Source organism: Solanum stenotomum, chromosome 12 (genome assembly GCF_019186545.1).
Source record: "Solanum stenotomum isolate F172 chromosome 12, ASM1918654v1, whole genome shotgun sequence".
Lineage (NCBI taxonomy): Eukaryota > Viridiplantae > Streptophyta > Magnoliopsida > Solanales > Solanaceae > Solanum > Solanum stenotomum.
The window spans coordinates 25,141,037-25,285,215 of NC_064293.1; the positions used below are offsets into that span (position 1 = coordinate 25,141,037).

Below are 144,179 nucleotides of genomic sequence, written 5' to 3' on the forward strand. Positions count from 1 at the left end.
TGGAGTCAGAGATAGTGACATTCCGAAGACAGCCTTCAGAACTCTATATGGTCATTATGAATTTGTAGTCATGTCATTCGGACTAACCAATGCTCCTGCAGCTTTCATGGATTTGATGAACAGAGTGTTCAAGCAGTACTTGGACTTGTTCGTTATCGTCTTTATTGATGATATTCTCATTTACTCTAGGAATGAGGAAGAACATGTAAGTCATTTGAGAGTTGTTCTGCAAACTCTCAAAGATCGGCAGTTATTTGCAAAATTTAACAAGTGCAAGTTTTGGTTACAATCAGTTGCCTTCATTGGGCATATTGTGTCTAGTAAAGGAATTCGAGTAGATTCCCAGAAGATAGAAGCCGTGAAACAATGGCCCAGACCTACCTCTGCTACAGATATCAGAAGTTTCTTAGGTCTAGCAGGTTATTACAGAAGGTTTGTGGAAGGATTTTCATCCATAGCCTCACCATTTACTAGGTTGACTCAGAAGATGGTCAAGTTTCAGTGGTCAGATGATTGTGAGAAAAGCTTCGCAGAATTGAAAACTAGGTTGACTATAACTCATGTCTTGACTCTACCAGAGGGTTCAGATGGTTATGTGATCTATTGTGATGCATCTAGAGTCGGCCTAGGTTGTATGTTGATGTAGTGAGGTAAGGTTATAGCTTATGCTTTTAGACAGCTTAAGGTGCATGAGAGGAACTACCCAACTCATGACCTCGAGCTAGCAGCAGTGGTGTTTGCACTTAAGATTTGGAGACATTAATTGTATGGTGTTCACGTAGATGTGTTCACAGACCATAAGAGCCTTCAATATGTGTTCACCCAGAAAGAGTTGAATCTTCGCCAAAGAAGATGGCTACAGCTCCTCAAAGATTATGATATGAGTGTGCATTACCATTCTGGTAAGGCAAATGTAGTAGCAGATGCCCTTAGCAGACTATCTATGGGTAGTGTAACACATGTTGAGGAAGAAAGAAAAGAGCTAGCAAAGGATGTTCACAGACTTGCTCACCTAGGAGTTCGTCTTATGAGCATATTAGATGGTGGTGTAACGGTTCAGAATGGAGCAGAATCTTCTTTAGTAGTAGAAGTTAAGGAAAAGCAAGACAGTGATCCAATATTCCTAGAGCTTAAGGGTGTAGTCCAGAAGCAGACATGGAGGTGTTCTCCCAAAGGGGAGATGGTGTGCTTCGCTATCAGGGTCGATTATATGTTCCTAATGTGGGTAAGTTGAGACAACATATTCTTGCAGAGGCCCATAACTCCAGATATTCTATTCATCCAGGTGACACTAAGATGTATCGCAATCTGCGGGAAGTCTATTGGTGGAATGGTATGAAAAGAGATATAACAGATTTTGTGGCTAAGTGCCCCAATTGCCAGCAAGTCAAGGTAGAACATCAGAAACCAGGAGGTGTGACTCAAGAGATTGACATTCCTACTTGGAAGTGGGAAGTGATCAACATGGACTTCATCACAGGTTTACCTCGTACTCGTAGACAGCATGACCCCATTTGGGTGATTGTTGATAGGGTTACTAAGTCTTTTCGCTTTTTGGCGGTCAAGACTACAGATTCGGCGGAGCATTACGCCAAGCTTTACATTAATGAGATTGAGGGGTTGCATGGGGTTCCTTTGTCTATCATCTCAGATAGAGGTCCTCAGTTTACATCTCATTTCTGGAAGACATTTCAGAAAGGTCTTGGTACTCAGGTTAATCTTAGCACAGTATTTCATCCGCAGACGGATGGTCAGGCACAACGTACCATTCAGACCTTAGAGGACATGTTGAGAGCTTGTGTGATCGACTTCCAAGGTAGTTGGGATGATCACCTTCCTCTTATTGAGTTCGCCTACAACAATAGTTATCATTCCAGCATTCAGATGGCCCCTTATGAGGCATTGTATGGGCGTATATGTAGATCTCCAGTTGGTTGGTTTGAAGTAGGTGAAGCAGCCTTGATAAGACCAGATTCAGTCCTTGATGTTATGGAGAAAGTGCAACTCATTAGAGATAGACTTAAGACTACCCAGAGTCACCAGAAGTCTTATGTAGATGTGAGAAGAAGGGAACTAGAGTTCTAAGTTGAGGATTGGGTTTTCCTAAAAGTGTCACCTATGAACGGGGTGATGAGATTTGGCAAGGAAGGGAAGCTCAGTCCCAAATATGTAGGCCCTTACCAGATCTTGAAAAGGATTGGTAAAGTGGCTTATGAGTTAGAGTTGCCAGCAGACTTAGCAGCAGTGCATCCAGTTTTTCACATTTCACTTTTGAAGAAATGTGTGGGTGATCCAGCATCCGTAGTGCCATTAGAGACTGTGGCTGTAAAAGATAGCCTTTCTTTTAAGGATGTGCCAGTTGAGATCCTTGATCGACAAGTTAGAAGGTTAAGAAACAAATAAGTCGCTTCAGTTAAGGTTTTGTGGAGGAGCCAGTCTGTAGAGGGAGCTACTTAGGAAGTAGAAACAACTATGAAGTCCAAGTATCCTCACCTCTTTCCTTCCGATTCCATTCCAGCTTGAGGTAATAGTTCCTCTACAGTTTTTCAGTCATTCATGCGTAAATTCAGTCTTAGAATCATGTTCCTTCAGTTTGTACTTGCATTTTCAGCGTATTTGCATGTTCTTGGAACTCAGTTAAGTTAGAAATTCAGTTCTCAATGTTTAGTGGTAGGGATTGCAGCCCTCTCCTTCCATCTCAGCTAGTTTAGTCTTCATTCGAGGACGAATCGTCCCAAGAGGGAGATAATGTAACACCCCGTATCCGAAAATAGACCAGATTGTAGATTTTTAGTGTTGCGGGTGGCACTCACGGACACCATCCACGGACCGTAGATGGACTCACGATCCATCCTGCAGGTCTGTGGTTCGTGACAGAAAACTTCCCCAGAACTCAGTCAGAAAATTTGGCTAAGTGTTGACCCACGGCCGGACTTACGGTCCGTAGGTTAGGTCACGAACCGAAGTTCGTGTCCGTGGATCAATGCCCCAAAAGCCCAGCTTCAGTCCCGATTGACATTTGACCAGCACGGATCGTCATTCGATCCAAGGTCCGTAGGTCTGGCCGTAGGTGAGGATTAGCAGCCAGTTAGTTGAAAATTGTTGATGGGTCAACTTCAGATGGTCATAACTCTTAGCACAAAAGGAATTGTGTGTCCCATAACCTATAGTAAGATAGATAATTGAATCCTCTTTCCAACGCCACCAAGTTTGCTAAATTTTGACCTCCGAGTAAAACGTTATACTCGTTTTAGTGAAGCCCTGTCGGGCAGACACGACCGACGGTTCCCATCGACGGACCGTCGATTGAATGACGGCATGTCAGTCCCGTTCGTCAGTCACTCCGACAGCAGTTAATTCAGGGTTCTTTTGGTCTTTTCCTATTTCGTTTAACCCCTAAGATACGTTATTTAGACCCTAAATCATGAGGTTTTAGTCAGTTTAAGCCTAGAAACATAACTAGAATTTACCTTAGTCAAAATCATTAATCAAAACATAGAAAATTAGAATCAAGAGAGGAGAAAAAGGTCAAGAACCATAGTTCAAGAACTCAGCAAGGTTCCATCAGTTCCAGCAGTGAAATCGAAAGATTTCTCTGTGGAATTCGTCACCAGGTATGTGGGATTTCACTAGTGGGTTCCTTTCGCCCATTAGGTCCCTAGAATTCAGTCAGATTCTTGATTCCATGATTATGAACAGACCTAGGGTTTCTAGAATTTCAACAGATCATCATGAATTAGTTATTTAAATATTCCAAATTAGATTATGATATTGTTGCTCAGTTTATCACATAAATTTCAGAACCCTAGCAATGTATTTCTTTAGTTCTTGAATTACACATGATAGGCCAGATATTTCAGTATTCAGTTATGCATGCATCATTATCAGATTAATTGTTGCATTCTTAGTTTACATGTTTAGTTTCTAGCTATCCAGTATTTACAGAAATTCAGTCATAACCAGTAAACCACTTAATTCATTGGGAGTAGCATAATACCGAATTGGACTATCAACGTACCCATATAGTCCCAGAACTACGAGCCACGTAGGTGTAAGTCCCCTCTGTGGGCAACATCAGTTTAGTGATCACGCTAGCATGCCTCTATACCTCTGGCAGGGTATATTGGGTCCTCTTGATGGGGCGTATATATCGGACTCCACATTTAGCTCATGTGGTTTTATGTCGGTTATTAGTAGCTCCCACAGTTCAGTCAGACTCTATTGCATTGACCATATTTCAGTATAGTCAGTATTCAGTCTCAGCATGTTATAAATTTGGTCATTGCATCAGTTAGCTCAATATTCAGTAATTTCAGTATCTATATCATGTTTAGATTATTTCATTGCTTTATTGCTTTGTTCAGTTATATGTTATTTCAGTTTTACTCTATCATGCATGCTTAGTACCTCTCAAGTACTGACGCATACGTGCGCTACATCTTCTCGTGATGTAGGTTCAGGTTCTCAGTATCCAGATTACGCTTAGATCGGTTCCCGATCTCCAGTTCAGCAGCATCAGTGGTGAGTCCTCATTCTTCGAGGACAATAGTCATGTCATCTTTCAGTTTTCAGTCTTTTAATTTCATATTTTCTAGACTTAGCTGGGGCATGTCCCAGCACTTCTAGTCAGTTTAGAGGCTTATTTCAGACATAGTTAGATTCAGCTTAGTATTTAGAGTTTGATATTTCTTTTGTATTAACTCTCAGACTTGATATATTCATATAGTATATGGGTATTCCCCATCTTTTCAGACTTACTTTATGGTTTAGCTTCCGCATCAGTTTATTATCTTTAGTATGTTCATGATCATACCAGCAGGGTTAGCTTCGGATCAGTTGTGGTCCTGGGTCCCGTGTCCGCGTCTCGGGGATACCTCGGGGCGTGACAATGGCCGACTCTAAAGATGAGGACTAGGTGTTAACTTACATCCTGCCACGACGTTAACTAAGGCACTGTTTGGGAGGCAACCCAAAACCCCTTAATGCTTTCTATTTGTGTTTTGGTAAAATAATGGTGTGTTGTTTGTACAGGTTAAAGTGCGGAAAGTGTTCGAAAAATTGTAGGGTGGCGAGCAACAGTTCCAGTCGGCGAGTCACCAAAGAGGTCGACGAGCCCATCCTAATCCACCGTTTGACTCAAGACATCTTCAAATTGAAGTCTGTAAAACTCGGCGAGCCTCCAAGTTTATTGGCGAATCGCCGACATAGTCGGCGATCTCGATGGAAACCGCCGTTGGAACCCCCACACTTACTAAAGGCTCTGTAAAAATTGGCAAGGTAAGTGAACACTTGGCGAAACGCCGAGAGGATAGGCAAGTTCGACTAATGTGACCGACCGGATGAAAACTAGACGGTTTTGTAATCCAAAGGTTTAAAAGTTGCAAACTTATTCACTCTCCCTTACTTTTTATCTGCCCTAACTCACACATACACTCTAGTTTCGATATTTCTTGCATTTTTAGAGTATTATTAGTGCTTTTTTGTGCTCGGGATTGGATTACGTTGTTGCATAGCGTTTCAATCTTCTCTTTGTCGACACCAAAGATTGGTTTTCTATGCCCCGAGTTTATTTATCAAAATTTATACTCATTTGCAATAGCCTGATCTTGTTGAAGTATTCTAATCCTGCCTAACATGATTAGATTGTTTACATGTATGATTTAATTTGATAATCTTGCTCGAGTAGTTGTGACTGTTAAGTTCCTGAAATTGCATGCCTTAAACAGGTTTAAAATTCGAGGGGTTGTGTTTTGGTGCTATGGGTCCTACCTTAATTGTACTGGTGCATGCTTTGATTTTTTTTCAAGGGATTGCAGGGTTGAATTCGAGAAGTTGGGTTGAAAATAGGCACGTTGGGCCATTTGGCGAGCTCACCGAACCACTCGGCGGTTCACCTAATGTCCCCATCTCGCTTTTGATTTTGTGCTTTATTTGACGATTGATTCTGTAACTTTCAGCGAGAAGCTTGATGTCATCAAAAGCATTCGGCGACTCGCTGAAAGTCTTCTCTTTCACCCTTTATCTGCACCCCTTAACCTTTGTGCACTGGAACTTTTGGCGAGCTTGTCCTTGTTCGCCGAAAGCTAACGGCTACATGCCGAGTGGTTTTCCCATTGCCTATTTGCTGTAATTTTAGAGTTAATCCCCTCGGCGAGCTCGATGATTTGGCGAGTCTGTCTGAAATTGTTCTGATGTGCTTTTGCTTAAGTTTCTCTAACTTCTCTTTGAGATTTTACAGACATGACTAAATCTAAAGTTGCTGAAAGAATAATGCCAGCTCAAGAGAAGTCCAAAGGAATTGTGATAAAGGAGGATGCAGTTACGTCAAAAGGAAAATCTTTGAAACTACCCCACAACTATTGGGAAAGGCAAGGGAAAAAGGCCCACTTCTGCCAGGAAAACCATTACCCTAGACCCTAATATTCCTTCATGGGCCAGGGGATTCTACAGGGCGGTCCATGTCTTTCTGGCAGACTCACAGTCAACAGAACTTGGTGAAGCTGACATTGATGTTCCTCCTAAGGTAACCTCGGGCACTAATGCCCAGGCCCAGGGCAAGGCATCGGGCACTGAAGCCCCGACAGATTGAGCGACTGCATAGATAGGATCCTCTATTTACCTCCCTCTCTGTCTTACTTTATTTTGACTTTTGGATTTTGTGTCATTTGCATTTGAGGACAAATGATTTTAATTGTGGTGGGGTGTGGCCCACCTTTGTGTGCTATATTCTTGTTGGGTTGTGAATCATAATAATGTGCTATACACTATTTTTCATAGATGTTTGAGCTAATGGCTCCTTTTGTTTTAAATTGCAAATGATGTTGACCCTTTCAAAAAAAATTAAATTTTCGCCACCTCTTGTATGTACTTGATAGTGCTTGTTCTTTAGCAAATTTAATTCTCGGTTTTGATCAATACCGATGACTTGAATAGTGCTCATAATTGAACAAACATGAATGTACGGCTATGTTGAGACCAAATGAAGTTGCATAAATAATATGTGAACTCCTTGCATCTCGTTGTGATTAGCCATGTATCAAATTGATTCTCTTGTGATGAGCGTTGCACACTAGCAAAAGTGTGGAGTCTTTTTTACTTTAGTGTCGATGCCTTGTGTGATGAGCTTATTGTGAACCTTGCATGATAACACCTAGAATTTACCCCGTTGGTCCGGTTGAATAAGTAAGGCTATCTCTTGATATGATCTTAGGCAACTTCAAAGAGTGTGAGCCAATTTGACATATACCTCTTTTGTGACCTACCTTGTGAGTGTGTGAACCTCTTTTTAACACCATTTGAGCCTTATCTTTTTTTGGAAGAAACTTGATGAAAACTAGACCTCTCTTAATCAACTACTTATAATCCTCTTGATTTGTGGTTGATTGAATAGCCAACTTAGGCCAAAAGTCTAAGTTGGGGGTGTGGTCAAAAGAAAAGGGAAAGTCAAGAAGTGCAAACAAAGTCTCCTTTAACCCATGGTGTTGAGAAAAATGGAACCCCTCCATACTAGAAAAAAGAGAAAAAAAAGGAAGAAAAGAATGAAAAAAAACGTTGAAGTACAAAAGAAATGGGGTTCCCAAACAATCCATGGGAAGTGAATAATAGGATGATTTATGAGCACTAAAGAAAATGATGAAGGAAGAGGAAAGGAAGTGTTGTGAGCACCACATTTCATGAGGATGAAAGTTACTTAGCCTAAATGACCATACCTTTGCACCCTGCCCCATTATAAGCCTTGTAAAGACCTTTTTGATCTTGAGTGAGCTAAAACAATTGTTGATTGGAAAATACGGGCAAACCTATGGGTGAAAGCATGCATTGTGTTCTTCGTTTTTAGTGTGAGCATTGCATTTGATTCCGAAGCTTTAAGTGATTAAACCTTTGTGTGTGAAAATGGAATCATCCTTTGTGTGAGGGCATTCAATACTTTCGTTGAGCTTGAACTTGGATTGGAAGCAAGTATTTCGAGCTCGAGAATCTTTGGTAATGGTGTGTCACAAGTTGAATCTTTGGGTACACAATTGATCCTTGCATGAGTAAATTGAGTCTTGTTGTGTACATTCATGATCGAGTCTTGTGTAGCACTGTTTGAGACATCTTTTTTGAACTATTGAACTTGAGTTTTACTTGAGGACAAGTAAAAGTTTAAGTTAGGGGTGTTGATGAGTCCACAAATTGGACTCATTTAGGGCTATATTTTGATAGAATTAGTGTCCTCAAATGCATATTTTGTCTCAATATCTTATGAAAATCCTTAAGTTTCAGGTATTTGTAGTTTGAGGCAAAGCGTGGACACTACTTGGCAAGAAGGAACAAGGCGACTGAAAAGAACAAAGAAATGAAGGCCTGAAGATCACCGAGCCCAGTTGACGAGTCGTCGATCGACCTAGAGATCACCTTTTGTTCCAGTGTGCTGAGCCTTGAAGGGAAAGATCAAGTTGGCGAGGAAATGGAGCAGTCGGCGTGTCGCCGAGTAGTTCCACGAAGTAGTACTATATCGCCCAACAACTCAAAGTGCGAAGAGGCGGAAGGCTAAAGCAGGAATGTGATGAAATCGACCAAAAGGGGGATCGTCGAGTGTATCGACGATCCCGACTAACTGCGCCGAGTGATCTGCTGCAGCACAAATTTTCAAACACTATAAATACTTGTTTAAATTGTTAACTTAGTATCAAGTCATAGACAATTATTATTCAGACTTCGAATATTTTCAGTTCCAAGTTTTAGAGGGTTTTGGAGACTATGTTCTAAGACCTTGAAGATTCTAAGGGTTTCAACTCCAAGAAATTGGACTTAGATCTTGAAGATTCTTCACTCTTGACGTGTTTTAAGACTTAATTCTTCATACCCAGTTGATGGAAACTGATATTGGTATTGATTTTTACCTCTTTTACATGTCTAGCTAAAACCCAAATTCTTGGGGTGTGAGTTTGTGAATATGGGTTAGATTATCTGTTAGGTCTTGCTTATTGATGGTTTATTTGTTGTTTAAATGTGATTTCGTTTAATAGTTGTATATGAACTTAATGGGATTGTAGTTGCAAATATGATTTCATCTTAGTGTTTTTGGCTTGCTCGAGATAGAAGTCGTAAAACTAAGACTACTAAATTGATAGACGGTGGTATTGGGTCTACATGGGTTCAGCTCGAGAGAGTGAATCCTAGTCCATTTCCCACACATTCAGCTCGAGAGAGTGAATGGGCTAAGGCATAGACTATGCTTAATGCGCCAACTCGGTGTTCGAGAGAAACTGAGTTGATTTGGGGTAAGTTGCTTGAGAGAGAATTTACCACCACTATAGTCTAGCCTAGTCACAAATCAACAATCTACCATCAAAAGCATGTACCCGATAGTCTAGTTTATCCCGTATTCCATCACATCCCAAGAATCCCGTCTCCATATTTCATTTCCTTATATTTTTTTTGTTTTTAGTTGTTAATTACTACAAAACCCCCCATTGATAATTGACACTTGCGTCACCCCTTTTGTTTAGTATGTTTTTATTCGATAATGTTTTTAGCTATGACTAACTAGAACTAGATTTTATTTTTCTATTAATTCTCAAACCACTCCCTATGGGAACGATCCCAACCCTTGGTTGGGTTATATCACTACATGCAATTGTTGGCACTTGAATCGAACTAGTGTCCTGATACGTGAAGTCAACCTCCTAAGTAGGCTAGCTTTCCTTGGAGAATTTTTAACTCATGAATATTTCGAGGCTCAGGCATCTTCTATATTGCATTAACTTTGTCTTAATCAATTTCAATTCCTCGATGTCTCACAATAAAGCCAAGGAACTTGCCAGAAGTAACTCTGAAGGCACATTTCAACGGATTCATCTTTAGTTGATATCTTCGTAGCAACTCAAACACCATTCTTAAGTCTTTCAGATGATCACCCCTCTTTCTCAACTTTACCACCAAGTCATCAACATAGCATTCAACATTTTTATGGAGCAAGTTATCAAATTTATTTTGCATAGACCTTTGATATGTGGCACCAACATTCTTTAAACCAAATGGCATCACTTTGTAGCAATAAATACCCTTAGGTATGTGAAATACGGTGAGTTCTTCATCCTTTTGTGTCATGCGGATTTGATTATAGCCAGAAGAACCATCCATGAATGACATCGCCTCATAACCAGTGGTGTCATCAATCATCAACTCCGAAATGGGAAGAGGAAACTCATCTTTAAGGCATGCATTATTGAGATCTCTAAAGTCAACACAAACTCGAATTTGACCATTCTTCTTCCTCACATGAACAATACTTGAAATCCATGTAGGATATTTGACTTCACGAATAAATCCTGGCTTAATGAGTTTATTAACCTCATTTACTNACCCCTCTTTCTCGACTTTACCACCAAGTCATCAACATAGCATTCAACATTTTTATGGAGCAAGTTATCAAATTTATTTTGCATAGACCTTTGATATGTGGCACCAACATTCTTTAAACCAAATGGCATCACTTTGTAGCAATAAATACCCTTAGGTATGTGAAATACAGTGAGTTCTTCATCCTTTTGTGTCATGCGGATTTGATTATAGCCAGAAGAACCATCCATGAATGACATCGCCTCATAACCAGTGGTGTCATCAATCATCAACTCCGAAATGGGAAGAGGAAACTCATCTTTAAGGCATGCATTATTGAGATCTTTAAAGTCAACACAAACTCGAATTTGACCATTCTTCTTCCTCACATGAACAATACTTGAAATCCATGTAGGATATTTGACTTCACGAATAAATCCTGGCTCAATGAGTTTATTAACCTCATTTTCTATCAACGGAACCAAGTCTGGCCTAAAACGTCTTTGAGCTTGCTTAACAGGACGAAAACCATTTCTGACTGCCAACTGATGGACCGCTACTTAAGGACTCAATCCAGGCATTTCTTTATAACTCCATGCGAAGACATCCCTATATTCTTTGAGTATATTCATATAAACGATTTCTTCATGAACTTCTAGAAAGTCACTCAAGTAAGTTGGCCTTGGGTCTTCATCATTGCCAAGGTTAACTTCCTTCAAAGGATCTATTGTGGTCTTTACTCCTTCTTCAAGTTCTAGTGGAGCATCTCCGGCATCTTTCTCTTTTAAAGGATCATTATCATTGACATATATATGACAACACCAGATAATATCTTCTAACTCTTCATCAATCTTCATTTGAGGCAAAAAAATCATGTTCATTCTGGATTGTAACATGATATAAGGAGCCTACACTTTCTTCATCTTCCTCGTGCTCCTTGGTGTAAACCACAGTGCGAGCCTTTGCCTTGAGTTCCTCTTTACATGAAACCACAAGTTTCACTCGTCGCCTTATTCTAGAAAGAATCAAACTTTTAAAATCCTTTCAAATCAAATGTGAAGCAGGCATTGTAACTTTTAAATAACTTCTCAGATTCTTGTTTTTCTTCAATGGACCTAACCTCTCAAACACAGAAGTTCTTGCGGTCGATTCTCCAATTCGATCAAAGACGGAAGGCTTTTTGTTGGAAGTAGTGACATCATCTTCAAAAGTTATATGGTTATTGCTTGCCCTTCTTATGAAGATGCGCATTGGCGGCGGTTGGCTATAACCTAGGCCTTCACGTGCTTGCTTAGTTGTATCTTCTAATGGGAGTTTCCCTAACATAGATGGCTCATTAGGGTTGTACCCAGCCTTCACGAATAACTTGTAAGCATTGGGATCAAAACCTTCTCTTGTGTGTTTTGTAGGAAGTGCCACATCTTGCACTTGATCTTGAGTGATTGATTTTCCTGGCGGCTTCGAAGACAAGTTTATTGCATCGATTCGTCAGGAAGAGTTAGCCCTCTTATTGCATTTTCTTTAAGGTTAGATGATTGATCTTTTTCTTTCTTCACTTTTGGAACATAGCGAAGTCCAGAAGTCAGCTTCTTCTTCGAAGACATGATCTTCCCTTCATTAAGAATAGGACAAAGTTCTTTAGTGTCAATTTTTACCTTTTCGACAGCCGCATCGATTCTTTTTCTTGTGATCTTATCGGACTTGATTGATTTGACATGATTAGATTTTGTCCCTTTAACAACATAACCCTTCAAGTAAAATTTTGCATCGGCAAAGTGTATCTCAACTTCGGTGAAAGGATTATCATCTGCAACTATCTTCCTTTCATTCCAGCCTTCAAGATACTTCAAACATTGATAGTAAGAAGATGAGACAATTCTATTCTCATGTACCCATGGTCTGCCAAGTAATTTATTGTATGAAGTCTTTGCATCGATCACATGCATTCATGTGCTTGATCGCAAATCTTTCATATGGATTTCTAATTTAATAGAGCCTATGGACCTCTGCCCCCCTTGATCAAATCCTTGTATCAACAAATGACTTTCACTAAGTTCTACAGTCGTGATGCCGAGTTCCTTCAATGTGTGGATAGGCAGAATACTAACTCCAGATCCTTCATCTATTAAGATTCTATTTATCTTCTTCTCTAGAACGTGACCCACCATATACAAAGGACGATTGTGTAGTGTTTCACCAAATAGAAGGTCATTATCTGTAAATGTGATTTTTGTATCACATGCATATGCTTCTTGGGAAGAAGGTTCAATAGGTTTTTCAGAAGGTGAAGGAGACATTATTGACGAGATTTCCCTTGTTGCCTATTCATCGTCACTAGGAGACATTTTTGGTGAGGATTCACTCGTTCCTTCTTTGTCAATAGGAGGCACATTCATTGTTTCTGTTTTATCAGCATTGAAACATGATGCCTCGACATTGTCTTGAGTAGACTTTATATCGAACGAACTTGGTAAGAATTTTTCTAGAGTCACAGGACATCGGGGTTTTTGGTAGTGATGCACTTCTACCTTTGCCCTCTTTGGGAGCTTGATTGACTTCTGCTTCTCTAATTTCTTCACCATTTTCCCTCTAATCGGTTTCTCGGATGATTCTTTTCGTAAGCTTGACTTGTTGTGTCTTCGCCTAGTTACAAGAATACAACCTTCATCACCTTCTATATCAACTTCCTGCTCCAGTGACTCTTCTTCATGCTTTTCAGAGATATATATTTGTACCGGATCGAGTGAGCCGAACGTGATAGAGATCTGGTTAGAACTAGCCTTCTCATCATCAATGACAATTTTCTTTTCGTTAACCAATCGCATCACTTTATCCTTGAAGACAAAATATTTTTCAAGAGGATGACTCACAAGTCTATGATACTTGTAATAATTTGGGTCATCAGCTTTTCTGATTTCATCAGGTTGCTTCATCTTTGGCAAGTCAATGAGCTTTAACTCGAGCAACTCATCAAAAATCTCAAAAACGTCAGAATCCAAGAAGGGATAATTTTTTCCCTTGCATCTCCCTTAGTGTCGACTTTTGATTTGAACGTGCTTGGAAAGTCGTTATCACATTTTGCTTCATGCCCTCATTTGTAGTGAACTTCGCAGGAGACACATTAACATTCATGGATTCTTTAATGTCATTTCTGGGCACAAATTTGCTCCATCTCTTGGGTTCTGCTTGTCTCTTCCTTTGCGGGGATCATGGACAAACGTCATATCTTTTCCAGCAAAGGACATGCTCAACTCCATATCATGAGCGTGAGTAGTTAGATCTTCAAAGGATTTTGGTTTTATTCCCTGTAAGATGTAAAGAAGCTCCCAGTGCATCCCTTGGATACACATTTCTATCGCAGAAGCTTCACTATGCCTATCATTGCAATTCAGGCTTGCGTTCCTCCATCGATTTATGAAGTCTATGGCTGGTTCATCCTTCCTTTGGTGAGTATTCCTGAGTTCTACCCTGCTCAATGTACGCCTTGTGCTATAGAAGCGATTGAGAAACTTGTGCTCTAGTTGCTCCCAACTATCAATAGAATTGGGTTCAAGATCTATGTACCAATCAAAGGCATTTCCTTTTAGAGAGCGGACAAACTACTTGATAAGATGGTCTCTATATGTTCCAGCATTATTGCATGTCTCCACAATGTGTGCAACATGTTTCTTTGGATTTCCTCTACCCTCAAATTGTTGAAATTTGGGAGGTTGATAACCAACATACATTTTTAAGTTATCAATTCTTGCAGTGTATGGCTTGGCATACATATGAGAAGACTTGGTGGAGACTTCATACTTATCTTTGATTGTGCCTTCAATGAACTCCTTCAAGCGATCGAGTGAGATCATTCATTCAGAAGAAACTGGTATCTCATTAACAAACGGTGCTTTCTTCACAGGATCTCCAATCTCTTGAACTTCAACAGCCTTTCCAGGAGCATGGCTCGCTTCTCCATCTAAAACTCCTTCCATCCTATCCATCAACTTATGAATTCGAGACTCTTGGTGTTTTACGTGCTTTGTCAATCCTTCAACCAACTTCGTTAGATTTGCGAGTTGTTCCTCAAGAGAGGAAGCAACAGTCACCATCGTTTGCATGATCATTGGAGATGTAGGAGAGTAGCATGGATTGTTGCGTAAGTTAATCTTTAACGGACTCATATTACACGATGCATGTGGAGATGATTCATTAGTTGAGTAATAGTTCTCCCTTGTGGTAGAGTTGTTGGAACCATATTGCTCAAGTAGAGCCAATGTCTTCTTGATCTTTTTAGCAACACTTCTTGCTCCTTCTAAAGTATTTGCGGAGGAACTTGATCTTTTTGGAGTCGCAGACCCAAAAGCCAGAGTCAATGTGGATGACACTTAAAGTGTTTATTGTCCTAGCATAGCAATCTTGCTTTTCGTAACAACTCCAAAACTTCCAAAGGTAACATCAAGAATGCCTTCAACTTCAGTAGAGAACTTGGAGCTAGTGGCCTTAGAGGTAGTTGATCGAGAGTTGTTCTTCATGGAAGTCATCTCAATATTCTTTGATGTTTGAAAAGTTGAGATGAGAGGTAGAGATTGTCCCATTGGGCGTGCCATAATTTGTAGACAATAAAATTCGCATCGAGAAAACAATAATCAAGAACGAAAAATTATGCAACAATTATATTTATTATTTCAAAGTGCGATTGTTACAATCTCTATAATTCCACTGAATCCGCCTTTTCAAATATAAATTCAAGAACTCTTGAGCTTAATATTGAATTTGTATTGAACTTGATCTTAAAGTTTATCTTGATCTTGACTTTTACTTGAATTCAAGGGTTTCGAGCTTGTTCTTGAATCCGATGGTTTTGATGTTGATCGTGCTTGAACTTGAATGCTTGAATTCTTAAACTTGTAGCTTTATAGAGAATTTTATGGCGTTTGTACCACAAATTTTCTCTAGCTTCTTGTTTAGAATTTTTGGTTCCTTTTTTGAATTATGAGGACCCTTATTTATAGTTTTAGAATAGAGGAGTTGCGATTGGAACATGATTCTCTTTGGCTAATAAGATTTAAGTGACATGACACATGGGCTTTATGGAGCGGGCTTATCATTTTTGATACATGTCATAATCCTATTGGCTTCTTGTTTGACTTGGCATGCCACATCATTTGCCACGTGGCACCAAAAATGGGCCTCTAAGATGAGATGTATTTGGGCTTAGAAAATTGGTCTCATCTATTGTAGCCCAAATCAATTAATTTGGACTTTAGTTAAATCCATATTCATTGGATTTAAATAATTAATTCAATTATATTAATCCATAATATTTATATGAACTAATATATTCATGAATTTAATATAATCCAAATCATTTTATGAATTTATATTTAATAAATTTTAAATGGTTACACTTAGCAAAACAAATATAACAGAGGCTATAGCTGGCAGGAGATAAATGGGAAAAAAATGAAATAAACAAAGGAATAAATATAGAAATAGAAGGGATCGAGGACTATATACCATTCTCCTACCATGTTTGTGTCATCAGAGCTTCGAAGTTGTTGGTGTGCCCTGCGCTTCGCCAGAACTGCTCCGAAATTGTTGTTAGTTTGCTGGAGTGACATGGCTAATGGTTTACTGCAAAGGGATCTGGTTCGAAGTTGTTTCATCATCTTGTTCAATCGGAGGTTGGTGGTGTTGCAATGGTCTGGTTTCAACTTACTCGCGGATGAAGCTCACGAGTTTGGTGGTGGCTACGAAAAATACAAGTGTGCAAAACAACTAAACAATTGTAAAGGGGAAAAGGGGATGGGTCTGTGTCAGGGGCGGATTTATGTTGAATGAAGGGGGTTCATCCAAACCCCCTTCGTCGAAAAATTACACTATATATATAAGATTAAATTTTTAATATACGTGTATATATATACTATTGAACCCCCTAAACATACACCAAAGGCGTAGCTCAGTGGGGTTGGGGGTTTAGGAATTTTCTCTACTACACGCGAGGTCGCGTGTTCGAATTTGGGCAGAGGCATTTTTTTTATCAGCTTATATTTTAGGCGTTTTAATTTTATTTTTTAAAAAAATAATGCAATTAGAAAACGATGTTTAGTTCCAAAAAATTAAAATGCTGATTGGGAATTTAGGATTTATTAGTTTAATCCCTAATTATAAAGTCAAATATTAAAAAATCCTTTTCTTCTTGATTCGACCGTTTAATCCGACCCGTTTATATCTGATTCGACCCGTTTATTTGTGGATATTATTTACGTGATTAATTTTTTTTAACCCCCTTGATGAAAATCCTCCCTCCGCCACTGGTCTATGTGGTGATCGCTGGAATAAATGGTGGTTTTGTTTGGTTTTGCAGTTGCTAGCAACTGTCGGAGAAGACGAGGGAGACGTTGGACAGTGTTTTGGCCGGAGTTCATTGTTTCTGTGCTATTTGGGGTTGTTTCTGGTGTGGGTGAGCTGAAAATGGAGGTTTGGGTGAGGTTTTGGTGGTTTCTTGATGGTTTTGATTATTGGTGGAGTGGTGTTTCGCCGGTGGAGTTGTTTGGAGTTGTTGGTTGCTATTATTGTTCCTGTTGGCAGCTAACAAAGGGAGAGGGGAAGGAAACTTGGGTTTTTGGGTCGGGGTTTTGTATTGTCGGAGCTTTGCCGAATTTCGAGGTGGTGGTAGCCGGAAAATGAATGAATAGTGGAACCCTTTAAGAATAAAAATTTGAAAATTCCCAAAACTAATCTAAAAATATTTCACCACTCATACTTAATCACTAAGAAATAGCTTAAATAGAAAATCAAAAACCACCTATAGTACAATACCACTATTTTAAACCATGAGCCAAAACCACTAGCTAATAAAATATCCGTGTATGAAATCTTATTCATATTCGAATGAATTTCTAAACTATGCAAAATATCAAAATGAATATTAACAAATGTAACAAATAAAATGACTATTAAAAAATGTAATGAACGTAACTAATGACATGTAAAAAATGCAATTTACAGAACTAATAATTTAATCAAAATGAATAAATATTTGAACATATTCAATCGGCTGTGACGAAAAAAATGTAATTAAAATTAACTAATAAAAAATCTTAAATTTTGACAAATAAGGATAGTTATCGATAAATTTATTTAAAATTATAAAAAATGTATTTTGAACTATTAAATAAATAAAACTTAAAAGTTGTGAATTTTGAAAATGTTAGGCAAAAATTGGGTGTCTAACATTCTTTTCCCTAATTTTTATGTGTATAGACAATGTTTTGACAAATGTTATTAAAATGTGTCAATTTTATTTATTCTCTCATGTTCATATTTCAAGACATACAAAACTCTTATATTTAAATTTTTTGATATGGTGTATTATTGGTAATTTGTAAGTAAAATAACGTCTAGTAGTTTTAGATTTTATATTGACTTGTGTTTAATCTTTTGCACTACCTTAGGAGTATTTTAAGAACTCCCTAACTTGAATGTTAAATTACTATAATACCCCAACTTAAAACACCTAATTTATTATATTTCTTATATTTTATTTATTTATTTATTATACTATATTAAAAGCAGACATCTTTTGACATTGAAAGGTTCGAACTTTTTCGAGTGGTAGTGACTTTTCCAATGAGTTGTGACTTTTCAAAGGGTTGTGATTTTTCTAAGAGTTGTGACCTTTCCAATGATTTGTGAACTTTACAAAGGGTTGTAACTCTTCTGATAAGACACAATAAGTACATGTTGGTACTATCCTTTGTTGGTTATAAATGAAAGGGTTTCCTCACATTTTTAAATTACAAGTTGTAACACCCCGAAAATTTCTAAGTTAGGCCCAAACCATTCTTGAATTGCGTATAAGGTCGTACTGAGTGACTCTTAATTTTTCTTAGATGCTAAGGTAAATTCTTTAGTGTGGGAATGATTTTGGATATCAATTAAGGTCACTAGAATCTCCTAGCACAAATTTGAGTTGAAAGCTTCCTTACCAATTAAGTTTTGATGTAAGATTCTACTTAGGTTAACTTCAAACAACCATATTTCTTAGAATATAAAGAGTTACATGGCACATAACCTATCAAATTAAAGGTATTTGAATCTTCTTTCCAACGCCACCAATTTCGCAACAATCCGAGGTTTGAATAAAAAGTTATGACCATTTTAGTAATTTGATACGGTGTTGTGACGAATTAGCCAACGGGAAAACATTAAAAAGGGTCGTTTTTATCTTTTTACCTCTAAGAAAATTCTAAACGAATTTCTTGACTAATTAAAGACCCAAAACAATCAGATTTTCATCTTTTAATCCATCATTCTTTTCTCTCTCAAACCCTAAGGCAAAACCCTTTGAAAAATCAAAGTAGAAGACTCCATTAAAATTCTTTCAATCTTTTTCAAGATTCTTCTTCAAGGTAAGTCTTTCTCCAAGAATTCCATTCTTTTCAACTCAAATTCCTCCATACAATTATGAATGACTAATGAAAATCATAATTCTTGGCCATAGAGTTTCAAGAAACTAATTCAAGAAATCTCAAGAAAGGTTTTCTTGATTATTTCCCTTCAAGCTAGGGTTTCAAGGCTTCTAATCAAGATATTCTTCAAGATTCTTCAAGAACCTGGTACTTCCAGGTATGTAAGGCTATCATAGTGTTGGACTAGTTCGTCTTCACACCATACATCTACTTTCAAATCAGTAAAAGAGTAATCTAGGATTCTATCCCTAGATTTGAGTATTTTTTAGATAAGTTGATTTGAGTTCTTGAGTTCCAGTTTCTTTTTGAAATTATATTACTATTTATTGAATTGATATATGTTATGCATTAAAATTCTTGAGTTGTTCATTCATGTCTATATTTCATCATGAACCCTATAAATTGAGTATTTTTTAGAGGAGAAATATCGTTGAGTTATGAGTTTTGAGTTCTTGAGTCATTGAGTTCTTGAGTCTTGAGTTCTGAGTTCTGAGTACTAAGTTTCCCTATTTTCTATTAAGATCTCTAAGTTGAGTCGTTCATGTCCATAATTCCACATGAACTCTATGATTTGAGTTATAAATTTTGAGAATGCTTTTTAAAGCCAACATATGAGTTCTTAAACTGAGTTTTGAGAAAAGAGTTTCTAAAACATGATTAATATGACAATCGAGTATGTCATCAATGTATGAGCAGTATGGTATCTAGATATACCATTAATTTTTATGCAGTATGACTTTCTGAGTCATCAATGATCATATTAGAATATGATTTTTATATGTTTTTGAGAAAGAGTTTCAAGTAGGACTTGAGTAAGAGTATAAGGGGACTATGTATTCCCAGAGGTATCAATTTTTACATTAATAAAAGAGAAACTGAGATTTCTGAATGAGTTATGAGTTTAAAAGATATTTCAAGAGCAGTTACCTCTTTTAAGAGGGTAGTCTGAGAAATTATCTCAAATCAGAGAAAGAGTTATGTTGTTAAATATATGATCATGCGTATATATTATTGGGAGTAGTATTGAACACCGATATGAGGATGAGTTCAGACAACTCAAAATCCTCATAAACCATGTTGGCCAACATGGGTAAAGGGTCATACTTTAGATGACTCCTTATTGCTTTTTAAGCATAGCTTAGTAGATCCACTTAGTTGAGGATGTCTTATACTCCGGCAAGGTATAAGACAGTTTTGGTAGCATGAACGAGACGATGTATCATCACATAGGTCATAGTGATAGTTGTCGGTCAGAAAATCTCCCAAATAGAGTTAAAAGTGTATTTTTATTATATCACTTATTATGCTGAGGTTCACAGATGAGTAAGTGTTTTTGTAAAGTTTTAAATGATTTCATTCCTTTAATCCGTTACATTCAATTAAGTTTATCTATTGCAGTCTTATCAGTTCAGTTATTTATTTACTCAGCTATATTACATACTCGTACATTCCATGTACTGAGGTCATTCTATTTGCATCCTTTTATGATGCAGATACATGTGTTAAGGATTATCAACATACGCTTTGTTGAGATCACTCTACACTCCAGTTAGATTTGGTGAGTCTCTTTCTATTCCAGAGGTCTCCATATTTAATTTTTAGTCAGTTGTCTTAATTTGTTGTGGGTCTTGTCCTGACATCCTTCTTGAGTAATAGAGGCTTCATAGATAGACAGAGTTGAGGAGTTTTTCTAGATTTACTTTCTTTTGAGTATTTTTCCGACTTTTTAAAGTTGAGTATTTGAGTTTAATGAATTTAATTCAACTTTAAGCTTATGTATGTTTGAGTTTGTCTTCTGCTTGTAGTCAGCCAGAATGAGGGTTCGCTTGGGGAGCATCATTGGTTCTTAAGTGTCGGTCATATCCAGGGTGTAGACTCGGGTCGTGATACAATTTTTCTAAGTTTTCTATACTTCTCTTCTTAAAAAAAACTCAAGTGTGATTTACAGTTTTTGAGTGGGTTCGAAGTTTTGTGGAATTTGAACACCCCTAAATTAAATGTTAAATTACTCTAGTACCTCAATTAAAAACACCAATTTAGTATATCTTCTAATTTTATATTTACATTATTTCACTGTTATTGTTGTTGTTGTATATTTATTCATGTTATATTAAAAGTAAGAAGTTCAACAATAACTAAGCAATGAATTATAGGAGATGAAGGAGAAAGGCACAATTAAGAGTGTCATCTAGAGCTTTTAAGAGTGTTTTTTTTTTTACAGATCACAATTAATATTAAAATGAGAAATAAGGAAGAAAAAAAAGAGAGGGAAAAATAGATAAATGTAACTAAAGGCCATTGTGAGGTGTCACATCTCCTTATCTATATCTGATTTTTATATTATAGATAAGGCTAAACCTATCAAGGGACCCTTAAAATTGGCACAAAATTATTCTTAGACATCTTAACTGAGCTTTGTTCATTTTAGACATCTTATGTAGGTTTTCGTTATACCATTTTGCCACTTTTTGCTTACATGACATAGTGAGTGTGATACACACTTACTGCGTGTGAAAGCCTTATTTCATTAATTTTTAAAAATGTTTTCTCTTCTTTTTCTCCATTTTCTAGCTACCATTTCCCAAACTTGAATTTTTTCTATGGTAAAATAGATTTAGTGATGCCACAAATAACAAAGTAAATTTCAGCCCACAAGATTTCCTAAAAGTTTAAATTTCAAGAGTTACAAAATAATAATCGTATTTCATTTTCATGTATTTGAATCATTTGCACTCACGAGAATTCGAAAAAAAAAAATCTTCCATTGTTAACTAATAACTAATTTTTAGAAGTAAAGAAGGAAAAATCGTACTTTTGTATAATAAATCTTTCAACGTAATTAAATTCTTTTGAAAGTGTTTCTTGAAAAATTGATATGGGTGGAAAAGGGGTTGAGGTAGGAGTGGGTGGGGTGGAGAGGACGATCTGATCGCTGGTGGGGTGGAGGAGCGGTTAGGTGGATGGGGTGGAGGGGAAGATCTGGTGGACTGTGGGGGAGCGGTTGGGGTAGGTGGGGGTGGAGAGGAATATCTGGTGGTTGGTGGGGGGAGGAGCAATTGGGTTTGCGGTGGGTGAGAGTGGAGAGGAAAACTGGGTTGGGTGGGGGTGAAGAAGACGATTGGGTTGGGCATGGGGTGATGATTTTTTCTTTTAAAAAAATTATTGTTTTGAGTTTAAAATGACTCATGTCATCAAATTTGTGGCCATTTTTTCTACTCAAAAGTCATTATTTGAAATTTATTTTTTTATATCTACTTGTCTTTGTTTGATTCATTATTTTGACACGTCATCAGGGAGTGTATTACACACACTTATATATTTGGGTGATAGTAAAAACAAAAAAAAAGTCAAAATGACACAGAGACTCTAAATAAGGTGTCTAAAATGAACAAAATCCAGTTGAGGTGTCTAAGTGAAATTTAGTGCCAACTTTAAGGGGTCATCGATGGGTTCAACCCATAAATAAATATAGATGTTTTTTGATATTGATTTCACAAATTTAATATGCACGCAATTGGTAATATAAGAAAGTACACATCCATTCATAGGAACTTATACTTTATAATTTCATTTATAATTATTTGATTAATTTTTTATTTAATAATATTGACATTATTTAGAAAAAATAATGTAGTATGTGATCTGATATTAACATGCAACACATGTTCATCAAAACTAGTTATTAAAAATGGTGTAAATCTAGGATGTGTTTAATAGATGATATAGTGTTTGACTAGACATATGGGCAAGTCGAACAAACAATAAATAATTGAGAGAGTATTGACAAGACAAATAAAGGAGTACAAATTTGAAGAAACCAAATGGGCAGTAGCAATGTGTGATATAGATGATACATGATTCATCATTGTAATAATGTCATTGATGCTTGAATTTCTTCTAATGTTCGTCCCTTTGTCTCAGGTACGAGTTTTGCAACAAAGAAAACAATTGAAGCACAAAAAATTGCAAATACAAAGAATACACCTGACAAGTTAAATTAATTGAGTTTTATCAAATATAATAAGAGAAGCAAGTTGAGGAAGAGAGAAGAGTGAATTACCTGCTGAACTCCATTGAAAGATGAAGTTGAAAGAAAAAGTCACAATCCAGGAGCTAAACCAATTAGCTAATGTCACTAAAGTTCCACCTTGTCCCTTAATGTTAATAGGAAATATCTGAATGAATGAAGACAAAGTCAATTTCTAATTGATCTATGTCAACTCATTGCTAAAATAAATGCTTGATAAATACCTCTGACATGATAACCCATGGTGTACCACCCATGCCAGCAGAGAAACATGCAGAATATACCTGATTTAAGTTGAAAAAAATATCAAATTGAATCAGCAACCAGGAACAAACAGCCTTGAGCTCGAAGCTCAGGTGAACAATAGTAACCAAAACGCCTCTGAACAGCCGCCCCATTCACCACCGGAACCACTAAAAACCCCCAAAAACTGACCACAAAACCCAGATGGCCAGACCTCTTCCTCCTCCCGCCAACAGACCCAAAAACGCCCAATAGAAGATGAACAGATGAGCAAAAATGGGTTATATTATTAGGTGGGTCGGATCGAGTTAAAATTGGATAATTTTAATTGATTTGAGGTTTTTTATCCAATTGAGGGGCACAAATGATGAAGTTAGTAACAGTAAGGGGATAATCAACCAATAAACAAAGTTGAGGGATATTTTTGATCGCTTTCCCTTTATATTTTGACAAGCAAGCCTAACCCACATCTTTGCTAAAAACATGAAGTAGAGCAAAGCATTATAAATTTTCTGTGATCAATATTGAGCATGGATATGAGCTAGTCTAAGTTAGAATATCTTACTAGGGAACGCAAAAAGCAACAACATTTTAAACCAAAAATAGGAAAGGAGCAAATTCATGTACCAGTATCCCGGTGAACACCAATGTGGCAGTAAGCTCTTTTGACTGTTGATAGTCCTGCTCATATATGCAAGTCTTTTAAGATAAAGTTACAACTCCAGTAGTACATGAATTCAGATATCACTTGGCAATACCTGAAACAGAAACCCCAACCCTACCAGAAAGCTTCCTAAGCATGCTCCAGTTGCTGTAACCTGCAAGAATTTAAGTGCTGACCTCCCAATCCAGCTATGCTATGAAGGTCGGAAAAATAGTTTAATGTGTACCATCAGAAGTGGGCGGCGTCCAGTATTATCCATCAATAGTACGCTACTAGGAGCAAAAGGAAGCTGAAACAAGATTCTCATTATTTGAACTGTCTCATGAAGGACCGACTTGTTCAAGTTACTCTAGGAAGAGTGATAAACCTGAATCATAGCCATCATTGTAGAAGAAAAACCAGTTGAACAGCCTTGTCATTGCATCGTAAATTAGGATTTTTAGCTCCTTCAAAAACACTATTATTATTTACAACAACATTTGTCAATCAGGACTAACCAGCAGCTTTGAATATTGAACCAGCAAAAGATGAAATTCCATCTGTCCCCCCAAATTGTACCAGAAGCATTAAACCAACTCCGACCTAAAAATTGTAGCATACAAATACAAGTAAGAAGTTATGGCAAGTAATATATAGAACATACTTCTTTATCTGCTTCTTACAATAAGTGAATGAGCATATTTTGGGTTGAATAAATCCAGAAATCTGAACTCAGTTAGCTTCTGACTGGTCTCTGTGTAGTCCTTGAAGAAAACAAAGCAAAAACACAGGATAAAAAAAAACAACTGATGGCTATGCTAACAGAAATAGTTGAGTTGTTACTTTGATTTCATCAGCTTCTTGAGAAACATCATAGTTATCGCCTCTTAGACATCGTAAAGATGCCTCTACCTCCTTTCCTTTACCAATCTTTGCCTACAGTGCTTAAAGAAAGCATCCTCAAGTACCCCCTTGGGTTAGCTAAAGGAAATGAAAAAATCTTGTAGAGACTCACCAACCACCTTGGGGATTCTGGAATGAAGAAAATGCAGACCACATGAATGAAGCAAGGAATAGCTCCTGAAAATTAACCAATTGCAAGCCATAAGTAAGCAATATCCTCAAACCACATAAAAATAAATTGGCATATTTTACCCTATATATCACACTGCATGTTACCAATTACAGCCAACTTGCGCCAAGTGAAGAAGTTCCCAGCAAAGAACATCACGGAAAAGGCACAAGACACAGTAAACTGCAAATTCAGCAATCTATTTCACCACATAAAAAAAGGTTTGAATTCAGTAACACCCAGCTATGCATTATTTTATTTTACCGTAACAGCAGCTGTAGATCCACCTCGGATATTCTTAGGCGTTATTTCTGCTACATATATTGGTGCCTGCTTTAATTATAATGGAAATTTCATTATGTTCTAATCAAAGAGGAACATGAGAAATCCGTTGAGAAATTTACAAAGTTTACCACATAGCAATGAAGTCCAGCTCCAATTCCCATCAATAATCTTCCAGCATTGAGCCACCAAATATTCTTTAATTAAGTAGCCAAACATATTATAAATCTTGAAACTACCTTCCCTTAGACAAAAATATAGTCTCTGACTTATGATAACCAATCTTTAAGATTGTACCAATGAAATAATAATTGGAATTGTTTAGTGAGTGTACAAATGAGGAATACATGCATCAATTCTCCATAAATTAGGATGAACATGTACTAGGAGTTTAGAAAGGTCTGCGTTATCATGTGAGAATTAATAGATTCCTTTAGTCATAACTGCTAAATTTAAGAAAAGTATAATGTTTGGCACACACCTTGGCAAATATTATGGAAAGCCATCCTATGATAAAACATAACTCTAACAGCCACATTGTCTGCAATGAGGAATGCAACTTAACAAGCATAATATTTTGGAAGCCAGAGAGTATCCAAGAAAAGCAAATAACATACAACTCTTCGGCCAATAGACTCTACTCTGCCACTGATTAGTGCACCAATGGCTCCTCCAAGTGTCAGTATTGAACTGAATGCTGAATACTTCAGAATGTGGTTGGAAGATAAGAATATTAGACAGTGGGGTGTAAGAACTAATTTACAGGTTAAATTCACCATTGATAAAAAATAATATTAAATACTATGTGGGCATCATTGAAAATGTTTGAAAAAACTCAAGTTGGTTTACTTGATGACACTAAATCCGATAGGTGCAACCTCGGAAATGCGAATCTTAATAGGGTGCTTCTAGAAACTTTCTCTGGGGTTGTGCCTCAGAATCATGTTCATGATTTATAGCATATAAAAAATGCAATATAGAGCTCCATACATTCATTAACAGACTACCAGTAGTTGAAAACATGCATATGAAGTCGCAATAAAACAATGGCTCACAAGTGGAACTCTATGGTCGGTTGAGCATTTTTCAACCTTGAACCTACACTGCAATTGGTACAATCGTGGTTGGTTTCATTGATGATCACAACCCTATTTACCTCTTTCCCTTTCCTTTGCTAAAAGAGGACATAATACTTTTTGTTGCAAACACATTTTCGAGGTTAGTCATAACTGAAGGATTTAAACTCGGAGATTTATGCGGAATTATACATACCTTCTTGTTATAGGATCAAGTGTTATCACCACCAATTGCCTAAGCGGTTTCTTACAAGATCACTATGGAGTCTTGTATTGTTTTTCACAACAACTACACTCCTTATCTAAGGAACTCTTTTCTTGTGTTGTTCTTGGATGACCCCAAGTCCTCCCTTTTATAGGACAAGGTTAGGACTTGTAACTCTTATTCATTCAAGAGTTACATCACCCCTTATCCTATAACTCCCACTCCATTCAAGAAACTCTTCTTCTTTTACTATAGGGAGTTATTTAGTGGAGTTGTAACTTACTTCATGAATGAAGCAAGTTACTAGTCAACCCATCAATGAGTGTATCTATTTCCAACAATAACCCATAAGAAAAAAACAAATCTTTCTCCAACTAAGGCACATACCCGCGATTTTACATATACATATCTAAATTTGTCTATTTATAAGAAAGGGGTATGAAATAGGATGGAAGAGAGAAGAGTAATGTAATAATTACTATTTGATCCATATGATACTTGTTTCCCTCGCAACATTAAAGAAAGAGTCAACAGGTGTACGACACAGAGAGTGCAAGTTTTTCCTAGTTGAAAACAATATAAAAGCTGCATACATTTGCAAGAGACAAGCCCAGATCATCCATGATCCCCGCTTCAGCTGGAGATGAATATCCGACCTACAAGTACAAAACAAATAATTTGCCGTGTTAGAAGCAGAATCATTTGTTGATTCATATCACAAAATACTCATCAATGTCTACATAAACCTGCTAGAGCCTATAAACTTAAATTATCCATGTTAATTAAAAATGTGGTTTCAGATCTCGGGATAATGCCTCTTGTTGGTGTGCCATTTTAATATTAATAAGAATATATTATATGTCACATTATATATCATGTTATGTCTATTGATGAACATTACATTTGTGCCTCTTTACTCTCATCAATTGTGGAAGAAAGTGGTCATTAGTTTTTAATAACTTATGTAATCACCAACTCTTCATTTCATCCATTATTCTATCTTTAAGTTGTAACTTATGTAACATTTGAGCCATTCATTTGGCAAATTTACTACCCACTATCTTCCTATTCATTGCAAGGAAGAATTCATCACCTATAAATAGTGTGTTCTTCCTTTGTGTTGTGATATAAGAAAAAACAAGAGAAGTACAAGAAAATATAGAGTGAAAAAGATGAGTAGTATTTTACTGTGTTTATATTGAGATTAGTGTTGTAGTGAAAGAGAGAGTTGAGACAGAGAATAATATTCTAAGTCTGCAACTATATTCACTATATACAAAAGAGAATATTTATATATATATTGAAGGAAGGTGTTTTTCTTGTGGAGCTTTGGACTCTTCAACTAATCCGGAGTTGTTTGAGTTATACGACGTTATTGGGTTGTTGTATCCTGAAGGGGACAAGCCAAGAGACATACTTCTGGATCGATGTAGATTATGCCGGAGTGAGCTTGAATCTCCTTAAAGAGAGCGAGATACCTATGCTTCAGCCTAAATATTTATTTATTCATTTTTGTTCATTTTATTTGAACTGTAATTTATTGTATTATTGGTATATTACACCAACACCTCTCAACATTTGTTAGAATGGGTCAGATTGTATACGGTGTGGCAATTAATACTGCAAATAAAGGAGGAAAGATTTTACACATGTTAACAATAGGGAACAGTAAAGCGTATGGGCATGTGAAGGATTTAGGTGTTTTGCTTAAATGAGAAAAGCCAGTACTCTACAAGAAAGTGAGCTCAAGGAAGGTGGACTTTTACAAGAAAACATGGCATTCAAGTGTCTGTGTTTACAGAATTAGCTAAAGTGTGTGTACTTACAGCAAATCCATAGGATGTAGAACCACAAGCAGCAGCAAATGTACTAAGTAGAAGAACAAATGTTATAGGGGTTGTAGTCTCCACTTTGCTACTGCTCCCACACAACAATTTTGATGATTCCGATTCCATCTTCTGTAATTTGACAAAAACATAACAAATAACAATCAAACTATAATTGAAATATCACAATAAACTGCTTTACCAAACAACACAACAACTCCTACTCCTAAATCAAAGCAAACTTAGTAAAATCTACAGAGGGAAAATAACTTTCCTGCTAGAAATTAAATGGGTTGTTACAACAACTTTTCAACCATATTATTTTTATTTTCCAAACACAAGATGACACTCATTCTACTTGTCCAAAATAAACACTTATATTCCCTTTTCACGGTTATCAAGTTGAGATAGACGTCATCCTTTTTTTTTTTTTTTTTTTTAATGAGAATGGTCATTGGGCCCCTTTTTTTTTATTTATCACAGAAAATAAAGGGCTCAGATAGACGCATCGAATGTTCAAAAGACAAAATACAGATGTAACATAGTATGTCCACAAGAATATGTGAATGTCACAACTCACAAGTACTTTGTATATTTTTTTTGCAGAACAAGGAAATATATTACATTATCGCAAGTACTTTGTAAATGAATATTGCTCTATCAATAAGGGTTGTGGTGGAGTGATATTTATTCCTTTATTCTTAATCAAGAAGTCGTTGTTATTAGAAAGCATTTTATCCTTCAATGTGAAACTTTTCGACGGCTCTAATATGTATATCGGACACCGAATAAAAAAATAAATTAATATCTACTCTTCAGTTTCTTTTTTCTTAAGGATTCACGTCAAATATCTAAAAAACTAATAAAATCTATAAAACTATTATGAAATAAAGATATCATATTAAAGAAATTATAAGATATGCATAAATTTGCTAAGCATTTATTGCAGGTCTTCAAACTCATAAATAAAAATATAAAGTCATGTGAATTTACCGTAGGTCATCCACATTTCTTATTTACTCCCAACAATGTTGGATTATGTCCCATGTTCCAGCCAAAGGTCATGGCCTAATCCTACTTAGAAAAAGGATTGAAATTATTCTCTTTATTTGGTTTCCAATTCTATTAGAAAAATGATTGGAATAGTAATTTTATTTGAAGTTGGTTTTGACTTTGTAAAGTAAAGCACAATTCTATAAATAGAGGGTATTGAGAGAATTATTCAATTGCTCATTAGTATTGTCATTTTGAGAGATTGGAATAGTAATTTTTGAGAGAGCTTTCAACAAGAGAGAAGAGAGAAGAAAAATAGTTTTTTTGTTGCAGTCTATTTCTCCGACCAGCAACATTCATACCGTGTTTATTGATTAACTAACCGTTGGATCGGACTGAAATTTGTACTGAGTGTTCCTAACATCTTGGTGGTTGATTTGAACGGTGAAGATCGGATTTGAAGGTCAGAAAGATCCTGTTTTTTATCCCGAACAATAGTTGGGTTTGGGTGGTGTTTCCTTCTATTTATTTTTTGTATGTGTAGCTATTGTCTATTCTCTTTGGCACTTGTTGTGTAGCCATGAAGAATATTTGTAACCCTCTTATTGTTATAGTGAAGTAATTCGGATCATGTCGATCCCGTGGTGGTTACCTTCGGTTTGAAGGATTTTTTCACGTTAAACTTGGGGTTTTTTATTTTTAGATTTTTGTTTTCATCTTTCCGTCACAACAATTGGTATCAGAGCCAGGTTCTTTATATGGAGGGGAATATGAACAAGATGGTATGTTTAAACAGAAGAAACTACAACATATGGAAAAGCAAGATGAAAGATCTATTGTTCGTGAAGAAGATGTATCTTCCCGTTTTTGCTGCTCATAAACCTGAGACTGTGACTGATGAAAATTGAGATTTCGAGCACCAACAATTATGTGGATATATAAGGCAATGGATTGGAGATAATGTTCGCAACTATATTGTGAATGAGACAAATGCTAAAACATTGTGGGAAAAGTTGGAGACACTTTACACTTTAAAAACTGGCAATAACAAGTTGTTCTTGCTAAAGCAATTGATGACCTTTAAATACAAGGATGACAGTCATATTCTTGATCATATAAATGATTTTCAAGGTGTTCTTGATCAACTATCAGGAATCAGTGTTAATTTTGATGATGAAATATAAGGACTTTGGCTTCTTAATACTCTACCGAATTCTTGGGAAACTCTTCGTGTCTCTTTAACAAATTCTGCTCCTGGTGGTAAGGTGACTATGAAATTTGCAAAAAGTGGTGTGTTGAATGAATAAGTTAGAAGAAAATCTCAAGGTACATCCTCACATTCAAATATTTTGTATACAGAAGATCAAGGGAGAGATAAGACAAAAGGACCGACAAGTAGAGGTAAAAGCAAAATCAAGTCAAGATTCAGGAATCAAAATATTATATGCCATCATTGTGGAAAGAAAGGACATATTAGAAGATTTTGCAAACCGTTGAAGCAAGATCTTAAAGAAGGGAAGAAAGAAGAAAATAACAGAAACATTGTTGTTGTTGTTGTCCGAGATGACCTTCTCTTCGCTTGTGATAGAGATGTCATCAATTTTGTATCTCAAGATACAAGTTGGATAGTAGATTCTGGACCTACATCACATGTCACACCAAGAAAAGACTTCTTTTTATCTTATACTTCTGTTAACTCTAAGGTGTTAAAAATGGGTAATGCTAGTGAGGTAAAGGTGTTTGGTGTTGGCATTGTTTGTTTGAAAACCAATAATGATACATTTGATCTATGTAGGACAATTAGATGATGATGGCTATCATAATGACTTGTTAAATGTCCAATGGAAGCTCACGAAAGGCTCATTGATTGTAGCTCGAGGAAGAAAGCATTCAAATTTATATGTGACACAAGGATCGATTCTTGGTGACTCTATAAATTTGATGGAAAGTGAGACTTTATCAAATTGTGGCACAAAAGGCTTAGTCATATGAGCGAGAGAGGGATCACCTCTTTGGCTAAGAAGAATTTGCTTGCTGGTGTGAAAAAAGCAGAGGTGAAAAGATGTGTTCATTTCTTATTTGGGAACAAAAAATAGTTTCTTTTCACAGTCATCTTCCTTCAAGAAAGTCTGAGCCACTAGAGCTAGTACACTCTGATTTGTGTGGTTCTTTTAAAGTGAAGTCAAAAGGTGGTGCACTTTATTTTGCAACTTTCATTGATGATCATTCTCATAAGATTTGGGTAGATCCTTTAAAATCCAAAGATCAAGTACTTTATGTGTTTAAGGAGTTTCAAGCCTTATCTGAAAGACAAATGGGAAAGAAATTGAAATGTATTCGCACTGATGATGGTGGTGAGTATATTGGTCCCTTTAATAACTATTGCAAATCGCAAGGAATTCGTCATCAAAAAACTCCTCCAAAGACTCATCAATTAAATGGCTTGGCAGAAAGGATGAACAAAACTTTAGTTGAGAGAGTTAGATGCATGCTTTCAGAGGCTAAACTTTCAAATTCATTTTAGGCTGAAGAACTTAACATTATTGCTTATGTTATCAATTTGTCTCCTGTTGCTTTTGATGGTGATGTTCCAAATAGAGTTTGGTTTGCTAAGGATGTTTCTTATGATCACTTGAAAGTGTTTGGGTGTAAAGCTTGTGTGCATGTTCCAAAAGATGAGAGGTCGAAATTGGATGTTAAAACTAAGCAGTGCATCTTCATTGGTTATGGTCAAGATGAGTTTAGATATCAATTTTATGATCCAGTTGATAAAAAGCTCATTAGAAGTCGTGATGTTGTGTTCTTTGAAGATCAAACTATTGAAGATATTCACAAGGTTGAGAAACTAGATTCTCATATTGATGAGAGCTTAATTGATGTTGATCCAGTTCCTATTATTGATACATCTTTTGCATATAATGATGCAGATAATGATCAGGGTGTAGAACCTATAGATTTTCCTATTGATGATGTTGTGGTTGATCATCAACCAATTTGTCTTGAGATAATCACTTCGGATGCTCCAGAAACTTCTTGTAGAAGATCCACTAGAGAGAAGCGAAGCTCAACACGTTATTCTCCTAATGAGTATATCTTTTTGATTGACATGAGAGAACCTGAAGGTTATGATAAAGTCATGCTAGATACTCATAGAGATAGGTGGTAGAAGTCATGAAAGACGAGATAAAGTCACTTCATGATAATGGTACATATGAGCTAGTGGAGTTACTGAAAGGTAAGAAAGCTTTAACAAATACATGGATAAATTAAAGCAAGAGCAACACACATCTACACCTAGATACAAGGCTAAGTTAGTTGTCAAAGGTTTTGGTCAAAGAAATGGAATTGACTATGATGAAAATTTTTCTCCTGTTGTGAAAATGTCCTCTATTCGTATGGTTCTAGGCTTAGCCGCAAGTCTAGATTTAGAGGTTGAGCAGATGGATGTCAAGACTACTTTTCTTCATGGTGATTTAGAAAAGGAGATCTACATCAAGCAACCTAAAGGCTTTATCGTTAAAGGAAAAGGAAACCATGTTTGCAAATTGAGAAAGAGCTTGGATGGCTTGAAACAAGCTCCAAGGCAGTGGTACTTAAAGTTTGAATCTGTCATTGAAAATTAGGGATACATGAAAACTTCTTCAGATCATTGTGTATATATTCTTTCAGAAGTTCTCTGATGATGATTTTATTGTCTTACTACTTTATGTGGATGATATGCTCATTGTTGGCAAAAATAAATCTAGAATTGCAGTCCTTAATAAGGACTTGAGCAAATCGTTGGCGATGAAGGACTTGGGGCCAACAAAGAAGATCTTAGGCATACAAATTCATCGAGATTGACAAAAGGAGTTATCACTATCCCAGAAGAAGTATATTGAGAAAGTACTCAAGAGGTTCAACATGAAAGAGACAAAAGTGGTTAGTACACCTCTTGCTAAACACTTTAAGTTGAGTACAACCCAGAGTCCATCTACTAATGAAGAGAAGAATGAGATGCATGTATTCCATACTCTTCTACGGTTGGTAGTTTGATGTATGCTATGGTTTGCATTAGACCAAATATTGCACATGTTGTTGGCACCGTTAGCAGATTTCTTTCCAATCCTGGAAAAGAACATTCGGCTGCAGTGAAATGGATATTAAGATATTTGAAGGGTACTTCAAATATGGAGTTGTGCTTTGGTAGTGGCAAGACAACTTGTATGCTACACAGACTCTGATTTGGGAGGAAACCTTGACAATTCAAAATCCACTTCTGATTATTTGCTCACTTTTGGAGGGGGAGCTATTTCTTGGCAATCAAGACTACATAAGTGCATAGCTCTATCTACCACAGAAGCTGAATATATTGCCATCACTGAAGGAGCCAAAGAATTGCTTTGGATGAAGGAGTTTATCAAAGATCTTGATTTTGAACAATCAAGGTTTGTCTTATTTTGTGATAATCAAAGTGCTATTTATCTCACCACGCACTCTACCTTTCATTCTAAGTCCAAGCATATTAGTAGAAAGTATCATTGGATTAGAATGGCCCTGGAAGAGAAATTATTTGAGGTTCAGAAGATACACACAGATGACAATCCTTTAGATATGCTTACAAAGTGGTGATCTTAGACAAGCATGAGTTTTGTAGAAGTGCGGCAGGCATGAATCCTGCACAAGAGTTCCTCCACTTGAAGTCCATTTGGCCCCTTGGCTGGAGGGGGAGTTTGTTGGGCTATGACCCATGTTCCAGATAAAGGCCCATGGCCTAATCCTACTTGAAAAAGGATTGGAATTATTCAATTTATTTGGTTTCCAATTCTATTAGGAAAATGATTGGAATATTAATTCTATTTGGAGTTGGTTTTGGCTTTGTAAGAAAAAACACAACTCTATAAATAGAGGAGGGTCTTGAGATAATTATTCAATTTATCATTAGTATTATCTTTGAAAGACATTAGGACATAAGAGAGGTGTTTGAGAGAGCTTTCAACAAGAGAGAAGAGATAAGAAAAAGGGTTCTTTTGCTGTAGCCTTTTTCTCCTATCAACAACATTCAGATCGCGTTTCCTAATTAACTAACGGTTGGATCGGGCTGAAATTTTGACTGAATGTTCCTGACATCTTGGTGGTTGATTTGAATGGTGGAGGTCAGATTCGGAGGTCAGAAAGATCTTGTTTTAGGTCCCGAACAGCAGCTGGGTTTGGGTGGTGTTTCCTTCTATTTATCTTTTGTTGGTGTAGCTATTGTTTATTCTCTTTTGTAACTTGTTGTGTAGCCATTGGAAGAATATTTGTAAACCTCTTATTGTTATAGTGAAGCAATTCAGATTTTGTCGATCCCATGGTGGTTACCTTCGATTTGATGGATTTTTTCACGTTAAACTCGGTGTTCTTTATTTTTAGATTTTCGTTTTCATCTTTCCCTCACAACAACAATACTTATTCACTATTGGCTTTACAGACTTTTTAAGAAACTATAAATAGAAGGGTAATTTTACTATATCACTCTTTGAATTTAATAACTACAATGTCTTGAAAAATGTAATAGGAAAATGACTATAATTAACGGTAAGGGTAAATTAGGAACTAAGGGTAAAATTGTCCATTGTTTTCATACAATGGACAAGTATTGTTAGACATCCCAAAATAGTACTCCATAGTGAAAAATTATTGTTGGACGGAAGGAGTATTTATAACATTCCTCTTTGGATGTCCATGTACAAAGAAATTTCAGAAGAAGAAAGAGTCTACATAGTTATTCTTAATTATACGCATTATTTTTTGTCTCGTTAAAAACCTTATTAGAAAAAATCATGTGGGACAAAATTCATGTTTAAGTAAAAAAAAGTGCAGCGCCTATTTACTCCCCCGAATAAAAACATCACTTAATATCTCAAAGTCGACGCATTCTAAATTTTGTTAAATATCTAAAAGACTAATAAAATCTATAAAATTGTTATGAAATAAAGATAGTACTCTTTTCGTCTCTATTTGCTTGTCAAATATATTTTCATTTGATTTCCCTTTTTGCTTGTCATTTTTTATAAATCAAAGAGGGACAATTTTCTCTTTATATTATACCCTCAATTTATTAATATTGAGTTATTGTCTTTGGAAAATGTAGTGAATAAAATATATTTGGGACACTAACAATAAGTAGAGTTAACATGATAAACTCACTGCACCAATAATTATTTTCTTAATAGGTGTGTAAGTCAAAATTTGATAAATAAAAATGGATGGAGGAGATTTTAGACCGTCAAGTGCCGAAGTTGAGAAATAAAGAAGTTGCTTCTATGAAAGTTCTTTGGAAGAATCAACTAATTGAGGGTGCTACTTGGGAGGCCGAAGCCAATATGATGTCCAAGTATCCTCATATTTTTCCCTTAGCCCCTATTCTAGCTTGAGATATTAGTTCGTTATGGTTCATTTATTCATATTCTCGTGTCTTAGTCATTCTCATGTTTCCAAATGCATGCATGTTCATGAAAAACTTGATTTTTATCTTATAATTTAGCTTGTAGTGATTTCTCCTTGTTTATGTGCATTATGATGAGATTTTCATTCTTGTTGGGTTGTTATATTCTCTCCTACTCTATTCATACTATCTTGAGTCCCATTTTAGGGGGAGATATTATAACACCTCAAAAATTGAAAGGTTGAATTATAAGGGAAAAGTCCTGTTTTGACGCTAAACTAGTGATCTACGAGTCCTATCTATGGGTTGTAGGAAGTTATACGGATCGTAGAAGGGAAATTGTAGGACTTGGGTTGAGTTTTGGAATTTTCAAGTCCTAGTAAGTTAACCTATGAGTGGACAAGACGGGTCCTTGTTGGTTCTATGGATCGTAGATGGGTTCCGTAGAAGGGTTCCTGACTAGTGAAATTTTGTTCTTGAACTTGGGTTCTACGAGCCCTAGAAAATTAGATGGACCGTAGTGTTTCTCTTATTCGTCTATCGATGGGTAGTGTTGCTTATGTTGAGGATGGTAAGAAAGAGTTAGTTTGTGATGTTCATAAGTTGGCCCGATTGGGTGTTCGCTTGGTTGATTCTAATGAAGTCGGTGTAATTGTTCAGAATCGTTTCTTATATTGGATGTGAAGGCTAAGCAAGATCTTGATTTGGTATTAGTTGATTTGAAGAAGTTGATTTCCAAAAAAATCCATTAAGGCTTTCTCCCAAGGGGGATATGGTATCCTTCGGTACCAAGATCGATTATGTGTTCCGAATCTTGGTGAATTGAAAAATCAGATTTTGACAAAAGCTCACAGTTCTCGATATTCTATTCACCTAGGAGCCACCAAGATGTACTGTCATTTGCGGAAATTCTATAGGTGGAATGGAATGAAGAAGTATATTGCGAAATTTATGGCTAAAGGTATGAATTGTCAATAAATGAAAGTTGAGCTTCAAAAACCTGGTGGTTTGTCTCAAGATGTTTGTATTCCTACGTAGAAGTGAGAAGATTTGATTATGGACTTTACTTATGAATTGGAGTTACCTAATGATTTAGCATCAACTCATATAGTATTTCATGTCTCTTTGTTAAAGAAGTGATAAAAATGAGGGGCAATTGAAAGAAATAAGAAAACATATGTGAAATTATCGAAATCCATTTGAATTTATGTGCAACAAAGGACTTTATACCCTCACCTCTCAATTGAATTCGATCAATTAACAATAACTCAATCTCAATCAAAAACGAGAAAACCAAATTGAATCCACAAAGAGGATAAATCGATGACTGATTAAGCTAGAAAAAGTTAACACAAGCAATATCAGGAATCCACCGTTATCGCTAAATTACAATTATCAACTATGAAGTACACCAATGCTAGGCTACACTTAGAAACTACAAGCTTCAAAGCTTTCAAATATTTAGTTAGTCATAATCTTCATGATCTCAGTATTCTAAAATAGCAAAAGACTACTATTTATACTAGGGAAATAAATAAGACATTTTCTTTACAATTTTATCCTTGATGAGATAAGAGTCTTGTTTGATTGTCATCTTTTGTGAATTCTTGAATTTATGAGATGGTGATTTTCACCCTTGACCTCTTTCTTCTTTCTCTTCACTTTGATGGACCAAAATTATGTCTTCATTTGGTGTCCATCAAGCTCTTCTAAAGCTTTCATATGATCTATGCTATCTATGTCGTTATCATCATCCCCTTCTTGAAAAGGATTCATCCTCGAATCCAAACCTTGAAAAAACATAAGAAGGATAAGCAACCAAGATATCCTCATATCATGAGGGTTATGACAATGGTTAGCACAAAAGGCATTACACCAAAGAGATTCGATCTCAAGGAACAACCATTTATCCTCTATTATCATGGTTATTTAGCCCATAGATGGAACTTAAGGAACTGGCTATCTCTCACATCTAAAGGATAATACCACCCCAAAGATGGCACTGCTACAAGCTCTAATACTCCCAACATTCACCGGGTCAACATGATAGAAGGTCCACATTGTTACGACCTAATTTCGAAAACTAAGTTTCAAAATCATTTCATAACTTGATTATTTGTTAATTTTAGAAAAAATAAGAGTCACTAGTTAATTTTTAGGAAAAAATTAAGAAACCATTTAAAAGGGAATTTTGAAAGGAAACTTTTTAAATAAATAGAGTTAGGGTAAGGGTTCAAACAATCCTCTAAGGAAGGTGTTAAGCACCTTAAAGGATCCGCTAAAATGCATTTGACCAATGAATTTTAAACTTGGCTAATTTCTAAAAGAAACTTTAAATTACTTGAAAAATCTCATTTTTTTATAATATAAATAAATAAATAAATAAATAAGGAAACTTTTGATACTTATACATTCATATTATCCCAAATAATGAAAAGTGCCAAAATATAATTTTAACTTTAACAATTTATTCGAGTTAAGTTTTGAGTCAAATAATCGACACAATCACTTAGACGTGAATTTAGAAGCTAAATACTAACTATGAAAGAATATGAATAATTTTCAAGTTAGTCTATAAGCTTAAGTTGCCTAACTTAAAATGATTATGAAAATTTAAATACTTGAAGCTAAATGAGTAACAAAATAGTGAAATAAAAGCCTCCCAAGGGTAGGGTTCATCTAAGTTAATGAAGATTTAAACATGGAAAAATAACTTAAATACACAACTTTAAGTTCCTTATTGTCTATTTTTCCCTACTTTTTAAAAAAATTTACTTAAATCCCTTATTTCACTTAAATATCAAATCTGCCAGATACATGATTCACTTTTACATCCTACGTTTCACCACTCCCTATGTCACTCCTTTTTTTCTCCCTAAATTCACTCTAATATCTTTTCAGTTACAAATCATTATCCCAAATTGATTTTCAAAAAATTTCTCTCTCAATCCAAAAAAATTTCAAACTTCATCTTCTCCGTCCTCTTTCCCAAAGTCTGTCATTGTAATTTTCAGGGATAAGGGTCTGAAATATACCCCAACTTTGGTCGAATTTGTTGTTGCGATACTAAACTTTCATGAGGACCTATTACCTCCCTAGACTATTTAATACCGTATTTTAAACATATATATTTACCATGGACATAAAAAATAATGCAAAATTATAAATAGTAATGTGTCCACGCGGGCATATATATACCTTTAAAATACACTATTAAATAGTTCAGGGGGTAAAAAATATAGTATTAAATAGTCTAGGGAGGTAATAGGTCCTTATGAAAGTTTAGTATCGCAACAGCAAATCTGACCAAAGTTGGGGTATTTTTCAAACCCTTATCCCTAATTTTCATCTTCTTTCTTCCATTTTTATTTTGTTTCAATTTTTTCTTCTTGATACATATGGATCCAGATCCTACATCAAATCTTTCTAATACTAATTGAACAATAAACGACTCTGATGATGAAAATTGGGCAAAAATTAGATCAAAAAGTTTGCATGACCCATTAAATTTGATGAATCAGTCGACCAAAGATGTGCCAGAATCGTCTAAACCAAAGGTTGCAAAAAAAACCCCAAAAGGGGAAGAAAAACAACACCCGCTATTTCCAGACCTTCATTGCCTAGAGTATGTGTTTTTAATATTTATTAAACTTGTTTGTGATTTGTATTGCATTTGCTATCTTAGACTGAAATTGACTGATACATTAATTAAATGTGTTATATTGTTTATTGGGTTAAATCATGATACATACAAAAACCCAATCTTAGTTTGATACATACTGATTTGAGATTTAGTTGACACTTATAAAACCCTTGTTTTATATGTGTATCTAAAAAAATGATACATGACAAACCCCAATATGAAAAAAATATTTGTCAAATTTAACAAAAAAGTTGTTGATGTATCAGATAGGGCATCCTTTTGTATAATGTATCAAGTTTTATAATACGACTCTGTTGAAGTCTGGTAGCATGTATTTTTCTATGTATCAACTTGTTTTTATTATGTTCATTACTTGTTGTGTAGTGTAATTTGGTGTTTTTATTTATGTATCATAAGATATTATTATAAATAGTATAATTTTCCTTTTCATTTTGCAGTCAATCAAATATGTTATAAAAAGAGTACCATTAATAATGTATCATACAGGGCATCCTTCTGTATAATGTATCAAGTTTTATAATACGATTCTGTTGAAGTCTGGTAGCATGTATTTTTCTATGTATCAACTTGTTTTTATTATGTATCATTACTTGTTGTGTAGTGTGATTTTGGTGTTTTTATGTATGTATGATAAGATATCATTATAAATAGTATAATTTTCTTTTTCATTTTGCAGTCAATCAAATATGTTATAAAAAAAGTACCAACACATGCCATAAGGTTTGGTGTCCCTTTTAGCACAATTTTTTTGGAGGAGTTCTAGAAGTCTATAGGAGATGATGTAATTGACTTGTTCAGAGCTACAATTTTTGGACCCTATTTAGACATTCCTAAATGTAATTTTCAGGATCAAATCAGTAAATGTTTGTTGTTGTTAGAATTGGAACAAGGAAACTCAAAGGTGTTGCATATTAGGCATGCAAATAGGGGTATCTTGAAATTTGGTATCAAAAAATTTGCAATAATAACAAGTCTTAAATGTAAAGGTAATACCAAAGACTTTGAATACCCAGAATCAACTCCCTGTAGGCTATTCCAAAAATATTTTCCTGGTGCAGTTAATAGTATAAGCAAGAATCATCTAGTCCAACGATTTCTGATGGGAAACTGGGAGAACAATTAGGATACACTCCAGATGGCTATAATGTACTTTCTCCATACATTCATTTTGGCTCAGACTGGTGATTCTTCAATATCTATTAACGAATTCTTAATGGTTGATGATTGTCACGACCCGAGCCTACACCCTGGATGTGGCCGACACTCGAAGACCATTGCTGGTCCCCAAGCGAACCCTCATCCTAGCTGACTACAAGAGGAAAACTGATTCAAGCATACAAAGCTTAAAAACTGAAATAAAAGTTCATAAGACTTAAATACAAACTTTAAGTCCAAAGAAAACTATGTATAATAAAATATATACAACTCGCCATAAAAAGGCAACTTTAGTCTTTAAAACATTTAACAAAATAAATGAAGACTTCTAAAACTCTACTGTCTATCTATGAAGCCTCTAAATGACAATGATGGAAGTCTGGACAATACCCACGACCTCCTAACAACTGAAAGTAAATGGAATCCTCCGGAAGCAATGAGGCTCACCATAGCTAACTCGAACTCTCGGATGTATCAACGAAGCTCCTGTTGATGATCCTGAATACCTGTGTCTGCATCATGAAAAGATGCAGGCCAAATGGCTCAGTACGTGGAATGTACGAGCATGTAAGGGGAATTCTAAAACATAAACATAAGCTTGAAACTTGATAAAAAGGAAACATACTTGCCTCTTTTCAATCTTACTCAACTCAAGGAATACTCCAAACTACTCAAACTTACTCAACTCAGAAGTACTCAAGGATAAGATACTCAACTCAGAGATTAGATACTCAACTCAAGGATATGATATTCGACTCAAAGATATGATATTCGACTCTGGATACTCAACTCTGGATACTCAACTTTGAATACTCAACTCAATATGACTGAACTCATTTCAATATAAAGCAATTTAAAACAAGTGCAATATAAAGAAACAAACTGTTTAAAAACATGCTGTGAAATCTGTGTGTATGCAAGGATACAACATAACTCTGAAATGTATATAAAAATACAATAAACTGATGTATATAAAAATACAATAACTTCTGTGGGAGTTTCTCTAACCGACAACCATCACATAAGAGCTATAGTGATGATACAGCGATCTACCTCACGCTGCCAGCGCATCCTATACCCGGCCAAAGGTATAGGACCTGAACTGCCTAATGGATCCACTAGTCTATTTCGAAAAAGGTTCATCTAAAAAGTATGACCCTTTTCTACCCATGGTGGCTACATGGTTTATGGAGGCTGTGAGTTGTCTAAACTCTCCCCCATATCGGTGCTCAATACTACTCCCAAAAATATACTAGCTCTTATGTTTTAAAAACATACTTCTTTCTGCTGATTTGAGATAATTGCTCAAAAACTTAGCTCAAAGGCTATCTTGGAAATCTCAGTTTCCCTGCTTGCTTCATTTAGAAAGCTATTACTCTTTTCTGAAAACTAGCCCGAAGGCCCTTTGGAAATCTCAGTTTCCGTTCTTATTTAAATGTGAAAACATTTATAAACTCTTTGGGAATACTTAGTCCCCATATACTTTTGAAGAAAAAGACTTCAAACTTTACTCTTTACTCTTTACTGAACTCAAAACTTAAGTCTTAAAACAAAGTTAAAACGTTTGTAAAAGACTTCTTAAAATATGGTTCATACCGAATTATGGACATGAACTACTCAATGCAAGGTTTTCAATAACCATAGATAGAACTCAAATACTTGGAACTCAAGAACTTCAATGATATTACTAATTTCAAGAATGCTCAACTCAGAGGGTTCGTGCGGAATTATAAGCATGAACGACTCAACTCAAAGACTCAAAGATACTTCTCTTCTCAAGACTGCTCGACTTATAGGATTCATGCGGAATTATGGGCATGAACAATTCAACTCAAAGACTTTATGGGTAACATGTAATAGTCCCATGCTTAGAAATATAATCTCAAAGGGGATTAGGAACTCAATACTCAAGACTTAGAACTTGAAGATACTACTCCTCTCAAAGATACTCAACTTCTGGAGTTCATGCGGAATTTATGGGCATGAACGACTTGACTCGTAGGTCTACATAACATTATGAAACTCATGTATGTGACTCTTCTCATTCTCTGACTTACTTCCTCAAAACTTAGTTCAAATCGATAGTTGATCTCAAAGGATTCACAATTGAACTCAAAGGCTTCCTTGAACTCTACTCTTAACTCTCTCTTGAATTTGAATTATGAATTCAAGAGTTATGATTCATGATATGAAGGATCTAAATAACAATATAGCTATTCGATAATTAGGAATAGAACTTTTAAAAGAAACATGAATTCAAGAACTCAAAATCAACTTATCTCAAGAATACTCAAATCTAGGGAAGTATCCTAGATTACTCTTTTTCTGATCTGAAAGTATATGTAGGGCGTGAGGACGAACTAGTCCAACACTATGATAGCCTTACATACCTAGAAGAACAAGATTCTTGAAGAATCTTTAAGAATCTTGAAGAAGAACTTGGTTAGAAGCCTTGAAACCCTAGCTTGAAGGTAAACAATCAAGAAGACCTTTCTTGAGATTCTCGAGTTAGTTTCTTAAAATCTCTATAGCCAAAAATCATGATTTTCATGAGTGAAGATGAAAATCTGATTGTTTTGAGCTTTTTAATTAGTCAAGAAATTCTTTGATGGTTTTCTTGGAGGTAAAAAGACAAAAACGATTATTTTCAATATTTTTCCGTCGGCTAATTCGTAACAGCACTGTATAGGTTACTAAAATAGTCATAACTCTTTACTCAGGTTTTGGATTGACGTGAAACTGGTGGGGTTGGAAAGTAGATTCAATTACCTTTAATTGGATAGATTATGGCTCACGTAACTCTTAATATTCTAAGAGATATGGTCGTTTAAAGTTGACCTAAGCAGAATCTTACTTCAAAACTTAATGAAACTTCAAGAACACTTATCAAGAACTCTAATCTTTAAATTTCAAGAACGAAATTACGCTGAATAAATCATGATTGGCGTGTGGGTGAAAGAACCCAACACTATGGAAGCTTACATACCTCTTAGGGATCAAACCCATGGCGAAAATCCGTTACAACACGCAAGAATCTCGACGAACGCTTGATCCTCTCCTCTTTTCACCTCTTCTCTCTTCTTGAACTCTCAACTAAAACCCTAGGCTAATTTTAGGATTATAAAACTGAACCTAATAGGATTAGACCCTTAAAATATTACTAAAATCGAATTAAATCTGATTGGGTAAGGAAAAGACCAAAATACCCTTCTCTATTTTCGGCTAACCTTCCTTAACTGGACAGCCTATCTTCAAAAGGCCATATCTCACTCATCCGACCTCGAAACATAGCAAACTCCATGGCGTTGGAAAGATAATTCAAATATATTCGCTACGGTATCTAGTAGCACACCTAATTCATCCTGAGCTAAGAGTTATGGCTGTTTGAAGTCGACCCAAAACTCATACTTAAGCATAACTTGCAAAATTTCAGATTTTGCTATTTCCAATTTAATTCTTTTTGAAACTCAAGGTGCTACATCTAGTGACCTTAACACTTAAGAAATTTTAAACTCCTTGGTAAAATCTCACTCACTACGAAGAACGGTTCGAGTCTTAGTTCAAAAATTTTCTGGGGTGTTACAATGATGGTAGATATCAAGTATATCCTTGGAGACATATTGCATTCACAAAGCTCATGGATTCACTCCGGGATTTCAATCTTAGCAAACAGTTGTATCGGTTGTATGAAATGCCTTATGCACTTAACGTATGGACATACAAATGTGCATCCTAGTTAAATCCTGAAATTGCTGTCAAAGAATGGGATGTCATCCCTAGAATTTGCAATTGGAGGGTTGTGGCTTTAAAGACAAAGTATGAAATGCTTATGTCTAGCATTTTTCAAGAGGTAACATTGAATCCCATTTTATATTACATTTCATACATAATTAAGTATATAGTTGTAAGGTTGCAAGTTTGTCATTTTAAAATCATTTTTTTATGTGTTAGGATACATAATTTTGTGTCTTAGAGCCTGTTTGGATGGGCTTTTAAGCTGGTCAAACTGGGTTAAAAGTCAGTTTTTGACTTATTAGAGTGTTTGACAATTATTAAAGTAATTTATTTTAAGTCAAAAATGACTTATTTTAAGCAAAAGTTAAAAGCTAGGTGAGGGGTGCTTTTTTTTTTTTAACTTAAAAGCCATTTTATGTTGACCAAGTATATTACCTTTTGGCCCCTAATTCTTTTATACAATTTCCAAATTGCCCATATTGAATTAACCCTAACATATTATTATTATTATTATTATTATAAGACTCTTAGAAATCCACAAGGAATTATTCCCTATAGTGATTTTACTTATGGAAAGCTTATTGGGGCTTGTACGCAAGAAGGCATAAATTTGTGCATTGAGTTAAAACTCTCAAGACAGCTTAAGATGGATAAGCTTAGAGAAAAGTCTCAATTAGGAGTTTTTGTACTCAATTCGGTTTACCGGATGCTTCAAAAATCACCAATCGAGAAACTTCTAAATTAGAATCTCATAGATCTCATCATAAGAAAAGAAGATCTAGAAGAAGGACTAGAGAAGAAATAAATGAGCATAGGGCTCATCGTAAATCTCATAAATTTACCAAGAATAGGTCCTGGTAAAATCTTGATAAGATTAAGTGTTATAAATGTGGATAATTTGGGCATATAGCTCAAAATTGTAAGCTGAAAAAGCTTAAGACTATAGAACTTGATGATGATATTCAAGAGAAGATTTATAGTTTTATATATACTTCTGGTTCCGAATCAGATTATAATGATTCTGAAGCAAGTTATGCAACAGAGGATGAGCAACCTGAGCCTTCTAAGGTTCATTAAGATTCGAATGATGCTTGTAAATGTCATAGTGATATTTGTCACTGCGAACATGATGAATTTTACAAGTTGCAATCTCAGTTCGAAGACATGAATCTGTTCACTATCACTGCAGACAATATGATAGAACTTCTAAAAGAAGTTACCGATAATACTCTTCGTGAAAAGATCATTCAATTGGCTGCTAGTAAAACTAGCTCTTCAACTAGTATTCCTAGTAATAAAAAGGTTAAAGATGAGTTTAATTATTCTGCTCCTTACTCCTTGTCTGAAGTTCATAATAGACTCTCTTCTAAACAAACAATGATTATTCGTGATACCTTTTTTGATGATTTAAAAGCAGAAATTGAACATTTGAAAGAAGAAATTAAATTTCTTAAACAAAATTATATTATTTAAGATCACCGTCTTACTCAGATTGAGTCTGCTAATAGCAAAGGAAAAAATAAGGTTGATGAATCTACAGCTGAAAAAAATACTCTTGCCAACACTTTGAATATTGATCCGAAACAAAATATGTTTTTAGGATTGATGCAAATTGTTACAGCTCATAAATGGTATGTTAAATGTACTATATTAATTGATAATACTTTTTTCATAACTAAAATTGCTATGATTGATAGTGGCGCTGATATGAGTTGCATTCAAAAAGGTTTAGTATGTACAAAATATTTTTAAAAAACAACTCATATGGTTAAATCTGCATCTGGTCATGCTTTAGATATAAAGTATAAATTATCTAATACTCGTATTTTCCAGAATAAAGTTTGTATTCCCCACTTCTTTTTCTTGGTAAAAAATCAGTTATATCCTCCCATTATTCTTAGAACTTCGTTTATAAATGCAATCTATCCTTTTACTAATATAAACGGTAAAGTATTTTCGGCTACTTATAAAAATCAAGATATTAGTTATAATTTTATCACTGAACCTATTTCTCGAGATATTAATGCTTTAATTGAAATTTAACAAAAGCATGTCGATTATTTACAACTTGAGATATGTAATATGAATATATTCGATACTTTGAAATCCACTAAAATACAGGAAAATATTAAACTCATTTCTGAATAAATGGCCATTGATATTTGTGCTGATCATCCTAGTGTTTTTTGGAATCAGAAAAAGCATATTGTAACTCTTCCATATGAAGATAATTTCTCTGAGGAAAATATTCCTACCAAATCTCGTCCATGCCAGATGAATACCGAATTGGTCGAATTCTGCAAAAAGAAAATTGATAATTTATTGCAAAAAGGTTTAATAAAACCTTCCAAGTCACCCTGGTCTTGTACTGCATTTTATGTTAATAACGCAGCAGAAAAAGAACGAGGTGTTCCCAGGTTAGTAATTAATTATAAACCTTTAAATAAACTTTTTAAATGGATTAGGTATCCTATTCCAAACAAAAGGGATTTATTATCAAGATTATATGATGCTAATATCTTTTCAAAATTTGATTTAAAATCTGGATATTGGCAAATCCAAATATTTAAAGACCATTCTTATAGAGCGGCATTTAATGTTTCGTTAGGACAATACGAATGGAATGTAATGCCCTTTGGTTTAAAAAATGCTCCCTCGGAATTTCAAAGATTATGAATGATATTTTCAATCCTTATTTGGATTTCATCATAGTTTATATTGATGATATTTAGGTATACTGAAAGACTCTTGAAATGCACATTAAGCATCTAGACATTTTTAAGAAAATAGTTATTCAAAATGGTTTGGTCATATCTAAACCTAAAATGAGTCTTTTTCATAAAGAAGTTAGATTTTTGGGTNTTAATGTTTCGTTAGGACAATACAAATGGAATGTAATGCCCTTTGGTTTAAAAAATGCTCCCTCGGAATTTCAAAGATTATGAATGATATTTTTAATCCTTATTTGGATTTCATCATAGTTTATATTGATGATATTTAGGTTTACTCAAAGACTCTTGAAATGCATATTAAGCATCTAGACATTTTTAAGAAAATAGTTATTCAAAATGGTTTGGTCATATCTAAATCTAAAATGAGTCTTTTTCATAAAGAAGTTAGATTTTTGGGTCATTTGATTTGTCAAGGAAAAATGACTCCTATTCAGCGATCTATTGAATTCGCATCTAAATTCCCTGATATTATTACAGACAGGACGCAATTGCAGCGGTTTCTGGGAAGTTTAAATTACATTTCCCCCTTCTATAAAAAAATTGTCTCGAAATTTAGCTCCGTTAAATGATAGGCTAAAAAAAGATCATAAGAAGCCTTGGACCCACAGTCTCACAGATCTTGTAAACACTGTTAAAGAAAAAGTTAATTCTTTGCCTTGTTTAACCCTTGCTAATCCTGCTTGGCCGAAGATCGTTGAGAAAGATGCGTCCAATATGGGTTATAGTGAAATATTAAAACAAATTAACCCGCATGGTAAAAATGAATACCTTATTCGATTTCATTTAGGAAAATGGAGCGATGCTCAGAAAAAATATGCAACGGTAGCTCATGAAATGTTAACTATCGTTAAATGTGTTTTAAAATTTCAGGATGATCTTTACTATCAGAAATTTATGATAAAAACGGATGCTCAATCAGTTAAATATATGTTTGCTAAAGATTTTAAACATGATGCATCCAAATTAATATTTGCTAGGTGGCAGACTCAATTAGCCCCTTTTGATTTCGGAATTCATTATAAAAAGGGAAGTGATAATTCCCTCCCAGGCTTCTTATCTAGAGAATATCTTTCTTCTTAATGGGTTTTCTTGACTTCTTTACTGATATTACTTTGGTTACAATTTTGAAGGGAGGTCCTCTTAATAGAGATTTACAGGAACATATTTTATGGAGAATTATAGACGGAATGGTGATGGATATCGTCGCTAATTACATGATTGAACAAGATTTATATGAAAAATTTTATTGTTCCGAAGTTTATGACCTTTTAGATGATTAAAACTAAATGTTTTGTTTGCAGGATGGATCCTCCTTGGGTAACCAAGGCTAGAGGAGGGGCAGTTATACTCGTGGAAGGAGAATATCATCCTCCTCAAAATCATCAGGATCGTCATATGGATCCTCATCCAGCTCTCCAATTATACAAAGGGGAGGAATGAGCTTGGTAAAACTAACAAGCTCTTCAAAAGAAGCTACTTCTTCGATACATCTTGATGATATTCTAGAAAATAATCCATTATACGACCAACTGAGAGCATATTTATCTCAAAAGCAAAGTGATACTTTTGCATCGATGGCGAAAGAAGAGGTTGATGATATTAGATCCTATGAAAGGGTAGTAAAGAAAGAAATGATATTTCTTATTTAAAACTCTGAGATACAGAGAAAAGAAGAACCCTGAAAGATACTCTTGCGATATTTACTTAAAGGATTATACTTCCCAGGAGAGTCATACAAAACCCGCTTGTATTAACGAATACAGGTAGTGTTGAATTTCAGTACTTCTCAGGTTATAACACTAGTGAGAACGTTTATAACTTCTCCAAAATGATAATAAAACAGATTATATCAATTGAAGATTGGGGTATATCCTCGATGAAAGAAAGGCAGATCAACCTCAATAAAATCCGTACCAATTTCACTTATTGGGATTATATTAGCGCTTTCAGCAAAGTCCTTTATATTAACAATGAAAGGCATAAACATACTTGGTTTATCAAGGTGTGTACAAAGATATTTGTTTACCCAATTCCTAATTGGTTCTTGAACTGGTAGTCATACCACGGATCGACGGTAAAGATTTTACCTGATCCCTTTTTAAAGTTATACAAAAACTGGGTTAAGGTTTCACCAGACCTTAATGATTTATACCACTCAGATCATGTTTGTTATATAAAACAAATTGAACAAATTTATTTTTTCATAGAATTATCGATTCCATGGATCCATAAATGGACCCCGAAAGTAGGTTTTACTGAAGAATAAATTGCATGCTTATATCGAATTTATTATAATAATTTTGGGATAAATTAACGAAGAAGGATCCCATGACTAAATCATTATATGACCAAGAAATATTGGACTCTATTTCTCAAAGAATCCAAGATTATGGTACTATTCCTCACAGTGGAATTATTGCTGACAACTTCGTCAAACATGTTGCCAGAAGAATTTCCATTCAAGAGGGAAATAAAGAAGAAATGATAAAGGAGTATTTGGATGAAATTAGGAGGAACTACTCCTCAATATCACTCACTATGAAAAATCAGACACTTCAATGAGAAGTGAAACAAGTGATGATATCGCAGATGATGCTTAAGAGGCCCAACCTTGTGAATTGGTAAAACCCGTGACAGAAGATATGTTGTCTAAAACAGAAGGTTTACTTAGGGAGTTGAAAAAGAAAGACAAGATGACCACTATTGATTAACAGTAGATACACTGTTAAACCAGAGTAGAAACTGTTACTGTACATTTGGGACCCATTGATAAGGGACCCATAGTCACTGTAAATCACTGTAGATTGGTCACTGTAGATCACTGTATATAGATCCCTTTTTCTTCTATAAATAAGGTCTTTTATAGTTTGAATGAGAGGGTCGAAAAACACTCTCTCTTCAAAAGTTTTTTTTAAGTTGTTTGTTTCTCTTAGTTTGTAAAGCTCTCAGTTTGCCTGAGGTTCGCCGGAAGTAAATAAAATTGTTGATACAAGGTAATTTAATTTTCTACTTTTATTTATAAATCTTTTTATATCTCCGATCCGGGAGCTGTGACTATGTCCGGCTAAACAATTTATATCTATGCCGGATAACTAACTTCTCTTTTATATAGACCATGAACGGATCTAAGCTGTATTTAAATGTAGAAGAATTTTAGTATGGCTTCTTGACTTGGTTCTGAGATGGAGGTCAAGTCAGATCTTGTACTACTTTTATTGGCTTTGTCTTTATGACTCTGTCTGATGAGCCGTGATTTTTAGCCCGAAATTGAGTTTGATAAGTAGGGCGCTTGATACCCGGTTAGAACTATCAGACACATGGGCTCAATAAAAGTATGTTTTAGTTTCTTGACAGGCCCTTTGCTTGGGAAAATAATTAAACCATGCAGTCTGAGAAACTATGTTAAAATTCTTAGGTATTTCGATTCTTATGTAGTTGGACTACCTCCAAGGATATTGACTTATTTGATCTATGACTGGGCGGACCACCGCCAGGTTAGTGATCCTGTATCGTTGGTTGAGTTTGATAAGTAGGGCGCTTGATACCCGGTTAGAACTATCTGACACATGGGCTCAATAAAAGTATGTTTTAGCTTGTTATCAATTTGAACCATCTGATTAGACAGGCTATCTAATTTTTTGTCTAGACTACAAATATGTTCACCAATAACTTTAACATATAGACCCAAATAATTATTTTGAGAAATAAGACGATTAATTTCATTTATACTTACTGCGGCGACTTCATTATAAATAAATTAATGAAAAGCAGTCAAAGTAATACCAGTATTATTTGGTAAAATAAACGGAGCTTTAGGAGGATAAATGGATTGAATAATATTACCCGGTTTATCTTTGTAAGATCGTTCAAGAACGTTGATGAATAAAGGCAAATAAGTGGTTATAAACCAAGGCACAAAGAACATAATATGATTATGTAATGCACAAGTTTCATAAAACTCTTGAGAAATCTTATTTAAATCTTCTTTAATATAAGTGTCAAAAAACCAAGTTTTAAACCGGTTCCATTTTTCATTTAAAAAATCGTTTTGAATTTATTTTCTTTCCAGTGAACCTGGATAAAATCAATTTGATGTTCACTCATCATTAAGTATCATTAAGATTAAAATCCATCTCGGATACAGAAAGAATATCCTTATCAGTAAAGAAGATTTAAAGGATTAAATAATAATAATAAGTGTTATACAGGATTAAAAATAAGTGTTATATATGATTAATAATATTTAAATGATTAATAATAGTATTATGAATGGAATCTCGATGGGCTAACTGATAGGCAGTTGACAATTATGGTTCATAGGATGCCTATGTATGCTACTATCTGCAAAAGTGTTAGTAACACTGACAAGACCATTTGCAAGATGATTATTGCAGGATTTACCGGTCAACTAAGAGGATGGTGGGATAATTATATGCCCTCTGATGCGAGAGCAGCAGTAATTAATGCTAAGGCAGTAAATGAAGGAGTTGATAATTTAGGCTTTGCCCATGTTCGAAATAGAGAAGATGCTGTGTATACACTTATTTTGACTATTCTTGAACATTTTAGTGGTAGATTTACCAATCAATATGAAACCATTAGATCTCTACTAAATGGTCTTAGATGTAGACATTTAGGTAAGTTTAGATGGTATAAGAAACTTATTTAAGTCGGGTAATGGAACTTCCCAAAAATTGTTTAGAATTCTGGAAAGCCAAATTTAATGATGGCTTACCTTCTTTATTTGCAGAAAGAGTAAAAAAGACTCTTAGAAATCCACAAGGAATTATTCCCTATAGCGATTTTACTTATGGAAAGATTATTGGGGCTTGTACGCAAGAAGGCATAAATTTGTGCAATGAGTTAAAACTCTCAAGACAACTTAAGATGGATAAGCTTAGAGAAAAGATTCAATTAGGAGATTTTTGTACTCAATTCGGTTTACCGGATGCTTCAAAAAGCACCAACTGAGAACTTCTAAATCGAAATCTCATAGATCTCATCAGAAGAAAAAGAAGATCTAGAAGAAGGACTAGAGAAGAAAGAGATGAGCGTAGGGCTCATCGTAAATCTCATCGATTTACCAGGAATAGGTCCAAGCAAAATCTTGATAAGATTAAGTGTTATAAATGTGGAAAATTTGGGCATAAGCTCCAAATTGTAAGCTAGAAAAGCTTAAGACTCTAGAACTTGATGATGATATTCAAGAGAAGATATATAGTTTTCTATATACTTCTGGTTCCGAATCAGATTTTGATGATTCTGAAGCAAGTTATGCAACAGAGGATGAGCAACCTGAGTCATCTAGTAAGGTTCAACAAGATTCGAATGATACTTGCAAATGTCATGGTGATAGTTGTCACTGTGAACATGATGAATTCTACAAGCTACAATCTCAGTTCGAAGACATGAATATGTTCACTATCACTGCAGACAATGTGATAGAACTTCTAGAAGAAGTTACCGATAATACTCTTCGTGAAAAGATCATTCAATTGGCTACCGGTAAAACTAGCTCTTCATCTAATATTCCTAATGATAGAAAGGTTAAATATGAGTTTAATTATTCTGCTCCTTACTCCTTGTCTGAAGTTCATAATAGACTCTTTTCTAAACAAACCATGATTATTCGCGATACCTCTTTTGATGATTTAAAAGGAGAAATTGAACATTTGAAGGAAGAAATTAAATTTCTTAAATAAAATCATATTATTTGTAATCACCATCTTACTCAGATTGAGTCTGCTAATAGCAAAGGAAAAAATAAGGTTGATGATTCTACTGCTGAAGAAAATACTCTTGCCAACACTTTGAATATTGATCCAAAACAAAATATGTTTTTAGGAATGATGCAAATTGTTACAGCTCATAAATGGTATGTTAAATGTACTATATTAATTGATAATATTATTTTCTATAACTAACATTGCTATGATTGATAGTGGCGCTGATGTGAGTTGCATTCAAGAAGGTCTAGTACCTACTAAATATTTTGGAAAAACAACTCATGGTTAAATCTGCATCTGGTCATGCTTTAGCTATAAAGTATAAATTATCTAATACTCGAATTTGCTAGAATAAAGTTTGTATTCCTCACTTCTTTTTCTTAGTAAAAAATCAGTTATACCCTTCTATTATTCTTGGAACTTCTTTTATAAATGCAATTTATCCTTTTACTAATATAAATGCTAAAAGATTTTCTGCTACTTATAAAAATCAAGATATTAGTTATACTTTTATCACCGAGGCTATTTCTAGAGATATTAATGCTCTAATTGAAATGAAACAAAAGCATGTTGATTATTTACAACTTGAGATATTTAGTATGAATATATTCGATACTTTAAAATCTGCTAAAGTACAGGAAAAGATTAAACACATTTCTGAAAAAATGGCCATTGATATTTGTGCTGATCATCCTAGTGCCTTTTGGAATCGGAAAAAGCATATTGTAACTCTTCCATATGAAGATGATTTCTCTGAGGAAAATATCCCTACCAAATCACGTCCTTGTCAGCTGAATACCGAATTAGTTGAATTCTGCAAAAACAAAATTGATAATTTATTACAAAAAGGTTTGATAAAGCCTTCCAAATTACCATGGTCGTGTACTGCTTTTTATGTTAATAACGTAACAGAAAAAGAACGAGGTGTTCCCATGTTAGTTATAAATTATAAACCTTTAAATAAATTTTTAAAATGGATTAGGTATCATATTCCAAACAAAAGGGATTTATTATCAAGATTATATGATGCTAATATCTTTTCAAAATTTTGATTTAAAATCTGGATATTGGCAAATCCAAATATTTAAAGACCATTCTTATAGAACGATATTTAATGTTCCATTTGGACAATACGAATGGAATGCAATGCCCTTTGATTTAAAAAATGATCCCTCGGAATTTCAAAAGATTATGAATGATATTTTTAATCCTTATTTGAATTTCATCATAGTTTACATTGATGATATTTTGGTATATTCAAAGACNTTAGATTTTTGGGCCATTTGATTTGTCAAGGAAAAATGACTCCTATTCAGCGATATATTGAATTCGTATCAAAATTCCCTGATATTATTACAGATAGGATGCAATTGCAGCGATTTCTGGGAAGTTTAAATTACATTTCCCCTTTCTACAAAAATTTGTCTCGAGATTTAGCTCCATTATACGACAGGCTAAAAAAGGATCATAAGAAGCCTTGGACTAATAGTTTCACAGATCTTGTAAAGACTATCAAAGAAAGAGTTAAATCTTTGTCTTGTTTAACCCTTGCTAATCCAGCTTGGCCAATGATCGTTGAGACAGATGCGTCCAATATCGGTTATGGTGGAATATTAAAACAGATTAACCGACATGATAAAAATGGATACCTTATTCGGCTTCATTCAGGAAGATGGAGCGATGCTCAGAAAAAATATGCAACGGTAGCTCATGAAATGTTAACTATCGTTAAATGTGTTTTAAAATTTCAGGATGATCTTTACAATAAGAAATTTGTGATAAAAACAGATGCTCAATCAGTCAAATATATGTTTGATAAAGATTTTAAACATGATGCATCCAAATTAATATTTGCTAGGTGGCAGGCACAATTAAGCCCTTTTGATTTCGAAATTCATTATTAAAAGGGAAGTGATAATTCCCTCCCCGACTTCTTATCTTGAGAATATATTTCTTCTTAAAAAAATGGGTTTTCTTGACCTCTTTACTGATATTACTTTGGTTACAATTTTTTTAAGGTGGTTCCTCTTAATAGAGATTTATAGGAACGTATATTATGGAGAATTATAGGCAGAATGGTGATGGATATCATCGCTAATTACATGATTGAACAAGAACTTTATGAAAGATTTTATTGTTCTGAAGTTTATGACCTTTTAGATGTTTAAAACTAACTGCTATGTTTGCTGGATGGATCCTCCTTGGGTAACCAAGGCTAGAGGAAAGGGCAGTTATACTCGCGGAAGGGGAAGATCATCCTTCTCAAAAACATGAGGATCGTCTTACGAATCCTCATCCATCTCTCTAATTATACAAAGGGGAGGAATGAGCTTGGTAAAACTAACAAGCTCTTCAAAAGAAGCTACTTCTTCGATACATCTGGATGATATTCTAGAAAATAATCCATTATACGCCAAACTGAGAGCATATTTATCTAAAAAACAAAGTGATACTTTTGCATCAGTGGTGAAAGAAGAGGTTGATGATATTAGATCCTATGAAAGGGTAGTAAAGAAAGAAATGCTATTTCTAATTGAAAACTCTGAGATACAGAGAAAAGATGAACCTTGGAAGATATTCCAGCGATATTTACTTAACGGATTATACTTCCCAGGAGAGTAATACAAAACCCGGTTATAACACCAGCAAGAACGTTTATAACTCCTCCAAAATGATCATAAAGCAGATTATATCAATTGAACATTAGGGTATATCCTCGATGAAAGAAAGGCAGATCAGCCTCAATAAAATCCCTACCAATTTCACTTATTGGGATTATATTAACGCTTTCAACAAAGTCCTTTATTATAACAATGAAAGGCATAAACATACTTGGTTTATCAAGGTGTGTGCAAACATATTTGTTGACCCAATTCCTAACTGGTTCTTGAACTGGTGGTCATACAACAGACCGACGGTAAAGATTTTACCTGATCCCTTTTTAAAGTTATACAAAAACTGGGTTAAGGTTTCACCAGACCTTAATGATTTATACCACTCAGATCATGTTTATTATATAGAAAAAATTGAACAAATTCATTTCTTCATAGAATTCTCGAATCCATGGATCCATAAATGGACCCCGGAGTAGGTTTTACTGAAGAACAAATTCCATGTTTATATGGGATTTATTATAATAATTTCTGGGATAAATTAATGAAGAAGGATCCCATGAATAAATCATTATATGGCCAAAAATTATTGGACTCTATTTCTCAAAGTATCCAAGATTATGGTACTATTCCTCACAAAGGAATAATTGCTGACAACTTTGTCAAACATATTGCCAGAAGAATTTCCATTCAAGATGGAAATAAAGAAGAAATGATAAAGGAGTATTTGGATGAAATTAGGAGGAATCTACCCTCAATATCACTCACTATGAAAAATGAGACACTTCAATGAGAAGTGAAACAAATGATGATATCGCAGATGATGCTCAAGAGGCCCAGCCTTGTGAATCGGCGAAACCCGTGACAGAAGATATGTTGTCTAAAGCAGAAGGTTTACTTAGGGAGTTGAAAAAGAAAGACAAGATGACCACTATTGATTAACAGTAGATACACTGTTAAACCACAGTAGAAAAACTGTTACTGTACATTTGGGACCCATTGATAAGGGACCCATGGTCACTGTAAATCACTGTAGTTCTGTCACTGTAGATCATTGTAGATAGATCCCTTTTTCTTCTATAAATAAAGTCTTTTGTAGTTTGAAGGAGGGGGTCGAAAAACACTCTCTCTTCAAAAGTTTTTTTTTTAAGTTGTTTGTATTTCTTAGTTTGTAAAGCTCTCGGTTTGCCGGAGGTTCACCGAAAGTAAATAAAGTTGTTGATACAAGGTAATTTAATTCTGTACTTTTATTTATAAATCTTTTTATATCTCCGATCTGGAAGCTGTGACTATGTCCGGCTAAAAAATTTATATCTATGCCGGATAACTTACTTCTCTTTTATATAGACCATGAACGATCTAAGCTTTATTTAAATATAGAAGAATTTTAGTATGGCTTCTCGACTTTGTTCTGAGATTGAGGTACAGTCAGATCTAGTACTACTTTTATTGGCTTTGTCTTTATGACTCCGTCTGATGAACCGTGATTTTTAGCCCGAAATTGAGTTTGATTAGTAGGGCGCTTGATACCCGGTTAGAACTATCAGACACTTGGGCTCAATAAAAGTATGTTTTAGCTTCTTGACAGGTCCTTTGCTTGAGTAAAATAATTAAACCATGCAATCTGAGAAACTATGTTAAAATTCTTGTGTATTTCGATTCTTATGTAGTTGGACTACCTCTAAGGATATTGACTTGCTTGATCTATGACTGGTCGGACCACCGTCAAGTCAGTGATCCTGTATCGTTGGTATCAGAGCCTTGGAACTTTCATGGTATATATATAATTCATGTGAAGAATTTCGGCATACATGTATTCTCTCTTTTATGGATCAAGAAGATATTAAAAGCACTCGTCTAGAAGAGGTAGATATACCTCAAAACCTTGATTTATTAAACAAGTAGACTATATCGAAAGTTAATATAAAAACCATTTATGGTTATGGTTGGTTTGATAAGATTTCTGTAACACCCCGTATTCGAAACAGACAAAAATGCAGATTTTGAAAAGTTGCAAATGCAACTTACGGTCACCATCCATGGACTGTAGGTCAGACCACGGCCTGTGCTAGTGGTCTGTGGTTCACCACTGCAACCCCTCCCCAAACCAGTTCAGAAAATTGGCTAAGTCCCGACTCACGGATAGACCCACAGTCCGTAGATCAGACCACGGTCTGTGGTCTGTGTCCATGGATCGAGACTTCCCTTACCAGCCTCTGACACAAACTACGGTCGACCAGCACGGATCGTCATTCGATCCACGGTCCGTAGGTCTGACCGCAAATGAGGTTAGCAGCTAATTAGATGAAAAATATTGATGGGTCAACTTCAGATGGTCATAACTTTTAGCACAAAATGAATTATGTGTCCCATGACTTATGGTTAGATAGATAATTGAATTATCTTTCCAACGCCACTGAGTTTGCTAAATTCCGACCTCTGAGTAAAACGTTATACCTGTTTTAGTGAAGCCCTGTCGGGCAGACTCGATCTACTGACCCAATCGACGGACCGTCGATTGATTGACGGACCGTAGGTCCATTCCGTCAGTCACTCCGACAGCAGTTAATTCAAGGGTCTTTTGGTCTTTTCCTATTTCATTTAACCCCTAAGATACGTCGTTTAGACCCTAAATCATGAGGTTTTAATTAGTTTAAGCCTAGAAACATAACTAGAACTTACCTTAGTCAAAATCATTAATCAAACTCAGAAAATTAGAAGCAAGAGAGGAGAAAAAGGTCAAGAACCCTAGTTCATTATTATTATTATTATTATTATTTTTTCTGAAATACGAATTTATATTCCTCTTATAAGTAATTTGTGGTGGTAAAGAAGTATGTGAATGATAGACAATTATATTACTTATGAATGAAATTAAAATAAAGCTTAAATCTTTCAAGTGATCTATTCAAATTATATATTTTTAAAATTTAAAATAATTTTCACATATAAAATTAACTTAAATAATAAATTTATATTCCTCTTATAAATAATTTGTGATGATAAATAAATGTGTGAATGATAGACAATTATTATTACTTATGAATGTAACTAAAATAAATCTTAAATCTTTCCTTTGATTTATTCAAAATATATATTTTAAAAATCTACAATAAGTTGCGCATATTAAATTAACTTAAATAATAAATTTATATTCCTCTTATAAATAATTTGTGATGATAAAGAAATATGTGAATGATAGGAAAATATTATTACTTATGGATGTAAAATATAAATTAATTTTGTTTTAATTTTTTTTAAGTATAAAAACCTTAATTTAATCAACTTTTTATCATGTTAACAGCTTTAAAGGTATTTCAGACATTTTGATAAAAAAAAGTGTTTACCAGCACTTATTTTGCCAAACACATCAACAACTTTTTTTTCAATTGCAGCACTTTTATCCAAACACATAACTACTTATTTTAAAAATAAGTTCCAGCACTTTAAAAAGTTACTTTTTAAAAGTTACCTTTTTAAGCCAATCCAAATGGGCCCTTAATATTAAAAAATATTTTGTTTTTCCAGAATGCATGTTCAAACATTGTGCCAACACCGGAGGAACTTGCAGCTTTTGATTTACCTAAAGATGAACATGTTCCTCCTTCTTCACACCCCACAACGTCTGTCAATCCTAAGATAGTTCAATCGAATGACATTGCTGATTTCAATGAGTTCTCCACAAGACCTCCCGAACAGTTGTTAAGGAGATCATCTAGAGTGTCTGATACATCATCTCCACCACCACCAAAAAAGAGAATTAAATGGGATACACCTAAAACAAAGGTGTCAGAACCCAGTCAGCCAGATCAGTTCAATGTGTCATTAAACTAGCCATTTTCTATTCCAGATAGTCCTCCAACACCGGCTGCTAATGTACACGGTTCTGCAGATGCTCAAAAAGTCAACTATGTAATTCCAGATATTGAAGAACTAAAAGATCATTTGAAGAATTACGTAAGTAATTATTTTGATTTTATTATTTTTTCTTTATATTGACTCTAATTGTAGTTGTTTTTTTAAAATAATTTTTTGATAGGACAAGAAATTTAAGGAACTTGTAATCTTGATAAAGGAAAACCACTCGCAGTTGATGCGATCTCGACACAAGGAAATCAGCAATGTCGATCCTCAATCAAGCAATAAACAACCATCTCCACATATACAGACTGATCTTGCTGGTACAGTTGGAGTAGCTGATTGTGAGGTTGGTGTATCTGTTAATGAGGGTGGACATCAAGTTAATGTCAATGCAGAGATATGTATCTAATACAATGTTTATAATTGTAGTTATACCTCATACATTAAGTATGTATTAAGAATCAAAATCATATGTATCAGCACACATAAGTCATGTATATAGTTAAGGTGATTCACTGAATCTTCTATCTCATTAAACAGTTATATAATTCAACTTTATATTCATCACTTAAGTCAAAAAATGTATCAGTAACAATTATGTTAACACTTTTTTTATTATTAAAAATTCAAATATAGATTGATCATACTATCAGTAACCAACAACAAATGAAACGTGTTTCAGAACTCCAACCTACATATGAAAGTACTCGTGTTGATACTGAAGCAAATGATCCTAAGAAGGCATCAATATGATCAAAACTTTATACATTACAATTTTCTTTGATACAATATCCTTTATATATATATATATATATATATATATATATATATATGATACATTATTAGTATAATGGGTAATTGATACATACAACATGCTTATATTCAGGATGATGAAGCACATCAAGCCCCACAAGATTTAAATGAAGTAATCATGGATGAAGATGGTGATGACACAATTCAACACAACATCCGTCATTTTGTGCCTGATAAAATAACAGTTAATACATCGGTAAATTTATCAATTATACATCATGACACTAATATTCATTATATGCAATTTTACTAAAAAAACTATAATATCATATTATACAGGATTCTTCCACATCAACAACAATATCGCCCTCAACTCAAGCAGCAACAAATGCACTTATATCCGATCTAGGAAAAGTTCCTATTCCTACTAAACCATTGTGTGTTTACAATCCACAGGATTTAACTGACAGTCATGATTTGTTGTCTGATAGTCAATTACCCACTGATATTTAACACGCCTAAATTTACACTCCAAATAAGGAGTGTAAACGGTCGTTGTCAATTTACAGAACTCAACTAGAGTTGAGGTCGATCCCACAGAGAATTTCTTTATAGATAAAGTTTTACCATTGCATTTACTCAATTATCGTTACTATTTCCTAAAGAATTAACAAGGAACGTAAAATTGGGTTTAATTGAAAAGTATTCTATCAGCAAGTGCTTCCAGTCAAAACTTAGTTACACGGTTCACAAAAGATCTCGTTGTGAGTTGATTCAATCAATTTAAAGAAACCAGGTTTTGTGTTCACTATGATATCGATTATAGCGCTCTTCCGTAAATTGAGTGTCAAGAAAATCAATGTTTACAGACTCTTTGCGACTTAAATAAATCTAACGCTTCTCAGCCTAATTAGATAATATTCACTCTAATTCTCTTGAACTTAAAGTGTTATCGATATTGGACTTCGCTTAATTTGATATGGTGTTAAAGATCCCTTCTCTCGAAATCTGACTTTAACTCCAATTCGTAAACTTAGTTTACCTTTTTCCCAACTGATGCTTTTCTCTCGAACAAGCACCAAATACAGGCCTGTCTAAAGCGTGCACTCAATAGCCTAAAATGATAATGAAAACTGTAAACTACAAGTTGTAAACAAAGATTGCCTTTTTACTCATTTTACGGAATCGCAACTAGAATATCATCATAGATCCCACACACCCAGTCGTGACGTTTAGCCACTCATGTTCTTATGCAAAGAATCAATAATAGATAATGAAAACATATTAAGAATTACTTACAAAAATAATCGGTAAATCAACAACCACTTGATAATCTCCAAATCGAAATGAACAACGTCCCACCGATGATAATAATCTGAATCCAAAATCTAAAACTCAAGTTTTTTTTTCTGTTCCTCGTTGTGAAACGTCAGATAATGAATAATTATTCCTAAAAAAAACCTAAAGTAATTCAAAATAGAATGTTTAAATTGAGTCCTAATCAAGTTAGGACTGAGTTGTCGGGCCTTGTCACGGCCACTACCACGACCCATCAAGGGATTCACGGACCGTGAAGCCCTCCGTGGTCTTGCCTTAGATCTTCCCCAGAGTGGGTCTTCAAACTTGATCACTGGAAAATGTACCACGAGAGACACCACAGTCCGTAGTGAGTACCACAGCCCGTGAAGTCACCCGTAGTCTTCACTTTGTTCTTTCTTTCAACTCTTTCTTGCTTTTATACTGGTTCAGCTTCATGGTAGGTACCACGGTTCGTGGTAATAACAACGGCCCGTATAAACCTCCTTGATCTTCACTTCAATTCTTGCTCTTCATCTTCTCAAGGCCCAGTTCTGGCCCACTTTCACGAGCTCAACCACGGACCGTAATAAAGTTAACGGTTCGTGAAGTTGGCCGTGAGCTTCACTTAGGCCAACATTAGTTCTGCTTCTTTTTCTGTACAACCCAGATTCTGCCTACACATTTAACAAACCCATCAAATAATCCCAAAATATCACTTAATTCCAGGATTAGTTCATAGTTATTAAGCATTAAATATGCCACGATTTCGCGACACATCAATATTCCAACCACCGAGATTGTTGTTAGAAACGATTCAAAGCCTCATGCGCCTAGAAACATGATGCCTTCAAGAATTATTCAATCTCCATATATGACTTCTTTTGGGTCAAGCGAGAAGGGAAAACATAAATTGGATGACGATGTTCGTCTGTATTTCCCATTTGAAGGATGTGGGATTACATATCAAGTTTCATCTAAACTAATTGATGAGTATATGTAGTGGCTAACTAAGGGGCTTCTCAAAAATCATGTCAATAAGTAAGTCTTATACACATATTTTGTAAATGTTTGGATTAGCTTATTTTGATATAACCAATTGATAATACAAACATTATCACAGGAAACCATCGGAGGATAAATATAGATCAAAAGCCTCTTCTTTTGAATTTGAGATGATGGATTTTGTTGTTACATTTCCAATTAACAAGAACTGGTTCTATGCCATGCCACAGCCAAACAAATATTGAACTGATCAGGTAAAGTTCTTAATGAAACTATTAAGCTTGTATCAAATACATTGGTACAGAACAACATGATACAAAATATCATTATGGATACACTCAAATAAAGTATGAAAATATCAAATTAGTATTTGTTTAGATTATCATTTAATGTATCAATTCTATCATTAGACCTCTTTTACAAGTTTATAATTTTGTTTATCATGTTTTTATAGCACATCGATGTTGTTTTTACTACCTCCGTAAAAAACCAAAACTCCACAGCATGAATCAATATAGATACACAACAGCCAACTGCTTATTCATCTCACACATCAAAAATACCTATGAAAGCTATTACCTGGCTAGTAATGATGATCTTATTAGTACCCAAGAAAACATTAATCGCGCTTCAGTTGTATCTGTATATGAGAGGTCAATCACTAACATTATCAAAGGTTTTGAAATTCCAGTTGCTTTACAATGGCATCTTGTAGATGATGTTTACATCCTGATTAACTGCGGTGGACAATTTCATTTGGTGCTGGCGATTGTTGAATTGAAAAACAGGGTGATAAGGGTGTATGACTCTTCATTAGGCTCAAGGAAAAAGGCAATTCCGCACGAGATAAAAATGTTGTCTAAAATGCTTCCTTCTTACCTCATGGACAGTGAATTCTTTGAAAAAACTGAGCGAACAAACTTTGGTGATTGTGATGCGTACAAGGACAATAATTCTGGTTCACGTTTGAAGGCACAAGTTCCTTTCATGGTTGAATTTGCCCAAGACATTAAGCAACAAAAGAGTGATAGCTTGTAAGTATTGTGCTTTTATTGTTTTTGAATCATGTATGATTTAAGTTTATAACTGATATTCTACATTTTTGTAGAGACTGTGGGTTATATGTTGCTACATTTGCGGAGTATCTGAGCGACCAAATCGAAACATCATTAGTTGATTTTCTTCCTGAATACCTACGCAAAAGATATGGAGCATTATTGTGGAGTTATGGCAGCGAGAAGGCTAAGGGTGCATACGTTAGTGAGAATGATGATCCACCAAAACCTAAGGGTGTAGTCACACCACCACCAGAAGAAGATTTGGTTCACATAGTGTAGTAATTAAGTATCTATGCATAGACAACATTTTATGTTTTTTTTTATCCTTTTGACAATTTCACTCATGTTTTAGTCTGTTTTGATACTGTATGGACCAATATTCTTTGCTTATAAAAAGTTAAATTTCAGACACATTATTGCATTCATAAAGTAAAAGTGCAGTATATAACATATATGGTATCTGATACATGTTTTCATTGTTATTATGTATCTTATAAGTAATCAGATATAATAACATATTACTAATAAATAGATTTTTGAAAATTTAACGTATATGATTCATTATTTATAATTAATATTATACATGAGACATAATATATATATATATATCTATAGTATGATACACGATTCATAATTATTGTGTTAAATAAACCGTTTACAAATTTAATTGATTAATGTATGTATCATATAAATTATCACACATAATAACTTATTGCTAACATATAGATTGTGTATGTTTTAATGTAAATCATACAGTAACCAATTAATGTCTATGATACATTACTGAAATTATTTATTATTTAATGTATATGATACATTACTGAAATTATTTATTATTTAATGTATATGATACATTAGCTTATACGTTACCCAATATTTTATTTATAATTATAACTGCACCTTAAAATTTATTTAACAGAATTAACATTGATACACAAATCATAACAAACTATTGTTTTGAACAACAATACTTATTAATAACAAATGTAAACAATACAGTTTAATTATTTTTGAACAACAATACTGATTAGTAACATTGATAACTGTTTACGTGAAAAATTATTCAACAAAAATATTAATGTCATATAAACATTATGATGATTTCACTTTTCTTTTGGGAAGAAAGTACAAGTTCTTCTGTTGTGACCGTCTTGTCCACAACAATTGGTGTTCACTGTGATCTTTTCATCTGCATTCTTTTTTCTTCTTTTCCTTGGTAGTCCAGCTAATCATTTGTATCTAGGTGGATACACAATTTCAGCTACCACATCCTCAGGAGCTGACCAATCTTCTTTATCTGGCATTGGAACCATTGGAATCTCATATGTTTTTGCTAATGCATCAGGCTTGTAGTAATCAGACCAATATGGATGCATATCTTTAACATTCTTTTCCTTTAAAACAGTGATTGCATGTGCACAAGGTATCTCATCTAGTTGAAATCTTCCACAAGAACGTACTTTCCGCTCAAGATAAACAATGCATCTTCTTCCAGCATCATAAACCGAGAAAATAAATTCAGATAATGGAACAACCTGTGTACATTAAAAAAGTCAACTATAAAATTATTTCAAAGAAATCATGTTCAAACAGCAGGATGATACATAGAATTAGATACATAGAATATAAAATAATGTATCATGACACATACCTCCATATTTGAACTTTTAGACGTGTTTATAATCAATACCTCCTCAAATCTTCTCCCCAATGTGTCCTTTGTATAAGAGACTATTTCTCTATTTTTGCAATGCCAAGAACCAAATAGAATTCTAACTTCTTCCAAGAATTCTAATATAGACAATTATCGTGCTTCAACAAGACAACCATTGATACATTCCACAATGTTCGAAGTCATCATTCTACCTCTATTTACTGTTGAATTAACTCTCAACCACTTCTCATACCATGCATCCTCAAGGTACTCCCTAACTTTGTGATCAACTTTATCAACCTTAGCCATCAATTTATCAAAATCCTCCTTTCTGTATGCCTTGGCCATAGAGTAGAATAGATCACTTAGGGTGTTTCTGCTCTTTTTGAAGTTTCCACAGACATTCTTCCAAAGATGTCTATGCATGCATAATGAGGTACATTTGGGAACACAATCCTTACACTCTTCATAATACTCTCATTCCTATCTAATACAACACACATTTCTTCGCGTTCACCAAATGCATTTTTGAATTGTTCGAAGAACCATGTCCACGAACAATCATTTTCAGTGTCCACAACACCATATGCCAATGGAAATATACAACCTAATTACAGAGCAACACACATTATTTCATTGTATACATGGCATTTACAAACACCTCACAACTACAAAAAATACATACCTGCCCCATCAAGTGTGCTTGCTGATACAAATGTCCCTTTGTAAGCTCCACCCAGATGTGCACCATCGACAACAATTATTGGTCTGCAGTAATCGAACCCCCTAATCAATAGTCTTAAGGCTACGAACAAATACATAAATTCATCTTCCTCAGTCTTCTGCATCCTTATATAAGAATTTGGATACACGGTATTTAGCATGTATATGTATCTCGGCATCTGTCTATATCCAACAAATGGTTTACCCCTTATCATTTTTAGTGCACGTTCTTTAGCATGCCATGCTTGCTGGTAAGATATTTGAACCCCATAGAATTTTCTAACATCAGCAATTATATCTTTCGGAGTATGAATTCATTTATGGTTGACCAATTTGGGAGCAGTCACACCACTTACAAACCCGATTGTTGCTTGGACTTTGGTTAGTACCCTATCCCGCATTGGACACGTATGTTTACTATTGAAGTATCTAACTTTGAAAACATCAGATTTTTTCCTGCAGGAATGAAGTCCAGACACATTCATCCAGAAAGCATACCAATACTTAGCTATACAATTTTTTCATCATATTAATACATATAGCAGTTACATGTTATAATATATAAAAACACTAATGTTCAAAGTAATCAAAGAATGATGTACATTAATGTATCAACAGTTTTCAAAGACCAACATAATTAATTTAGTGTATTTTTTGTATCAGATTCAGAAAAAAATAATGTATCCACGTATCACAATATTTTGGAATGTATTGGCTACATGATTGTTGGGACTAAATTATTTACTGTTTCAATAGTATTATCTTAACGTATCAACAGTATTAGCTCAATGTATCAACATTATTAACGACCAACACAATTATTTTTTATCAGATTCAAAAAATAAATAAATAATGAATCTTGTATCACAAAATTTTGGAATGTATCGGCTACATGATTGTTGCGATTAAATTCTTTAATGTTTCAACAGTATTATCTTAACGTATCAACAATATTAACTTAATGTATCAACAAATAATGTATCATTATCAATCTACCACAAATCATATTCAACAAACTAAACAAAAATCAAAATCAAAGACTTTCTAATTAATAATGTATCATACATTAAAACAAAATAATGGTTTCACCATTTATAGATCTAAAGAATCCAAACACAGTTCTTCACAAAACAAATCAAATACTCCCATACCTTTGTCTATGAGATCTCTTTACTTTGCAATTGAAGTTGTTCTTTATCTTATATTTCGCCATCACATCTACGAGTGTTGCTTTATCCTTACATAATTGACCTGTCTTCACCTCTATACTATTTGAATCAATTATGTAATTTGTAACTTCCAATTCTGGAATATAATACAAATCACAAATTCTTGATTCAATCACTGCAAGAGCTTCTGTATCCTTTGTTGTGCCTTCTACACATGTAATTTCTCCACATATTCCATCAAAGTTATGTACATCACCGCCAATCTTTTCACTTGTGTCAATTCATAATGGATACATTGCAAATCATGGCTCACTTTTTTTCACTTCTAAATAAAGTTTTAACACCCATGTCATTCTTAATTTTCATCGGAGACGAGTTACCTTCTATGATGTAAAGAATTTCAATGTTTTTCCTTGATACATCGATATCCAACTCGGCTGAAATTACTGCTTTGAGATTCAAAAACGAAATTGATTGTCCAACAACAATTCTATCACTTTAGTAACTTTCATATTTCACTTCGTTGACCCAAATTCCTGAATGCCTCGGTAAAATTGATATATTCATCTTGTATCACCAAAAATTCAGAGTTTTATTCGTATTTCTCACTTTTTCTAAAATAATTTTGAAATTTGAAATTTGTAATGTCTGAGTAGATTACCTATTAAGCTATGGATTGTTTAGGATCAGTTAGGCGTAAATCAAGCTAATTAAATTAACAGAATTAATTATTACGTTTTTTTTCCTTTTTTAGTGCAACAATAATTTGTTTACCTTGTATCAGTTATAATGTATCAGAATGGTAGCTATGTATCATTCGCCTATCTTTTTAAGGGATTTTTTTGTAAAATGTAAATTAGTTGGGATAAGACGTAATTTATATCTTACACTATGGGATTCCTTTAATTTTTATTTTAAACATCGCAATAACACAATAAGAGAAATAGAATAAGATAAAATAGAAATACGAAAACAAATCAGTATGAGGAAAATAAGCCCCTTGCCTAAATTTTAGCCATTTTTTGGCTACTGCAATCTACCGCTTGTGATCTAATTGGATTCTTAAATCCAGAACTTCAATTTCCAGTCCTTAGGGGACTGCTGCAATCTGCTGCTGCTGATAAGTTTTGGGGTTTTAACCCACTTCCGTCTGTATTTACTAGTGTATACTTGATGTATACTGCTGTATATGTTATGTACCAGCATCCGAAACCTGTATGATACATATACAATCCATTTTTAGGACCTCCAAAACCTGTATTTCAGTTTCAGTTCCACCAGTTCGTTGGCCCTTTTTATTTTGGCAATGGGGCTGATTCGGAAAGAAAGGATTTGGGCCTTTATGGCCCTCTCGAAATGTGAGGGGAAGAAGAATCCATCATGGAATCAAAGCAAATTCACACGAGGCAAAAAGATAATGAAAACAAAAATTAGAAAAAATTAAAAAGAAAATGTATCACACAATGACTCTTAAAAAAATATGAGAATCAACACTCAAGAATAGAAATATATCTTAACATTTGCATATGCCAAATGTAGTAAAAAAAACAATAAGAAGTGACTGGCAGCAAATAGGATCAACAAATGCAAATAAATGAAAAGAAAACTAAAATCATGCTATGATAATCAAATTCATCATGCTTAAGCTACTGTTTCAAACTAACTTCCCATTTATTAGCAACTTGATAAGTAATTGAAGCAAACAAGCTATGAACACATGGAACCATAATCAAACTCTAAGTTATGTACCAAAAAGTATAAGCTAACAAAATCTGAACTAAGAAAATTTAAAGAAGAGAAACAACTACAATTTCAATTGCCATTGGCACCAAATAAATACGAACAGCTCGTAATTAGACCACATAATCAAATAAGCTGTTGAGGATCAGAAAATGAACAAGTTAGTGAGGTCGGACTTGTTGGAAAACTATATGCACAGCGGAAGCATACTAGAATCGTACTGCTTACATGAATAATAAATAACAAATAATGTTTGTGCTAGAACACATAATCATGATAGAACACATAAACTTGCGGTAATTTAATTCAAGAATTACCTCTTGAAGTGTAAGCAGATACCTTCAAGCAAATCCACAAATTAGAAAGACCTTCAAGCAAATCTACAAGATAGATAGCAACCACGGTATTCTACAGTGGTCCCAAGTTCACATCCGAACTCTCCCAATACTTGGGTGGGCAAATATGAATAGAAAAACTTCAATCTTTTTTTTAGGTTAGGAGACTCCCTACTTTTAGAGATTTCTTCCCAATTCAAAAAGGAGAAGAAAACCCATTTTTTCCTGAAAAACAAAAAAAATACACGTTAGTTTTTCTTTGACAAAACCAACACTTTTCCTCCTCTTTTTCCCTTAAAATATGATTATGAGTTCTAGTTAAATATAGGCACAGTAGGGAGCACAAAATTAATTACTGAGACTTTCTATTATGGAAATAATTTTAAATAATTAATTTGAATTATTCTTATCATAATAAATTATAAATAATTCCACTAGAAATTCGTAATTGCACTCCTCTATTTATATTTCGAAACTCCCCATTAAACGCTTATATAATTCCCCATGTTAAGATTACAAATACTAATCAATAAATTAAATTACTAACGAATTTAATTCAATGATTAATTTCCTTTAGAGCACTACTTAACTTATTTCTTATGTCGGATTCATAAATCCACTTGCAAGGTTTGACACAATTAAAACTTATAAGTTTCTCAAAATGGCATATTAAGCAATCTCTATAACGAGACATGGATTCCATCAACTAACTTATTATTTCACCAATATATATTATTATCATCCAATCTACTAGGCATTGACCCATTTTAGAATCTCACATTTTACTAAATTAAAACGATAATTAATGTATACAAATCATAATAGTTATATCAGGATTAAGCATATAAGTACATTTAATAGTTTAGAGAATATGCTTTTGTCAGCCAGTCTAAAACAACTATCTCTATTCGGTCTCGTTTAATACATACAAAATGCACTAGCACAAGAAGTTGGAACTGTACCTTTTCCATAATCAAGATAAATTATATATAATCTTGTGCTACAATCGTACCGATGGCATGTCCTATTTCCATCCTAGATTGTGAACAAAAAACTTTATACTTATAAGAACCGATGATTTAATCCTCTTTGTATAAGCTAAAATTTTATACACTAAATCATCTACTATATAAGTAAACAAACACTATAAACGAATATATGATCTATTAAAATTGAATAAATAATTATTCTATAATAAATACTATATTTAAACATATGGTTAATAGTTTATATCCAACAATCTCCCACTTAGACTTTTAACAATCACAATGTTATAATGTACTATAACTAAATACATGGTTAATAATATATACCCTAACAATCTCCCACTTAGATATTTAAACTTGAAAAATGTTAGAATACTATTTCTAAACACATGCTTAATAGTATATTTAGCCTAACAATGTCCCACTTAGACTCTTAACTATGCATTTACAACTTTCACAAATATTCCTTTATTTCTTATCGAAAGAAATTTACTAAGTTGTTTTGTCATGCAATTTCACCTAGTAGTGCTTCGTCATAACAAATCAATTTTGTACTAGATATAGAGGGACCTTATCATAATACCTTCCAAGAGTGTACTTCTTTTCAGGAGATCTATCATAAAAGTTCTCTCAAGTATAAAAAACAAATCAATCTTCGTTATGATTCTCCCACTATGACTAAGTACTACTATTATAATCACACTTTCATGTTCTTGAGTTTTAATATTTTCATCAAAATCCTTCTATATTGAAATATTAACAACTTTTCATGTAGTGTTCTTTTAATTTGCTCAATATCTCTCCTACGACTTAAGATAGTAGTTTTCTTATGTCTAGTAACATTTCTCCCACTACTTAAATGCAATTGAATATTAATTCCGATATACCCATTAGATGTTCTTGAGTGTCTGAATTTATTATTGACTTATTTGTTATTTCTTTGTTTAGTTCCCGTAAAACTAGTTTACTTCTAGAAACACGGTTTACTAAATGATCATTTTCTAGAAATCTGACAGTTGTGTTAACAATTGCCTTATTTTGTTGAGGAGAGTAAAATAAACTTTCTTTCATTCTTTTTGGATATCCAACTAACACACACATTCCATTATTAATTTCAATTTATTTATTCTTCCTATCAGCACATGTGGTGGACAATGCTATATCTAAACAGGTCACAAATTAGACTTACATCAAATCAACACTAGTTCTATAGTTATCCAAAGTACTGATAAGAAAGGAATTAAATTCGGAATGTGATATGTAGTTCTTAGAATATATCCAAAAGAAGCAAAACAACTACAAATAAGTCAATCATTAATCTTATCATCTTCATAAGAGTCTATTTCTTTTCTCTTTACACTAATCTACAATAAAGTGTTTGGTGTAAACAATTGAAATGTAATTATTGTAGACACGTAATTTTTGACCGAACATAAGGATTTACACCATTTTTATTCCTTAAGCATTTCTTCTAGGTCTACATTAAATATTTTATTTTTCATCGTATTTTAGTAAGTTTATTTTAAAAGATATGAAAACTACAAAAAATATATGTTTTCTTTTAATTTAGATTTTAATAAACCAACTAGTATTTCTTAATTATATTTTTAGAACTTTTTGACTTTTGTTATATTTTATTAGTTTAAAATAATTAGTTAATATTATTATTATTATTATAATTTATATATATATTTAATTTATAAAAAAAATAATAAATAAAAAATAAACTTAAACTATCCATACCCTTGCCCCACTACCCACTCACCTTCACCCCACTTCAATCCACTCACCCTCCCTCACACCACTAAACAATCCATACATGCACTCCCTCACAATATACATACTACACGTACAACACCCACAACACAATCTGCACATTTAACATAGACACACGAAAAAGAAATATAAAAACACATTACTACAAACTCCACAGACTACCCAACTCCCCGAGTAACCAAATACACAACACAAACAAACGCAAGAAAAAAGAAAAACATTTCAATCTCCTCAAACAACCAACATTACATACCCACGAGAAAAAGGAAGAACAAAAACATTTTTTTTAATTCTTTTCAAGCAAACATTACGCCCTTAGGCAGCACACGCACACAACACAAAAACACCACCCACCACAGATAAAAAAAAACACCTTCATATTATATTTTTTTACACTTACAAATAAAGTTGAGTTCGAGGTTCACTTTCGTGGTTTCAAGTTCGTGGTTCCTTATTAGGATTATTTCCTTTTCGTAAGTTGATTTTCGCAAGAGGTACCATTTACCCACTGAGCAAATGACCGAGCTGTCACTAATTCCGAATATTCTCATATTAGTCAAAATTTCAATGGAAAAATTTGTATGCAGTTTGATGAAAAAAGTGTTCCTTATAGTAGACATTCTTTTGCTTCTGATAGAAGACTGACTATTCAACATATTTCTCCGATAGAACCTTGTTATGGTCCAGCTAGAAATCGCGCTGTTTCATTACATACTTTATCAACAGTTATATCTGCAGAAAAACAAAAAATAAAAATTGATCCTCGGTTAAACATTGTTCAAACAAATGATAAAGCATATGATATTTCTGATAAGGATATTCCTTCTGTATCCGAGATGAATTTTAATCTTAATGATACTTAATGATGAGTGAACATCAATTTGATTTTAGTCTAGGTTCACTGGCAAGAAAATATATTCAAAACAAATTTTTAAATGAAAAATGGAACCGGTTTAAAACTTGGTTTTTTGACACTTATAGTAAAGAAGATTTAAATAATATTTCTCAAGAGTTTTATGAAACTTGTGCATTACATAATCATATTATGTTTTTTGTGCCTTGATTTATAACCACTTATTTGCCATTATTCATCAACGTTCTTGAACGATCTTACAAAGATGAATCGGGTAATATTATTCAATCCATTTATCCTCCTCAAGCTCCGTTTATTTTACCAAATAATACTAGTATTACTTTTATTGCTTTTCATAAATTTATTGATAATGATGTCGCCGCAATAAGTATAAATGAAATTAATCGTCTTATTTCTCAAAATAATTATTTAGGTCTATATGTCAAAGTTATTGGTGAACATATTTGTTCTCTAGACAAAAAATTAGATAGCTTGTCTAATCTGATTGTTCAAATTGATAGTAAGCTAAAATCTGTGAAACAAGTTTCGGATCAGGCTTCTTCGTCAAAACAGCCTGATGTTCATATTCAAAGGCCTCCTGAGATTCAGGATTTTATTCTTAGACCTTTGCACGACTTTGAAAATCTTCTTGATAAAAAGTTTTCTCAATTTGGTGCAAGTGCGAAACCGATAAGTCTCGCTGAAGATTTTGCAGATGAGATGGAAGCCACTTTTGATTTCAAAACTCAAATGGAAATGGAAGTTAATAAACTTCATGGATATCCAAAGAAGAGTGGAAATACTGCTTATACTAGAAAACCTAGCATGCAAACTTATTACTATCCCAGGCCTACTCCTCAAGATGTTTTAATAGAGGAAAGAGATTGGAATCAAACTAACACTTCTTATAGTGGAAGAGAGATTTATGAATGGAATCTCGATGGGCTAACTAATAGGCAGTTGACGATTATGGTTCATAGGATGCTTATGTATGCTACTATTTGCAAAAGTGTCAATAACACTGACAGGACCATCTGCACGATGATTATTGCAGGATTTACCGGTCAACTAAGAGGATGGTGGGATAATTATATGCCCTCTGATGCCAGAGCAGCAGTAATTAATGCTAAGGCAACAAATGAAGGTCATGACAATTTAGGCTTTGCCCTTGTTCAAAATAGAGAAGACGCTGTGTATACACTTATTTTGACTATTCTTGATCATTTTAGTGGTAGATTTACCAATCAATATGAAATCGTTAGATCTCTTCTAAATGGTCTTAGATGTAGACATTTAGGTGAGTTTAGATGGTATAAAGACACTTATTTAAGTCGGGTAATTGAACTTCCCGAAAATGGTTTAGAATTCTGGAAAGCCAAATTTATTGATGGCTTACCTTCTTTATTTGCAGAAAGAGTAAAAAAGACTCTTAGAAATTCACAAGGAATTATTCCCTATAGTGATTTCACTTATGGAAAGCTTATTGGGGCTTGTACGCAAGAAGGCATAAATTTGTGCAATGAGTTAAAACTCTCAAGACAGCTTAAGATGGATAAGCTTAAAGAAAAGTCTCAATTAGGAGATTTTTGTACTCAATTCGGTTTACCGGATGCTTCAAAAAGCACCCACCGAGAAACTTCTAAATCAGAATATCATAGATCTCATCATAAAAAAAGAAGATCTAGAAGAAGGACTAGAGAAGAAAGAGATGAGCGTAGGACTCATCGTAAATCTCATAGATTTACCAGGAATAGGTCCAAGCGAAATCTTGATAAGATTAAGTGTTATAAATGTGGAAAATTTGGGCATATAGCTCCAAATTGTAAGCTAGAAAAGCTTAAGACTCTAGAACTTGATGATGATATTCAAGAAAAGATTTATAGTTTTCTATATACTTCTGGTTCCGAATCAGATTATGATGATTCTGAAGCAAGTTATGCAACGGAGGATGAGCAACCTGAGTCATCTAGTAAGGTTCAACAAGATTCGAATGATGCTTGCAAATGTCATGGTGATACTTGTCACTGCGAACATGATGAATTTTACAAGTTGCAATCTCAGTTTGAAGACATGAATATGTTCACTATCACTGCAGACAATGTGATAGAACTTCTAAAAGAAGTTACCGATAATACTCTTCGTGAAAAGATCATTCAATTGGCTGCTAGTAAAACTAGCTCTTCAACTAGTATTCCTAGTGATAAAAAGGTTAAAGATGATTTTAATTATTCTGCTCCTTACTCCTTGTCTGAAGTTCATAATAGACTCTCTTCTAAACAAACCATGGTTATTCGTGATACCTCTTTTGATGATTTAAAAGGAGAAATTGAACATTTGAAGGAAGAAATTAAATTTCTTAAACAAAATCATATTATTTATGATCACCGTCTTACTCAGATTGAGTCTGCTAATAGCAAAGGAAAAAATAAGGTTGATGAATCTACTGCTGAAGAAAATACTCTTGCCAACACTTTGAATATTGATCCGAAACAAAATATGTTTTTAGGAATGATGCAAATTGTTACAGCTCATAAATGGTATGTTAAATGTACTATATTAATTGATAATACTTTTTCTATAACTAACATTGTTATGATTGATAGTGGCGCTGATGTGAGTTGCATTCAAGAACGTCTAGTACCTACTAAATATTTTGAAAAAACAACTCATATGGTTAAATCTGCATCTGGTCATACTTTGGATATAAAGTATAAATTATCTAATACTCGGATTTGCCAGAATAAAGTTTGTATTATTCACTTCTTTTTCCTAGTAAAAAATCAGTTATACCCTCCTATTATTCTAGGAACTCCTTTTATAAATGCAATTTATCCTTTTACTATTATAAATGCTAAAGCACTTTCTACTACTTATAAAAATCAATATATTAGTTATACTTTTATCACCGAGCCTATTTCTAGAGATATTAATGCTCTAATTGAAATGAAACAAAAGCATGTTGATTATTTACAATTTGAGATATTTAGTATGAATATATTCGATACTTTAAAATCTGGTAAAGTATAGGAAAAGATTAAACTCATTTCTGAAAAAATGGCCATTGATATTTGTGCTGATCAACCTAGTGCTTTTTGGAATCGGAAAAAGCATATTGTAACTCTTCCATATGAAGATGATTTCTCTGAAGAAAATATCCCCACCAAATCACGTTGTTGTCTGATGAATACCGAATTGGTCGAATTCTGCAAAAAGGAAATTGATAATTTATTACAAAAGGGTTTAATAAAACCTTCCAAGTCACCCTGATCTTGTACTGCATTTTATGTTAATAACGCAGCAGAAAAAGAACGAGGCGTTCCCAGGTTAGTAATTAATTATAAACCTTTAAATAAATTTTTAAAATGGATTAGGTATCATATTCTAAACAAAAGGGATTTATTATCAAGATTATATTATGCTAATATCTTTTCAGAATTTGATTTAAAATCTAGATATTGGCAAATCCAAATATTAAAAAACCAGTCTTATAGAACAACATTTAATGTTCCGTTTGGACAATACGAATCGAATGTAATGGCCTTTGGATTAAAAAATGCTCCCTCGAAATTTCAAAAGATTATGAATGATATTTTTAATCCTTATTTGGATTTCATCATAGTTTATATTGATGATATTTTGGTATACTCAAACACTCTTGAAATGCATATTAAGCATTTAGACATTTAAGTGTCTCGAGATTTAGCTCCGTTATACGACAGGCTAAAAAGAGATCATAAGAAGCCTTGGACTACTAGTCTCACAGATCTTGTAAAGACTATCAAAGAAAGAGTTAAATCTTTGCCTTGCTTAACCCTTGCTAATCCTGCTTGGCCAAAGATCGTTGAGACGGATGCGTCCAATATAGGTTATGGTGGAATATTAAAACAGATTAACCCGCATGATAAAAATGAATACCTTATTCGATTTCATTCAGAAAAATGGAGCGATGCTCAGAAAAAATATGCAATGGTAGCTCATGAAATGTTAACTATCGTTAAATGTGTTTTAAAATTTCAGGATGATCTTTACAATCAGAAATTTGTGATAAAAATAGATGCTCAATCAGTCAAATATATGTTTCATAAAGATTTTAAACATGATGTATCTAAATTAATATTTGCTAGATGGAAGGCACAATTAGCCTCTTTTGATTTCGAAATTCATTATAAAAAGGGAAGTGATAATTCCTTCCCAGACTTCTTATCTAGAGAATATCTTTCTTCTTAAAAAGATGGGTTTTCTTGACTTCTTTACTGATATTACTTTGGTTACAATTTTGAAGGCAGTTCCTCTTAATAGAGATTTACAGGAACGTATTTTATGGAGAATTATAGACGGAATGGTGATGGATATCGTCGCTAATTACATGATTGAACAAGAGTTATATGAAACATTTTATTGTTCTGAAGTTTATGACCTTTTAGATGATTAAAACTAAATGCTATGTTTGCAGAATGGATCCTCCTTGGGTAACTAAAGCTAGAGGAAGGGGCAGTTATACTCGCGGAAGGGGAAGATCATCCTCCTCAAAAACATCAGGATCGTCATACGGATCCTCATCCAGCTCTCCAATTATACAAAGGGGAGGAATGAGCTTGGTAAAACTAACAAGCTCTTCAAAAGAAGCTACTTCTTCGATACATCTTGATGATATTCCAGAGAATAATCCATTATACGCCCAATTGAGAGCATATTTATCTCAAAAGCAAAGTGAAACTTTTGCATCGGTGGCGAAAGAAGAGGTTGATGATATTAGATCCGATGAAAGGGTAGTAAAGAAAAAAATGATATTTCTTATTGAAAACTCCGAGTTACAAAGAAAAGAAGAACCCTGGAAGATATTCTAGCAATATTTACTTAACGGATTATACTTACTAGGAGAGTCATACAAAACCCACTTGTATTGCGAGACCATTTTAATGAATACAGGTAGTGTTGAATTTCAGCACTTCTCAGGTTATAACACCAGTGAGAACGTTTATAACTTCTCCAAAATGATCATAAAGCAGATTATATCAATTGAAGATTGGGGTATATCCTCAATGAAAGAAAGGCAGATTAGCCTCAATAAAATCCCTACCAATTTCACTTATTGGGATTATATTAACGCTTTCAGCAAAGTCCTTTATTATAACAATGAAAGGCATAAACATACTTTGTTTATCAAGGTATGTGCAAAGATATTTGTTGACCCAATTCCTAACTTGTTCTAGAACTGGTGGTCATACCACGGACCGATGGTAAAGTTTTTACCTGATCCCTTTTTAAAGATACAAAAACTGGGTTAAGGTTTCACCAGACCTTAATGATTTATCCCACTCAGATCATGTTTGTTATATAGAACAAATTGAACAAATTTATTTCTTCATAGAATTCTCGATTCCATAGATCCATAAATGGACCCCGGAATTAGGTTTTACTGAAGAACAAATTCCTTGCTTATATCGGATTTATTATAATAATTTCTGGGATAAATTAATGAAGAAGGGTCCCATGACTAAATCATTATATGGCCAAGAATTATTGTACTCTATTTCTCAAAGAATCCAAGATTATGGTACTATTCCTCACAAAGGAATAATTGTTGACAACTCCGTCAAACATATTGCCAAAAGAATTTCCATTCAAGATGGAAATAAAAAAGAAATGATAAAGGAGTATTTGGATGAAATTAGGAGGAATCTACTCCTCAATATCACTCACTATGAAAAATCAGACACTTCAATGTGAAGTGAATCAAGTGATGACATCGCAGATGATGCTCAAGAGGCCTAGCCTTGTGAATCGGCGAAACCCGTGACAGAAGATATGTTGTCTAAAGCAGAAGGTTTACTTAGGGAGTTGAAAAAGAAAGACAAGATGACCACTATTGATTAACAGTAGATACACTGTTAAACCACAGTAGAAAAACTGTTACTGTACATTTGGGACCCATTGATAAGGGACCCAGGGTCACTGTAAATCACTGTAGATCGGTCACTGTAGATCACTGTAGATAGATCCCTTTTTCTTCTATAAATAAGTCTTTTGTAGTTTGAAGGAGAGTCGTCGAAAAACACTCTCTCTTCAAAAGTTTTTTTTTAAGTTGTTTGTTTCTCTTAGTCTGTAAAGCTCTCGGTTTGCCGGAGGTTCGCCGGTAGTAAATAAAGTTGTTGATGCAAGGTAATTTAATTCTCTACTTTTATTTATAAATCTTTTTATATCTCCGATATTGAAGCTGTGACTATGTCCGGCTAAAAAATTTATATCTATGCCGAATAACTAACTTCTCTTTTATATAGACCATGAACGGATCTAAGATTTATTTAAATATAGAAGAATTATAGTATGGCTTCTCGACTTGGTTCTGGGATTTAGGTACAGTCAGATCTAGTATTACTTTTATTGGCTTTGTCTTTATGACTCCATCTGATGATCCGTGGTTTTTAGCCCGAAATTGAGTTTGATAAGTAGGGCGCCTCATACCCGGTTAGAACTATCAGACACATGGGCTTAATAAAAGTATGTATTTGCTTCTTGACATGCCCTTTGCTTGGGTAAAATAATTAAACCATGCAGTCTGAGAAACTATGTTAAAATTTTTGTGTATTTCGATTCTTATGTAGTTGGACTACATCTAATTTTTTGTCTAGAGAACAAATATGTTCACCAATAACTTTGACATATAGACCCAAATAATTATTTTGAGAAATAAGATGGTTAATTTCATTTATACTTACTGTGGCGACATCATTATCAATAAATTTATGAAAACCAGTAAAAGTAATACCAGTATTATTTAGTAAGATAAACGGAGCTTGAGGAGGTTAAATGGATTGAATAATATTACCCGATTCATCTTTGTAAGATCGTTCAAGAACGTTGATGAATAAAGGCAAATAAGTGGTTATAAACTAAGGCTAAAAAAAATAATATGATTATGTAATGCACAAGTTTCATAAAACTCTTGAGAAATATTATTTAAATCTTCTTTACTATAAGTGTCAAAAAACCAAGTTTTAAACCGGCTCCATTTTTCATTTAAAAATTCGTTTTGAATATATTTTCTTGCAAGTGAACCTGGACTAAAATCAATTTGATGTTCACTCATCATTAAGTATCATTAAGATTAAAATCCATCTTGGATACAGAAGGAATATCCTTATCAGAAATATCAGATGCTTTATCATTCGTTTGAACAATGCTTAACCGAGGATCAATTTTTATTTTTGGTTTTTTTGCAGATATAACTGTTGATAAAGTATGTAATGAAGCAGCGCGATTTCTAGCTGGACCATAACAAGGTTCTATCGGAGAAATATGTTGAATAGCCAGTTTTCTATCAGAAGCAAAAAAATGTCTACTATAAGGAACACTTTTTTCATCAAACTGCATACAAATTTTTCCATCAGAATTTTGACTAATATGAGAATATTCGAAATTAGTGACATAATCGGTCATTTGCTCAGGGGGTATAACAGAATCTAAAATTCAAGTGGTAGGAAAATTAATTTCTTCCCATTTTATAGGTTTTCTAGTAGTGACCTTAGATCTGGCGAAATTAGTTTCTACTAAAATAGTTTGATGAGATGTATCATATAACTTACATCTAGGATTCAAAGTAGCAAGTAATTTATAATAGATTCTATACGACAAGCAAATTAATTCAGATCCAGGTGCATAGTTATAACCATGCGTTTTAACATTCAAGGTTAAAACATCTAATATATTAGAATCAGTCAAAGATAACTGCAAATTGGGCTGAGCATTAAAATAAACTAGACCATAAGTCACCGTAGATTCTATCGAACCCATCAAGGATTGATGAAAATTTAAATTTCTCGCATCTCGTAGAGCAGCTAAGAAAGTCTCTGGTATCCCTTTAAGAGTTAAAGGTTTAAAAGAAATTTGAACCATGCCAATATGCAAAAATTTATACTGAGATTTATATAATTCAATATCATGCTTATTTAATAAACGAATAGTTTGTTCGGACGAGTTTAACGCCAAGGATTGTTCAGTTGTTTTAATCAATTGTTTATTAGAAATCTTATCAAAACAACCATAATCATAAATGGTTTTTATATTAACTTTCGGAATAGTCCATCTGTTTAACAAATCAAGGTTTTGATGTATATCTACATCTTCTAGTCGAGTGCTTTTAATATCTTCTTGATCCATAAAAGAGAGAATATATCTATGCCGAAATTCTTCACATCAAATATATATATACCATGAAATTTTCAAGGCTCTGATACCAACGGTACATGATCACTGACCTGGCGGTGGTCCACCCAGTCATAGGTTTTTATATTAACTTTCGGAATAGTCCATTTGTTTAACAAATCAAGGTTTTGAGGTATATCTACCTCTTCTAGTCGAGTGCTTTTAATATCTTAACGGTACAGGATCACTGACCTGGCAGTGGTCCGCCCAGTCATAGATCAAGCAAGTCAATATCCTTAGAGGTAGTCCAACTACATAAGAATCGAAATACACAAGAATTTTAACATAGTTTCTCAGACTGCATGGTTTAATTATTTTACCCAAGCAAAGGGCCTGTCAAGAAGGTAATACATACTTTTATTAAGCCCATGTGTCTGATAGTTCTAATCGGGTATGAGGCGCCCTACTTATCATACTCAATTTCGGGCTAAAAACCACAGCTCATTAGACGGAGTCATAAAGACAAAGCCAATAAAAGTAGTACTAGATCTGACTGTACCTCAATCTCAGAACCAAGTCGAGAAGCCATACTAAAATTCTTCTATATTTAAATAAAGCTTAGATCCGTTCATGGTCTATATAAAAGAGAAGTTAGTTATCCGGCATAGATATAAATTTTTTAGCCGAACATAGTCACAGCTTCCAGATCAGAGATATAAAAAGATTTATAAATAAAAGTAGAGAATTAAATTACCTTGTATCAACAACTTTATTTACTACCGGCGAACCTCCGACAAACCGAGAACTTTACAAACTAAGAGAAACAAACAACTTAAAAAAACTTTTGAAGAGAGAGTGTTTTTCGACGACTCTCCTTCAAACTACAAAAGACTTTATTTATAGAAGAAAAAGGGATCTATCTACAGTGATCTACAGGGGTCTACAATAATCTACAGTGATTTACAGTGACCCTTGGTCCCTTATCAATGGGTCCCAAATGTACAGTAACAGTTTTTCTACTGTGGTTTAATAGTGTATCTACTGTTAATCAATAGTGGTCATCTTGTCTTTCTTTTTCAACTCCCTAAGTAAACCTTCTGTTTTAGACAACATATCTTCTATCACGGGTTTCGCCGATTCACAAGGCTGGGCCTCTTGAGCATCATCTGCGATATCATCACTTGTTTCACTTCTCATTGAAGTGTCTGATTTTTCATAGTGAGTGATATCGAGGAGTAGATTCCTCCTAATTTCATCCACATACTCCTTTATCATTTCTTCTTTATTTCCATCTTGAAGGGAAATTCTTCTGGCAATATGTTTGACGGAGTTGTCAGCAATTATTCCTTTGTGAGGAATAGTACCATAATCTTGGATTCTTTGAGAAATAGAGTCCAATAATTCTTGGCCATATAATGATTTAGTCATGGGATCCTTCTTCATTAATTTATCCCAGAAATTATTATAATAAATCCGATATAAGCTTGGAATTTGTTCTTCAGTAAAACCTACTTCCGGGGTCCATTTATAGATCCATGAAATCAAGAATTCTATGAAGAAATAAATTTATTCAATTTTGTTCTATATAACAAACATGATCTGTGTGGTATAATTCATTAAGGTCTGGTGAAACCTTAACCCAGTTTTTGTATAACTTTAAAAAGGAATCAGGTAAAATCTTTATCGTCGGTCCGTGGTATGACCACCAGTTCAAGAATCAGTTAGGAATTGGGTCAACAAATATCTTTGCACATACCTTGATAAACAAAGTATGTTAATGCTTTTCATTGTTATAATAAAGGACTTTGCTGAAAGCGTTAATATAATCCCAATAAGTGAAATTGGTAGAGATTTTATTGAGGCTGATCTGCCTTTCTTTCATTGAGGATATACCCCAATCTTCAATTGATATAATCTGCTTTATGATCATTTTGGAGAAGTTATAAACGTTCTCGCTGGTGTTATAACCTGAGAAGTGTTGAAATTCAACACTACCTGTATTCGTTAAAATGGTCTCGTAATACAAGCGGGTTTTGTATGACTCTCCTGGGAAGTATAATCCGTTAAGTAAATATCGCTGGAATATCTTCCTGGGTTCTTCTTTTCTCTGTGTCTCAGAGTTTTCAATAAGAAATATCATTTCTTTCTTTACTACCCTTTCATAGGATCTAATATCATCAACCTCTTCTTTCGCCACTGATGCAAAAGAATCACTTTGCTTTTGAGATAAATATGCTCTCAGTTGGGCATATAATGGATTATTCTCTGGAATATCATCCAGATGTATCGAAGAAGTAGCTTCTATTGAAGAGCTTGTTAGTTTTACCAAGCTCATTCCTCCTCTTTGTATAATTGGAGAGCTGGATGAGGATCCGTATGACGATACTGATGTTTTTGAGAAGGATGATCTTCCCCTTCCGTGAGTATAACTGCCCCTTCCTCTAGCCTTGGTTACCCAAGGAGGATCCATTCTGCAAACATAACATTTAGTTTTAATCATCTAAACGGTCATAAACTTCAGAACAATAAAATGTTTCATATAACTCTTGTTCAATCATGTAATTAGCGACGTTATCCATCACCATTCTGTCTATAATTCTCCATAAAATACGTTCTTGTAAATCTCTATTAAGAGGAACTGCCTTCAAAATAGTAACCAAAGTAATATCAGTAAAGAAGTTAAGAAAACCCATTTTTTTAAGAAGAAAGATATTCTCTAGATAATGAATTTCTAAATCAAAAGGGGCTAATTGTGCCTGCCACCTAGCAAATATTAATTTAGATGCATCATGTTTAAAATCTTTATCAAACATATATTTGACTGATTGAGCATCTGTTGTTATCACAAATTTCTGATTGTAAAGATCATCCTGAAATTTTAAAACACATTTAACGATAGTTAATATTTCATGAGCTACCGTTGAATATTTTTTCTGAGCATCGCTCCATTTTCCTGAATGAAACCGAATAAGGTATTCATTTTTATCATGCGGGTTAATCTGTTTTAATATTCCACCATAACCTATATTGGACGCATCTGTCTCAACGATCTTTGGCCAAGCAGGATTAGCAAGGGTTAAGCTAGGCAAAAATTTTACTCTTTCTTTGATAGTCTTTACAAGATCTGTGAGACTAGTAGTCCAAGGCTTCTTATGATCTCTTTTTAGCCTGTCGTATAACAGAGCTAAATCTCGAGACAAATTTTTGTAGAAGGGGGAAATGTAATTTAAACTTCCCAGAAACCGCTGCAATTGCGTCCTTTCTATAATAATATCAGGGAATTTTGATGCGAATTCAATAGATCGTTGAATAGGAGTCATTTTTCCTTGACAAATCAAATGACCCAAAAACCTAATTTCTGTTTGAAAAAGACTCATTTTAGGTTTAGATATGACCAAACCATTTTGAATAACTATTTTCTTAAAAATGTCTAGATGCTTAATATGCATTTCAAGAGTGTTTGAGTATACCAAAATATCATCAATATAAACTATGATGAAATCCAAATAAGGATTAAAAATATCATTCATAATCTTTTGAAATTCCGAGGGAGCATTTTTTAATCCAAAGGCCATTACATTCGATTCGTATTGTCCAAACGGAACATTAAATGTTGTTCTATAAGACTGGTTTTTAAATATTTTGATTTGCCAATATCTAGATTTTAAATCAAATTTTGAAAAGATATTAGCATCATATAATCTTGATAATAAATCCCTTTTGTTTAGAATATGATACCTAATCCAATTTAAAAATTTATTTAAAGGTTTATAATTAATTACTAACCTGAGAACGCCTCGTTCTTTTTCTGCTGTGTTATTAACATAAAATGCAGTACAAGACCAGGGTGACTTGGAAGGTATTATTAAACCCTTTTGTAATAAATTATCAATTTCCTTTTTGTAGAATTCGACCATTTCGGTATTCATCTGACAAGGACGTGATTTGGTGGGGATATTTTCTTCAGAGAAATCATCTTCATATGGAAGAGTTACATATGCTTTTTCCGATTCCAAAAAGCACTAGGTTGATCAACACAAATATCGATGGCCATTTTTTCAGAAATGAGTTTAATCTTTTCCTGTACTTTACCAGATTTTAAAGTATCGAATATATTCACACTAAATATCTCAAATTGTAAATAATCAACATGCTTTTGTTTCATTTCAATTAGAGCATTAATATCTCTAGAAATAGGCTCGGTGATAAAAGTATAACTAATATCTTGATTTTTATAAGTAGCAAAAAATCCTTTAGCATTTATAGTAGTAAAAGGATAAATTGCATTTATAAAAGGAGTTCCTAAAATAATAGGAGGGTATAACTGATTTTTTACTAGGAAAAAGAAGTGAGGAATACAAACTTTATTCTGGCAAATCCGAGTATTAGATAATTTATACTTTATATCCAAAGCATGACCAGATGCAGATTTAACCGTATGAGTTGTTTTTTCAAAATATTTAGTAAGTACTAGACCTTCTTGAATGCAACTCACATCAGTGCCGCTATCAATCATAACAATGTTAGTTATAGAAAAAGTATTATCAATTAATATAGTACTTTAACATACCATTTATGAGCTGTAACAATTTGCATCATTCCTAAAAACATATTTTGTTTCGAATCTATATTCAAAGTGTTGGCAAGAGTATTTTCTTCGACAGTAGATTCATCAACCTTATTTTTGTCTTTGCTATTAGCAGACTCAATCTGAGTAAGACGGTGATCACAAATAATATGATTTTGTTTAAGAAATTTAATTTCTTCCTTCAAATGTTCAATTTCTCATTTTAAATTATCAAAAGAGGTATCACTAATAATCATGGTTTGTTTAGAAGAGAGTCTATTATGAACTTCAGACAAGGAGTAAGGAGCAGAATAATTAAACTCATCTTTAACCTTTTTATCATTAGGAATACTAGTTGAAGAGGTAGTTTTACTAGCAACCAATTGAATGATCTTTTCACGAAGAGTATTATCGGTAACTTCTTTTAGAAGTTCTATCACATTGTCTGCAGTGATAGTGAACATATTCATGTCTTCAAACTGAGATTGCAGCTTGTAAAATTCATCATGTTCGCAGTGACAAATATCACCTTGACATTTGCAAGCATCATTCGAATCTTGATGAACCTTAGAAGGCTCAGGTTGCTCATCCTCTGTTGCATAACTTGCTTCAAAATCATCATAATCTGATTCGGAACCAGAAGTATATAGAAAACTATAAATCTTCTCTTGAATATCATCATCAAGTTCTAGAGTCTTCAGCTTTTGCAGCTTACAATTTGGAGCTATATGCCCAAATTTTCCACATTTATAACACTTAATCTTATCAAGATTTCGCCTTGACCTATTCCTGGTAAATCTATGAGATTTACGATGAGTCCTACGCTCATCTCTTTCTTCTCTAGTCCTTCTTCTAGATCTTCTTTTCTTATGATGAGATCTATGAGATTCTGATTTAGAAGTTTATCGGTTGGTGCCTTTTGAAGCATCCAATAAACCGAATTGAGTACAAAAATCTCCTAATTGAGACTTTTCTCTAAGCTTATCCATCTTAAGCTGTCTTGAGAGTTTTAACTCATTGCACAAATTTATGCCTTCTTGCGTACAAGCCCCAATAAGCTTTCCATAAGTAAAATCACTATAGGGAATAATTCCTTGAGGATTTCTAAGAGTCTTTTTTACTCTTTCTCCAAATAAAGAAGGTAAGCCATCAATAAATTTGGCCTTTCCAGAATTCTAAACCATTTTCAGGAAGTTCCATGACCCCACTTAAATAAGTGTCTTTATACCATCTAAACTCACCTAAATGTCTACATCTAAAACCATTTAGAAGAGTTCTAATGGTTTCATATTGATTGGTAAATCTACCATTAAAATGTTCAAGAATAGTCAAAATAAGTGTATACACAGCGTTTCTCTATTTTGAACAAGGGCAAAGCCTAAATTATCAATTCCTTCATTTACTGCCTTAGCATTAATTATTGCTGCTCTCGCATCAAAGGGCATATAATTATCCCACTAGCCTCTTAGTTGATCGGTAAATTCTGCAATAATCATCTTGCAAATGGTCTTGTCAGTGTTACTAACACTTTTGCAGATAGTAGCATACATAAGCATCATATGAACCATAATCGTCAACTGCCTATCACTTAACCCATCGAGATTCGATTCATAAATCTCACTTCCACTATAAGAAGTGTTAGTTTGATTCCAATCTCTTTCCTCTATTAAAACATCTTGAGGAGTAGGCCTGGGATAGTAATATGTTTGCATGCTAGGTTTTCTAGCATAAGCAGTATTACCAGTATTCTTCTTTGGATACCCATGAAGTTTATTAACTTCCATTTCCATTTGAGTTTTGAAATCAAAAGTGGCTTCCATCTCATCTGCAAAATCTTCAGCGAGACTTATCGGTTTCGCACTTGCACCAAATTGAGAAAACTTTTTATCAAGAAGATTTTCAAGGTCGTGCAAAGGTCTAAGAATAAATTCCTGAAACTCAGGAGGCATTTGAATATGAACATCAGGCTGTTTTGACGAAGAAGCCTGTTCCGAAACTTGTTTCACAGATTTTAGCTTACTATCAATTTGAACAATCAGATTAGACAGGCTATCTAATTTTTTGTCTAGAGAACAAATATGTTCACCAATAACTTTGACATATAGACCCAAATAATTATTTTGAGAAATAAGACGATTAATTTCATTTATACTTACTGCGGTGACATCATTATTCATAAATTTATGAAAAGCAGTAAAAGTAATACTAGTATTATTTGGTAAAATAAACGGAGCTTGAGGAGGATAAATGGATTGAATAATATTACCCGATTTATTTTTATAAGATCGTTCAAGAACGTTGATGAATAATGGCAAATAAGTGGTTATAAACCAAGGCTAAAAAAATAATATGATTATGTAATGCACAAGTTTCATAAAACTCTTGAGAAATATTATTGAAATCTTCTTTACTATAAGTGTCAAAAAACCAAGTTTTAAACCGGTTCCATTTTTCATTTCAAAATTTGTTTTGAATATATTTTCTTGCCAGTGAACCTGGACTAAAATCAATTTGATGTTCACTCATCATTAAGTATCATTAAGATTAAAATCCATCTCGGATACAGAAGGAATATCCTTATCAGAAATATCAGATGCTTTATCATTCGTTTGAACAATGTTTAACCGAAGATCAATTTTTATTTTTTGTTTTTCTGCAGATATAACTGTTGATAAAGTATGTAATGAAGCAGCATGATTGCTAGCTGGATCATAACAAGGTTCTATCGGAGAAATATGTTGAATAACTAGTCTTCTATCAGAAGCAAAATAATGTCTACTATAAGGAACACTTTTTTCATCAAACTGCATACAATTTTTCCATCGGAATTTTGACTAGTATGAGAATATTCGGAATTAGTGACAGCATCGGTCATTTGCTCAGGGGGTATAACAGAATCTAAAATCCAAGTGGTAGGAAAATTAATTTCTTCCCATTTTACAGGTCTTCTAGTAGTGACCTTAGATCTGGCGAAATTAGTTTTTACTAAAATAGTTTGATCAGATGTATCATATAACTTATATCTAGGATTCAAAGTAGCAAGTAATTTATAATAGATTCTATACGACAAGCAAATTAATTCAGATCCAGGTGCATAGTTATAACCATGCGTTTTAACATTCAAGGTTAAAACATCTAATATATTAGAGTCAGTCAAAGATAACTGCAAATTGGGCTAAGCATTAAAATAAACTTGACCATAAGCCATTGTAGATTCTATCGAACCCATCAAGGATTGACAAAAATTTAAATTTCTCGCATCTCGTAGAGCAGCTAAGAAAGTCTCTGGTAACCCTTTAAGAGTTAAAGGTTTAAAAGCAATTAAAAATGGTTTCAGTTAAGAATGTGGTTACACGTCTTCTTTGAAAATCTTAAACGAAATTCAAGGATGCGGTGACGCACCTTCAAAAAATTGTTTTAATAATTATTTTTTATTAATTCAAATCAAGAGGTGTAAATTGAGATTATTAGATGTGCTGCACTCGAGAGGGGAAGACATTTATGTCTCTAAATGTCAAGATCGAAAATGCAGTTATGCATCCGATTTAAGACAAATAAAATTCAACAATAAAAAAAATACAAGCGAACCATATACACAATTTATCCAAAAACAATTAAGATAAGTATAAGTCAATTAAAGCGACCGTACTAGAACGACGAGATCCGAGGGATGCCAAATACCTTCCCCTCGCTCAACAGAATCCCTTACCCAAATTTCTAGTTCGCAGACCAAATAAAGAGTCATTTCTTTTTTATTATTGATTAAACAAAAAGGTGACTTGGAAAACCATAACTCAATTCCAAGTGGCGACTCTGAAAGGAAAAAAATCCCTATTCAATACCATCACTTTAATTGGAAAAACCCTTCCGTCGTGCGAAAAAAGGGGTGTGAAATCTCTGGCAACTCTGCTAGGGAATAACCAGAACTCGAGCTTTGTTACATTGACTTTTACTTGATTTTATTATTTTATTTTTTGGATATATTGTGTATGCTGACCTAATGTGCTGCTTGATGCTCATTTATTGCTTTTTATATTGTTGAACTATACTAAATTGTTTTCTCTCGTGCACACCTTATGAGTCTTTGAATACACTTAACACACGTTCACAAAAATACAGTTAGGTATCCTACTTTCCCTTGAGATAAAGTTGGAGTGTCTTGACACTCAGTGAAGGATATTTAGCCACATATGTTAGGCGGGGTTGGACCATCAATTAAGTCGGAATAGCGCTGCTACCGATAAGTTGTCCCTCCCTGGCTTTAGTTGTCAACTCGGGTAAGCCGGTCTAGACACTAATCTCTTTAGGTTTGAGCTTATTAAACCTGAAATACAAGCATGATTATCTCTAGGAGGCTCCGCTTAGTTGTATCATTTGAATTTGACTTGGTGGGAGTCGACATAGGGGTCAGATCCCTCTAGGACATGTATCCCTATCGTATTTGACCATCTAGATCATTTTATATGCTACATGAAAATGTATTTATTTAGAAAGTCTTTGCAAGTTGATCCAATTTAGTGTGATTAATGGAATAAGAGAAAATATTATCTTTCCATTTTTACAAAATATAAAAAGGGAGAAAACATTAAAAAAAAATGTCCTTTTATAAGTTATTATACCCTTTTCAAAAATGAAATAGAAATTTTTTTCACTACTTCACAAAAATTACAAAAAAAAATAAAATTATTTAAGTTTCTTTTGTATAGTTAGCAAAAAAAATTCAAAATATTTTACTTTCATAATATTTTGAAAAAATGCATTTAACAAAAAAATATAATTAATATCTCAATGTTTTTTTACTGTCCAATCTGAACGAACTACGCACAACTGATTCTCACCTTGATGAGATCCGTAGGAAGCCTTTCTCGGGTTCGATGATCCTTATTAAAAATTCAAAAAAAAATATTGATCCTTATTAAAAAATTTAGAAAAAAAAAGAAATAATTTTTTTATCAATTCTAAAAAAAAAGATTTTTCCTTAAAAAAAAACCACAATGTTTTTACTCATATTCCTGAACTACGTTTGACCTGATTCTTGCATTGACAAGATACGTAGGCAACCTTATTTTGAGGTTCGGTCCAACTAAAAAAAATAATTTAAAAGTCCTCGTTACAAAGATTGGGGTAAAAAAAATGGGATTTTTTTTTATATTTTAGAAATTTTTTTTGACTTGGTTGATACCAACATACTTAGGAGTGTGCATAAGAAAAATAATAATGTGTTAAACTATTTGGCATAACAGACCAACATTGTTGTGACCTATGGACTTCTTTTGATACCTCTTGATACATATATGTATTACTTAGGAAATTATCTTGCTTAAAGTTAAGACATAAAACAATTCGACCTCATTGTTTCATGTGCATTGTGTAGTGAGCTTTAGATATAAAATTCAGAGGCATGAATTTGTTGATCTAGAACTTGGCCCTCATGTTGGTTGGAACAAAATTTTGATCAACGTTTAACTTGGGAAAGGATTATAGGTTTTCTTTGCTCCGATTGTGTCTTTCAAGCCTACAAAATGACATATTAGTCATAGAACTCCCATTTCGAGCCTGAAACCTTTGTATTTGAATAACCATATTTTAGAGTATATCTTTTTAGTGCATAAATGCACTATTCCTTGATCTCATCTCCTTGAGTGCACTATCAATTATCTACACAGTGTCAACGATCTAAATTGGGAAACAAAGTGAAAAGGCCAAGTATGTGAAAGTTAAAAAAAAATGACAAAGAAAGGCTGGAATAAAAAAATGAAAAAAATCTCTAACAAAAAGGAGAGAAAATGAGGAGAAGCTTTCAAGAAAACAAAGGCCAAATGCCAAAATGAAAAAATATTGAGAGCATTGTGCAAATTTTAAGGAGAAAATCACTTTATCCCAAATGAATATCCTACCTTTCCCTAAGCCGACATTACAAGTCAATGACAAGTCTTATTTGATCTCATTTTGTGTTCTCATATTAGTGGATACTTACATAAGGGCCAAGCATATGGTATCTCAATCTCATGCACTAAACATTTTTTTGAGTGTGAGTGACCTCTAAAACGTCCTAAGATCAGAACACTTATATTGTGTGAAGTAGAATTTCATTTGTTGCGAAGGAACTTGAAACATGAGGATATGAATAATTTTATCCCTTAATTTAGGCAAGATGAACTCATTTTGTAAATACTTAGGTATGTCTGAGGTACCATTTGAAACTATACGGATTACTCAAAATTTGTCTGAAGTAATTGAAGGTGATTCATATGTATAATACTAATTTTAGGTACCAACTAAAGTCAAAACATTGTCAACTATGAACTGAGTCGGTTCTCAAAATATGTCGTTTATAGGAAAAATAATTTTTTATTTTTATGAACTACGTTTGACCTTATTCTTGCTATACAAGATACGTAGGTAGTCCTACAATGGAATTGGTCTCACATAATAAAATTTTATATCCTTGAAGGAATGAAAGTAGACTCTTTTTAAAAAAAAAAAAAAATTATCGAAAAAATGATAAATTAAAAAGAGTTTCAAAGTTCCTCAATTTAAAAACTGGGCATATTTTAATTTGTTAATAAAAAATCTTTTATTCCAAAGGAACAAACACCCCTAATTGCATATATGTCTTGCATTTTTATTTTGGTATAAGTATTTTTCATTTATAATATAAATATTATTTTTCTGGTGCAAACTGGGCTAACAATATAAAATGTTGTGGTGATTTCAAATGATGATTCTATTTAGTAACATATTCTTGAGTAATGGAAATTAGTGTAACAAGACCCTCCTCATAATGAGATTAGCAGGACCCTCCTAAACAATGTGAATTAGTGTAGCAGGAACCTCCTAAACAATGAGAATTAGTGTAGCAGGACCCTCTTAAATAATGGAAATTAGTGTAGCAGGATCCTAAACAATAGGATTTAGTGTAGCAGGACCTTCCTAAACAATGAGAATTAGAGTAACAGGACCCTCCTAAACAATGGGAATTAGAGTAGCAGGACCCTCCTAAACAATGAAAATTAGTGTAGCAGGACCCTCCTAAACAAGGACCCTCATAAATAATGAGAATTAGAGTAGCAGGACCCTCCTAAACAATGAAAATTAGAGTAGCAGGACCCTCCTAAACAATGAGAAATAGAGTAGCAGGACCCTCCTAAACAATGTGAATTAGTGTAGCAGGACCCTCCTAAACAATGGGAATTAGTGTAGCAACACCCTCCTAAACAATAGGAATTAATGTAGCAGAACCCTCCTAAACAATGGAAATTAGTGTATAGCAGGACCCTCCTGGACAATGGGAATTAGAGTAGCAGGACAAAATGTGATTTAGATTAGCAGGACCCTCCTACATAATGGGATTAGCAGGACCCTCCTACATAATGAGATTTAGATTAGCAGGACCCTCCTACATAATGAAATTTAGATTAGCACGACTCTCCTACATAATGAGATTTAAATTAGCAGGATTTAGATTAACACGACCCTCATACATAATGGAATTAGCAGGACCCTCCTACATAATGAGATTTAGATTAGCAGGACCCTCCTACATAATGAGATTTAGATTAAAAAGACCCTCCTACGTAATGAGATTTAGTTTAGCAGGACCCTCATACATAATGAGATTTAGATTAGCAGGACCCTCCTACATAATGGAATTTGGATTAGTAGGACCTTCTTACATAATGAGATTTAGTTTAGCAAGACCCTCCTGAACAATTGGATTAGTAGGACCTTCTTACATAATGAGATTTAGTTTAGTAAGACCTTCCTGAACAATTGGATTAGTAGGACCTTCTTACATAATGTGATTTAGATTAGCAGGACCCTCCTGGACAATGGATTAGCAGGACCCTCCTACATAATGGGATTTGCTTACTTTCTCCTAGGATAAACACTTCCTAGTTTGAGATCGTTAATTTTAATTTTTCTCCTTGAATAAACACTTCCTAGTCTGAGTTTATTTTTAAAAAAATTCACATTTGCTAATAACTCACAAAAAATTTTTCCAGTGAAAATTGGGGAATTTGTTTTGTTTATTTCTTTTGTTTGTATTTTCAGGTTTCTTCAAGTGAAACATGGATTTGAAATTCAAGAACAAAGTTTCAACTCTTTTCAGAATGATCAATCTCCATGATAGCCAGAATCAACCCTTCAATGCATATAGCAGCCTAACTTCCTGACATCTGTTTCTATTCAGCTACTGATCAAGAAAACATGTAGTCATTCGAGAATGTATTCAAATTGTCATTTTGAAGAGTTTTGAAAACTCACTCTAGATGGCAAGTTAAGCCTCAATTCAATTCAAGATCAAGAAACTCATCCAAAATATCAAGGTGATATCTGAAAGTCAAGACACAAGTGAAGACTCAAGAGAAGCATCATAGATAGGAGCTTGTACTTTTAATTTTCTTTTGACTATTAGCTTTCATTTTTTTTAATGTAAGGATAGGAGCTGCGACCTGGAACCTTGATGGAACCTCACTTAACTTCCAACTCATCACCTCATCTCCTTGAACTACACGTGACCTGATTCCCTTACAATTCGGGATATGTAGGCTGTCCAAAACAAGGATTCGATCGCTTTTTTTTTTTCTTCAAATAAGAGTCCGATCAAATCTTGTCTCATTGTCTACTTCTTTGTCTAAAAACTCTTCGTGTTTCCAGTCAAAGAAGGGCAAGCTGTAGACACGTAATTTTTGACCGAACATAAGGTTTTACACCATTTTTATTCCTTAAGTATTTCTTCTAGGTCTGCATTAAATATTTTATTTTTCATCATATTTTAGTAAGTTTATTTTAAAAGATTTGAAAACTACAAAAAATATATGTTTTCTTTTAATTTAGATTTTAATAAACCAGCTAGTATTTCTTAATTATATTTTTAGACCGACTATTTGACTTTTGTTATATTTTATTAGTTCAAAATAATTAGTTAATATTTTTATTATTAATATTATTATATATATATATATTTAATTTATAGAAAAAATAATAAATAAAAAATAAACTTAAACTACCCATACCCTTGCCCCACTACCCCCTCACCTTCATCCCACTTCAATCCACTCACCCTCCCTCACACCACTAAACAATCCATACATGCACTCCCTCACAATATACATACTAGGCGTGCAACACCCACAACACAATCTGCACATTTAACATAGACACACGAAAAAGAAATATAAAAACACACTACTACAAACTCCACAGACTACCCAACTCCCTGAGTAACCAAATACACAACACACACAAACGCAAGAAAAAAGAAAAACATTTCAATCTCCCCAAACAACCAACATTACATACCCACGAGAAAAAGGAAGAACAAAAACATTTTTTTTTATTCTTTTCAAGCAAACATTACGCCCTTAGGCAGCACACACACACAACACAAAAATACCACCCACCACAGATAAAAAAAACACCTTCATATTATATTTTTTTCCACTTACAAATAAAGTTGAGTTCGAGGTTCAATTTCGTGGTTTCAAGTTCGTGGTTCCTTATTAGGATTGTTTCCTTTCCGTAAATTGATTTTCGCAAGAGGTACCATTTACTTTTATTGTATGATTTTTTTCATGTTTATATAAGACGTGATTTCAATGTTATGAAGTTGCTCGAATTTATGTGTGTTTAATTTTGCCATTATAATATTAAAATCTATTTGAACCTTTTATATCATTAAATTTACAAAAAGATCGTATAACATGTGATTATTTCTGGCATCATTATCGAAGGTTTTAATGCTTGTGCCTTATTATTTTTGATGAATACTCTCTTGAGTTGTATTCAAATAAGTGATAAGTTATTTTTGTGCAATAATATGGGTGCTGCTTTTATCTTTTGTAAGCTAACTTAGCTTTGTTTTTTCTTTAAAAAATAATTATAAAATAAAAAACTAATAAGAAAATTTCAACAGTGGATAGTAACTTTTGTGTGCATGTTTATGAAGAAATATTATTATTATTATTGTTATTGTTATTGTTATTGTTATTGTTACTGTTACTGTTACTGTTATTGTTATTGTTATTGTTATTGTTATTGTTATTGTTATCGTTATTGTTATAGTTATTGTTATCGTTATTGTTATCGTTATTGTTATTGTGATTGTGATCGGTGGTAGTTCGGCACTACTTGATGCACACTTAAAAATTGGCAAACTAATTTTTGTAGGCAAATTTAGATATGTTAAAAATAATTTCAATTAAGAATGTGGTTACACATCTTCTTTGAAACACTTAAAAGAAATTCAAGGTTGCGGTGACGCACCTTCACCAAATTGTTTTAATAATTAATTTTTATTAATTCAAATGAAGAGCTGTAAATTGTGATTATTAGGTGTGATGCACTCGAGAGGGGAAGACATTTATGTCTCTAAATGTCAAGATCGAGAATGCAATTGTACATCTGGTTTAAGACCAATAAAATTCAACAATAAAAAAGAATACAAGCGAACCATATACACAATTTATACAAAAACAATTAAGATAAGTATAAGTCGATAAAAGCGACCGTACTAGAACTATAGGACTCGAGGGATGCCTAATACCTTCCCCTCAGTCAACAAAATCCCTTACCCAAATTTCTAGTTCGCAGACCAAATAAAGAGTTATTTCCTTTTGATTAGGGATTAAACAAAAAGGTAAATTGGAACACCATAACTCAATTCCAAGTGGCGACTCTGAAAGAAAAAAAATCTCTATTTAATACCGTCACTTTAATTGGAAAAACCATTCCGTCGTGCGAAAAAAGGGGTGTGACATCTCTGGCAACTCTGTTGGGGAATAATGATACGCTCAAATTACACCTCCCTAAAGAAACATAAGCGATCATTATCAAGTAAAGAACCCAACTTGTAGATTGGGGTCAATCCTATGAGGAAACTGGTTTAGACTTAACTTTAACTTACACCTATATTCATTTAGTCAAAGTTCTTTCGAAAACAAGTAATAAAAGGGGGGGGGGGGTTTGTGAAACAAATAGTAAGAATTCAGTAAGTAATCAGTAAACAAAAGTCAATTTTTGTTGTTATAAAGATGCAAAAATTAACTAGGGTATACGTGTTCACCTCAAGCTCATAACTCAGTAATCCTAGTAATAGCAATCTTGTCCTAGTGTATTACATGCAAAGTGATAAGTTAGGTATCTCTAAATCTTTGGTCCGGCATCTAGAGAATTTCACCCGCACCTTGGTCCAGCTACGTGTGTGTAATTTACTAACCCTTACCTTTACCTCATATTAGACATCATAATCGATGTTTGGCTTAGTTATTTCTTCGCACCAATTGACACTAGCCTATTAGATAGTATCACACTAAATCTATGTTGATAATTCTTTTCTTGTCGATTAGCTCCTTGGTCCAGCAAGTAGCAACAAAGCAAGTTCTAACGCGTGCACTCGTTAAAAAGACTTTTGAACAAAAAAATTATCAATGCATGCAAAACACTATTCAAGAATTGCTTATTTACTATTCATACTTTGTTAATCGCTCATGGATCCCACAACCCTAGTTGTGGAGTTTAGTTACCCATAATTATATGAACACAATTCATTGTTTTAGATGAAAGAATTATGAACTTACATAGTTGAGAAAAATAAACCCAGAAATTCAACTCAAATTTCAAACAAAATCTTCAAAACGAACCTTTGGAAATCAAGAATTGCTCGGGTAGCAAAATTAGTTCCCAAGTCACAAAGTAGAACAAAAGTAATAAAGTCTAACCCCCAAAAACGAGGTTTACATGCCCTATTTATAGAAAACAAGTCCTAAATTAAAAGGAAAACAAATCAAGGAAAGTGTGTTCAGGCACGCGTCTTCATTCCACGAGACTAACTCATGGACCGTCAATGGATCTACGGTCCGTGAGTCCCTTCTGTCAGCCAGGACTTAGAAAATATTTCAGCCTCCAAAAATCAGCTTCTCTGAAGAAAACGACGGACTTGTAGTATGGACCGTAGATCGATCTACGGTCCGTCAATCCCCTTCCGTAGCTCCATACTTGGAATCTTCAAAAGCCAGGTACTAGAATCCTCGCAGTATAAATCTACAGATCAACAGTACGGTCCGTAGATCAATCTACGGACCCTCAATGGCCACCGTGGTTCCACACTGTCAGATTTCCTTGATTTGCCTTCCATGCCTTGCCTGCTGATCTACGGCCATCACCTACGGAGTGTCACTGGACCTACGGTCCGTAGATCACCTCTGTAGGTGCCTTTTCTGCAGTTATTTCAGTTGTCCCTTTACTTTCACGCCTGAACGTCTTTCCTGCAAAACATGATAAAAACACATAAAAGCCAATCCAAAAAGGCCCTAGACACACATAACTTGTAAGTGAAATGTATTAGAAATACCATAAACTCACGGTATATCAAATAATCAAAATTCGAGCTTTGTTACATTGACTTTTACTTGATTTTATTATTTTATGTTTTGGATATATTGTGTATGCTGACCTAATGTGCTATTTGATGCTCATTTATTGCTTTTTATATTGTTGAACTATACTAAATTGTTTTCTCTCGTGCACACCTTATGAGTCTTTGAATACACTTAACACACGTTCACAAGAATGCAGTTATGCATCCTACTTTCTCTTGAGATAAAGCTGGAGATCTTGACACTCAGTGAAGGATATTTAGTCACATATGTTAGGCGGGGTTGGACCATCAATTAAAAAAATAAAAAAATATTGAGAGCATTGTGCAAATTTTAAGGAGGAAATAATCACTTTATCCCAAATGAATATCTTACCTTTCCCTAAGCCTACATTACAAGTCAATGACAAGTCCTATTTGATCTCATTTTGTGTTCTCACATTAGTGGATACTTACATAAGGGCCATATGGTATCTCAATCTCATGCAATAAACATTTTTTTTGAGTGTGAGCGACCTCTAAAATGTCTGAAGATCAGAACACTTCTATTGTGTGAAGTAGAATTTCATTTGTTGCGAGGGAACTTGAAACATGAGGATATGAATAATTCTATCCCTTAATTTAGTCAAGATGACTCATTTTGTAAATAGTTGAGTATATTTGAGGTACCATATGAAACTATACGAATTACTCAAATTTGTTTGAAGTAGTTGAAGGTGATTCATATGTGTAATACTAATTTTGGGTACCAACTAAAGTCAAAACATTGTCAACCATGAATTGAGTCGTTTCTCAAAATATGTATTTTGTAGGAAAAATAATTTTTGATTTTTTTGAATTACGTTTGACCTTATTCTTTCTATACAAGATACGTAGGCAGTCCTACAATGGAATCGGTCTTACATAATAAATTTTTTTATCCTTGAAGGAATGAAATTGGATTTTAAAAAAACAAAAGAAATTATCAAAAAAATGATAAATTAAATAGAGTTTCAAAGTTTCTCAATTTAAAAACTGGGGATATTTTAATTTGTTAATAAAAAATCTTTTATTCCAAAGGAATAAACACCCCTACTTGCATATATGTCTTGCGTTTTTCTTTTGGTATAAGTATTTTTAATTTATGTTATCAAAGGTTTTAACTTTTAATGCTTGTGCCTTAATTATTTTTGATGAATTTTCTCTTTCGTTGTGTTCAAATAAGTGATAAGTTATTTTTGTGCAATAATATGGGTGCTGCTTTTATCTTTTGAAAGCTAACTAAGCTTTGTTTTTTTGTTAAAAAAAAAAACTTATAAAATAAAAAACTAATAAGAAAATTTCAACAATGGATAATAACTATTGTGTGCATGTTTATGATGAAATAATAATAATATTATATTATTATTATTATTATTATTATTATTATTCTCATTGTTATTATTATTATTATTATTGTTATTATTATTATCATTATTGTTATTATTATTATCATTATTGTTATATTATTATTATTATTATTATTGTTATTGTTATTATTATTATTATTATTGTTGTTGTTGTTGTTGTTGTTGTTATTATTGTTATTATTATTATTGGTATTGTTATTGTTATTATTGTTGTTACTATTGTTATTATTGTTATGACAGTCATGTATTTTTTTACAAAGTTCTCAATTCCATGGATTTTAAAATGGAATGTGGAAGTTCATAATACTTCTGAAGGATTCCCATGTTTACAACAATTTTTTTATACAAAGTTTTGGAGCAAGTTAATTAACAAGGACCTTGACGGAAAAGTTCATGGTCAAGAAATTCTGGGCTTAATAAATGATACAATTAATAAAAATCATGTCCAGGAAATATCACAACCTCAAGAAGATACTTTGAGTCCCTTTAATCAAATTGTAAGGAAACTTCACATGAAGAAGGGAATAATATCCAGGTCAGAGGCTATAGCTTTTTACATGGAAGAGGTCAAGAAAGATTTAATAAAAAATCTAGACATTGACATAGGAGATGATATTTCAATGACCTCAGCAACCCACACCAATCAGGATAATGAAACGTGTATGGTGGGAGAGGCTCAAAGTGATCATAGTGCTGAAGAAGTCGATATTGATGCTCTTTTCAAAAAATTCCAAGAGCAAGTAGAGGAATCCTCCGACAAAGCAACCTGCAAAGGAAAAGGAAAAACATGATAGAAGGCCCCACAAAAATTGAATAATAGGGGTAATAAGACAATCTTCTTTAATAAAGGAAAAAGTATCTTTAATAAAGATAAAGGAGTAGGCTGAAAGTTATGTTTGCCATGTGTTGTAATAAAGAAGGCCACGTTTGTTTGTCTGCCTTATCTCTTTGTAATTGGCCAATGTAAAGTGTATAGGCCATTGTAATTTTACATTTGTACTCTTTTAGACCTCTATATAAAGAGGCATAAGTTTTAGTTAAGAGGCAGGTTTTAGAAACCCCTCTCTCTCTATCTCTCTCAGTTGTAATATTTTCTCTTTTGTAATATTTTTGTAAGTTTGAATAAAAATTTGAAGTTTGGTGGTTACACGGTGAATCAGAATCCCTATTCCCAGGTACTATTTCTTTTATCTCGTTTTTCTTTATGTGTTGTGCCCAAATGATGGCCTAAACAGTTTGTATTGAGCTGTATCATACTAGGTTACTATAAGAATTGGTGTTTGTGTCTATAATGAAGACAATTTGAACAGTTAGACTAAGGTCAGATATAGTTTAACCAGGCAGAGTTGTGAAAGGCCGCTGAAGGGAAATCCGTTGGATTACCCATTGGAGGGCGGACCCGGATAGTAGGGACTTTCATGTACTTTTTGCTAGGATAAAACTATGTCTTGTAAAGGTTCCTAATAGTCTGACTGTGAGATCCGGATTCAAGGAAGTCGATGGCTATGATACCATGGAAAGGTTCCTAATAGTCTGACTGTGAGATCCGGATTTAAAGTGGTATCAGAGCCAGGTTCTTATAGTAGCTATAGGTGTTACAATTCAACACTGTTTTTATATATGAACATCATAAAGAGAAAGTCTACTGTTAAAAACAGTAGAAAAGAAGAGTATGATATCCCCCAGTAGTTAGATCTACTTAATAAGTGGACTATTCCAAAAATTTCATTTAGAATCATATATCAGATGGGTACTTTGGAGAAACTTGGTCTCAAATAGGTGGTTAAAACCACAAAAGAAACTCTTACTATTGATAGTGATAATTAGACTTTTAGATTATTATTTGATAATGATCTTGCCTCTTATAGGGAGATTTACAGATTCATGCATATTGGCTTACTACAGGTTGCTTTTAAGCCCCTTACTTTGCGTGGTTTACCTAAAAGCTTTATATTAGCTTTGCGTGATGGTAGAAATCATAATTATAAGCAATCCCTTATAGGGACTATTCAAACTAGTCTAGCTTATGGACCAGTTTATTTTAATGCATATCCTAACTTGCAAATATATTGCAGGATGAGAACTCATTAAGTTCTCTTATCTAAATGTCAAACTTCATGGTTATGATTATATGCCTGGCACTGAAGTTGTTTGTATTTGTTATAGAATTTATTATAAACTATTGCATACTTTAAATCCTATGTGCAAAATTATTGATTTAAAAAATGAAACTATTTTAATAGAAACTAATTTTGATAAATCTAAAGTATTAGTCTCTAGAAGACCTATCAAGTGGGAAGAAATTGATTTTCCAAAAGAGTGGGTTATTAAGGGTGCTACTCAACCTAAAAATAATATTAATACTGATATTTCTGAAATTGAATAGTTGAATGATGGAACTATTAAAATTAGATTTTCAGATCCAGTTAGTATGCAATTTGATTATAGCATTTCTTCTAGAATAACTAGATCCAACTCTTCATATATTTCTCCTGTTGATTATATTGTGTAGGTTCCTTCACGTGCATCTACTTCTCAAATTAGAGAAACTTATAGATGTGACAATATAAAAAATGATAAGGATAAATAAGCTTGACCTGTTCCTAGGCTTAACTCAAATTTAGATATAACTGAATCTGAAATGAATTTTCCTGATGGATTAATTACTTGATATTGTTTAATGATGTCTCATTGATTTTAGTCCGGGTTCCTCGGCAAGAGCAAGGATCGCAAAAAAAATTCAGCGATCTAAATAAAAACTTTTTAGAAAATGGCTCTTCAAGAATTTTAATAAAGAAGAACAATATGATTTTCAAGAAGAATTTTATAAAGATCTTATTGACTCAGGAATAAATCATTTAGTAGCATTTGTTCCTTGGTTTGTGTGTAAACATGTTCATAACTATATCTCCATGCTAGAAAGAGATTTTACTTTAAGTAATGGAGAAAATACGAAATCAGTCTTTCCCCCATCACAATCTTTTCAAATTAATAAAAATGATCAGACAATTAATTTTAATGCTTTTTCAAAATTGTTTGAAAATGACACTGCTTTAGCACTACAATGCATGTTAATGCTATGATTAAGCAGAATAATTATGCTAATATTTATATGAGCATATTGGGTGAACATAATGTTTCTTTGCATGATAAAGTTGATAAACTAATCTCTTTGTTGCCTATTAAGACAAAAGGAAGAGAGAAAGTCGCTCATAGCAGTTTGCAGCCTCCGTCGGAGATTGATAACTTTCAGATCAAAGATTATTCAGATCTTGAGGATTTCTTGGAGAAGAAATTCAAAGGTGGTGGTGTACAACCTATAAATGTAGATAACTTCTCAGAAGGAGAACCTAGTCATAAGAATGAATTTTCTGATAATATTAATAAAATTGCAGAAAGATATGCAAGGAAATCGGTCCAAAGGATGTACTACTATCCTAGACCCACTCCACAAGATGTGTTGTTGGAGGAACATGAGCATATTATAACTAATAGTTATAATGGTAAGGAAATCTATGAATGGAACATAGATGATTATAATGATAGAAAGATTTATACAACTGTCCAAAGAATGCTGATGTACAATACTATCTGTAAAACTAACAAAAATAGTGATAAGACTATTGTTGATATGATAACTGCAGGTTTTACTGGCCAATTAAAAGGTTGGTGGGATAACTATCTCAATCAGGATCAAAGGGATAAGGTCCTGCAAGCGGTAAAACTAGAAGGGGAACAACATAACCAGAATGCAGTTTATACACTGGTTCTAAATATTATAGAACATTTTACTAGAAGATGGTCAGATAATAGTGAAACTAATAGAACCTTGCTTCAAAACCTGAGATGTAAGACCCTCACATCATTTATGTGTTATAAAGATGTTTTCTTATGAAGGGTTATGGAGTTACCACAGTGTAATAACACTCATTGGAAGTCTAAGTTTATAGATGGTTTACCAACTCTTTTTGCTGAAAGAGAAAGAAAAACCATCAGAGGAGAAAGTCATAGCATAAACTATGATGATTATACTTACGGAAAGCTTATAAGTTCTTGTGTGCAGGAAGGATTTTCATTATGTAATGAAATAAAGTTGAATCAAGAGATTAAGCGACATCGCTTAAATGAAAGACAACAATTAGGAGAATTTTGTGAACAATTCGCATTTGATATTCCTAAACAAAAATCAAAGAAAAAGGAATATACTCCTAAGAAGAAAAAATCTTCCAAAAAGGATTATGAGAAATGGAAGAAAAAGAGAATTGAAAAGAAGTTAAGAAGAGCTGAAGAAGGAAAATGAGACTCTTCTAAATGAAGGAAACAATATCGCCACAATTATAACAAGACGGATACTTTCCACAAATGTGGAAGATTTGGTCATCATGCCAAAGATTGCAGGGTCAAGGAAAAGATTAAAAGCCTTGATATTGATGATAATATGAAAGATTCTCTTTATAAGATTATGCTCAATTCTGACTCAGAAAGATCAGAATCAGATAATAGTAGTCATGAAGAATCTTCAACAAGTGACGATCTTAAAGCTCTTCAACAAGAAGATTATATGACTTCTGAAGATGAATGCTCACCTTGTCAACAAGGGTTGGCATGTGAAAAGGAAGGTGAAGAGGATGATCTTTATAAGATCTATTCCCAATTCAAAGTAATGAGTCTCAATGTCATTGATAATGACAAGGTACTGGAGCTCATACAAAGTATTAAAGATCCAGAAATAAGGGCCCAGATTATCGATAAAATCAGTAATACTTCTTCAAGTAAGGGAAAGGATAAGGATGATATTCTTGAGGAAATTCCTACTAAAGAAGGTTCATATACCATGGAAGAAGTTAAAAACCTTTTACTGGAAAGGAGAAAGTAAATAAGTTCTCCTACTACTATTAGTGATTTAAAAGAAGTGATTAATACTCTCAAAGAAGACATTGTTCGCCTAAAAGAAAAGAATGTCGTGATAGAGGTAAGACTCGATGTTATTCAAAGTCTTCAAGACTTGGGTAATGCCTCTGAATCGTCATCTTCTTTGGAAGGAGAAAATTATAGCCTTGATTTTATGAAAAATCTTTATTTGAAAAATAATAAAACAGACTTTTTGCATAGTCTTAAAACTTTTACTTCACAAAAGTTTTATACAAAAATCACTCTTTTGATAGATTATAATTATAAAAAAGAGTTTATAGCTCTTATTGATAGTGCTGCAGATTTAAATTGTATTCAAGGACTTATACCTTCAAGGTATTTTCATAAATTTACTCATAGTCTTCATTCTGCAAATGGTAGCAAAATGAATATTGAATTCAAATTACCTAAAGCTTTTATTTGTAAAGGAAAGAATTGTGTTCCTCAAAGCATTGTTTTAGTTAAAGATATTACAAATCAAATAATATTGGGTGTCCCTTTTATAAATGACATTTTTCCACTTACTTATTGGGATAATGAAAAAAATATTGGTACTTGGAATAACAAACCCTTTATACTTGAGTTTGTTACTAAACCTTTTACTAGAATGATAAATGATTTAACCGCAAAATTAATTTCTAAAAATAATCAGGTAAGTTTTATAAAACAAGAGATCAATAGTATTGAAGTTGATCATATTTTACAAAATCGTAAATTACAAAAAAAAATTGCTATTTTAAATAATCAATTTTCCATTGATATTTGTAGAGACCATCCTAATGCTTTTTGGAACATGAAAAAGCATGTAGTAAGCCTTCCTTATGAGGATAACATTGTGGAGGATAATATTCCTACCAAGGCAAGACCTTGCCAAATGAATTCAGAATATTTGGAGTTGTGCAAAAAGGAAATAAGCTCCTTACTACAAAAAGGCCTTATAAGGCAATCAAAGTCACCTTGGTCTTGTACGGCGTTCTATGTTAATAAACATGCAGAACAGGAAAGGGGAGTGCCTCGACTGGTAATCAATTATAAACCGCTTAATAAAGCATTGAAATGGATCAGGTATCCCATTCCTAATAAGAAGGATTTACTAGATAGAGTTTATGATGCTATCATATTTTCTAAATTTGCTCTGAAATCAGGTTATTGGCAGTTCCAGATAGTGGAGTCAGATAGGTTTTAAACCGCTTTCAATGTCTCGATGGGTCAATTTGAATGGAACGTTATGCCTTTTGGTTTGAAAAACGCTCCATCGGAATTTCAAAAAATAATGAATGATATATTCATGCCATATAGTAATTTTATAATTGTTTATATAGATGATATCTTAGTGTTTTCCAAAAATGTGGAAGCTCATTTTAAACATCTTGAATTGTTTAAGAGAATTATTATTCAAAATGGCTTGATTTTATCTCAACCAAAAATGGCTTTAGTTAAGACAAATGCCAGATTCCTTGGTCATAATATATAAAGAGGAAATATTAGCCCTATTAATAGAAGTATTCAATTTGAGTCTAAATTTCCTGATATTATAACTAATAAGACTCAATTACAGAGGTTTCTTGGGAGTCTTAATTATGTTGCTCCTTTTATAAAGGATTTAGCACAAGATATAACTGTTTTATATGACAGGTTGAAAAATAACCCTAAAGCATGGTCAAATGATCATACTGAAGCAGTTAAGAGGATTAAGGAAAAGGTTAAAAACCTTCCTTGTCTTACTTTGGCTAACCCAAATTGGGAGAAAATGGTGGAGATAGATGTTTCAGATATAGGATATGGTGGTGTACTAACACAATATTTCCCTAATACTAAGCGGCATTATATTGTTCAATTCTATCCTGGCAAAGAGTACATGAATGCCCCTATTATCCGGGTCTGCCCGGGTCCCCACTGTGAATCCGGATCTCACAATCAGACTATTAGAAACCTTTACAAGACATAGTTTTATCCTGGCAAAGAGTATATGAAAGCCCCTACTATCCGGGTCCACCCAAGTTTGCCCTCCACTGGGTAATCCAACGGGTAATCCAACGGATTTTCCTTCAGCGGCCTTTCACAACTCTGCTTGGTTAAACTATATCTGACCTTAGTCTAATTGTTCAAACGGTCTTCATTATAGACACAAACACCAGTTCTTATAGGAACCTAGTATGCTACAACTCAACACAAACTATTTAGCCCATCATTTGGGCTCAACAAATAAAGAAAAACAAGATAAAAGAAATAATACCTGGGAACAGGGATTCTGATTTACCGTGTTACCACCAAACTTTAAACTTTTATTCAAACTTACGAAAATATTACAAAAGAGAAAATATTACAACTGAGAGAGATAGAGAGAGAGGGGTTATGCCTCTTTATATAGAGGTCTAAAAGGGTACAAATGTAAAATTACAATGGCCTACACACTTTACATTGGCCAATTACAAAGAGATAAGGCCGACAAACAAACGTGGCCTTCTTTATTACAATACATGGCCGACATAACTTTCGGCCTACTCCTTTATCTTTATTAAAGATACTTTTTCCTTTATTAAAGAAGATTGTCTTATTACCCCTATCATTCAATTTTTGTGGGGCCTTCTATCATGTTTTGCCTTTTGCTTTGCAGGTTGCTTTGTCGGAGGATTCCTCCACTTGCTCTTGGAATTTTTTGAAAAGAGCATCAATATCGACTTCTTCAGCACTATGATCACTTTGAGCCTCTCCCTCCATACACGTTTCATCATCCTGATTGGTGTGGGTTGCTGAGGTCATTGAAATATCATCTCCTATGTCAATGTCTAGATTTTTTTATTAAATCTTTCTTGACTTCTTCCATGTAAAGAGCTATAGCCTCTGATCTGGATATTATTCCCTTGTTCATGTGAAGTTTCCTTGCAATTTTCTTAAAGGACTCAGAGTATCTTCTTGAGGTTGTGATATTTCCTGGACATGATATTTATTAATTGTATCGTTTATTAAGTCCAGAATTTCTTGACCATGAACTTTTCCGTCAAGGTCTTTGTTAATTAACTTGCTCCAAAACTTTGTATAAAAAGTTTGTTGTAAACATGGGAATCCTTCAGAAGTATTATGAACTTCCACATTCCATTTTAAAATCCATGGAATTGAGAACTCTGTAAAAAATACATAACTTCCATCCCTTCGATAAAGATATTATCTTGTTCCATGCTTATCAGCTTGGGAGATATGTCTATCCATTCTGCATATAAACTTTTGTATTATTCTGGTAATATTTTTATTGAAGGACCGTATTAAAGTCCACCATTTACAAAACCAATTTGGGATTGGCTGAGTAAATACATTAGAACAAATCTTTATAAACCATGAATGCTTCTTATTAGCATTCTCATATAACAAAGCTTTATTAAAGCCATTAACATAATCCCAGTAATTATATTTTAATACGACTCTCTGTTCAGGATGAATATAATCCGTTTCCTTTAACAGACTCATTCCCCATTCTTTTGGGGTTATAACTTTCTTTATAATAATTTTGGAAAAGTTATAAACTTTTCTTGTATTAGCAGGGTAAAAATGTTGAAATTCTGTTGACCCTGTTGCTGAGAGTATCATCTCATAGTGGGTTTCTCATGATTTGGAATGAAGAAAAATGAAGAAGATGCTATCTTATAATCTTCCACAGACTTAGGGGACCCACCTCACCTGCCTTCTTGAACAGTCTCTCAAAGGCGCAAATATCTCTCTATTCTCTAGTCATATGAACAAACCGTTTGATGTGTTGGAAACTAGACTCGTAGACCTTCCATTTAATGGGTTGTGGGCCCCATAACTCATTATAGATTGGGAGAAAACTTCTTAAATATTTGACCCAAATTTCAGAGAAATCTTTAAAAAGAAACTTACGATAACTTTCGCCCACTTTTATTTTGCGACTTACCTTGCTTCAAAACTTGAGATACAACCCTTGAACACTTAAAATATGACATACCACATCATTCTTAAGTTATTACTCACCCTCTTTGTCTTTTCACGAATGTACGAATTAATTTAGACGTTTAGAAAAGTCGGGGTGTTACAATAGCATACTAAGTTACTATCAGAAATGGTGATTATGTCTATTATTGAGACAGTTTGAACAGTAGTACAAAGGTCAAGTATAAGTGATCTAGGCAGGTTACTGAAAGGCTGTCGAAGGAATCTGTTGGATTACCAGTTAGCCAGGTGGGCGTGTAGGGCGAACCCGGACAGTAGAAGCTTTCATTAACTATTGCTAGGATTGTTTTGGAGCAAGGTTCTTATGGTCTCACTATTATCTGACCGTTTATACCATCTCTCAAAGCTGCTAGACAGCTTTCTGGTAGACCTCTCAAGGTGAGGGGCTTAAATGCCACCTGAACCAAGCCGATATGCATAAACCTGTAAATATCCCTATAAGGGTCTAAATCATTTTCAGATAATAATTTAAAAGTTTGATGTTCATTATCAATAGTGATAGTTTCCTCAGTGGTTTTGACCACTTGCTTGAGACCAAGTTTCTCAAAAGTTCTCCTGCTTCAAATCACTGATAGTACTAGGAGAACTTATAAGTTTCCTTCTTTCTAACAGAAGATTCTTAACTTCTGCCATGGTGTATGAACCTTCTTTGGTGGGGATCTCTTTTGTAGTAAGATTCTTAGAGGTGGAGGTATTATTGATTTTATCAATAATCTGAGCTTTTATTTTCGGATCTTTTACAATTTGTAAGAGCTCTATGACTTTGTCATTATCAATGATATTAATGCTTTCTTTATCAATTCTAGTATTGTCACATCTATAATTCTCTCTAATCTGAGAAGTAGATGCTCTAGAAGGAACTTGTACAATATAATCAACATGAGAAATTATTATGTAAACAATGCGGCTGAAAGAGAACGAGGTGTCCCAGGTTGGTTATAGATTATAAACCTTTGAAAAAATATTTAATACCAACGAAACAGGATCTCCGAAGATGGGCGGTAGTCCGCGTGGTCATATTCAATCTAGCTTGTCAACATCCGAATTCAAGGAATAAATCCGAATCGAAATATATACAAATTTTTATATAGTTTTATGACTGTATGGAAGGATTCAATCCTTTTACCCAAGCAAAGGGTCTGTCAAGATTCAATATGTATTGTTATTGAGCCCATGTGTCTAGCAGTTCTAACCGGGTATAGAGCTCCCTTTCAACTCATTATCGCGATTAGAACCACGACTGGCTAGACGGAGTCACTAAGAAAAATCCAATAACTTTTTGTATTAAAGCTAACTGTACCACCATCTCGGAACCAAATCAAGAAACCATATATAAATTTATTTACATTTAGATAAAGTCTAGTTCTTTCATTGTAGATATAAAAGTGAAGTTAGATATCCGACATATATATGATTCTTTTAGCCGGACATAGTCACGGCTCTAGATCAGAGAAAGAGAAGAGAAAAGGAAGGAAGAATTTATGTACCTTGTAACTATGGCCAACACCAGGGCCTATGCGAGAACTATCCACAATATATTTACTTCTGGCTCAACTCCGGTGAACTGAACTCTTTACAAACTTTGGAGAGATTTACAAAGAGAGAGAAAGAAGAGAGAGGTGTGTGTTTTCTGAGCCCACCCCCTAGAAATGAAAGGTAAACCTATTTATATAGAAAATAAAAAGCATAAGGTATATTTGTACAGTAATAATGGGTCCCATCTGTCCCCTAAACAGTGTATCTACTGTTGATGTTGTATTATTGCTATAGAGAGGTTGATCTCTATTTCATTTTTCTTTCATCTTTCGGAGGAAATCTTTCGCCTTCTTCAGAGCATTTTTTGATCCAGTTGCTTGAACAGATTGAGCTTCTTGGATATCATCTATAGCGTCTTCGCTAGTCTCACAAGAAGGAGACTTTTCTTGACTTCTTCCAAGTAGCTATTGATCATAGCTTCTTTATCTCCATCTTGAACAGAGATTTTTCTGGCAATGTGCTGACCGAGCTATCAGGAACTATTCCCTTTTGGGGAGAAATACCATACTCCTGAATTCCTTTTGACATAAAATCCAGCAATTCTTGTCCGTATAACGTTTTAGTCTTGGGATCTTTTTTCATTAATTTATCCCAGAAATTGTTATAAAAGTCCTGTCTAAGCAGGGAATTTTTCCTCAGTGAATCCCACTTCTGGGGTCCATTTATGAATCCAAGGGACAAAGAATTCGATGAAGAAATAAATCTGGTCTATTTTGTCCAGATAATAGATCTGATCTGTGTTATATAATTCGTTAAGGTTTGGGGAAACTTTAACCCATTCTTTGTATAGCTTTAGAAATGGATCCGGTAAAATTTTTATAGTTGGACCATGGTATGACCACCAATTTAAACACCAATTAGGAATTGGTCTTGCAAATATCTTTGCACAGACTTAAATAAACCAAGTATGCTTTTGTCTCTCATTATTGTAAATGAGGACTTTATCAAATGCACGAATATAGTCCCAATATGTAAAATTCATAGAGACTTTATTCAGGTTGATATGCCTTTCCTTCATTGTGGAGATACCCCAGTCTTCAACAGATATAATCAGTTTTATTATCATTTTAGAGAAGTTATAAACATTTTCACTGGTTTTATATCCTGAAAAGTGCTGAAATTTAGCACTACCGATGCTTATCAGAATTGTCTCATAATAAGATCAAGTTTTGTATGACTCACCCAAGAAATATAGTCCGTTAACCAAGTATTGCTGGAATATCATCCAGGGTTCTTCCTTTCTCTAAATATTAGAGTTTTCCAGAAGAAATATCATTTCTTTCTTGGATATTTTTTCATATGATTTTATATCATCAACATCCTCTTTTGCGATGGATGCAAAGGTATCACTTTGCTTTTGCCATAGATACGCCTATAATTGTGCGTATAATGAATTATTCTCTGGAATATCTTCCAGATGTATAGAAGAAGCCTTCTTTTGAGAGGTTTTCAGATTAACCAAGCTCATCTCTCCTCTTTGTATAATTGGGCAGTTAGATGAAGAGGATCTGTATGACGATCTTGATGGTCCTGGGGATGATCATCCCCTTCCTCTAGTATAATCTCCTTTTGCTCTGACCTTGGTTACCTAAGGAGGATCCATCCTGTAAACAAAACACATTGTTTCATTCGAATACCTATAAATCATAGTAATTACAGTAATAATCATTAAAATCGACGATCTCTTCGACATCATGAATAGAGAAGATGTCTATCACCACATAATCGATAATTTTCCATAAAATTATCTCTTGAACATCTTGATTAAGGGGAACTACCTTTAAGATAGTAACTAAAGTTTTATTAGTAAAGAAGGGAGACAAAACACTCATTGTGAAGATAGGTATTCTCTAGATAAGAAATCTGGAAGAGAGTTATCACTCACCTTTTTATAATGAATTTCAAAATCAGAAGGAGCTGGCTGGGCCTACCACCTAACAAATATTAATTTTGTTGCATCATCCTAAAAATCTTATATTTGTCTGAAATAAACTCATCTTTGATTTAGAAATCACCAAACCATTTTGTATAAAAATTTTCTTGAAAATGTCTAAATGTTTGTTATACATTTCAAGAGTCTTTGAGTAAACCAAAATATCATCAATATAAACGATGATGAAATATAAATAGGGATTAAAAATATCATTCATAATTTTTTGAAATTCAGAAGAAGCGTTTTTTAAACCAAATGGCATAACATTCCATTCGTATTGTCCAAAGAGAACATTGAAAGTTGTTCTATAAGAATGTTCTTTAAATATCTGAATCTACCAATAACCTGATTTTAAAAATATATTGGCATCTTATAATCTAGACAATAAATCTCTTTTATTTTGAATAGGATATGTAATCCATTTTAAATATTTTTTCAAAGGTTTATAATATATAACCAAGCTGGGGACACCTTGTTCTCTTTCAGCCGCATTGTTAACATAAAATGCAGTACAAGAGCAAGGTGATTTCGAAGGTTTTATCAAACCTTTTTGTAACAAATTATCAATTTCCTTTTTGCAGAATTCTATCAATTCGGCGTTCATCTGGCAAGGACAAGACTTAGTAGGGATATCATCCTTAGAGAAACTATCTTCGTATGGAAGTGTAACAATATGCTTTTTTCGATTCCAAAAAGCACTAGGATGATCAACACACATATCATTGGCCATACGTTAAGAAATTAATTTAATTTTTTCTTGTACTTTGGTGGATTTCAAAGTATCAACTATATTCATACTAAATAATTCAAGTTGTAAGGAATCAACATGCTTTTGTTTCATATTAATCAAAGCATTAATATCACGAGAAACAAGATCAGTGATAAAAGTATAACTAATATTCTGATGTTCATAAGTAGTAGAAAAACCTTTAGCAGTTATGCTAGTAAACGAATATATAGCATTTATAAAAGGTGTTCCAAGTATAATTGGAGGGTATAACTGATTTTTAACCAAGAAAAAGAAATGCGGAATGCAAACTTTATTTTGGCAAATGCGAGTATTAGGCAATTTATACTTTATACCTAAAGCATGTCCAGAAGCCGATTTAACCATATGAGTAGTCTTTTCAAAATATTTAGTAGGTACAAGGCCTTCATGAATGCAACTCACATCAGCTCCACTATCTATCATAAGCAATATTAGTTATAGAAAAATTGTTATCAATTAATATGGTGCATTTAACATGTCATTTATGAGCCGTAACAATTTGCATCATTTCTAAAAACATACCTTGTCTATGATCAAGATTAAAGGGTTGTGCAAGAGTATTTTCTTCAACAATATTTTTCCCTTTTTTATTAACAGTTTCGAGCTTAGTAAGACGATGATCACTAATCATTTAATTTTGTTTAATAGATTTAATCTCATTTTTCAAATTTTCAATTTCATTCTTCGAATCATCAAAAGAAGAATCTCTTGTAGAAATAGTATGTTTATGAAGTCTATTATTAATTTCAACCAAAGAGTAAGGGGCAGAATATTCATATTCAAAATCATTATTTTGTTTTTCAGAAGTTTTAGAAGAACTAGCCGTGTTATTAACAACTAATTGAATGTTTTTTTCTCGAAGAGTAATATCAATTACTTCTTTAAAAGCTCTATGACATTGTCAGAAGTAATAGTATTAATATTCAAATCTTCAATCTTATATCTACCGAGCACTTCACATCAATCTAATATCTACCATGAAAGATCTAGACTTTATCAAAGTATAGATAAATTTACATATGGTTTCTTGACTTGGTTCGGAGATGGTGGTACAGTCAGATTTAATACAACAAATTATTGGCTTTGTCTTAGTGACTTCGTCTAGCCAGCCGTGGTTCTAAGCTTGTTATTGAGTTGAAAAAGGGCACCTATACCCGGTTAGAACTGCTACACACATGGGCTCAATAACAATATGTATTGAATCTCGACAGACCTCTTGCTCGGGTAAAAGTATTAGATCTTTCCATACAATCATCAAAACTATATTAAATTTATATATATTTCAACTTGAAAAAGTTCTAATGCTATTCTAGACTAGATTAATGATAACCACGCGGACTACTACTAGTTATCGGAGATTTAAAATCAAAAGTGGTATTAGAGCCTAGGACCTTTCATGGTAAATACGAGATTGATGTGAAGTGTTCGGCATAGATAAGCTCTCTTGATCATGTATCTAGGAGATACGATTACTAGAAGTACTAGATTGGAAGAGGTATATAAACCTCAAAACCTTGATTTGTTAAACAAATGGACTATTCCAAAAATTGATCTTAAAACCATTTATGATTATGGTTGGTTTGATAAAATTTCTCATAAGCAATTGATTAAAACTACTGAGCAATCGTTGGCGTTAAATTCATCCAAATAGACTATTTATTTGCTAAATAAACGAGATATTGATTTATATAAATTACAATATAAGTTCTTGCATATTGGCATGGTTCAGATCGCTTTTAAGCCACTAACTCTTAAAGGGTTACTAGAAACATTTTTAGTTGCTCTTCGTGATGCTAGAAATTTAAAATTTTGACAATCTTTGATGGGTTCTATAGAATCCACGGTGGCATATGGGTTCGTATACTTTAACACTCAGCCTAATTTGCTGTCATCTTTGACTGACTCTAACAATCTTGATGCTTTAACATTGAATGTTAAAATGTATGGTTATAATTATGCAACTGGATCTGAATTGATTTACTTATCTTATAGAATCTATTTTAAATTGATTGCTACGTTAAACCCAAGATGTAAGGTATATGATACATCGATCAAACTGTTTTAGTAGAAACAAATTTTGCTAAATCTAAGGTCACTACTAGAAGACCTATAAAATAGGAAGAAATTAATTTTCCAACTACTTGGACTTTAGATTTTGTTATACCTCCTGAACAGATGACCGATGCTGTTACAAACTTAGAATATTCTCATATTACTCAAAATTCTGATGATAAGATTTGTATTCAGTTTGATGAAAAGATTGTTCCGTATAATAGACATTCATTTTCTGATAGAAGATTGCTTGCTATCCAGCATATTTCACCGATTGAACTGGTTTACGATCCAGCTCGTAATCGTGTTGCTTCTTTGTATACTATATCTTCTGTTATATTTGTTGATAAATATTAAAATTAAAATTAAAATTGATCCTCGTTTGAATATTGGTAGGGCCAATGATATATCGTCTTATATTTCTGATAAGGATATTCCTTCTGCATCCGAAATGGATTTTAATCCTAATGATACTTAATGATGGATGCACACCAGATTGATTTTAGTCCAGGTTCCCTGGCACGAAAATATGTGCAAAATGAATTTTCAATTGATAAATGGAACCGGTTTAAAACTTGGTTTTTTGACACTTATAGTGTTGATGACCTTCATAATATTTCTCAAGAGTTTTATGAAACTTGCGCTTTGCATAATCATATTATGTTCTTTCTACCTTGGTTTATAACCACTTATCTGCCTTTATTCATCAATGTTCTTGAGCAATCTTATAAAGATGAATCAGGTAATATTGTCAGAGCTATTTATCGTCATCAGGCATCTTTTATTTGACCAAATAATACTGGTATTATTTTACTGCCTTTCAAAAATTTGTAGAAGAAGATGTTGCGGAAGTCAGCATCAATGAGATTAATAATTTGATTTCTCAAAATAATTATTTGGGAGTTTATGTTAAAGTTTCAGGTGAACATATTAGTTCGCTTCATAGAAAAATGGATGAGTTAACTGCTTTGATAATTTAGATAAAAAATGATTTAAAAACTTCTGAAAAGTTTTCTACTTCGAAAAGTAAATTAGAAGACCTTTTTACTTATGTCCAAAGGCCCCCTGAGATTCAGGATTTTGTATTTAAACCACTTTATGATCTAGAAGAACTTCTTAATAAAAAGTTTTCTGAATTCAGTGCTAAGCCTGTGGATTTGTCAGAAGATTTTGCTAATGAAATGGAAACTACGTTTGATTTTAAAAATCATGTTGCTTTAGAATTTAATAAACTCCGTGGTTACCCAAAGAAGAATAGTGGTAATACAAAATTTTCTCATAAACCTAGCATACAAATTTATTATTAATCCTGGCCAACTCTTCAAGATGTGCTAATAGAGGAACAAGACTGGAATTAGACTAATACCTCTTATAGTGGGTCTGGAATTGATGAATGGAATCTTGATGGATTGACTGATCGACAACTGACTATTCTTGTTCATAGAATGCTTATGTATGCTACAATATGTAAAAATGTAAAAAATACAAATATAAATATTTGTAAAATGATTAATGCAGGTTTTACTGGCCAACTCAGAGGTTGGTGGGATAATTATATGATCTTTGAGGCAAAAGTTGTTGTGGTAAATGCTACCAGTTTAAACATCGAAGGTGTTGATAACTTGGGCATGTCTTTAGTAAGAAATAGGGAAGACACAGTTTATACCCTCGTCTTAACTATCTTAGAACATTTCAATGGTAGATTTACCAATCAGTATGAGACTGTTCGTACTTTGTTAAACTATCTATGATGTAGACACTTGGGAGAATTCAAATGGTAGAAAGATACTTATATGAGTTGGATGATGGAACTACCCGAAAACCGTCTTGAGCATTGGAAAACAAAGTTTATAGATGGCCTTCCCCCCTTATTTGCTGAAAGAGTTAGAAAAACTCTAAGGAATAATCAAGGTGAAATTCCTTATAACAGTTACACTTATGGTAAGCTGATAGGAGTTTGTACTCAAGAAGGTATAAACTTATGTAATGAATTGAAGGTATCCAGACAACTGAAGATAGATAAGTTTAGAGAAAGATCTCAGTTAGGAGACTTCTATACCCAGTTTGGACTACCTGATACTTCTGCTAATAGTAAGAAGAAGAAGCATAGAGATTCTAGAGAATCCAATCCCGATAAATCTTATAGAAAAAAGAGGTCTAGACATAGATCTAAGGAAGAGCACGAAGATAGAAGAGCCTTTCGTAAGTCTAATAGATTTACCCAGAATAGATCTAAGCGAGATCTCGCCAAAATTAAGTGTTGTAGGTGTGGAAATTTCGGTCACATAGAACCCAACTGTAAGCTTGAGAAGCTGAAGACCGTAGAACTTGATGAGGAGATTCATGACAAGGTTTATAGTTTCTTATACACTTCTGGTTCTTAGTCTGATTATGATTCTGATTTAGGGTCTGAAGAAGAGATTGAGTTGCTTGATAATTCTGATAATAATCAGCCTGCTAATACGAATACATGCAATGCTTGTTATGGTAATATTTTCTCTTGTGAAAATGATGAATTTTATAAATTACAGTCTCAATTTGAAGATTTGAATATTAATACTATTACTTCTGACAACGTAATAGAGCTTTTGAAAGAAGTAACTGATAATAATCTTCGTGAAAAAATTATTCAAGTAGCAGTTAATAACAATGCTAGTTCTTCAAAAAATGTTGAAAAACAAAAGAATGATTTTGAATATTCTACTCCTTATTCTTTGTCAGAAGTTAATAATCGACTTGATAAGAAACCCACTTCTACAAGAGATTCATCTTTTGATGATTTAAAAATTGAAGTTGAAAATTTAAAAAATGAGCTTGAATCTGTAAAACAAAATCAAATGATTTGTGATCATCCATCTTACTCAGATTGAAACTGTGCATAACAAATGTAAAAATATTGCTGAAGATTATACTCTTGCAAAACCTTTTAATCTTGATCCCAGACAAGGTATGTTTTTAGGAATGATGCAAATTGTTACTGCTCATAAATGGTATGTTAAATGTACCATATTGATTGATAATACTTTTTCTATAACTGATATTTCTATGATTGATAGTGGCACAAATGTTAGTTGTATTCAAGAAGGTCTTGTGCCTATCAAATATTTTGAAAGAACAACTCATTTGGTTAAATCTGCTTCTGGCATGCTTTAGATATAAAGTTTAAATTGCCTAATACTCGCATTTGCCAAAATAAATTCTGCATTCCACACTTCTTTTTCGTGGTTAAAAATCAGTTATACCCTCCAATTATACTTGGAACACCTTTTATAAATGCTATTTATCATTTTACCAGCATAAATGCAAAAGGATTTTCGGCTACTTATGAATATAGAGATATTAGTTAAACTTTTATCACTGATCCTGTTTCTCGTGATATTAATGCTTTAATTAATATGAAACAAAAGCATGTTGATTCTTTGCAACTTGAATTATTTAGTATGAATATATTTGATACTTTGAAATCAACAAAAGTACAGGAAAATATTAAATTGATTTCTGAACAAATTGTTGTTGATATTTGGGCTGATCATCCTAATGTATTTTGGAATCGTAAAAAGCATATTGTTACCCTTCCATATGAAGATGATTTTTTCTGAGAATTATATTACAACTAAATCTATTAGTAGAATTCTACAAGAAAGAAATTGATAATTTGTTACAAAAGCGTTTGATAAAACCTTCAAAATTTCCTTGGTCTTGTACTGCAGTCTAAGTTAATAATGCTACTGAAAGGGAACAAAGTGTCCCCATGTTGGAAATTAATTATAAACCATTAAATAAATATTTAAAATGGATTAGGTATCCTATTCCAAATAAAGAGATTTATTATATAGATTATATGATGCCAATATATTGTCAAAGTTTGATTTAAAATCTGGTTATTGGAAAATCCAAATATTTAAAGAGCATTCTTATAGAACAGCTTTTAACGTCCCTTTGGACAATATGAATGGAATGTTATGCCATTTGGTTTAAAAAATGCTCCTTCTGAATTTCAGAAAATTATGAATGATATTTTTAACCCATATTTGGATTTTATCATAGTTTATATTGATGTCATTTTGGTACACTAAAAAATATTTGAAATGCATATTAAGCACTTAGACATTTTCAAAAAAAATTGTTATACAAAATGGTTTGGTGATTTCTAAACCAAAAATGAGTTTGTTTCAAACAGATGTTTGATTTTTAAGACATCATATTTATCAAGGAAAAGTCACGCCAATTCAAAGAGCTATTGGCTTTGCTTCAAAATTTAATGATATTATTACGGATCGAACTCAATTACAAAGATTTTTGGGAAGCTTGAACTATATTTCTCCCTTTTATAAAAATTTATCTCAAGATTTAGCCCCTTTATATGTTAGGCTAAAAAAGGATCATAAATCACCTTGGATTGATAGTCATACTGCTTTGGTAAAAGATATTAAACTTCGTGTTCAATCTTTACCTTGTTTAACCATTGCTAACCCTGCTTAGCAAAAAATTGTAGAGACAGATGCTTCTAACATTGGTTATGGTGAAATATTGAAACAAATTAATTCCCCTGACAAAACTGAATATTTAATCAGATTTCATTATGCGAAATGGAGCGATGCCCAAAAGAAATATGCCAAGGTGGCTCATGGAATGTTAACCATCGTGAAATGCATATTAAAATTTCAAGATGATTTATATAATCAGAACTTTTTGATAAAAACTGATGCTCAATCTGTGAAGTATATGTTCAGCAAATATTTTAGGCATGATGCATTAAAATTAATTTTTGCTAGGTGGCAAGCTCAGTTAGCACCTTTTGATTTTGAAATTCATTATAAAAAGGGAAGTGATAACTCTCTTCCAGATTTCTTATCTAGAGAATATTTATCTACACTGTGAGTTTTCTGTCTCCCTTCTTTACTGAAAAAATCTTGATTACTATATTAAAGGTGATTCCTCTCAATAGAGATGTACAAGAGGAAATCTTATGGCAAATCATAGGTAGTATGATGAGAGACATCATCTCAGATATTCTTTATAGCAAAGAAGTCGTCGATTTTGATGACAAAAATTATTATCACAGTAATTATTATGCATTCGAATAAAACAAAATGTTTCGTTTGCAGGATGGACCCTCCTTGGTTAACCAAGGCTAGATATAGGGGAAATTGTAGAGGAAGGGGAAGATCATCCCCAGGATCATCAGGATCGTCATACGGATCCTCATCCAGCTCTCCTATTATACAAAGAGGAGGAATGAGCTTGAGAAGAGCCAGAATTCCTAAAAAGGAGGCTTCTTCTTTGATACATCTAAATGATATTCTAGAAAATGATCCATTATACGCACAATTGCAGGCGTATCTATCTCAGAAGCAAAGTGGTACTTTTGCATCTATATCTAAAGAAGAGGCTGATGAAATTAAATCCTATGAAAATGTATCAAAGAAATAAATGATATTTCTTTTAAAAAACTCTGATATTCAGAAAAAAGAAGAACCATGGAAGATATTCCATCGATATCTAGTTAATGGATTATATTTTCTGGGTGTGTCATACAAAACCCGATCTTATTACGAGACAGTTCTAATAAACACAGGTAGTGCGGAATTCCATTACTTCTCAGGATACAAAACCAGCGAGAATGTTTATAACTTCTCCAAAATGATAATCAAGCAGGTTATATCCATTGAAGATTGGGGCATATCCACAATGAAAGAAAGGCTGATAAGCTTGTCTCTATGAATTTTACATATTGGGAGATTCATGCCTTTGATAAAGTCCTCATTTACAATAATGAGAGACATAAGCATACATGGTTCATTAAAGTGTGTGCAAAGATATTTGCAGAACCGATACCTAACTGGTTCTTAAATTGGTGGTCATACCACGGTCTTACAATTAAGATATTACCTAATCCATTTCTTAAGTTATACGAAGAATGGGTTAAAATTTCACCAAATCTTAACGAATTATATCATACAGATCATATTTGTTAGATTGAAAGAATTGAACAAATCTAGTTTTTCATTAAATTCTCGATACCATGGTTTCAGAAATGAACTCTGGAGGTGGGATTTACAGAAGAACAAATTCCCAGTTTATATAGAACTTTCTATGATAATTTCTGGGATAAACTAATGAAAAAGCATCCCAAGAAAATGTTGTTATACATACAAGAATTATTCGATCTCATTGAAAGAAGGATTCAACAATACAGTCTTATTCCTCAAAGAGGAATTATACAGGACAACTCCATCCGGCATATTAAAGATGAGATGTTTAATAATTATCTCAAAGAACTTAGAAGAAATTTACTTCTTAACATTACTCAATACGAGAAATTAGACACCTCCAAGCGAAGTGAAGCGAGAGATGACGTCGCGGATATACAAGAGGCTCAATTTTTTGAACCTACTTCAGAAGATGCGATGACAAAAGCGGAAGATTTCCTCCGCAAACTAAAAGGAAAAGAAGACAACCTATGAAAGCTTATCTTCAATAGAAAAAGCCACTATAAATAATAGAAACACTGTTGATCTACAGTAGATAAACTCTTATTGTATATATGGGACACATTGATAAGGGACCCTCGGTCACTGTAGTTAGATTCATTTATAAATAAGTTTCATTCGTAGTATAGAGAGGCAGGTTTTGGATAAATGTTTTCTACTTTCTCTCGCTATTGTAAATCTCTGTGAGTTTTGTAAAGTTTCCTATTTACTGGAGATCGGTCGGAAGTAAATAAATTGTTCTTAGTTTGGTCATAGGCCTTGGTGTTGGCCATAGTAACTAGGTACTTTTTTTTATGTTTAAATTTTTTTTCTATATCTCAGATCGAAGTCGTGACTATTTTCGGCTAAAGTATCATATCTATGTCAGATAACTAACTCCACTTTTGTATCTACCATGAAAGATATAGACTTTATCAAAGTATAGATAAATTTACATATGGTTCCTTGACTTAGTTCGGAGATGGTGGTTCAGTCAGATTTAATACAACAAGTTATTGGCCTTATCTTAGTGACTTCATCTAGCCAGCCGTGGTTCTAAGCCCGTTATTGAGTTGAAAAAGGGTGCCTAAACCCGATTAGAACTGCTAGACACATGGACTCAATAATAATACATATTGAATCTTGACAGACCCCTTGCTCGGGAAAAAGGAATAGATCCTTCCATACAGTCATAAAACTATATTAAATTTATATATATTTCAATTCGAAAAAGTTCGGATGCTATGCTAGACTAGATTAATAATAACCGATGTTAATAATCGACTTAATAAAGAACCCACTTCTACAGGAGATTCGTCTTTTGATGATTTAAAAATTGAAGTTGTAAAATTAAAAAATGAGATTAAATCTCTAAAACAAAATCAAATAATTTGTGATCATCATCTAACTCAGATTGAAACTGTGCATAACAAAGGTAAAAATATTGATGAAGATAATACTCTTGCAAAACCTTTTAATCTTGATCCCAGACAAGGTATGTTTTTAGGAATGATGCAAATTGTTACTGCACATAAATGATATGTTAAATGTACCATATTGATTGATAATACTTTTTCTATAATTGATATTGCAATGATTGATAGTGGCGCAGATGTTAGTTGTATTCAGGAAGGTCTAGTGCCTATCAAATATTTTGAAAAAACAATTCATATGGTTAAATCTGTTTCTGGGCATGCTATAGATATAAAGTATAAATTGGCTAATACTTGCATTTGTTAAATTAAAGTTTGCATTCCCCACTTCTTTTTCTTGGTTAAAAATCAGTTATACCCTCCAATTACACTTGGAACACCTTTTATAAATGCTATTTATCCTTTTACCATTATAAATGCTAAAGGATTTTCGGCTACTTATGAAGATAGAAATATTAGTTATACTTTTATCACTGATCCTGTTTCTCGTGGTATTAATGCTTGAATTAGTATGAAACAAAAGCATGTTGATTTTTTGAAACTTGAATTATTTAGTATGAATATATTTAATACTTTGAAATCAACTAAAGTACAGGAAAAAAATGAATTGATTTCTGAACAAATTATTGTTGATATTTGTGCTGATCATCCTAATGCATTTTGGAATAGTAAAACGCATATTGTTACTATTCCATATGAAGAAGATTTTTTTGAGAATGATATTCCAACTAAATCTCGTCCTTGCAAGATGAACACTGAATTGGTAGAATTCTGCAAGAAAGAAATTGATAATTTGTTACAAAAGGGTTTGATAAAACCTTCAAAATCTCCTTGGTCTTGTACTGCATTCTATGTTAATAATGTTGCAGAAAGGGAACGAGGTGTCCCCATGTTGGTAATTAATTATAAACCATTAAATAAGTATTTAAAATGGATTAGGTACCCTATTCCAATAAAAGAGATTTATTATCTAGATTATATGATGCCAATATATTCTCAAAATTTGATTTAAAATCAGCATATTGGCAAATCCAAATATTTAAAGAGCATTCATATAGAACAACTTTTAACGTCCCTTTTGGACAATATGAATGGAATGTTATGCCATTTGGTTTAAAAAATGCTCCTACTGAATTTCATAAATTTATGAATGAATTTTTTAACCATATTTGGATTTTATCATTGTTTATATTGACGACATTTTGGTATACTAATAAACATTTGAAATGCATATTAAGCACTTAGACATTTTCAAAAATGTTGTTATACAAAATGGTTTGGTGATTTCTAAACCAAAAATGGGTTTGTTTCAAACAGATGTTCGATTTTTAGGACATCATATTCGTCAAGGAAAAGTCACGCCAATTAAAAGAGCTATCGACTTTGCTTCAAAATTTCCTGATATTATTTCGGATCGAACTCAATTACAAAGATTTTTGGGAAGCTTGAATTATATTTCTCCCTTTTATAAAAATTTATTCAGAGATTTAGCCCCTTTATATGATAGTCTTAAAAAGGATCATAAATCACCTTGGACTGATAGTTATACTGCTTTGGTAAAAGATATTAAACTCCGTGTTCAATCTTTACCTTGTTTAACCATTGCTAACCCTGCTTGGCAAAAAATTATAGAGACAGATGCTTCTAACATTGGTTATGGTGAAATATTGAAACAAATTAATTCCCCTGACAAAACTGAATATTTAATCAGATTTCATTATGGGAAATGGACCGATGCCCAGTATGCCAAGGTGGCTCATGAAATGTTAACCATAATGAAATGCGTATTAAAATTTCAAGATGATTTATATAATCCGAAGTATTTAATAAAAACTGATGCTCAATCTTTGAAGTATATGTTCAACAAATATTTTAAGCATGATGAATCTAAATTATTTTTTGCTTGGTGGCAAGCTCAGTTAGCACCTTTTGATTTTGAAATTCATTATAAAAAGGGAAGTGATAACTCTCTTCCAGATTTCTTATCTAGAGAATATTTATCTGCACAATGAGTTTTCTGTCTCCCTTCTTTATTGAAAAAATCTTGATTATTATATTAAAGGTGATTCCTCTCAATAGAGATGTAAAAGAGGAGATCCTATGGGAAATCATTGATAGTATGATGAGAGACATCATCTCAGATATACTTTATTGCGAAGAAGTCGTTCATTTTGACGAAGAAAATTATTAATACAGTAATTATTATGCATTTGAATAAAACAAAATGTTTCGTTTGCAGGATAGACCCTCCTTGGGTAACCAAGGCTAGAGGCAGGGGAAATTATAGAGGGAGGGGATGATCATCCCTAGGATCATCAGGATCGTCATACGGATCCTCATCCAGCTCTCCAATTATATAGAGAGGAGGAATGATTGATAAGATCCAGAATTCCTCAGAAGGAGGCTTCTTCTTCGATAGATCTGGCTGATATTCCAGGAATTAATCCATTATACGCACAATTGCAGGAGTATCTATCTCAGAAGCAAGGTGATACTTTTGCATCTATCGGTTAAGAAGAGGCTGATGATATAAAATATTATGAAAAGGTATCAAAGAAAGAAATGATATTTCTTTTAGAAAACTCTGATATTCAGAGAAAAGAAGAACCCTGGAAGATATTCCAGTGATATCTAGTTAATGGATTATATTTCCCGGGTGAGTCATACAAAACCCGATCTTATTATAAGACAATTCTAATAAACACAGGTAGTGCGGAATTCCAACACTTCTCAGGTTTCAACACCAGCGAGAATGTTTATAACTTCTCCAAAATGATAATCAAGTAGGTTATATCCGTTGAAGATTGGGGCATATCCACAATGAAAGAAAGGCAAATAAGCCTAAATAAAGTCTCTATGAATTTTACATATCGGGACTATATTCATGCTTTTGATAAAGTCCTCATTAACAATAATGAGAGACATAAGCATACATGGTTCATTAAAGTATGTGCAAAGATATTTGCAGAACCGATACCTAACTGGTTCTTAAATTGGTGGTCATACCGCGGTCCGATAATTAAGTGTTTACCTTATCCATTTCTAAGTTATACAAAGAATGGGTTAAAATTTCACCAAATCTTAACAAATTATATCATACAGATCATATATGTTACATTGAAAAAATTGAACAAATCTACTTTTTCATTGAATTCTCGATCCCGTGGATTAATAAATGGACTTTGGAGGTTGGATTTACAGAAGAACAAATCCCCTGTTTATATAGAACTTTCTATAATAATTTCTAGGATAAACTAAAGAAAAAGGATCCCAAGACAAAGTCGTTATACAGACAAGAATTATTAGATCTCATTGAAAGAAGAATTCAAGAATACTGTCTTATTCCTCAAAAAGGAATAATACGAGACAACTCCGTCCGACATATTGCGAGAAAAATATCCATTCAAGAGGGAGATAACGATGAGATTATTAATAATTATCTCTAAGAAGTCAGAAGGAATTAACTTCTTAACATTACTCAATACGAGAAATCAAACACCTCCATGCGAAGTGAAGCGAGTGATGACGTCACAGATATACAAGAGGCTCAATTTTCTGAACCTACTTCAGAAGATGCGATGACAAAAGCGGAAAATTTCCTCCGCAAACTAAAAGGAAAAGAAGACAACCTCTAAAAGCTTATCTTCAACAGAAAAAAACCACTATCAACAGTAGAAATACTGTAGATCAACAGTAGATAAACTGTTACTGTATATATGGGACACATTTATAAAGGACCCTTGGTCACTGTAGATAGATTCCTTTTCTTTTCTATAAATAAGTTTCATTTGTAGTATAGAGAGGCAGGTTTTAGAAAAACCCTTTCTACTTTCTCTCCCTATTATAAATCTCTCTGAGTTTTGTAAAGTTTCCTGTTTACCGGAGATTAGTGGAAGTAAATAAATTGTTCATAGTTCGGTCTTAGGCCTTGGTGTTGGCCATAGTAACTAGGTACTTTTTTTATTTATTTATTTCCCGTTTAAATCTTTTATTTCTATATCTCATATCTAAGCCGTGACTATGTTCGGCAAAAGTATCATATCTATGATGGATAACTAACTCCACTTTTATATCTACCATGAAAGATCTAGACTTTATCAAAGTATAGATAAATTTACATATGGTTCTTGACTTGGTTCGGAGATGGGGTACAGTCAGATTTAATACAACAAGTTATTAGCTTTATCTTAGTGACTTCGTCTAGCTAGTCATGGTTCTAAGCCCGTTATTGAGTTGAAAAAGGGAGCCTATACCCGGTTAGAACTGCTAGACACATAGGCTCAATAACAATACGTATTGAATCTTGACATACCCCTTGCTTGGGTAAAAGGATTAGATCCTTCCATACAGTCATAAAACTATATTAAATTTATATATATTTCGATTAAAAAAAAGAGTTCGGATGCTATGCTAGACTTGATTAAGTATAACCGCGCGAACTACTGCCTGATATCGGAGATCATGTCAAAGTGGTATCATAGCCTAGGAATTGACATGGTAAATACGAGATTGATGTGAAGTGTTCGGCATAGATACGTGTCACGACCCGATTTCTCGAGTCATGATGATACCTACTATACCCTACAAGTAGGTAAGCCAACCCGTAAACCAAAACATCAAGCAATGAGCGAAAGGGCGGAAACTAGCGAAAACAATAATCTAAGCAAGAATAACAAGGCGGAAGCAACCCAAAATAAATATATACAGAAATCCCTCCCAGAACCTGTAAGTCACTAGTACAGAGATATCTAATAAAGAATACAAGTCCTAAAAGTGGACCACAAGAAAGCGTGTCTCAAAGGCAACAAGACTAGCTAAAACAAAAGAAAGAGACAAGACAAACCCAAAATGCCAAGTGCTCGCCCTCGTTTCCGAATCACAGCTGCAAAAGAAGGGTGGAGCTAATCACCGTTGGCAACTGGTACTGGGACCTGCATTACGAAATAGATTCAGAGCGTAGCATGAGTACTAACACAACAGGTACGCAGTAGGCATCAAAGGCCGACTAAGCAAAAAGGGTAAAAACAATAAGAAAGGATAGAATCTAGATATAGAGAGGTCAAATCGACTATGAAAAGAAAGCACACGAGCATACCAGAAACAAAATAAATTCTGTATTCCAGACTTCTTTTTCGTGGTTAAAAATCAGTTATACCCTCCAATTATACTTGGAACACCTTTTATAAAGTTATTTATCCTTTTACCAGCATAAATGCAAAAGGATTTTCGGCTACTTATGAATATAGAGATATTAGTTATACTTTTATCACTGATCTTGTTTCTCGTGATATTAATGCTTTAATTAATATGAAACAAAAGCATGTTGATTCTTTGCAATTTGAATTATTTAGTATGAATATATTTGATACTTTGAAATCAACTAAAGTACAGGAAAATATTAAATTGATTTTTGAACAAATTATTGTTGATATTTGTGCTAATCATCCTAATGCTTTTTGAAATCGTAAAAAGCATATTGTTACTCTTCCATATGAAGATGATTTTTTCTGAGAATTATATTCCAACTAAATCTATTGGTAGATTTCTACAAGAAAGAAATTGATAATTTGTTACAAAAGGGTTTGATAACACCTTCAAAATTTCCCTGGTCTTGTACTGCATTCTAAGTTAATAATGCTACTAAAAGGGAACGAAGTGTCCCTAGGTTGGAAATTAATTATAAACCATTAAATAAATATTTAAAATGGATTTGATATCCTATTTCAAATAAAGAGATTTATTATATAGATTATATGATGCCAATATATTGTCAAAATTTGATTTAAAATCTGGTTATTGGAAAATCCAAATATTTAAAGAGCATTCTTATAGAACAGCTTTTAACATCCCTTTTGGACAATATGAATGGAATGTTATGCCATTTGGTTTAAAAAATGCTCCTTCTAAATTTCAGAAAATTATGAATGATATTTTAACCCATATTTGGATTTTATCATAGTTTATATTGATGACATTTTGGTATACTAAAAAATATTTGAAATGCATATTAAGCACTTAGACATTTTCAAAAAAATTGTTATATAAAATGGTTTGGTGATTGCTAAACCAAAAATGAGTTTGTTTCAAACAGATGTTTGATTTTTAGGACATCATATTTATCAAGGAAAAGTCACGCCAATTCAAAGAGCTATTGACTTTGCTTCAAAATTTAATGATATTATTACGGATCGAACTTAATTACAAAGATTTTTGGGAATTTTGAACTATATTTCTCCCTTTTATAAAAATTTATCTCAAGATTTAGCCCTTTATATGTTAGGCTAAAAAAGGATCATAAATCACCTTGGACTGATAGTCATACTGCTTTGGTAAAAGATATTAAACTTCGTGTTCAATCTTTACCTTGTTTAACCCTTGCTAACCCTGCTTGGCAAAAAATTGTAGAGACAGATGCTTCTAACCTTGGTTATGGTGAAATATTGAAATAAATTAATTCCCCTGACAAAACTGAATATTTAATCAGATTTCATTATGAGAAATGGAGCGATGCCCAAAAGAAATATGCCAAGGTGCCTCATGGAATGTTAACCATCGTGAAATGCATATTAAAATTTCAAAATGATTTATATAATTAGAAGTTTTTAATTAAAACTGATGCTCAATCTTTGAAGTATATGTTCAACAAATATTTTAGGCATGATGCATTAAAATTATTTTTTGCTAGGTGGCAAGCTCAGTTAGCACCTTTTGATTTTGAAATACATTATAAAAAGAGAAGTGATAACTCTCTTCCAGATTTCTTATCTAGAGAATATTTATCTACACAGTGAGTTTTCTGTCTCCCTTCTTTACTGAAAAAATCTTGATTACTATATTAAAGGTGATTCCTTTCAATAGAGATGTACAAGAGGAAATCTTATGGAAAATCATAGATAGTATGATGAGAGACATCATCTCAGATATTCTTTATTGCAAAGAAGTTGTGGATTTTGATGACAAAAATTATTATCACAGTAATTATTATGCATTCGAATAAAACAAAATGTTTCGTTTGCAGGATGGACCCTCCTTGGTTAACCAAGGCTAGAGATAGGGGAAATTGTAGAGGAAGGGGATGATCATCCCCAGGATCATCAGGATCGTCATACGGATCCTCATCCAGCTATCCAATTATACAAAGAGGAAGAATGAGCTTGATAAGAGCCAGAATTCCTAAGAAGGAGGCTTCTTCTTCGATACATCTAAATGATATTCTAGAAAATGATCCATTATACGAACAATTGCAGGTGTATCTATCTCAGAAGCAAAGTGGTACTTTTGCATCTATATCTAAAGAAGAGGTTGATGAAATTAAATCCTATGAAAATGTTTCAAAGAAAGAAATGGTATTTCTCTTAAAAAACTCTGATATTCAGAGAAAAGAAGAACCATGGAAGATATTCCAGCGATATCTAGTTAATGGATTATATTTTCTGGGTGAGTCATACAAAACCCGATCATATTATGAGACAGTTCTAATAAACACAGGTAGTGTGGAATTCCATTACTTCTCAGGATACAATACCAGCTAGAATGTTTATAACTTCTCCAAAATGATAATCAAGCAGGTTATATCCGTTGAAGATTGGGGCATATCCACAATGAAATAAAGTCTCTATGAATTTTACATATTGGGACTATATTCGTGCTTTTGATAAAGTCCTCATTTACAATAATGAGAGACATAAGCATACATGGTTCATTAAAGTGTGTGCAAAGATATTTGCAGAACCGATACCTAACTGGTTCTTAAATTGGTGGTCTTACCACGGTCTTACAATTAAGATTTTACCTAATCCATTTCTTAAGTTATACAAAGAATGGGTTAAAATTTCACCAAATCTTAACGAATTATACCATACAGATCATATTTGTTAGATTGAAAGAATTGAACAAATCTAGTTTTTCATTGAATTCTCGATACCATGGATTCAGAAATGGACTCTGGAGGTGGGATTTACAGAAGAACAAATTCCCAGTTTATATAGAACTTTCTATGATAATTTCTGGGATAAACTAATGAAAAAGGATCCCAAGAAAACGTTGTTATACATACAAGAATTATGGATCTCATTGAAAGAAGGATTCAACAATACAGTTTTATTCCTCAAAAAGGAAGTATACAGGACAGCTCCATCCGGCATATTGCCAAAAAAATATTGATTTAAGAGGGAGATAAAGATGAGATGTTTAATAATTATCTCAAAGAACTTAGAAGGAATTTACTTCTTAACATTACTCAATACGAGAAATCAGACACCTCCAAGCGAAGTGAAGCGAGAGATGACGTAGCGGATATACAAGAGGCTCAATTTTTTGAACCTACTTCAGAAGATGCGATGACAAAAGCAGAAGATTTCCTCCGCAAACTAAAAGGAAAAGAAGACAACCTATGAAAGCTTATCTTCAACAGAAAAAACCGCTATAAATAGTAGAAGCACTGTTGATCTGCAGTAGATAAACTCTTATTGTATATATGGGACACATTGATAAGGGACCCTCGGTCACTGTAGATAGATTCCTTTATAAATGAGTTTCATTCGTAGTATAGAGAGGAAGAGTTTGGATAAATGTTTTCTACTTTCTCTCGCTATTGTAAATCTCTTTGAGTTTTGTAAAGTTTCCTGTTTACCCGAGATCGGTCGGAAGTAAATAAATTGTTCATAGTTCGGTCATAGGCCTTGGTGTTGGCCAAAGTAACTAGGTAATTTTTTTTTATGTTTAAATTTTTTTTCTATATCTCAGATCGAAGTCGTGACTATTTTCGGCTAAAGTATCATATCTATGTCAGAAAATTAACTCCACTTTTGTATCTACCATGAAAGATCTAGACTTTATCAAAGTATAGATAAATTTACATATGGTTTCTTGACTTGGTTCGGAGATGGTGGTACAGTCAGATTTAATACAACAAGTTATTGGCCTTATCTTAGTGACTTCGTCTAGCCAGCCATGGTTCTAAGCCCGTTATTGAGTTGAAAAAGGGTGCCTAAACGCGATTAGAACTGCTAGACACATGGACTCAATAATAATACATATTGAATCTTGACAGACCCCTTGCTCGGGAAAAAGGAATAGATCATTCCATACAGTCATAAAACTATATTAAATTTATATATATTTCAATTCGAAAAAGTTCGGATGCTATGCTAGACTAGATTAATAATAACCGATGTTAATAATCGACTTAATAAAGAACCCACTTCTACAAGAGATTCGTCTTTTGATGATTTAAAAATTGAAGTTCTAAAATTAAAAAATGAGATTAGATCTCTAAAACAAAATCAAATAATTTGTAATCATTGTCTAACTCAGATTGAAGCTGTGCATAACAAAGGTAAAACTATTAATGAAGATAATACTCCTGCAAAACCTTTTAATCTTGATCCCAGACAGGGTATGTTTTTAGGAATGATGCAAATTGTTACTACACATAAATGGTATGTTAAATGTAACATATTGATTGATAATACTTTTTCTATAACTGATATTGCTATGATTGATAGTGGCACAGATGTTAGTTGTATTCAGGAAGGTCTTGTGCCTATCAAATATTTTGAAGAAATAATTCATATGGTTAAATCTGTTTCTGGGCATACTTTAGATAAAAAGTATAAATTGGCTAGTACTCGCATTTGCTAAATTAAAGTTTGCATTCCACACTTCTTTTTCTTGGTTAAAAATCAGTTATACCCTCCAATTATACTTGGAACACCTTTTATAAATTCAATTTATCCTTTTACCAGCATAAATGCTAAAGGATATTCGGCTACTTATGAAGATAGAGATATTAGTTATACTTTTATCACCGATCCTGTTTCTCGTGATATTAATGCTTTAATTAATATGAAACAAAAGCATGTTGATTTTTTGAAACTTGAATTATTTAGTATGAATATATTTGATACTTTGAAATCAACTAAAGTACAGGAAAAAATGAATTGATTTCTGAACAAATTATTGTTGATATTTGTGCTGATCATCCTAATGCATTTTGGAATCGTAAAAAGCATATTGTTACTCTTCCATATGAAGATGATTTTTCTGAGAATGATATTCCTACTAAATCTCGTCCTTGCAAGATGAACACTGAATTGGTAGAATTCTGCAAGAAAGAAATTGATAATTTGTTACAAAAGGGTTTGATAAAACCTTCAAAATCTCCTTGGTCCTGTACTGCATTCTATGTTAATAATGTTGCAGAAAGGGAACGAGGTGTCCCCAGGCTGGTAATTAATTATAAACCATTAAATAAATATTTAAAATGGATTAGGTACCCTATTCCAATAAAAGAAATTTATTATCTAGATTATATGATGCCAATATATTCTCAAAATTTGATCTAAAATCAGGATATTGGCAAATCCAAATATTTAAAGAGCATTCCTATAGAACAACTTTTAACGTCCCTTTCGGACAATATGAATGGAATGTTATGCCATTTGGTTTAAAAAATGCTCCTACTGAATTTCATAAAATTATGAATGAAATTTTTAACCATATTTGGATTTTATCATTGTTTATATTGACGACATTTTGGTAGACTAATAAACATTTGAAATGCATATTAACTCCTTAGACATTTTCAAAAATATTGTTATACAAAATGGTTTGGTGATTTCTAAACCAAATATGGGTTTGTTTCAAACAGATGTTCGGTTTTTAGGACATCATATTCTTCAAGGAAAAGTCACGCCAATTGAAAGAGCTGTCGACTTTGCTTCGAAATTTCCTGATATTATTTCGGATCGAACTCAATTACAAAGATTTTTGGGAAGCTTGAATTATATTTCTCCCTTTTATAAAAATTTATCCGGAGATTTAGCCCCTTTATATGATAGTCTTAATAAGGATCATAAATCACCTTGGACTGATAGTTATACTGCTTTGGTAAAAGATATTAAACTCCGTGTTCAATCGTTACCTTGTTTAACTCTTGCTAACCCTGCTGGGCAAAAAATTGTAGAGACAGATGCGTCTAATATTGGTTATGGTGGAATATTGAAAAAAATTAATCCCCATGACAAAACTGAATATTTAATCAGATTTCATTCTGGGAAATGAAGCGATGCCCAGTATGCCAAGGTGGCTCATGAAATGTTAACCATAGTGAAATGCGTATTAAAATTTGAACATGATTTATATAATCCGAAGTATTTAATAAAAACTGATGCTCAATCTTTGAAGTATATGTTCAACAAAGATTTTAAGCATGATGCATCTAAATTATTTTTTGCTAGGTGGCAAGCTCAGTTAGCACCTTTTGATTTTGAAATTCATTATAAAAAGGGAAGTGATAACTCTCTTCCAGATTTCTTATCTAGAGAATATTTATCTGCACAATGAGTTTTCTGTCTCCCTTCTTTATTGAAAAAATCTTGATTATTATATTAAAGGTGATTCCTCTCAATAGAGATGTAAAAAAGGAGATCCTATGGGAAATCATTGATAGTATGATGAGAGACATCATCTCAGATATACTTTATTGCGAAGAAGTCGTTGATTTTGACGAAGAAAATTATTAATACAGTAATTATTATGCATTTGAATAAAACAAAATGTTTCGTTTGCAGGATGGACCCTCCTTGTGTAACCAAGGCTAGAGGCAGGGGAAATTATAGAGGAAGGGGATCATCATCCCTAGGATCATCAGGATCGTCATATGGATCCTCATCCAGCTCTCCAATTATATAGAGAGGAGGAATGATTGATAAGATCCAGAATTCCTCAGAAGGAGGCTTCTTCTTCGATAGATCTGGCTGATATTCCCGGAATTAATCCATTATACGCACAATTGCAGGAGTATCTTTTTCAGAAGCAAGGTGATACTTTTGCATCTATCGCTTAAGAAGAGGCTGATGATATAAAATATTATGAAAATATATCAATGAAAGAAATGATATTTCTTTTAGAAAACTCTTATATTCAGAGAAAAGAAGAACCCTAGAAGATATTCCAGCGATATCTAGTTAATGGATTATATTTCCTAGGTGAGTCATACAAAACCCGATCTTATTATTAGACAATTATAATAAACACAGGTAGTGCGGAATTCCAACACTTCTCAGGATACAACACCAGCGAGAATGTTTATAACTTCTCCAAAATGATAATGAAGCAGGTTATATCCGTTGGAGATTGGGGCATATCCACAATGAAAGAAAGGCAAATAAGCCTAAATAAAGTCTCTATGAATTTTACATATCGGGACTATATTAATGCTTTTGATAAAGTCCTCATATTTACAATAATGAGAGACATAAGCATACATGGTTCATTAACGTCTGTGCAAAGATATTTGCAGAGCCGATACCTAACTGGTTCTTAAATTGGTGGTCATACCGCGGTCCGACAATTAAGAGTTTACCTTATCCATTTCTTAAGTTATACAAAGAATGGGTTAAAATTTCACTAAATCTTAACAAATTATATCATACAGATCATATATGTTACATTGAAAAAATTGAACAAATCTACTTTTTCATTGAATTCTCGATCCCGTGGATTCATAAATGGACTTTGGAGGTTGGATTTACAGAAGAACAAATCCCCTGTTTACATAGAACTTTCTATAATAATTTCTAGGATAAACTAAAGAAAAAGGATCCCAAGACAAAGTCGTTATACAGACAAGAATTATTGGTTCTCATTGAAAGAAGGATTCAAGAATATTGTCTTATTCCTCAAAAATGAATTATATGGGACAATTCCGTCCGACATATTGCCAGAAAAATATCCATTCAAGAGGGAGATAACGATGAGATTATTAATAATTATCTCTAAGAAGTCAGAAGGAATTTACTTCTTAACATTACTCAATACGAGAAATCAAACACCTCCATGCGAAGTGAAGCGAGTGATGACGTCACAGATATACAAGAGGCTCAATTTTCTGAACCTACTTCAGAAGATGCGATGACAAAAGCAGAAAATTTCCTCCGCAAACTAAAAGGAAATGAAGACAACCTCTAAAAGCTTATCTTCAACAGAAAAAACCACTGTCAACAGTAGAAATACTGTAGATCAACAGTAGATAAACTGTTACTGTATATATGGGACACATTTATAAAGGACGCTCGGTCACTGTAGATAGATTCCTTTTCTTTTCTATAAATAATTTTCATTTGTAGTATAGAGAGGCAGGTTTTAGAAAAACGCTTTCTTCTTTCTCTCGCTATTATAAATCTCTCTGAGTTTTGTAAAGTTTCTTGTTTACCGGAGATCAATGGAAGTAAATAAATTGTTCATAGTTCGGTCTTAGGCCTTGGTGTTAGCCATAGTAACTAGGTACTTTATTTATTTATTTATTTCTCGTTTAAATCTTTTATTTCTATATCTCATATCTATGTCGTGACTATGTCCGGCAAAAGTATCATATCTATGTTGGATAACTAACTCCACTTTTATATCTACCGTGAAAGATCTAGACTTTATCAAAGTATAGATAAATTTACATATGGTTTCTTGACTTGGTTCGGAGATAGGGTACATTCAGATTTAATACAACAAGTTATTAGCTTTATCTTAGTGACTTCGTCTAGCCAGCCGTGGTTCTAAGCCTGTTATTGAAATGAAAAAAGGCGCCTATACCCGGTTAGAACTGCTAGACACATAGGCTCAATAACAATACGTATTGAATCTCGACATACCCCTTGCTTGGGTAAAAGGATTAGATCCTTCCATACAGTCATAAAACTATATTAAATTTATATATATTTAGATTAAAAAAAAGAGTTCGGATGCTATGCTAGACTAGATTAATTATAACCGTGCGGACTACTGCCTGATATCGGAGATCCTGTCAAAGTGGTATCAGAGCCTAGGAACTGACATGGTAAATACGAGATTGATGTGAAGTGTTCGGCATAGATACGTGTCACGACCCGATTTCTCGAGTCATGATGACACCTACTATACCCTACTAGTAGGTAAGCCAACCCGTAACCCAGAACGTCAAGCAATGAGCGAAAGGGCAGAAACTAGCGAAAACAATAATCTAAACAAAAATAACAAGGTGGAAGCAACCCAAAATAAATATATACAGAAATCCCTCCCAGAACCTGGAAGTCACTAGTACAGAGCTATCTAATAAAGAATACAAGTTCCAAAAGTGGACCACAACAAAGCGTGTCTCAAAGGCAACAAGACTAGCTAAAACAAAAGAAGGAGACAAGACAAACCCAAAATGCCAAGTGCTCGCCCTCGTCTCCGAATCACAGCTGCAAAAGAATGCTGGAGCTAATCACCGTTGGTAACTGGTACTGGGACCTGCATCATGAAAGAGATGCAGAGCGTAGCATGAGTACCAACACAACAGGTACTCAGTAGGCATCAAAGGCCGACTAAGCAAAAAGGGTAAAAACAATAAGAAAGGATAGAATCTAGACACAGAGAGGTCAAAACGGCTATGAAAAGAAAGCACACGAGAATACCAGAAACAAACCAAGTACAACAAAACTAAACCTAACTGGACCCCTATAATCCCAAAAGGTACACTCGTGCGCAAGTTTAATTAAAACCTGAATGGACCCCATAAGCCCGACAGGTACACAGAAAAGCTAAGTTTACTGAGAAAGAAGAAAACCGGGCTCCCAGCCCAAAGTAACTAAGATAATCCATCAGACTCCACCAAGCTAGCAGTGTACTCCCAGCCCAGCTAGAAAGAGTGACCCTAGGGGGCACCCAACCAAACAGTCCACTCCCAGCCCAGCTAAAAAGAGGGACCCGAGGGTGAGGTAGATATTGCGAGTCGTCCTACCATACAGTTAACACCCAGCCCAGCTAGAAAGAGAGGCTCGGGGGCGATCGCCGATATCACCGAGTCTACCCAGCCAGCGATACGCTCCTAGCCCAGCTAGAAAGAACGACCCCGAGGGTGATGGTATCTCCAATAGGATCCAATCCAACAACTATCACCGTGGAACGCCGTCCACTCTAAGAAATCACAGAAAAGTCTCCAAACATATACTATCTCAATCCCACACCTTTAGTGATGCACTAAACCTTCGAGAACGCGTCAGAACTAGAGGGAAAAGATACAGAAGTGCAGCAAGCAGCGATAACGCCTAATCTAACGCTCAACTATCAAATTCAAGTCTGCTACTCCAGTCTACAAGGAGCTAAGTCATCCGAACGACGTCGGCAGAAGGTCAAGGCTATCTAGCCCACACGGGTCATAAGTCTAAGGCAATGCTAGCCTAACCTAGACTAAGGACATCATGCTTACGGTTAGGGATGAACAAGGCAAACAACACATAGCATACAAGTATACAATAGCATTTAGCACATAATCATGCACCTCTACTAAACCGGTTAACATGATACTATACCTGAAATATGGCCAATCAATCCTAACATGAGATATCTAATCAAAGTAAGGTAGGAAACTGGTACCCACCCCCAATTCACTCTAATCGACATGCTTTTACACAATTAAGCTCAATCTAAAAGAAAGGAAGTCATAGCCTACCTTAAGGCCGACCGCAGCGCTTTCCAAATCACTTTATCGGAGCTTTTCCTTCCCGAATGACCTTTGAACGCTGTCACTCTATCAAATATAGGATCACAACGTTAGTACGGTCGTTTAGACACCAAAATCACAACAAACAGAAACGGGTCAATTTTGGAGTCAAAACAGGAATCGTGGGACCCGCACCGAACTATCCAAATTTGACTCCGTCAAGAGACCTTAAACAACACCTCAAACCTGTGTTCGAAAATGGAACACAATTCGAGGCTCAAAACACAGCAAAAATCAACAAGCAAGAAACTACACTTTCATCAACTAAAAGAAAATTTACATCAGTTAAAACTCAAAATCTACAAGGATCTAATGGTGCCCAACACTCCTTGAACACTCTATGACGAAGTCACGATAATTCTCAACAAGTGGGACTTCGAATCACCCAAAACCGAGCTAAAATAAAAGAGATATGACCAAAACAAGAATGCCAAAAACAAAGGCTCGAAAAAGGGGTACATCAATCAGGTTTATCGCGAAATTATCTTGAACTACACACACCCGACAACTTTCAAACACTCTACAGCAAAGCCACCGAAAATATGAAGCTTCCGTACTTCGAATCACCTAATCGGATGAGAGATGAGAGAGTTAAGAGGGTTTTAAGTTTGGGAAATGGTTGCTGATTTATCTGCATTAAATAACAAATTTTCTGCAATTTTTCCCAAAATTTTAAAACTTCGACGGGGTGCTCCGAACTCGTTCGGAACCCCGTGCACTCAAACGAGATATGCAACCATAACAAATTCAATATTCCAGACTCAACGGAGCAGTCAAAATTTTCATACGAGGTCATCTTGACAAAAAGTGGGTCCCACAATCAAATGCCATTTTAAGTCCAAACCTACAAAACGGATCGGAAAGATATTGAAAACCTCAGGACACAAAAGAAGGGTCAATCTAGACCAAACTCGACATTCCAGAGCTAACCGTACTGACAAAATTCTCATCTGAGCGTGTTTACTTAGAATGTTGATCAAAGTCAAACTTAGGCTTAAACTTAAAGTTAAAACGTCTAATCGCACCGACTGACACTGAAAATCTCGAGAGTCATGCCGGCCATGCTACTAGCCTAAAATGACCCTTCCGGAGCTGATGGAATCGTCATAATTGGATTCCGATGTCATCTTCTTGAACTTTTGATAGAAAATGATCGTTCAAGGTTGATAAGCTCCAAAACACAAAAACTCACACCAAGACTAAACAAACGACCAGGTGACCGAACTGTCAGTCCCAACAAGTTATAAATGACTTCGAGTCACTACAAGAACGCTCTAAAAGACACACAGAAGGCAAGACACAAAAATGACCAGGAAGGTCATTACAATATCCACTACTAAAAAGGACTTTCGTCCGCGAATGTAAGGGTTAAGAAGTACCTGAAGGCTCAAACAAGCTGGGAAACTGCTCTCGGATCTCCTGCTCAGTCTCCCAGGTAGCCTCCTCAATTGAACGATGCCTCCAACGGACCTTAACAACAGGAATGGCTCTCGAGCGCAATCTCCTCACATCTCTGGCTAGAATGGCAACTGGCTCCTCTACAAATGTCAAACGATCATCCAACTCGACTGCATCATACTGGAGAACATGGGACTCATCAGGAACATACCGTCGCAATATCGAGACATGGAAAACCGGGTGGATGGCTGAAAATCCTGGAGGTAGGGCCAACTCATAAGCAACCTCCCCAACTGTCCAGAGTATCTCTAAAGGCCCAATGTACATGGGGCTAAGCTTTCCCCGCCTCCCAAACCTCATCACGCCCTTCATGGGCAACACACGGAGGAATACTAGATCACCAACAGAGAATCTCAAAGGTCGACGCCTCCGATCCACATAACTCCGGTGCCTACTCTGACCCGTCCTGAGTCTATCCTGAATCAAATTTGCACCCCGCGGCCTAGGCTCTGTAGACTCAAACCAGCCCACAAGAGAGCGACAATGCCTACCATACAAGGCCTCGAACGGGGCCATCTGAATGCTAGAATAGTAGCTGTTGTTATACGCAAACTCCGCCAAAGGCAAGAACTGGTCCCAATGACCACTAAGCTCCAAAACACAAAAACTCTCACCAAGACCAAACGAACGACCAGGTGACCGAACTGTTAGTCCCATCAAGTCATAAATGACTTGGGGTCGCTACAAAAATGCTCTAAACAACACACAAAAGACAAGATACAGAAATGACCAGGAAGGTCATTATAATAAGCTCTCTTGATCATGGATCTAGGAGATACGAGTACTAAAAGTACTAGATTGGAAGAGGTAGATATACCTCAAAACATTGATTTGTTAAACAAATGGACTATTCTGAAAATTGATTTTAAAACCATTTATGATTATGGTTGGTTTCCTAAATTGTCTCATAAGCAATTGATTAAAACTACTGAGCAATTGTTTGCATTAAATTCATTTGAACAGACTATTCGTTTGCCAAATAAATGAGATATTTATTTATATAAATTACAATATAAGTTATTGCATATTGGCATGGTTCAGATCACTTTTAAGCCATTAACTCTTAAAGGGTTACCAGAAACATTTTTAGCTGCTCTTCGTGATGCTAGAAATTTAAATTTTCGACAATGTTTGATGGGTTCTATAGAGTCCGCGGTGGCATATGAGATTGTATACTTTAATACTCAGCCTAATTTGCTGTCATCTTTGACTGACTGTAACAATCTTGATGCTTTAACATTGAATGTTAAAATGCATGGTTATAATTATGCAGCTGGATCTAAATTGATTTGCTTATCTTATAGAATCTATTTTAAATTGATTGCTACGTTAAACCCAAGATGTAAGGTATATGATACATCTGATCAAACTATTTTAGTAGAAATAAATTTTGCTAAATCTAAGGTCACTACTAGAAGACCGATAAAATGGGAAGAAATTAATTTTCCAACTACTTGGACTTTAGATTCTGTTATACCTCCTGAACAGATTACCGATGTTGTCACTAATTCAGAATATTCTCATATTACTCAAAATTTTGATGGTAAGATTTCTATTCAGTTCGATGAAAAGATTGTCATGTATAATAGACATTCATTTTCTGATAGAAGATTGCTTGCTATCCAGCATATTTCACCGATTGAACTGGTTTATGGTCCAGCTCGTAATTGTGCTGCTTCTTTGCATACTATATCTTCTGTTATATCTACTGATAAAAATAAAAATAAAATTAAAATTGATCCTCGTTTGAATATTGTTAAGGCCAATGATATATCATCTGATATTTTTGATAAGGATATTTCTTCTGCATTCGAAATGGATTTTAATCCTAATGATACTTAATGATGGATGCACACTATATTGATTTTAGTCCAGGTTCCCTGGCATGAAAATATGTTCAAATGAATTTTCAAGTGATAAATGGAACCGGTTTAAAACTTGGTTTTTTGACACTTATACTGCTGATGACCTTCATAATATTTCTCAAGAGTTTTATAGAACTTGCACTTTGCATAATCATATTGTGTTCTTTGTACCTTGGTTTATAACCACTTATCTGCCTTTATTCATCAATGTTCTTGAATAATCTTATAAAGATGAATCAGGTAATATTGTCAAAGCTATTTATCCTCATTAGGCATCTTTTATTCTACCAAATAATACTGGTATTACTTTTACTGCCTTTCAAAAATTTGTTGAAGAAGATGTTGCAGCAGTCAGCATTAATGAGATTAATAATTTGATTTCTCAAAATAATTATTTGGGATTTTATGTTAAAGTTTCAGGTGAAAATATNGGTTCCCTGGCATGAAAATATGTTCAAAATGAATTTTCAAGTGATAAATGGAACCAGTTTAAAACTTGGTTTTTTGACACTTATACTGCTGATGAGCTTCATAATATTTCTCAAGAGTTTTATAGAACTTGCACTTTGCATAATCATATTATGTTCTTTGTACCTTGGTTTATAACCACTTATCTGCCTTCATTCATCAATGTTCTTGAATAATCTTATAAAGATGAATCAGGTAATATTGTCAAAGCTATTTATCCTCATTAGGCATCTTTTATTCTACCAAATAATACTGGTATTACTTTTACTGCCTTTCAAAAATTTGTTGAAGAAGATGTTGCAGCAGTCAGCATTAATGAGATTAATAATTTGATTTCTCAAAATAATTATTTGGGATTTTATGTTAAAGTTTCAGGTGAAAATATTAGTTCGCTTGATAAAAAATTGGATGAGTTAAATGATTTGATAATTCAGATAAAAACTGATTTAAAAACTTCTGAAAATGCTTCTACTTCGGAAAGTAAATTAGAAGACCTTTCAACTCATATCCAAAGGCCTCCTGAGATTCAAGATTTTGTATTTAAACCACTTTATGATCTAGAAGAACTTCTTAATAAAGAGTTTTCAGAATTTAATGCTAAACCTATGGATTTGTTAGAAGATTTGGCTGATGAAATGAAAACCACTTTTGATTTTAAAAATCACGTTGCTTTAGAATTTAATAAACTTCGTGGTTACCCAAAGAAGAATAGTGGTAATACCAAATTTGCTCATAAACCTAGAATGCATACTTATTATTACTCCAGGCCAACTCCTCAAGATGTGCTAATAGAGGAATGAGACAAGAATCAGACTAATACCTCTTATAGTGGGTTGGAAATTTATGAATGGAATCTTGATTGATTGACTGATCGACAGCTGACTATTCTTGTTCATAGAATGCTTATGTATGCTACTATCTGTAAAAATGTAAAAAATATAGATAGAAATATTTGGAAAATGATTATTGAAGGTTTTACTAGTCAACTCAGAGGTTGGTGAGATAATTATATGAGCTTTGAGGCAAAAGTTGCTGTGGTAAATGCTACCATTTTAAACAACTAAGGTGTTGATAACTTGGGCATGGCTTTAGTAAGAAATAGGGAAGACACAGTTTATGCCCTCATCTTAACTATCTTAGAGCATTTCAATGGTAGATTTACCAATCATTATGAGACTGTTCGTACTTTGTTAAACGGTCTACGATGTAGACAATTGGGAGAATTCAGATGGTATAAAGATACTTATATCAGTAGAGTGATGGAACTACCCGAAAATCGTCTTAAGCATTGGAAAACTAAGTTTATAGATGGCCTTCCCCATTTATTTTCTAAAAGAGTTAAAAAAACTCTAAGGAATAATAAAGGCGAAATTCCTTACAACACTTACACCTATGGTAAGCTGATAGGAGTTTGTACTCAAGAAGGTATAAACTTATGTAATGAATTGAAGTTATCCAGACAGCTTAAGATAGATAAGATTAGAGAAAGATCTTAGTTAGGAGACTTATGTACCCAGTTTGGGTTACCTGATACTTCTGCTAAAAGTAAGAAGAAGAAGCATAGAGATTCTAGAGAATCCAATCCCGATAAGCCTTATAGAAAAAAGAGGTCTAGACATAGATTTAAAGAAGAGCGCGAAGATAGAAGAGCCTTTCGTAAGTCTAATAGTTTTATCAAAAATAGGTCTAAGTGAGAGCTTACCAAAATTAAGTGTTATAGGTGTGGAAATTTAGTTCATGGAGCACCCAACTATAAGCTTGAAAAGCTGAAGACCTTAGAACTCGATGAGGAGATTCACGACAAGGTTTATAGTTTCTTATACACTTCTGGTTCTGAGTCTGATTATGATTCTGATTCAGGGTCTGAAGAAGAGATCGAGTTGCTTGATAATTCTGATAATAATAGCCTGCTAATATGAATACAAGCAATGCTTGTTATGGTAATATTTTCTCTTGTGAAAATGATGAATTTTATAAATTACAGTCTCAATTTGAAGATTTGAATATTAATACTATTACTTCTGACAACATAATAGAACTTTTGAAAGAAGTAACTGATAATAATCTTCGTGAAAATATTATTCAATTAGCAGTTAATAACAATGCTAGTTCTTCAAAAAATGTTGAAAAACAAAAGAATGATTTTGAATTTGAATATTCTGCTCCTTATTCTTTGTCTGAAGTTAATAATCGCCCTAATAAACAACCCACTTCTACGAGAGATTCCTCTTTTGATGATTTAAAAATTGAAGTTGAAAAAATAAAAAATGAGATTAAATCTCTAAAATGAAATTAAATGATTTATGATCATCGTCTTACTCAGATTGAAACTATCCATAACAAAGGTAAAAATATTGCTGAAGATAATACTCTTGCAAAACCTTTTAATCTTGATCCCAGACAAGGTATGTTTTTAGGAATGATGCAAATTGTTACTACTCATAAATGGTATGTTAAATGTACCATATTGATTGATAATAGTTTTTCTATAACTGGTATTGCTATGATTGATAGTGGCGCAGATGTTAGTTGTATTCAAGAAGGTCTTGTGCCTACCAAATATTTTTTAGAAACAACTCATATGGTTAAATCTGCTTTTGGGCATGTTTTAGATATAAAGTATAAATTGCCTAATACTCGCATTTACCAAAATAAAGTCTGCATTCTACACTTCTTTTTCTTCAGTTATACCCTCCAATTATACTTGGAACACCTTTTATAAATGTTTTTATCCCTTCACTAGCATAAATGCTAAAGGATTTTCGGCTACGTATGAAGATAGAGATATTAGTTATACTTTTATCACTGACCCTGTTTCTCGTGATATTAATGCTTTAATTAATATGAAACAAAAGCATTTTGATTCTTTGCAACTTGAATTATTTAGTATTAATATATTTAATACTTTGAAATCAACTAAAGTACAAGAAAAAATTAAATTGATTTCTGAACAAATTGTTGTTGATATTTGTGTTGATCATCCTAGTGCTTTTTGGAATCGTAAAAAGCATATTGTTTCTTTTCCATATGAAGATGATTTTTCTGAGAATGATATTCCAACTAAATCTATTGGTAGAATTCTGCAAGAAAGAAATTAATAATTTGTTACAAAAGGGTTTGATAAAACCTTCAAAATCTCTTTGGTCTTGTACTGCATTATATGTTAATAATGCAGCAAAAAGGGAACGAGGTGTCCCCCGGTTGGAAATTAATTATAAACCATTAAATAATTATTTAAAATCGATTAGGTATCCTATTCCAAATAAAGAGATTGATTATCTGGATTTTATGATGCCAATATATTCTCAAAATTTGATTTAAAATCAGGTTATTGGAAAATCCAAATATTTAAAGAGCATTCTTATAGAACAACTTTTAATGTCCCTTTTGGACAATATGAATGGAATGTTATGTCATTTGGTTTAAAAA

At 33.6% G+C, this 144,179-nt stretch overlaps 1 protein-coding gene and 3 pseudogenes across 4 annotated transcripts; 2 read left to right on the plus strand and 2 right to left on the minus strand.

The window, feature by feature from the left end:
* Positions 1-22,560: 22,560 nt before the first annotated feature.
* Positions 22,561-28,435, minus strand: LOC125849033 (sugar transporter ERD6-like 5). Of its 4 annotated transcripts, XM_049529019.1 has the most exons (18): positions 28,157-28,435; positions 26,924-26,986; positions 25,667-25,753; positions 25,531-25,590; positions 25,181-25,246; positions 25,032-25,097; positions 24,875-24,950; positions 24,711-24,775; positions 24,539-24,631; positions 24,379-24,459; positions 24,214-24,298; positions 24,084-24,127; positions 23,943-24,005; positions 23,811-23,870; positions 23,680-23,733; positions 23,034-23,093; positions 22,843-22,957; positions 22,561-22,766 (listed from the first exon to the last, which is right to left on the minus strand). In XM_049529019.1, the coding sequence occupies exons 1-18, from the start codon at positions 28,283-28,285 to the stop codon at positions 22,645-22,647; spliced, it is 1,389 nt and encodes a 462-aa protein (XP_049384976.1). In that variant the 5' UTR covers positions 28,286-28,435; the 3' UTR covers positions 22,561-22,644. The 4 variants fall into 4 exon arrangements, with proteins under 4 accessions (XP_049384976.1, XP_049384977.1, XP_049384978.1 ...); XM_049529020.1 differs by lacking the exon at positions 23,034-23,093; XM_049529021.1 differs by lacking the exon at positions 25,667-25,753 and having other exon boundaries at positions 28,157-28,312.
* A 3,971-nt stretch (positions 28,436-32,406) lies between these two features.
* On the plus strand, positions 32,407-63,431 carry LOC125847248 (uncharacterized; annotated as a pseudogene).
* A 950-nt stretch (positions 63,432-64,381) lies between these two features.
* Positions 64,382-65,744, minus strand: LOC125847249 (uncharacterized; annotated as a pseudogene).
* Positions 65,745-68,004: 2,260 nt separating this feature from the next.
* Positions 68,005-83,613, plus strand: LOC125847250 (uncharacterized; annotated as a pseudogene).
* Positions 83,614-144,179: the final 60,566 nt, after the last annotated feature.

Coding starts and splice junctions, on each gene's coding strand:
- LOC125849033 (XM_049529019.1), bottom strand. CDS start 28,285: ATGGAATCGGAATCATCAAAATTGTTGTGTGGGAGCAGTAGCAAAGTG. Junction 24,776..24,874: donor GCGCAAGTTGGCTGTAATTG/GTAACATGCAGT, acceptor GTTAATTTTCAG/GAGCTATTCCTTGCTTCATT. Junction 24,128..24,213: donor TTCAATATTCAAAGCTGCTG/GTTAGTCCTGAT, acceptor TGCAATGACAAG/GCTGTTCAACTGGTTTTTCT.